Source organism: Notolepis coatsorum, assembly GCF_963971535.1.
Source record: "Notolepis coatsorum genome assembly, chromosome: 10".
Taxonomy (NCBI): domain Eukaryota; kingdom Metazoa; phylum Chordata; class Actinopteri; order Aulopiformes; family Paralepididae; genus Notolepis; species Notolepis coatsorum.
The window spans coordinates 15900518-16024323 of NC_140174.1; the positions used below are offsets into that span (position 1 = coordinate 15900518).

A 123806-nucleotide genomic window follows, 5' to 3' on the forward strand; every position below is an offset into this window, starting at 1 on the left:
CGGATAAGGCAAGAACCCAACCCCCCCCCCCCAACCTCCTCCAATGTACAGTTTCTATGTCAAATGTATATACTCTCTTTTCTGGACTCTTTTCGTATCACAAACAGTAGCCTACTTGTATTTGCAAATCTGGTATGTCTGGTATGTCATAAATGTATAGATGTAGCAGTACTGTCTATCTGTATGTCATGTCCTAACCCAGTTGTACAGTAAAGACCAAGTATGGCCTTGTCAGTATTCCAATGTACAGTGCCCCCCCCCCTACCCCCCCCCCCTCCAATGTACAGCCCCACCCAACCCCACCTACCCAACCTCCTCCAATGTACAGTTTCTATGTCAAATGTATGTCAGTATTCCAATGTACAGTGTTCAGTGTGTCCCCCCCCCCCCCCCCCCCACACCTCCAATGCACAGTTTCTATGGCAAATGTATATACACTCTTGTTCTGGATTTTTTTAGTATCACAAACAGTACTGTATTTGCAAATCTGGTATGTCATAAGTATAGATGTAGCAGTACTGTCTATCGGTATGTTGTGTGTGTCTTATGATGAATTGAAAATGGGGGACCCTGATGTAAACAAGACGAAAGTCTTTCTCTGGTCTGCATCCCCTTAACAATTGTATGTATTGAGCTGTACTGTACTGTACCCATTCTGCAATCTGTTAATAAACTTTTCAATCAATCAATCAATCAATCAATCAATCATGTATGTCATATGTTATGATGAATTGAAAATGGGGGACCCTGATGTAAACAAGACGAAAGTCTTTCTCTGGTCTGCATACCCTTAACAATTGTATACTTGAGATGTACTGTACTGTACCCATTCTGCAATCTGTTAATACAATTTTCAATCAATCAATCAATCAATCAAAGAAAATAAAACAATAAAGAAAAACCAACAAACCCAGAACAAACAAAACACGCAACCCTAACATTACCACCCTATATAAACCTAATAAAAATAAAAATAAAACCTAAACACGTGATTCATACTCGAAGATTTACGGTAGCCATATAAACGGATGTGACGTAGCGTAACTTCCTTGGCAACGGGAAGCTTGCTCTCTAGTGTTGCAGATGCGAGAAGCATGCAGCTGCAGAGCCGCAGAGCCAGCGGCGCTCTCAGGGCCGCGCTCTGACGGCCGCGCTGTGAGGGCCGCTCAGCAGCGCCACCCACCCAATGGCTGAATTGCCAATGGCTGAATTGGAGTATTGCACTGTGCGGGCACAGCTGTGAGATCCGCGCGAGGCCAGAGGCAGAGGATGTACACATACTGCTGTAAATTAACTATACTTTTGCTCACACAATATCTTGAATGAATGCGTTTATTTATTTCGAACATAAATTAAAAATAAATAATAATAAAAAACAAGTAATAAACAGATTAAAAAACAAACAAGCAGGAGTAGGAGGATGAAGTGTAAACGTATGTATTCCTACCCCCTTGATTGATTGATTGATTGATTGATTGATTGATTGAAAACTTTATTAACAGATTGCAGAATGGGTACAATACAGTACGGCTCAATACACACAATTGTTATGGGGATGCAGACCAGAGAAAGACTTTCGTCTTGTTGACATCAGGGTCCCCCATTTTCAATTCATCATAACAGATATAATGACATAGATAGACAGTATTCAGTATACCTTCTTATGCAACTCATATTCAGTCCACAAACTGAAATATACATACATTGTTGAATGAACAGCCTGTTTCTTGAAGTTAGACTCTCCTCTAAATTCTTCTTCTTCTTCTTTTGAATTTCCGGCAGTGTAGCGAATTACGCCGTACATGGCGTATTACTGCCCTCCCCAGTTCGAATACTACGCTAGTAGTACGGTTACAAGTTCTCTTCTCCTTCTACTTTACCGCCATCTACTGGAATCCTTCATCCCCTACATTGTCCAATGGAGTGCAGCTAATGCTGCTACTTCCTGACTGAGCCCCCCTCTGCGAGACACTCCTTGCCCCCTGCGGGCTGATTCTGGACTCCTTGGTCCCTCACAACCCCCTTATCCAATTCCCTAACCACCTCCTCCCATTTCAGACCTTCCATGCCCAAATATTGAACCGCTATCCTAACCACCCTCCAGAACATTTACAACAAGCGGTGCAGGGGCAAGGCTAAGAGAATCATCAAGGACTCCAGCCACCCGAACAACTGCCTCTTTGAACTGCTGCGGTCAGGCAAGCGATACCGGAGTCTTAAGGCGAGCACAGAAAGACTCAGAAGAAGCTTCTATCCCCAGGCCATCAGGCTGCTCAACGAACAATAAACACTATGCAACAACCATCAAATGCACACAGCACACACATCCACACGCACACACTCACTTTAAACAAACAACACACTGCAGCACCCACTCTCCACACTTTAGATCACCTAAACACACTTTATATGTATTGGTAAAGGATTTGCACTACAACTCGTACACCTTACTGTAAATTGTACCTAAATTGTACCTCATCCCATTTCTGCTTTGCACTATATAGTATTGTATATTAGTATATTGCATAGTATATTGTATGGTAACTCAGTTACTTCTAGTCTGCATCGAACATTGTACATATGTCTATACTGAACACTGTGACCTCTATTTTTACTTCTTTTTACATGCTACTTTATTTTATTTCATACTTATCTTGTCTAGCACAGTCTCTGGAGCGTAACAGTAAGAAGCATTTTGTATAAAAGTATTCTGTACTTCTGTATGACAACTATTAAAGAAACTTGAAACTATTCTATCTGTCCTGCCCTTAATCACTGCCGTAGTATTAACTACCCCTGCCACGAAGGCCACAATACTAAATTTCTCCTCCCACACCCTCTCTCTATCCTCCTGCTCTACCCTCTCTGCCAAATGCCCTTCTCCAAACCCCTGCACCCTATCTTGACTTCCCTGTCCTACCCTCCTAGCCGCCTCTGCATACGATAACTTACCCTCCCTTCTCACTCTCTGAACCACAACCTCCCTCTTCATCACCTCACAACCCCTAAACGCTACACTATGCTCCCCACCACAACTACAACACTTCAGCTTCACTCCCTCTCCACACTTCCCATAGTCATGCTCCCCGCCACACCTAGCACACCTCTGTCCCTTCCTACATGAAATGGCTATATGGCCAAACTCCTGGCACCTGTAACACCTCAGAGGACTCAGAACAAACTCCCTAACCCTATACACCATATACCCTACAAACACCTCACTTGGAACAACCTCACCTTCAAACTTAATCACTACCGTCTCCGTCTCTATCCTATCTGCTCCCCTCTTCATCCTTTCTGCACTCTTAACTTTCCCATTACGCACGTCCCTCCTTAAATCTCCCACCAGCTGCTCTACGCTAACCTCAATTGGAATCCCAGAAATCACCCCCTTGCACCCACCATCCCTTTTCTCCCCTACTCTCACTACTCTATAGACATTCACTTTGCCAATGCTCTTCATTCCCCTTGCCTTCTCTACCTGCTCTAAACTCACACACCCTATAAACAAGTTCCCATCCCCCAACACCCGTCCGTACCTCACCTCTCCTAACTGCGCTTCAATGAGTTTTGACAGCTGACCTGGCTCTACATCCCTAACTCCCATTTCTCCCTCAAATCGCACCACTACATTCAACCCTTCTGTAAAACCCTTTCCTCTACCCTCATCCTCTGACCCACTCAAGCTATCTCCCCTCTCTTTCTTCCTCTTACTCCCCTTCCCCTCACTTACCTCACTCTTCTTCTCCACCTTTGTCCACCCTTCTCCCCCACTCTCCTCCCCACTACACTCCATACCGTCACCACGCGACCCCTTACCCTTGCCCTGGCTATTCTCACCCCCATCGCTGTCGTTCCTCTCCTCCTTGAGATATCTCTCCATGAGCAATGGCCACTCCTCGAAACTCCACTTGTGTATCAAGTCCTCACTGAACTTGTTCAAATCTTCGTCAATCCAAAACCCCGGATTCTCTTCCATGGGCCGGGGCCAATCACTACATTTAAAGGTTTCATAAACTGATCTGTACGCCTCCCACCACCGCTCACTCCCCTTCGAGTCATCGATCAATCTCCTAAACGACTCTGACTCTATCTCCAATGAAGTCTTCTTCTTTTTCTTAGGCATCTTGTTTCGAGTCAGCCTTCCAGTCAAATTAACGCAGCTCCGCACGTCAAAACCAATGTGTTGCTCCGCGTCTCTCTCCACCTCATTAACTAACCGAAATGTTGTCTCTCCTCCTGCAACACGACTAAAGAAACTCCTTCCATAGTACCAGCCCTCCTCTAAATTGTAACCCCCCTCTCTATAACAGAATTTTTGGATGTTACCCGGGAGTGAATTGTTTCGCGCTTTAAACATGATTTGTGCAGTCTTAAATTCAGCCAGGTCCCCGAGTTTCATGGCATGTGATTTAAAAAATTGTGTGTTTGTGTGTTCCAGATATCCTACCTTATTGATAATCAAATCAAAATCAAATGTATTTGTAAGGCCCAATCAACTCAATAAACTCAATGACCTGGCAATGACCTCTCAGGGGATTAACCCTTTATCCCTAGGCCGTGCCCCCTTTTTGTATCTTTTGAACCGTTTGTCGTAGAGACTTGCGGGTTGTGGCATTGTACTCAGTAGGGATATCCTCTTTCATTGATCTATGTTGACCACTCCCCCGATCCTTAGGCCACACCCCATTAGGCCACACCCCATTTTTGTATATTTTGAACCGTTTGTCGTAGAGACTTACGGGTTGTGCCATTGTACTCAGTAGGGATATCCTCTTTCATTGGTCTATGTTGACCACTCCCCCGATCCGTAGGCCACACCCCCTTAGACCATGCCCCCTTTGTGTATCTTTTGAACCGTTTGTCGTAGAGACTTGAGGGTTGTGGCATTGTACTCAGTAGGGATATCCTCTTTCATTGGTCTATGTTGACCCCCCCCCCCGATCCTTAGGCCACACCGCCTTATGCCACGCCCCCTTTTTGTATCTTTTGAACCGTTTGTCATAGAGACTTGCGGGTTGTGCCATTGTACTCAGTAGGGATATCCTCTTTCATTGGACTATGTTGACCACTCCCCCGATCCTTAGGCCACACCCCCTTTTTGTATCTTTTGAACCATTTGTCGTAGAGACTTGCGGGTTGTGCCATTGTACTCAGTAGGGATATCCTCTTTCATTGGTCTATGTTGACCACTCCCCCAATCCTTAGACCACGCCCCCTTTTTGTATCTTTTGAACCGTTTGTCATAGAGACAATACAGACCCTTTCCCGTTGGCCGGTGGTGCACAGGCATCACCCACACTTTCACAATTTCCCCACGCGGAATTGTCTATTTTTTGTCTATTTGTCTAATTGTCTATTTTTTTTATTAAATTTTTTTAATTAAAAACGAAAGTTCGAAAAACCCTGATGAAGTTTGAATCATTTTATTCAAATTGAGGATTTAGTTTGAGGATATAAAAGAAATTATAAATAAAAAGATTATTTTTTTAAAATTTAAATTAAAAACAAAGGTTCGGGCGCCCCAGTGGCGAACCACATAACACGCTGAGTCGCGGCACGGCCGACCGGGACGAGATTGCACTCTGGGCAACCAAAGTTTTGTGAGCAGAAGCGCGTGCACGCACACGCACAGGAATGCGCTGCACTCGACTGATGCGCCAACTCGCAGTACACACCTGGCTACTTTGCATATCAATAGCGCCGGTCGTCAGGTGTTACATTCCATTCGTAGAGGCAATTAGGCATTGTTTTTAGTCTGTCCTTATGTGAGGGAACATTTATTCGCATGCGCATGCCTGGGAGCGCACATGCACATGGCGCCATTAGCATGCGTGCAGCCACTGTTGATATGAGCATCGCAACACTGGTAATCAAACATTCTAGAACATTTGTGATGTCACAGTATGATGTCATAATCAAACATTCTAGAACATTTGTGTATCTAGTCAACAATTCTCTCAGAAGATCTCATTGTGCATCTTGAAACAGTACTGAACAGTACTGAACAGATAGACTAAACAACATAGATTGAAGCCTGCATTTCTCAACTAAGGTGCCTTGCCTACCGTTTTGCTGTGGAAAGAGACAATACAGAGACAATACAGACCCTTTCCCATTGGCCAGTGGTGCACAGGCATCACCCACACTTTCACAATTTCCCCGCGCTAGTTTTTTATTATTATTATTTTCAATTTATGTTCGAAATAAATAAACGCATTCATTCAAGATATCTGGCCTCGCGCGGAGAGCTGTGCCCGCACAGTGCAATACTCCAATTCAGCCATTGGGTGGGTGGCGCTGCTGAGCGGCCCTCACAGCGCGGCTGTCAGAGCGCGGCCTTGAGAGCGCCGCTGGCTCTGCGGCTCTGCAGCTGCATACTATTGGATGCTGCTCGCTAGCCCACGTAACTAACACACGAAAGCATGATGGTGGCCGAGTGATTTAGCGTAATACGTTTTCGACATTGTATCTTTTTATATCGCTCTTTGTATGCATGCTTCAGAAATCGTAGCAGTGAGGTTGGAATGTTTAGTATTGTTGTTGTTTGCTAGCTAGCTAACGTTAGCTACCGCAAGGTTAGCCTGCACTCGAGCCCATGTGAAGTGGTGTGTGTGTGTATTTTGACAAGATGAGGAGGACACTCGGGCATTCGTGTTGTACGATACACCTGTTTCTTGTTTTGTGTGGACGTTTGACTCACGTAGCCACAGATGCTGGCCTAACTTCACCTCTACCGACCACCAGCAGCCCCACACACGCGGGGACTTTCAGTCCCACAACCACACAGGAGCCATTCAGACCTAATGGTACCCCTGAAGCGGTCCCTCAAGATCCAGCTAGTTCTACCACAAACACAAATCCTACTACTGGTACCCCTGAAGCGGTCCCTCAAGATCCAGTTAGTTCTACGACAAACACAAACCCTTCTACTGGTACCCCTGAATCGGTCCCTCAAGATCCAGTTAGTTCTACGACAAACACAAACCCTACTACTGGTACCCCTGAAGCGGTCCCTCAAGATCCAGTTAGTTCTACGACAAACCCAAATCCTACTACTGGTACCCATGAAGCGGTCCCTCAAGATCCAGTTAGTTCTACGACAAACCCAAACCCTACTACTGGTACCCCTGAAGCGGTCCCTCAAGATCCAGTTAGTTCTACGACAAACAAAAACCTGACCTCGTCTGATGGTCTTATCACTGCCCTGTCCAAATCCATTCATTCATTCATTCGTTCATACCTTAATTTATTCACGACCTCTGCTCCAGGAGGTATATCGGAGAAACAGAGGGCATTCAACGCCACTGGTACCCCTGAAGTGTCCACTCAAGACCCGGCTAGTTCTACAGCGAGCACAAACCCTACTACTGGTACCCCTGAAGCGGCCACTCGAGACCCGGCTAGTTCTACAGCGAGCACAAACCCTACTACTGGTACCCCTGAAGCGGCCACTCGAGACCCGGCTAGTTCTACAGCGAGCACAAACCCTACTACTGGTACCCCTGAAGCGGCCACTCGAGACCCGGCTAGTTCTACAGCGAGCACAAACCCTACTACTGGTACCCCTGAAGCGGCCACTCGAGACCCGGCTAGTTCTACAGCGAGCACAAACCCTACTACTGGTACCCCTGAAGCGGCCACTCGAGACCCGGCTAGTTCTACAGCGAGCACAAACCCTACTACTGGTACCCCTGAAGCGGCCACTCGAGACCCGGCGAGTTCTACAGCGAGCACAAACCCTACTAGTACTGGTACCCCTGAAGCGGCCACTCGAGACCCGGCTAGTTCTACAGCAAGCACAAACCCTACTACTGGTACCCCTGAAGCGGCCACTCGAGACCCGGCTAGTTCTACAGCGAGCACAAACCTGAATCCGTCTGATGCTCCTACTGCTCCTTCTTCCACAACTGCGCTGGCCACTGAAGCTCCCATCCCGACGACGACCAAGCCTGTTCTTGTGATGCCAGAGGGTATAGCTGCACCATGTTTACATTGCCATTTAGTCATTTAGCTGAATGTTTTTTCCCCAAAGCCACTTACAACAAGATCTGTATGGGTAGGGAATAGGGATTCACATTATTTTACGGCTGTGGGTAGGGCGTTCCACATTGTTGTGGCATAATAATTGCTAAATAGTCATTTAGCTGAACGTTTTTTTTCCAAAGCCACTTACAAGATCTGTACGACAAGTCAGCAGGAAGGGTACACCTCTTTCAGCTGAGTAACAATGTTCATCAAAGTGTTGAAACTTGAGTGCTGCAGTGTTGAGTGCATAGTAGTAGAGACATATTAGTATAGTAGGTAGTAATATAGACAAGGAAGATGAATTAGTGGAAGAGTGTATGATAGTAGGAAACAGAAGGGTTGAGAAGGTTTTTTTAAATTATTTTTTTCATTTCAGATATTGATTGAAGAAGTGTGTTTATTATTAATGGACTCAAAGAGAATGTATACTCTTATACTGCTGTATACTCATGTGCTCTTTGCCCCCATGATGCCAACAACTCCATTGGATTGAGTGATTGAAAACTTTATTAACAGATTGCAGAATGGGTACAATACAGTACGGCTCAATACAAACAACTGCTACGAGGATGCAGACCAGAGAAAGACTTTCATCTTGTTTGCATCAGGGTCCCCCATTTTCGATTCATCAGGAAGTGACAGTGACTTGAACGTGTTCTTTCATCTTGTCCTGCAGTGTGTCTGTGTGACCTGACACCAGACTTCTGTGACCTCGGCTGCTGTTGTGACGTGGTCGATTGCGGCGTTTTTGACTTGAGGACAGTCTTCACCGGATGCGAAGAGAAACCGATGTAAGTAATTTACCCAGTGGTCCGATAAAGATAAGATAAGATAAGATATTCCTTTATTGATCCCTTTGGGGAAATTCGGGCGTCATAGGAGCATGGGGGAGGGGAGGTACAGGTATGGGCAGGGTAATAGTAGAAAGACATGAATATAGGCGATACAATTATGGTAAAGATATAAATGAACTGTGTAAACAATATAATTAACTCTGAATATGAGAATGTAACAGTGTAATCAAAGGTGCAGATGAGGATCTGTATGCCCTATTGGTTATATTATATAATAAATAATAATAATAATAATAATAATAATAATAATAATAATAATAATAATAAACTTTATTTGTATAGGGGGCGGCTACGTGGCGTAGTGGACATGGCACTCGCCACGAATGCGGAGACGCTGGGCTCGCTTGTTCGAGCCCAGCGCTCCACATTGCTTTCAGTTTAGCTGGTCGTTCATACTAATACACATTGGCCGTATTAGGGGGTGGGAAACTGATGGGTGGGGATCAGGTGGCGTGAATATTAAAGGCAACCAACTTGTGTTCGGCTTTTCTCTGATTGGCCGCGACCCCCCGCCCCCACGCGCAAGCAAGCGGCAGCCCCTCCCACGTCCCAAATGAAACCCAAGGAGCTAGCGGCAGCGCGGGCAACCAACTTGTGTACCACTACCAACCAACTTAAGCTGCTGTACCAACCAACTTGTGTTCAGCTGCGGTAGCAGTGGAGCGCTGCTGACTGATTATTATGTTTCGCGTTTTTAACAACCAACTACCAGATTCACTCGTCACTGTACATCACCTCTGAAGTATAAACAAAGCCCATACAGTTATGAAATGCGCTGAACTAGAAAGCGTAACGTTATTATGTTTCGCGTTTTTAACAACCAACTACCAGATTCACTCGTCACTGTACATCACTTCAGCTCCAGCAGCAGCAGCGGCCGCGCTCCGTTGAAGCCCTTCAATGACAGCGCTCTCATATTTTGCGAATGCATAAACTATATCTTAAATTATGGCTATGTGTCTAATATGGCTGTCGCTTATCAATGACTTTGCGACAGCCATATTAGACACATCGCCATAATTTAAGATATAGTTTATGCATTCGCAAATATGAGAGCTCTGTCATTGAAGTGGGTGGTGGCAGCATTACTAACAGTAGCGATTTTTATTGTTTTGTCATGACCAAACATAATCCCAACATAGATAGGAGGTGTACTGTATGTCAAATGTCGGTCATCATCGCCATAATTTAAGATATACCGTAATTCCTCTAATAGTAACCCCGGCTTGTATTTGTTTCAACTGTAGCGGGTACCAGGCTTGTATTAGGAGGAGGCATGTATAAGAGGGAGGCCTATATTTCAAATTTTCAAACGGATCATAATGAATAAATCAACATTTTGTGTCAGTTTGAACCCAGTAAAATGTACTGGGTTCATTTATTGAAACCAAGTACTGTATGAAATAGTAAACAGTGCAATTACAGGTGGTCACTGGTCATTTCAACGTTTTCAAAGTGAAATCAAGTAACTAGCTCAGTATGCAGCTCAGTATATTAGTAACCCGGCTTGTATTAGGAGGCCGGCTTATAATTGCTTAGCTCAAGAGCGCACCCGGCCATTAATAGAGACCCGGCTTGTATTTGAGACCCGGTTACTATTAGAGGAATTACGGTAGTTTATGCATTCGCAAATATGAGAGCTCTGTCATTGAAGTGGGTGGTGGCAGCATTACTAACAGTAGCGATTTTTATTGTTTTGTCATGACCAAACATAATCCCAACATAGATAGGAGGTGTACTGTATGTCAAATGTCGGTCATGTGGTGGAAGAGTTTAGTACAGTCACACAACAGAACACCAGTGTTTCTAGTAGATATGTTTATTAATATAAATAAACACCTCTGTCTGAACTGGTTCGAGCAGCGCGTTGGTTCGACCAGCGCTTCTGCCGCGTCTCTCAGCGGAAAAGGGCGTGTGCTAGGGCGGTCACGTGGCCGTGTGGCCAATCAGAGAAACGCTGAACGAAAAGCTGAACACAAGTTGGTTGCCTTTAATATTCACGCGATCGGGTGTTGTGGACAGCGACTCCTACAGGTCGGTTGGTGCGCCTGCGCAGTAGAATCAGGAAGTGTCGGGGGCAGCGTGAGCCTCCCACGCGTTACTCCTCGCCACTGAGAGATCGAGCTACGCAGGTGAAAAGATGCGACTGCTGTTACCTCAAGTACCGGAGGGGACTTGTGCTATGTATGACTTAGTCCACATTGCAGCCGGCTTGTGGGAGGCAAGAAACAGCGTTCGTGACAGGGGAGGGTTGAATTGGATGATACGAAATTGGGATGGGAGAAAATATATAGAAAATGGGAGAAAAAGTGGATAAAAAAAAAACTTTATTTGTATAGCACCTTTCATACAGAAACTGCAGCTCAAAGTGAAACAGAAAAAAATACATAAAATGAGCACAAACTGCAGACATATAAAATCACAGTTTTTTACAGTGCAATAAAATAGTTCTGGATTTACTGTTTAACAGTTTAAAGTCATCTTTACCTTCTCTGTTTGGTATCTACAGTTTAAAACAGTCTTCCCACTTTGACCCTCCGAAACTCCCACTCAGGGCAAACCTCCCTCTCAGGGCGCAGTTCTAGGTCTGGGTCCTACACAGTTTTAAAGCCTGACAGCCTTTCTTGTTTGATACCCACACCTGACAGTTCTGAACCTGTAATAAAAAGTAGAATAGAGTAGATAGTAAAATGATGCGATGCGCAGTGCAATAAAATAGAATGGACAGAGTAAAATAGTGCTACAGTGCAATCAACAGCGTTGTCTTAAAAAGCTATGGTGAAGAGGTATGTTTTTAGCTTATTTTTCTTTTTAAATATTAAGAGATCTAGCTTCCCTAATGTCCATAGGTAGTGTTTTCCATAACTTTGGTGCATAGTTAGGAAAGGCTGCATCCCGATTCTCTTTAGGCTGTGGTTTGGAACCTTCAATAGACCAGTAGTAGATGATCGCAATGTTCTAGGAGGCACATAGTTGTCTAGAGAATTTGCAATGTAGCATGGTCCTGTTCCATTTAGTGCTTTGTATATAAGGAGGAGGACCTTGAAATCGTTTCTAAATGTTACCGGAAGCCAGTGTAGCTTAGCTAATACTGGACTGATGTGGTCTCTCCTCTTGGTTCTAGTTAGTAGCCTAGCTGCAGAGTTTTTAATGAGTTGGAGTCGTTTTTTTGGGAGGCCGGTGAGGAGTGCATTACAGTAGTCAAGTCGGCTTGAGAGATGATATGTTACAATAAATATGGGCAATAAGAATTAGAATCTGAATATGTACTATGAATAAATAAAGTAAACTGTATACACAGGTGCAGTATACACAAAGTAGGTACCCTAACTGGCATAATATACATCATACGTTATACATTGTAGTCCATGCAGGTTAGGTGGTAAGAGTCAGACACACTCAGTGATCAGACATTCCTAATAGTTCCTGAGTTCGTTAGTTCTGCCGTCGTTAGTTCTCCAGCTGCTGGCAGCAGTCCCTGCCCACTGTTGTGGAGCCTGATGGCCGCTGGTACAAAGGACTGGCCGAGGCAGTTAGTGGAGTGTCGGAGGGGTATGAGTCTGTGGCTGAACGTGCTTCTCATCTTGACCAGCTCATCGTAGAGGGGGTGGGACGGGTTCTCCAGGATAGCGGCCAGCTTCCTTCTCATCCCCCTCTCTGCCACCACCTCTAGTCTGACCAGCTCGACTCCCACCACGGAGCTAGCCTTCCTCACCAGCTTGTTCAGTTTGTTAGTGTCCCTTGAGTTGATGTAGCCCCTCCAGATTTAGATTCAGATTCAGATTATTTAATTGTCGCGTCGTTCAGTACCTTACAGCAAAAAGAGTGAAATTCACTTTGTTGTGGTTCCTCGACCATATAATATAAATAAAATAAAATTTGCATAGAATAAAAATAAGATAAAATAACAGCAAGATGACTATATACAGTTCTAAATAATTGTGCAGTGCAGATAACAGGATGTAGATATTATACTATATCAAATTTAAATAACAAAAAGGCTATGTACAGTTCCAACAAGAAAAGTATATGATGTGCAATGAGCAATGTGCAATAATTATCTGTGGGTAAAATGCAATGTGCAATACAGTTTAGCAGCAGCAACAATTTACAATTATACACCATATCAAGCTGAGTAGGTACAAGTTAAAGAGACATTCCGCCAAAGATACCACCACTGTCTCATCTATTCTGTAGGTTACAGTTTAATGTGACTATTAGATGTAGGCCTTCCAGCATACAACAGCGGAAGAAGAGGAGGCTGTAGTGTAACATTTTGTGACGTTGTTGTGTAGGATGTTGGCCTTGAGACAGAGATGAGCTGAAACTTTGTCTTACAGATCTGGAGTCTGTGTGGAGAAGTGGCTGATGTTCACAGCCAACGTGGACCCGGCTCTCGTCACCGTCAGCGACGCCTTGTTCTGCGTCCGGCCTGCAGCAGGTAAACACCCCTCGTCTCCCAGGCTCAGAGCACCGCAACACAAAGGGTGCGTTAACCCAGAAGGTTAACCCTTTACTAGTAAAGGGTTAACGTTCTGTCGTGTGGCAGTGAAAGGGTTAACCGGCTGTTGTGTGGCAGTGAAAGGATTAACCTTCTGTGTATTGTCGCAGTGAAAGGGTTAACCGTTTTGGTAGTGCGGCAGTGAAAGGGTTAAAATAAGATAAGATTTTCCTTTATTGATCCCCTTGTTGGGGGAAATCCGGGCATCAAAGCAAAGCAGCATGGGGGTGGGGAGGTACAGGTATGGGCAGGGTAATGGAAAGAAGACGTAAAAATAAACAGTGTAAACAATATAATTAACTCTGAATAGAAAAATATGAGAAGAATAAACAGTCTACACAAGGTGCAGGTGAGGGTCCGGTCTACTCTGTACCTTAACTGTTATTAGTATTACTAGTGTTATTACTAGTAGTGTTATTAGTATTGATGTGATCTGTTAGTATTACTAGTGTTATTACTAGTGCTGTCAGGCGATTAAAAAAATGTATCTAATTAATTACAGGATTTGTAATTAATTAATCTAATTAATCACATTTTAATCTCATAACCATTTTAGGCCTGATATTTTATATTCTATAATCATAATATTATTTCAAATTGCATGTGTCCGGATGGCAGAATTTAGTAATGTATCTACAAAAACCTTAGTATTGATGTGATCTGTTAGTATTACTAGTGTTATTACTAGTAGTGTTATTAGTATTGATGTGAACGGACAGTCTTACATTTACATGTTTTCAGCACATTTAATTATTTCTCCTCTCATTGCTTTTGATGATTAACCTGCCAGTCTGACTGACTGCGACCAGCAACTCTATAGCTCACTCTGTTGGTCCATAAATGGTGCCATTTATATAGCAGCTTTTATCCAAAGCGCTTTACAATTTGTTCCTCACATTCTACCCATTCACACACACATTCACACACCGACGGCAGAGGCGACCATGCAAGGTGCCGACCTGCTCATCGGGAGCAGTTAGGGGTTTAGTGTCTCGCTCAAGGACACTTCGACACGCTGCCCGGGAGGAGCGGGAATCGAACCGCAAACTCTCTAGCAGCCACAGTTTTCCCCAGTGTCAGTGGGAAAATTCATGCATTTATTCTTTTTCCACAATTACAACATCACACCTTTCCCCTGATATATATTTGGTCCGTTAACTTCACAGTGCTGTATGAATGAGTGCTGTGTTGATGAATCCTGCCTGTAGCCTTTCACCGCCACACTACAGAAGGTTAACCCTTTATTATCACACTACCGACGGTTAAAGTGAACGGGTTAACCTGCTGTTGTGTGGCAGTGAAAGGGTTAACCGTCTGTGTGGCAGTGAAAGGGTTAACCGTCTGTGTTGTTGTCGCAGTGAAAGGGTTAACCGTTTTGGTAGTGTGGCAGTGAAAGGGTTAAATGACTGCGTTCTTCTTCCCCTCAGATAACACCGCAGCGCCCCGGGCCCTGCCAGCTCTGTCTCAGAACGCCGCCCTGCTGGACTCCTACCACTTCTCACCACCTCAGCCTGCGACTGCTGCCCTCCACACCAGAGGCTTCTACAGGGTAATTATTTTAGATTCGATCAGATTCACTTTATTGTCATTACACAGTACAAGACAGTGCAACGAGATTATGTACGTCTAACCAGGATGTGACAATCAATCAACAGTCAGTTGCAATATAAAACGCATATAAATAAAACTGTACAGCAAAGTGCAATGGTTAGCACAATGTGAAATGGTGAGAATACAAAATATAATTAAAAAGAATAATTAAAATAAAGTCTACGTAAGCTATGGCTATATACACGGGTATACAGTGAGGTGCAGTTTTACCTTTTATTTAAACAGGTAAAATCACATTGAGACCGAGGTCTCATTTACAAGTGCGACCTGTTCAGACAGCAGCTCATACAACAGTTACCCGTGTAAACAGCAACAGTATACACTCATCAGTCAATATACATAATAAATTACAACAACAACAACAACAACAACAACAACAACAACAACAACAACAACAACAACAACAACAACAACAACAACAACAACAACAACGTGCTAAAGAGGGGGTGGAGAAAAAACTCAGCCTTAAAAACAAGAGCAGAGCGAAGCTCTCTCCAAGATACTTAATGTTAATTTAAAGCTCGCTAGGGGGACTCAGCTGGCCAGCTTCAGACTCTGCTGTAGCGTGTTCCAGGTGGAGGGGGCAGAGTAGGAGACCGCCTCCTTACCACGCTCAGTGCGGACCAAGGGGATGGAATAGGCGACGATATTCTGAATACGTAAGCAGCTATATCTGGTCTGTTTGTGAAGTAGATAGACAGATAAGTAAGACTGGGAAGCAGACCTAGGATGGATTTGTAAATGAAAGTATGCCAGTGCAAGGTTCTGCGCATGGAGAGAGATGACCAATTGACTAAGGAATACAGCAAACAAAAAATCTTTATTATTTTGTATGAACTGTATGATTGTATTGCTTCCATGTGGCAAATACAACTCTGAATCTGAATCTGAAGGTTTTTAGTAAATCCATCAGAATTTTACTTGCTGTGTTTCAACACACATTCAAGTTCATGTTATGTTTTATTTGTCACATATAAGGTACATGTCAATTACATGCTTGGTTCTGTATGAGCCTCCTGGGATTGCACTTCATACAGTAAAAAAGAGTAAAAAGAATAAAGACCAAACACTATACAAAATATACAATACACAAACTAAAGTACAAAATGCTAAAAAGAAAATGCTAAAATGTGGTAGAGATGTAGTGCAACTCTTTTAGTAATAAATAGATACAATATCTAACAGTAGTGTTTACTGTTTAATTAAAGTGTCTAAAGTGATTGTTTAGAGTTTAATTTATTAAACAGCTGTAACCTCATTGCTGGAAAAATTGCCCCCATTGCAAAAAATAAGTCAATAAATATGGTTATATATTGTGTATCATGAAGTGCTCAAATAAAAAACATTAAAACAGGGTTCGCACAAGGTCCTTGAAGTGCTTAAAGTGCTTGATTTTTGAAGAAAAAAAAGGCAAGGCCTGGAATTCCTTGAAAACAGCCCATTTCTTAACAAGGTGCTTTAAAAAGTCCTTGAAATTCAAATCAACCATTCGCATTGGAAGTTTTGTTCATCCATGATGAAATGGTTCTGAATCAAGAAATAATTTTCTTTTAATTTAAAGTGTAACTAATTGTCGGAAATTGGTTTTAAGCCATAAATATTGGATCAGATATTTCTTTCTATAAAAAACAGCATTTGAAAGTGAATTGTATCCTTTTTAAATGCCCTTTTAAAATGAAAAATACTAGTGCGTAGAAAAGTACTTGAAAGTCCTTGAATTCATCCTGCGCCTGGTGGTGAATGAGGGACAGAGACTGAACTCTCCAGACTGACTGATGTTTACCGTCTGTAACTCTTGTCGCAGGTTGATGACGTCATCCTCACCTATTTCGATGCGTCGTCCCTGCGGGGCGTCTTGCGCCAGCCGTCTCCCGGGCCCGCCAGCTCGTCCTGTATAAACCGCAACCCTGCCAGTAAGCTTACCACACATTACAGTAATGTCTCCTTCCTTCTACACCAAGGACTTGTTATATTATGGGGGGGAGGGTTCTCCACTTGCTACCTTTAACTCAACTCAACTCAAAGGTTATTTATGAAGCACATTTAAAACAACCGCAGTTGACCAAAGTGCTGTACAGGTCAATAAAAGGCTAAAACAGGCAATGCCTGTGGTCAAATATACCATGGTATACAGCACAATACAACAATATACAACAATACAAGAAGTACAGAGATACATGTTAAAACGTACCATGGCATACAGCACAATACAACAATACAAGAAGTACAGTACAGAGATACATGTTAAAACATACCATGGTATACAGCACAATACAACAATACAAGAAGTACAGTACAGAGATACATGTTAAAACATACCATGGCATATACAGCACAATACAACAATATACAACAATACAAGACGTACAGTACAGAGATACATGTTAAGGGGTCCCCACACGGCGAGCGATTTTAGCCAGGCGACCGTTTTTTTTAGCGAGCCGACCGACAGAATTGTATCGCCTCCATTGTTATGAATGAGAGAACCCACACGGCAGGAGATTTTGAAGCGACGGTCGCGCAGCTATTTCTGTCGGCTCGCTAAATATCGCCTCGATCCTATTTTTGGAGGCGACGGCACACGGACAATGAGGAAATAACATGACTTCTACACTAGAAGTAGTGCAGAAGTTCTACTGGTGTATCATTTGTACACCTTTAATGTATCAATACATTCATTGATCAATCTACGTATTATTACCATGCTACTTATGTTCATTATTATTAACGGGAACAATTTAAATAAATAACGTTAGTTTGAGAAGCTGTAGTGGCCGCTTGTCATTAACTAATAAATGAACAATGCGCCACGATGCACCTACTAGTGTTTTTATACTCTGGCAACAAAAGAAGTTGTGGATGTTGACAGAGTTTAATGTCCAGGCTGCAGCTGATGTAGTTTGTAAGGTTTATTGTCCAAAGAAAATTATGGTTGAGAACAAAACAGTTTGCGTCTTCCGTGAAAAGAACACTCTCAGCAGCTGCATAACAATACTTGTCCAATCGTTGGTAATGAACGTATCGTAGCGATCAGGCATGCATAGTAATGTCAGGAAGAATGAGGAGAGGTTGTATTCGTATATGGTGGTTTAATTCCAGCTCAATATGGGTTTTACAGGTTAATACTCTCTCGTACTGCACAACACAGCTACTGCTAACCCGCTTCACAACAACCTAACGTAACGTCCGGGACTCCGGTCCCGGCGGTCCGGTCCGCCCTCCTATATCTCCCGGGGGGAAACACCCCCAGCTAAACAGAGCGACACATAGCTTATTATACCTGAGAACGGTCGCCTCTGGTGTGGGGGGCTAAGCGATTGTCATTGAGCGACAGGCGATCACATCGCCAGGCGACGTCTATCGCCCGCCGTGTGCAGACCACTTTAGAATCGGGTGCCCAGCTCAACCGGAGTTGAAAGCCAGGGAGAAGAAGTGGGTCTTCAGAGACTTAAAGATATCTAGGGTCTGAGCAGATCTAATGTGCAGGACAGGCTGTTCCAGAGCCCAGGGGCAGGCTGTTCCAGAGCCCAGGGGCAGGCTGTTCCAGAGCCCAGGGGCAGGCTGTTCCAGAGCCCAGGGGCAGGCTGTTCCAGAGCCCAGGGGCAGGCTGTTCCAGAGCCCAGCACCAAGTACACAGGCCTTCAGCACCAAGTACACAGGCCTTCAGCACCAAGTACACAGGCCTTCAGCACCAAGTACACAGGCCTTCAGCACCAAGTGCGCAGGCTTTCAGCACCAAGTACGTCTCCAAACCAGGCGTTCTGTTAGGATATGGATAGTGACGGCAGCCTAAAGGAAACAAAGTGTGAGATGATTTGACGACCAGGTGGGACGCAGTTGACATTATCAGTTACAGTTTGTTTTGTGTCTCTCTGTGTCTCTCTCTCCTCCAGAGTTCCTGAGGTCTGTGTCTCTGTTTATCTGTCTCTCTCTGTCTCTCTCTGTGTCTCTGTGTCTCTCTCCAGAGTTCCTGAGGTCTCTGTGTGTCTCTGTGTCTCTCTGTGTCTCTGTGTCTCTCTCCAGAGTTCCTGAGGTCTCTGTGTCTCTCTGTGTCTCTCTGTGTCTCTGTGTCTCTCTCCAGAGTTCCTGATGTCTCTGTCTCTCTGTGTCTCTCTCCAGAGTTCCTGATGTCTCTGTGTCTCTCTGTGTCTCTCTGTCTCTGTGTGTCTCTCTCCAGAGTTCCTGAGGTCTGTGTCTCTCTGTGTCTCTCTTTGTCTCTCTGTGTCTCTCTTTGTCTCTCTGTGTCTCTGTGTCTCTCTCCAGAGTTCCTGATGTCTGTCTCTCTCTGTGGCTCTCTGTCTCTCTCTGTGTCTCTCTGTCTCTCTCTGTGTCTCTCTGTGTCTCTCTCCAGAGTTCCTGAGGTCTCTGTGTCTCTCTGTCTCTCTCTGTGTCTCTCTGTGTCTCTCTCCAGAGTTCCTGAGGTCTGTGTCTCTCTGTGTCTCTGTCTCTCTCTGTCTCTGTGTCTCTCTGTCTCTCTGTCTCTGTGTCTCTCTCCAGAGTTCCTGAGGTCTCTGTGTCTCTCTGTGTCTCTCCTCCAGAGTTCCTGATGTCTCTGTGTCTCTCTGTGTCTCTCTCCAGAGTTCCTGAGGTCTGTGTCTCTGTGTCTCCTCCAGAGTTCCTGATGTCTCTGTGTCTCTCTGTGTCTGTCTCTCTGTGTCTCTCTCCAGAGTGCCTGAGGTCTGTGTCTCTCTGTGTCTCTCTTTGTCTCTTTGTCTCTCTCTGTGTCTCTCTGTGTCTCTGTGTCTCTCTCCAGAGTTCCTGAGGTCTCTGTGTCTCTCTGTCTCTCTCTGTGTCTCTCCAGAGTTCCTGAGGTCTGTCTCTCTGTGTCTCTGTGTCTCTCTGTCTCTGTGTCTCTCCAGAGTTCCTGAGGTCTCTCTGTCTCTCTGTGTCTCTCTCCAGAGTTCCTGATGTCTCTGTGTCTCTCTATGTCTCTCTGTGTCTCTCCTCCAGAGTTCCTGAGGTCTCTGTGTCTCTCTGTCTCTCTCTGTGTCTCTGTGTCTCTCCTCCAGAGTTCCTGATGTCTCTGTGTCTCTGTCTCTCTCTGTGTCTCTGTGTCTCTCTCCAGAGTTCCTGAGGTCTCTCTGTCTCTCTGTGTCTCTCTCCAGAGTTCCTGATGTCTCTTCAAGTTTCAAGTTTCTTTAATAGTTGTCATACAGAAGTACAGAATACTTTCATACAAAATGCTTCTTACTGTTACGCTCCAGAGACTGTGCTAGACAAGATAGTATCAAATAACATAGTATAGCATGTAATTTAGAAGAAGAAAATGAGGTCACAGTGTTCGGTATAGACATATGTACAATGTTCTGAGTTACCATATAATATACAATACTATGCAGTGTACTAATGTACAGTACTATATAGTGCAAAGCAGAAATGGGATGAGGTACAATTTAGGTACAATTTACAGTAAGGTGTACGAGTTGTAGTGCAATCCTTCATCAATAAATATAAAGTGTGGGGAGTGGGTGCTACAGTGTGTTTGTTTAAAGTGGGTGTGTGCTATAAAGTGTGTGGAGTGGGTGCTACAGTGTGTTTGTTTAAAGTGAGTGCGTGCGTGTGGATGTGTGTGCTATGTGCGTTTGGTGGTTGTTGTTGTGTAGTGTTCATTGTTCGTTTAGCAGCCTGATGGCCTGGGGATAGAAGCTTCTTCTGAGTCTTTCTGTGCTCGCCTTGAGACTCCGGTATCGCTTGCCTGACCGCAGCAGTTCAATGAGGCAATTTTGTTCGGGTGACTGGAGTCTTTAATGATTCTCTTAGCCTTGCCCTTGCAACGCTTGTTGTAAATGTTCTGGAGGGTGGGGAGCCCCCCTCCAATTGTGCGTTCGGCTGAACGTGTCACTCTTTGTAGTCTGCTTCGGTCTTGTGCAGTGCTATTCCCAAACCAGGAGGTGATGTTGCCAGTCAAGATGCTCTCTATTGTACATGAGTAGAAGTTCTTAAGGATCTTCTGACTGACTTGGAACTTCCTTAGGCGCCTGAGGAAGTAGAGGCGTTGTCGTGCCTTCTTCACAACACTGTCAATGTGTGTGGTCCATGTCAAGTCCTCGGATATGTAGGCTCCGAGGTACTTAAAGCTGTTGACTCTCTCAACCGGTGCCCCGTCGATGCTGAGGGGGCTGTAGTCCTTGATAGTCCCTGTAGTCTCTCTATGTCTCTCTGTGTCTCTCCTCCAGAGTTCCTGAGGTCTCTGTGTCTCTCTGTCTCTCTCTGTGTCTCTGTGTCTCTCTCCAGAGTTCCTGATGTCTCTGTGTCTCTTTGTGTCTCTCTGTGTCTCTCCTCCAGAGTTCCTGATGTCTCTGTGTCTCTCTGTGTCTCTCCTCCAGAGTTCCTGATGTCTCTGTGTCTCTCCTCCAGAGTTCCTGATGTCTCTGTGTCTCTCTGTGTCTCTCCGTGTCTCTCTCCAGAGTTCCTGATGTCTCTGTCTCTCTGTGTCTCTCTCTCTCTAGAGTTCATGATGTCTCTGTGTCTCTCTGTCTCCTCCAGAGTTCCTGATGTCTCTGTGTCTCTCTGTGTCTGTCTCTGTGTCTCTCTCTCCAGAGTTCCTGATGTCTCTGTGTCTCTCTGTGTCTGTCTCTGTGTCTCTCTCTCTCCAGAGTTCCTGAGGTCCGTGTCTCTGACGTGCTCCCGCTCTCTGACCCCTGAGTCCTGTGCTTCAGACCCCAGCCTCAGTGCAGCCTCCTACTCCTCTGACCTCAGTCTGTTCAAGGTCTGTCTGTGTGCCTTTTATCACGTGTATAGTTAATTATATTGTTTACATGGTTTTTCTCATATTTTTATGTTCTGATCAAATTTTATTGCCTATATTTATGTCTTTCTACTATGACCCTGCCCATACCTGTACCTCCCCTCCCCCCTCCCCCATGCTGCTATCATGCCCGAATTGTGTCAAATGAAAACAAAGCTTATTTGAATGAGTTCCTTGGCGTTTCTAGTTTTTAAGAGAAAAAAATCGGATGTGGTGTGAACAAATCTGAGATTTAATTTTTAGGCCATATCGCCCAGCTCTACCAGAACATCTCGGATCTGCCCCAACTGCCTATTTTTAAGAATAGGCTAAAGGCCCTTGTGTTTCTTTCTACTTTTAACTGCTGCTAAACCACTGCACTCTTTTTTGCACTTTACTGAATTTTTTTGGTTTTTGTTTGTTTTAGTGCACTGAAAATCAATTATACTGTACCCCGGTTCCTTTTACCGTATATGTCTTTAAATTCCAGAGAATCATAATTTTTTTTATGTCGTGCCTTCTCCTTTTTATTGTGTTTTTTCTTTTTGTATCCACTTTTTCTCCCCGTTTTCTATTTTTCTCCCATCCCAATTTCGTATTTTATCCAATTCTTCCCTCCCCTGTCTTGAACGTTGCTAGACTATGCCTCCCACAGGTCGGTTGTAGTGAGGACAGAAGCCTTGCATCACGTGTCCCCTCCGGTACACAAGGAGGCAGCCTGTCGCATCTTTTCACCGCAGCAGCTCGAACTCTCAGTGGCGAGGAGTAACGCGTGGGAGGCTCACGCTGCCCCCGCTACTTCCTGCTTGCGTCGCACCGGCGTCACCAAACCGACCTGTAGGAGTCGCTGTCCACAACGTCAAATCCCCACCCACCGGCTTTCCCACCCTCGAACACTTGCCAATTGTGTTAGTATGAACGACCGGCCAGCCGGTAGCAACGCCGAGAGCTGGGCTCGAACCCAGCGTCTCCTGCGTTAGTGGCGAGCGCCTTGCCCACTGCGCCAATCAGCCGCCACTTTTTATTGTGTTTTGTGTGCAGCACTTTGGATCGCCTCTGTGTATGAAATGTGCTTTATGAATAAACTTGACTTGTTGTCATCGCAGCTCCCTGCACCAGAGGCGCTACGGGTGACAAGTGACTTGCTGGTGAGACTCGGAGCACAACATGCAACATACTAGGGATGGGTATTTTTAAGAAAAATCCAGATCGATTGATCGCATGCTATACTTGAGTGATCGTGTATTACTCATGGAGGGAAAAAAACTAATTTTTTTTTAAATATTTTCTTTTTATTATTATAATTTTTTTTAACTTCATTTAGTATATGTTTAATGAAACCAACAAACAGTTATAATCTTACACATACATGTGAAACAAATATGTAAAAAGAAAATTATAATAATAATAATTTTTTATTCTTTTCTTCATAACAATTATTAATAATTTAAGATCGAGTTTTCTCATAGCCGCGAGTAATCGATTAATTGATTACTCACGCCCATCCCTACAACATACAACAACACAACAACGCAGACATGGCCGTCTGTAAAAACAATGTATCGCCACCAGGCCTCACACTGAGAACATCTTGTCTTGTTCCAGATCCCTGTGTCCCCCGCGCACTCTGGTTGGCCGACGCCGAGAGAACAGAACGGCTCCTGTCTGAATGTGGTGTCGCAGGTCAGTGGTCGGATCCAGTGATTAACACTTTCATCTGGGACTGCACGATTCTTGCTAAAATGTGAATCACGATTTTTCTCTCTTAAGAATTGAGATCACGATTCTCTCACACGATTCTTATTTTTCGTCATCATTTTAAAAAAGTTAAGTAAAAAGTAAAAAAAAAAAAAATTATTATTATTTATTTTTGTGTGTAAAGAAATGATGTAAATAATCGTCATAATTTAGAAATTACATTGCATAGGGCGGTCAGGTGGCGTAACGGAGATTGCGTTCGTCACCAAACCCCCGGAGCGGCTAGATTCGCCTGTTCGAGTCCAGCTCACAGCTCCGAGGTTGTCACCAGCTTGGCTGGCCGTTCACACTAATACAATTGGCAGTATTAGAGGGTGGGAGAAGCTGGCGGGGTGGGTCCGGGTCGTTGTAAACAGCGACTCCTACAGTTCGGTCGGGGCGCCTGCTAAGCGCGGATAGGACTTGAGTGGGATAGTGTGATCCTTCCACATGCTACGCCCTCTCAATGAGAATCCGCGCTGCCAGGTGAAAAAAAGCGGTTGATTGGCTGGACGTGTGTCGGAGGAAGCACGTGATAGCCTCCACTCTCCCAGACCGACTGTGGGGGGTAAGTGCGCAGCGACCAGGAAGGGGATTGGGAATTGGCATAACGACTAACATTGGGATGGGAGAAAATCGGAGGAAAATGGAGGGGGAAAAAGATCAATAAAAAAAATAAAAATTACATTGCATAGGTCTATGAATCGAGATCGAGATTTTTTGTGCAGCCCTATTTCATCCCTGAATGAAAGAATTATAAAAACGTACTATATTACAACAAAGAAATAAAGGGTTTTCTTTAAATATTTCAACAGAAGGTGAGCTGCTTTGGATTTTTCTTTTGTGGTTCACGCATAAACCACAATTACAGTGTTTACTCTTGGTAAATGGTAAATGGACTGCATTTATATAGAGCTTTTATCAAAAAGCGCTTTACAACTTATGCCTCACATTCACCCATTCACTCACCGACGGCGGAGGTGACCATGCAAGGTGCCAACCTGCTCATCGGGAGCAGTTAGGGGTTAAGTGTCTTGCTCAAGGACACTTCAACACGCTGCCCGGGAGGAGCGGGAATCGAACCGGGAACCTTCTGATTACCAGACGACCACTCTACCTCCTGAGCCACTGACCCCCCCCCCCCCTTCTGATATATATTACAACAGGTCCCACAGTTATAGGTTTAAACATGGTCACAATTCAATTAGCAAACTCACCATGTGATGCTTTGATATTGGAACATCATTTGTGATGTACTTTGCGTGGGTGAGCAAACGTCTCAAGCTGCACAACCTTTCATTTCACCGAATGCAGTGCTCAATCTCACTCTCTCCTGGTCTCTTCCACAGGTGGAGTTTATATGTTGTGTTCTTATATGAAACAAAGCGGGGCTCGCAACTCACTTTTGATGCTCCAAGGTGTTTTAATTGTGACAAAAAAATATAGCAGATACATACAACGTTTCGACCCTTCCGGTCAAAAGTGAGTTGCGAGCCCCGCTTTGTTTCATGCACTACTGTTTTTACAGTTTGGCTCAGCACCAAGGAACGGAGGATGTGCGTTATTAATTTTTTCTGAGTATATATTTCTGAGTATATTTTATATGAAGCATCAAGCTCACTCTCTCTCCTCTCCCGGTCTCTTCCACAGGTGGAGTTTGTCATACGATACACCAGTCGAGGGGAACTGACTGAGGCCGTGGTGAACGTGGTCCTCGCTGACGTGGACGCGGATCAAGCGCTGTCACAGAAACACTCTGTGCAATTCCAGGTCATTTTGTCAAACCTGCAGATTCGTGTTTAAGATTTGATCTATACTGTCAAAAATGTGTTGTCTGGACGTATTCGGATGCAGAGTTCAGCTGATAATATAGAACTGATAACATAATATATAATCCTTAATATATATAATATATACCTGCCTATAACCCATATAACTATGATAGCATGTACAATAATTCTATATATACTATATGTATATATATATATATATGTATATTTACTGTATATATATATTTATCCACATCTGTCTTTATATACGTGCATATAATCCTTTTTACATATCTGTAGATAGTAGATACTATATCTATATTTCTATTCTATATCTGTACATATCCCTTACCTACTCTTACTAGTTACGCTGCTGGCCAGTATGACTTACTACCAAAGTGTCTTTATACCTACCCATGTAAAGCGTCTTTGAGCACCTGGAAAAGCGCTATATAAGATAGATGTATTATTATTATACCTGTATATCACTGTACATATTAATACTACAACCCAGTTTAATCACCTGTACAAATGTATATTACTATTACACTTTACTGTTACATTTGCACTCTGGTCGGATGCCAAACTTCTTTTTGTTGTACTGTACTTGTGCCGTTATGATGACAAAACATTTGAATCTAATCTAATCTATCCTGCAGTTAGCCACACCCCGCCCTACTCCAGGACCACCAATCCTAACAGCGGGACTCAGGGCGGGATCTCCCGTCATTGGCCGATTTGGGGGCACGATGCTACCTGTATCCTTACCTCAGAAACCGTGTACAACGCTGTGTCAAACTGGCAGCTTGCGTGAAAGGAAACAACGGACGTTGTTATTATTATGCGTCCAAATTATTAACTGTTTATTATTCAACCGAACTGGCTAACGACGAGTGCTTTGTTACGTTGTGGTTCCTTGACGGTGAGTCAGCTGACTGTTCTGGGCGTGTCCCCGGGTGGACGGTGCTCCGCTGACCCCGGCACCCGCGCCCCCCTCCTCTTCACACACAACACCGTCGCCGGCTGCTTCTTCAGGTGAGGTCAGAGGTCAGTGTCTAGTGCCTGATCACTGCTTCTTCAGGTGAGGTCAGAGGTCAGTATCTAGTGCAGGGCTGCCTGATCACTGCTTCTTCAGGTGAGGTCAGTGTCTAGTGCAGGGCTGCCTGATCACTGCTTCTTCAGGTGAGGTCAGAGGTCAGTATCTAGTGCAGGGCTGCCTGATCACTGCTTCTTCAGGTGAGGTCAGAGGTCAGTGTCTAGTGCAGGGCTGCCTGATCACTGCTTCTTCAGGTGAGGTCAGAGGTCAGTATCTAGTGCAGGGCTGCCTGATCACTGCTTCTTCAGGTGAGGTCAGAGGTCAGTGTCTAGTGCAGGGCTGCCTGATCACTGCTTCTTCAGGTGAGGTCAGAGGTCGGTGTCTAGTGCAGGGCTGCCTGATCACTGCTTCTTCAGGTGAGGTCAGAGGTCAGTGTCTAGTGCAGGGCTGCCTGATCACTGCTTCTTCAGGTGAGGTCAGAGGTCAGTGTCTAGTGCAGGGCTGCCTGATCGATCACTGCTTCTTCAGGTGAGGTCAGAGGTCAGTGTCTAGTGCAGGGCTGCCTGATCATTGCTTCTTCAGGTGAGGTCAGAGGTCAGTGTCTAGTGCAGGGCTGCCTGATCACTGCTTCTTCAGGTGAGGTCAGAGGTCAGTGTCTAGTGCAGGGCTGCCTGATCACTGCTTCTTCAGGTGAGGTCAGAGGTCAGTGTCTAGTGCAGGGCTGCCTGATCACTGCTTCTTCAGGTGAGGTCAGAGGTCAGTGTCTAGTGCAGGGCTGCCTGATCACTGCTTCTTCAGGTGAGGTCAGAGGTCAGTGTCTAGTGCAGGGCTGCCTGATCACTGCTTCTTCAGGTGAGGTCAGAGGTCAGTGTCTAGTGCAGGGCTGCCTGATCACTGCTTCTTCAGGTGAGGTCAGAGGTCAGTGTCTAGTGCAGGGCTGCCTGATCACTGCTTCTTCAGGTGAGGTCAGAGGTCAGTATCTAGTGCAGGGCTGCCTGATCACTGCTTCTTCAGGTGAGGTCAGAGGTCAGTGTCTAGTGCAGGGCTGCCTGATCACTGCTTCTTCAGGTGAGGTCAGAGGTCAGTGTCTAGTGCAGGGCTGCCTGATCACTGCTTCTTCAGGTGAGGTCAGAGGTCAGTATCTAGTGCAGGGCTGCCTGATCACTGCTTCTTCAGGTGAGGTCAGAGGTCAGTATCTAGTGCAGGGCTGCCTGGTCACTGCTTCTTCAGGTGAGGTCAGAGGTCAGTATCTAGTGCAGGGCTGCCTGGTCACTGCTTCTTCAGGTGAGGTCAGAGGTCAGTGTCTAGTGCAGGGCTGCCTGATCACTGCTTCTTCAGGTGAGGTCAGAGGTCAGTGTCTAGTGCAGGGCTGCCTGATCACTGCTTCTTCAGGTGAGGTCAGAGGTCAGTATCTAGTGCAGGGCAGGTGAGGTCAGAGGTCAGTGTCTAGTGCAGGGCTGCCTGATCACTGCTTCTTGGGGCACCGTGCTTTTTCCACACTGGAATCAGCTGCCAGGGTCCATCAATGACTCAGTTTCCATTGCTGCCTTCAAGGCCAGCCTTAAAACCCATTAATTTTACTCTGCCTTCCAATAGGGCGTGTACAAAAAAATTATCTACTCCTATGCTTTGTTTTTTTATTTAATTTGATTCATTTTAAATGTTTTTATGTTTTAAACCTTTTTGTTTATTTATTTTATTCTTATCTTTTTATTTTGTTCATTTTAATGTTTTCTTGTTTTAAACCTTTTATTTTATTTCCCTTCTGCTGTGAAGCACCTTGAGAGCTCACTGAGTTTAAAGTGTGCTATATAAATGAAATCTATTATCTATAAATGAAATAAATCTATTATTCTTCAGGTGAGGTCAGTATCTAGTGCAGGGCTGCCGGAACACTTTTTTTTTTTTTTATTATCTTTCTTCCCCTCCTTTTTTCCCGATTTTTCTCCCATCCCACCCTTCCTGGTTGTTGCGTACTTTCCCCTACTGTTGGTCCGGGAGACCGGAGACTGTCACATGCTTTCCTCCGACGCATGTGCAGGTTCTCACCGGGGAGAGTGTAGCGTGTGGGAGGCCGCACTATCTCTCCTCAGTTCCAACCCTCGCTGAGCAGGCGCCCCGACCGAACTGTAGGGGTCGCTGTCCACAACACCCAGGACCCACCCTTCAGCTTCCCCACCCCCTGATACAGCCAATTGTATCAGTGTGAGAGGCCAGCCAAGCTGATAGCAACGCCGGGAGCTGGATTCGAACAGGCAAATCCTAGTGTCTCCCGGTGTTGGTGACGAACGTAATCTCCGTGCGCCACCTGCCCCCCTGCCGGAACACTTTGACATCACATCACATCAGATAAGATCTTCCTTTATTGATCCCCTTGGGGGAAATTCGGGCGTCATAGCGGGAGGGGGGAGGTACAGGTATGGGCAGGGTAATAGTAGAAAGACATAAATACAGGCAATACAATTATAGTACAGTATAAAGTAAAAATAGGCAGTGTTTAAACGATATAACTAACTCTGAATATACGCCTATGAGCAGGGAGGCAGTGTGATCAAAGGTGCAGATGAGGGTCTGTATGCCCTATCAGTTGTATTATACATTACGGTAAATTATGGTTAAGATAAGATAAGATATTCCTTTATTCCTTAAACAAAGGGGAGGAAGCTTCTTCAGCTTCAGGCAGGGCTGCTCGGGGGAAACCACATCGTAACGGAACTGATGCATACTGATGAATACTATGTATTCCTAAAACATGTAAAAAGGTAAGAACTAATGTAAAAGCTAGATGTGTTTCAATTTTGGGAGTTAAATGATGGAATAGCCTTAGTGACGGGTTGAAGTTGTGTACTTCTCAGGGGAGATTTAAAAAAGCCTTAATAAAGGATAAAATAATTCAGGAGTACAGTTTTGAGTAAAGCATCAAACTTTTTTTTAATTCTTTTTATCTTGCACCATATTTTAATTTTTTTTTCTTATATTAAAATATATTTAGTTCTTAATAATTTGTAAAGGATAGGCAAAAATAAGCATGTGTTTCAGCCTATTCCTTTTCTTCGGTCGTTGATTTTGGATTTTGTGTGTGAGCTTGCCTTGAATATGTACATTTTTTTTTCTTTTTTTTTTGTAAGTCCACACAGGTGTGTTTTTGATTTGTCTGTAAACAAGACCGAAAAATAAACTTCATTCATTCATTCATGTAAAAACTAATTCAATGTAATTATTTTGTAATTCTTCTCCCTTGCACGCAGCTCCCCGTCCAGCGACTGCTACGAGCTGCGCTCCGAGCTCTACGAGGCCCTCCAGGGGGCCGTCCCCGACCTGCTGGCCATGAGCTCCGGCCCCCAGCCGGACTGGACCAGAGTCGTTACCCAGAGATGTGCCCTCAGCCCACAGGTACAGCAGCAGACTCTCCTGAGTCCTCCTAGGAATGTGGGGCTTTGTAATTCCCTGCATAGCTGTATATCTCGAATAACTACCCTTAGAAGTGACACGGACTGCAATTTCTATGACACATTGCGATAAACCGTGATCTAACCATGATCTAACCATGATCGGCAGGCAACAGGCAGATCAGACTGCAACCAGAACACTGAACTCTCCACACACAAGTACACATGAGCACACACACACACACAACACACATGCTGCAATCGCTTTAAACAAAATGTCACTTTAAACTAAATGGAAAGGTCACCTTAACCACTTTAAGGAAATAACTGATGTGGTTCTTGTATAGTTTAGATATAGCATTTAGTATAGCATAATGACAGAGTTAAAACTGACAAACTGTATATTGTATAGTAGTGTACATAGGACCCAGTGCCTTCTCAGGAATTTAGCATGTCTATTTCTATCATGCACATCTTATGTCTTCTTATTACCTGTTTTTTTTATGTCTATTTTATTATTAGTATTATTGCACAATCGATGCGGGCATGACCACCCGCATTTCACTGTATGCCCTGGTATGTATGTGACAAATAAAACTCTTGAATCTTGAACCATGTCAAACAATCTGCAGTCTTGGTCAGTGAGGACAAAACGTGTCAGAAAAGCCCCGTCAGAAGCAGTTCTGTTCTGCTGTGGTGGTTCCTACAGATTACACTTCCCCTCACGCTGCAGTCCAGCATGATTAGCTGGATTATCTCAACATGTGACTCTCCATACCTACTGATCTACACTATATGGCTTTACTTTCCTCCCCATATTGTGACCCCAGCCTCAGTCCAGAGGAACCAGTCTATAATATGTTCTATAATGTATTTTCAGTGTTCCTGGTCTTAAATGTAATAATGATGAATGATTTAGGCCTTTAAATGTTTTAAAAAATATTCTGAATGTATTGGATTCAGGAAGTTACTTCTATGTATCTTGTTCAAAATGTCTCTCTCTCTCTCCCTCTCTCTCAGGAGACGTGTGAGTCAGGCTGCCTCCTTCCCCGCTCCCTCTCCATACAGGTGTTATGGGCTCGTCAGGGTCTGCTGGATCAGCCCCACAGCTACATCCTGGGGGCTAAATACCTCTTCCTCTGCCACAGAGTTCAGGTAAATACCTCTTCCTCTTTCTCACAGTTCAGGTAAATACCTCTTCCTCTTCTTCCAGGAAGTTACTTCTATGTTTATAACTTCTCTGTATCTTGTTTAAATGTGGGAAGCGTCCAGGCTGCACAGTAAGCAGTAGGTAACATACAGGCTACACAGTAAGCAGTAGGTAACGTCCAGGCTGCACAGTAAGCAGTAGGTAACATACAGGCTACACAGTAAGCAGTAGGTAACGTCCAGGCTGCACAGTAAGCAGTAGGTAACGTCCAGGCTGCACAGTAAGCAACGTCCAGGCTGCACAGTAAGCAGTAGGTAACGTCCAGGCTGCACAGTAAGCAGTAGGTAACGTCCAGGCTGCACAGTAAGCAGTAGGTAACGTCCAGGCTGCACAGTAAGCAGTAGGTAACATCCAGGCTGCACAGTAAGCAGTAGGTAACGTCCAGGCTACACAGTAAGCAGTAGGTAACATACTATCAGCCCCCCCCCCCCCAATAATTCATATGCAATAAAAAAATAATTACCTTCATACTATTTTGCCAGTATGGCTGTGAAATAGGTATTAAATTATTCAAAGTGGTCTTAAAAAGGTCTTAAATTGAACTTGTTGAAACCTGCTTTCATATCTCAGGGAAATCATTAATTATTATTAGTGGTGGGACTCGATAAAATGTTTTAATCTTAATTAATTCAAGACTTTAATTAATCGAAATTAATCACATTTTAATCGCATATCAATATTTGATGCGAAAAGCAAAAAAAATCAATTCAAATGAATTTTGGTATACGAGTGAATCAATGAATATACATTATACATACGTTTAAGCAGCAAAATCCTGGGCCCTCATTCATCAACGTGTTCTACGCACAGATCTGTGCTTACCCTGTGCGTACGATCATTTCTAAGCAAAGAGTGGGATTCATCAATTTCGATTTGAACTTGACTCCGTGCTTACATCTACGCACAGGTCGGACCTGGCGTACCTCGCGCCCAGTGGTAGAATATCGTTACTACGCATAAGCACTCCTCAGTCCTGCATTAGTTTCAAGGCGGAAATAAGCTTCCGTGCATTAGTGTTCAACTTCTGTATGACCCGTAATTCATTATAGTTCATTGTAAAATAGCGACAGTAGTGTAATTATAACGGGCTCACACGCGAACAAGAGGTTGGCCTGCTTGTTTGGCACGGGGGGCAGACGCAAAACACCAACCTCCAAACACGATTAGATATTGTTTCAAATAAAAAGCAAACTATTTTGTGTGTCATGTTTCCAAATAAGATTGGTCACGAAATGCTTTCTACTTCAATTTGTTGGTTAGAATAGATGACCTCCGTTGAAACTTCACTGAGACTAACAGTCTATTTGTGAGCTCCCGCACAGATGTGATGATAATAATAATAACAATAATAATAATAGCTTCATTTTATATAGCGCCTTTCAAGAGACCCAAGGTCGCTTTACATAGATAGGGGGGGGGAATAACAAAGTAACAAACATAGTGGACAGACACACAACATATATATATGATGATGGAATTCATTCAAGATCCTCCACCCTCGGGTCTTTGCCACCGCGGCACGGTCCATCGTGATATTGGAGATGGATCGACCAATAGACTGTTACTGTAGCTGTCAAAGCTCCATCACAAATGCAGTTATGTGAATAGAAAGGGATTCCACTCAGTCAATGTTGCGATGCGCATTTGCCTGATACATGTTATTGCTGGATGCCGGGAGGAAGGCGATGCTGAATGTTTTCAATTCATTAAATAAAACGGATACTTTTTGCAAGGGTTTACTGACTGTCATACAAATGATCAACCAACTACATACTGTAACTTTTCAGTGCACGTTCTTATTTACATTGTGACAACAGCCTTGTGAGTTCCCGCAGTGACCCGCACACAGACATGATGGAATTCAAGTTCATGTTTGTATTGATCACATATAGGCAGGCTACACATGGCGTATCTGCTGCATACATGGCAGTAAGATTCATTGTTCTTGTATAGCTCTCGTATTATTGTTTATGTAGGCTACCCAATACTGACATCAAAATAGATTGTAGTATGCCTCTAGAAATCATATGCAGCAGGTAGAAAATTGACGGGAGATCCATCGCGATTTGGAATCAAATTGAGGAGAACTTTAATCCCTGGGTATTAATCAAACAACACGGGAAAAGGCAGTCATATTCCAGCGCGGTCTTTATTAGCCGACAACAAAATAGATGCCTCTAAAAATCATATAGCCAATCGAACACAACTAATAAAGGCATTCATATTACAGCACGGTTATAATGACACACAACCAACGCCAAACAGTGGTCAACGAACGGTCTTTATTAGTATTTTGAGCTGTCCAGGCAGAATTGCAGCAATGGTCTTAGGGAGCCGTTGATATCTGACATCACCGTTTACAAATCCGCCTTTTATTTATCCCATAATACGCGATAGTGTCTTCTTGGTTCGACAGCAGTGAATTCTCCGTGGAGTTTCTCAGAGTACCGCTCGGGTCAGTCCATTATTTCACATCCCATGGGGGGTGTTTCCTCACTTTCATGACCATATATGGATAATCATGCACGAGCATTGACGGTAGAACAAAGTTCTACGGAGGAGCGTAGAGCCTGCGTACGCGCCGTGTGATGAATCCCGACTTCCCTGTGCGTACACTAGTTCTACATTCCGTGCTTACGTGTGGAAATAGAACATATTCTACGTCCACGTTGATGAATGAGGGCCCTGGAGTTTAGCTACTACACAGACTAACAGATCAATGCAATTTTGAACAAAGTGCAGCAATTTTAGGAATAATATATATATATAGCGCAAAGGACCTTTTGTAAACTCAAGCACTTTCGAGGTAAAATTAAAACGCAGTACTTTCAAGTACATTCGAGAACAGTTGACCATTTGGAAGACTCTTGATTGATCTCAATTTCTTTTTCAGTATTCTGTATGAACAAACCAGACTAAGAAAAAAAGTAATTTGCGATTTATTATACTTTATACAGTACTTATAGCACATGCACGAGTTTGGTCTCCTTTGAATGGTAACATTCTTACACAATAAAGAAAAATCATCATGCGATTAACCCATTCTCTGCCACCACTTTGATCATCCTAAACCATTCTCTGCCAGCGCTATTTGTCTATGGAGATGTTCACCTTCTTTGCAGGGCTATAACTTTTTAAATTGTATTGCTAAATTGACATTACTATGGCCCATTCAACATCAATTATCTATCGTTCAGGATGTAGGAAAGTTTTACTTTTTCATTCACACATTCATACGAAAGTGTTTGGCAACTCGCCGATCGGCCACCAGGTGGCGGTATTGAAGCGTTGCAGAGTTGTGATGGCTCCCGCAGCATATGACAAGGCTCCGTGGGTGAAATATGAATTCCATGACGAAAATATGAACTTGAAACACGCTGTACAGCGATATTGGCAGACAACGCATGGCGGGCAATAACGCTGAACAGCGATTTTGGCGGGGAATGGGTTAAATGCATCAATCTTTTTTTACTTTTAATTCTTTCTGTAGTTAATTAATCGAAATTAATGAAATAAAGTCCCAGCCCTAATTATTATTGTTTTTAAACCATCTTTCATGTCTCCTTCCCCCCAGTGCCCCCTCTCCTCCCCTCTGACCGTCACCACGGAGGTGAGGTTTGTTGACACCACGGTTTACCCAGAAGCCCCCAGGGGCTCGCCGCAGCCCACCTGGAGGTTCCCCTTCGGTTTCTTCAGTCGAGGAGCCGCGGAGCTGGACGGACAGACTGCCAGTGCCGCGGCCGGTGTCGCCTGACGCGTTAGTTACAGTAACCATGGTGACGGGGTTAGTTATCCACGTGGTAGCCGGTTCTGCTCCCAAAAGAATGTATGTTTTCGACCGTTGGTTCTGCGTTTTGAATTTCTAAATACTTAGTCTCAGGTAGACTATCTTAGTATTGTGCCTCATCTCCATTAGCCGTGTTCAGCCTGGCTGGGGCTAGCTATGGTCTAGTATGGTATGGTTTGGTTTGTGAAGAGGAAGTCTTTAATTGTCATGCAGATTAACACACACACATGCGAGATGGGCGACACACAGGAATACACACACACACACACACACATGCACTGAGTCGCTCCCAGCAGCCCCCCCCCCCCCAGGGCTGCTGGGAGCAGACATGGGTCTGCGGCGTGGGGCTACGCCCGGGGATCAATCCAAGTGCTCCTGTCCCCTCATGTTAGCAATCTGTTCTGCATGTTTTTCCATTGGGTTTATCTTATTGGGAGGGGAACCCTTGCAAGCACGGGGAGAACATGCAAACACCACACAGAAAGGTAAACTTTCCGGTTGCTAGGCTAAACCCTGGCTAGTGGAGACAAGGCCACAGCACGGCTAAACCCTGGCTAGTGGAGACAAGGCCACAGCACGGCTAAACCCTGGCTAGTGGAGACGAGGCCACTGTACGGCTAAACCCTGGCTAGTGGAGACAAGGCCACAGCACGGCTAAACCCTGGCTAGTGGAGACAAGGCCACAGCACGGCTAAACCCTGGCTAGTGGAGACAAGGCCACAGCACGGCTAAACCCTGGCTAGTGGAGACGAGGCCACAGCATGGCTAAACCCTGGCTAGTGTAGACGAGGCATTAGTCTCGGGAATTAATTGTCTAGAAATGAATTACAGACTTCTACCACTGAAACCACAGTTTTATGTAGATCAGTGATTTCGTTGTTAATGATGTTTTTGTACTGCAGAGAATCACATGTCTTGTTGTTAGTGTTTTTGTACCGCAGAGAATCACATGTCTTTTGTACAAAATGAAAACTGTACATATCTTTCCAAAATACATTAATTTATTTTTTTGTACATTTACTAGAATACAGACGTTTCTTTTTAACAAGCAGCTGTTTCTGAGTCGTCATTTCACTGAGGCAACGACACGTTGCTTGCACGTAGCTCCTCCCCCTCGCTCGCACGTAGCTCCTCCCCCTCGCTCGCACGTAGCTCCTCCCCCTCCCCCCTCTCGCTCGCCCCCCTCTGGCCCGGAGAGGGGTTCCTGTGCGTCCGCCTCTCCCGCTGTCCCGCCCGGCTCTCCCGCTGTCCCGCCCGGGTGACGTAGTTGAGGAGGTGGACGATGGCGGCAGGCGTGATGCCAGGCAGACGGGTGGCAGCGCCGAGCTGGAAGACAAGACGGTGAAACGAACCAGAATCCAGGTCAATTCACGGAGACCAATTCAGAAGGTTAAAAGGAACACGGAAACATTTTGGGAAATTAGCTTACAGTCTTCTCCAGAGAGAGACAAGAAGATAGATACCAGCTTCCTCTCTGTGCGTTCAGTAGAAAGCTATCTGGCAGGGGGTGCTCCAGTAGCACACCATGTACCGCGCTGCGTCGTGGAATACCGTGCTGCGTCACGGATATGGTTGACTCCGAGTTCAATTCCCGGACTCGCCGTCATTTGCCGAATGTCTTCCCCTGCTCTCTCTCCCGTTTCACCCTACAACTGTCGGTCATGCTTGACCAGAAAAGCGATAAACGCTAAAAAATGAAGTTAAAAAAAAAAAAAAAAAAGCTATCTGGCTGCATGTTAGCTTAGCACAATGAATGGAAGCTGACAGTACCGGTTAGCCTAGGCATTGTCCAACTAACACCTCTCCCGAAGGCTAACCGGCACTGTCCGCTTCCATTCATTGTGCTAAGCTAGGCTAACGTGCAGCCAGATAGCTTAGATGAAATAACTGCTTTTATTTACTGGCTTGTCATCAACTACACGTGGCAGGGTTCCCACAGACATTGCACAATTAAATTCAAGGACTTTTAAGTACTTTCCCAAGCACTATTTTTTCATTTTCAAGGATGTCACTTGAAGGATACAATTCACTTTTAAATGCTGTTTTTAATGAGGAAAACAGTTGGAGCGAGTGAGACAGCGACTCGTCAGATTTTATTAAAACGGAACCAAAAAAATATTATTTCTTGATTCAGAACAATTTGATCATGGATAAGATAAGATAAGATAAGATATTCCTTTATTAATCCCCTTGGGGAAATTCGTGACACACATACAGCTCAACGTCTCATAAATGATATTAACAACAACACAATCATTACATTTTTACAGTAACAATGGCACAGCATAAATTCAACAGACATGTACATTTGTTGACACATGTCAGCATTACAGGAGGCCTGAGACACTGTATGCGATAGTCGGCTGCATTCCACCATGTGAACACAGTGGATCGCGCCTGGTGAACTGGAGGGGGGGCGGAGTGGGGGGGGGGGGGGGGGGCATTGGAAATTCGGGTAAGGAAGTTGGTTGTGGAGCAGTCAAGGGGGGGCCCCCACCGTCGCGCATCAGAGGCAGCCTACGTATGGCTGTGGCGCCAGATGAGTCACAACAGCAGGTGCGGATGGGGTGAGGGGGGTGGGTGGGGGTAGGGGGGGGCCTCATCAATCTTATCGCTTCCAGCTAGTACAGACCGTCTCCTCTTTCCCAGAATCACACATCGCCGGAGAGTCAACTCCTCCGCGTTGACCTTGGCCTCGGTCCGTTCCACAGCAGAAAGGATAGGGAGGGTGTGGGAAGGGGGAGGGGGGGGGGGGGTGATAACATGCAGCTCGAGGCAGATATGCCGCATATAGTTAAAATCAGGTCAATTTTGTCTAATCATCGTCACCATCGTCGTATCCCCTATTACGGTACGGTGGCATTTTTATTTTCACGTCCCTAATTTCCGACGTGATGTCCAGTATGGCCTGTGACCGCGAAAGTTCCTCCGCATGGTTAGAAGCAAGTCTCTCAAGTTCTCTCTGTTCGTCTACATGATAGAGTTCGCCTCTTTCCAACATGGTCTTGGAGCTCAATTGTTCATCACCGCGCAGGGTACTTAGATCAGCGATCTTCTTAAACAGTTCCATAAGGTTTTCCTTGATCCCGGCCAGATCCCTGGCCAGGGAAATCAACTTCTTCCGAATTAGCTTCAGACAGTACCAGATCCAGCAGCTGACGGTGCCCAGGCCGAGCAGCATGACAATTAGAAGATATACGTCCTCAACGTCGTTTATCTCCAGTGGGAAAAAGCATATTGCGAGCCAGGTCCCGTATGAATTTATGGTGTATCCCGCCTGATAGCTCCCAAGAGGGCATAATGGGTCATCCGCATTCTGCTTCCTTGTAGAGAATATGCGATCAATCGCTGTAAAAGCCCAGCTTATTAGATCCATATTACGGTCAAAAGTCGAGTTGAGTTGAGGATTCTGCTGTAAAAAGAAAGAAGAAAAAGGCCAAAATGTCTGAGCGCTCTCCAGCGAGTGCAGATCTAGGCTCCGGTGAAACGAGCTGTAAGGGCTGGTACGGACGTCTCCAAGCGGATAAGAGAGAGGCCTTGAGGTGTTTTCTCTGGAGGAGGGAGAGGAGATAAAAAATGCGACTGCTCCTGGGAAGAGAGAGTAGGGAACCATGCGAATGGTTGATTTCAATTTCAAGGACTTTTTAAGCACCTTGTTAAAAAATGGGCTGTTTTCAATGAATTCCAGGCCTTGACTTTAAAAAATATATATATTTAAGCACTTTAGAATAGAATAGAAATACTTTAATCATCCCGAGGGAAATTTGACACTACAAATCGCTCACAGTAGACATTTAGATTTTAGACAGAACAAAGTCGCCTAAATTGCCTAAGAATAGAATAGGCCTAAGAATAAGATAATAATAATAGAGTACGGACCGGGATTCACATTTCGTATGTTACCGGTATGTATATACATTCTAGTATAAAATATACAGTAAAAATATACAGTCTTCAGTAAGTGTAATATTGAACAGTGTTGTTTTAAAAAAAACTTTAAGCACTTCAAGGACCGTGTGCGAACCCTGACGCGGGCGCACAGGAAGAACATACTGACTCACCGTCGTGGGTCGAACCCGGTCCAGAATCTCTCTGACCTCATTGGACAGAGACGCCGTCAGGGAGAAGTAGTCCATGTCTGGGGGCAGGGAGAGACTCTCCTCCCTCCGCAGTCTCTCCATCTCCCTCTTCTGCAGGTCACAGTGGGGCCTGTACACAGCTGGAGAGAGAGAGACCACAGAGGCATGGAGATCAGTGTCACAGTCAGACGTTGAAGGGGGAGGCTGAACTCTTAGTGGTTACAGGGGAACTTCACATGTTCAGTCCTGGAGCACAGGAAGAACATAGGGCTGTACCAAATGTAATTTTTTAACATTCAAAGCTTCTATTGAAGTATTCCAACGAAGCTTCGAATGTCTGTCGTCATATTTTATGACGTAATCCAAAAAAATATATTTCTTTTTAATTCTTTTTATAAATATCCTCAAACTAAATCCTCAATTTGAATAAAGTGATTAATCCGATTAAATGAGTCTTAAAAAAAAGAAAAAAAAATCTACTTTCTTTAACACATTGGGTGCCATGCAGTATGCCCATCTTATACCACTCTGCCAGTGCTATAACCCTATGGAGTGGCTCACCTTCTTTGCAGGGCTATAACTTTTTAAATATTTTAGCTATATCGACATTACTATGGCCCATTCAACATCGGTTATCTATCGTTCCGGATGTGGGAACGTTATATTTTTCCATTCATACATTGTCGTGTTAGTACCCGGTATTCACTGACATCTTCAACCTGTCCTTGGAACAGGCTGTCATCCCCACCTGTCTGAAGAAGTCCACCATCATCCCTGTACCCAAAAAATCTACGCCCGCTTGCCTCAACGACTACCGCCCTGTAGCCCTCACCTCCATAGCCATGAAGTGCTTTGAGAAGCTAGTGAAGGGCTACATCTGTTCCTCCCTCCCCATCAACCTGGACCCTCTGCAATTTGCATATCGCCCCAACAGGTCCACGGAGGACGCCATAGCCCATGTGCTGCACACAGCAGCATCACATCTGGACAAGAGGCAGGGGAACTATGTGAGAATGCTGTTCATCGACTACAGCTCAGCATTCAATACCATAGTCCCCTCCAAACTCATAGCCAAGCTCAGGGACCTGGGCTTGAACTATGACCTGTGCCAGTGGGTCTTGGACTTCCTGACGGGCAGACCCCAGGTGGTAAGAGCCGGCAACTGCACCTCCTCATCCATCACGCTCAACATAGGGGCCCCCCAGGGCTGTGTTCTGAGCCCCCTCCTCTACTCCCTGTACACACATGACTGCGTAGCACAGCGGAACAACAACACCATCATCAAATTTGCTGATGACACAGTAGTGGTGGGCCTGATCTCTGCCAACGACGAAAGGGCCTACCTGGAAGAGGTAGAGAACCTGTCACAGTGGTGTCAGGAGAACTGCCTCTCCCTGAACGTCAGCAAAACAAAAGAGATGATTGTGGACTTCAGGAGGTCGGGGGTCAAGGACTACAGCCCCCTCAGCATCGACGGGGCACCGGTTGAGAGAGTGAACAGTTTCAAGTACCTCGGAGCCCACATATCCAAGGACTTGACATGGACCACACACATTGACAGTGTTGTGAAGAAGGCACGACAACGCCTCTACTTCCTCAGGCGCCTAAGGAAGTTCCAAGTCAGTCAGAAGATCCTTAGGAACTTCTACTCATGTACAATAGAGAGCATCCTGACCGGCAACATCACCTCCTGGTTTGGGAATAGCACTGCACAAGACCGTAGCAGACTACAAAGAGTGACACGTTCAGCCGAACGCACAATTGGAGGGGGGCTTCCCACCCTCCAGAACATTTACAACAAGCGGTGCAAGGGGAAGGCTAAGAGAATTATTAAGGACTCGAGCCACCCGAACAACTGCCTCTTTGAACTGCTGCCGTCAGGCAAGCGATACCGGAGTCTTAAGGCGAGCACAGAAAGACTCAGAAGGAGCTTCTATCCCCAGGCCATCAGGCTGCTAAACGAACAATAATCGCTAAACGAACAATAATCACTATGCAACAACCATCAAATGCACACAGCACACACACCCACACGCACACACTCACTCAAACAAACAACACACTGCAGCACCCACTCTCCACACTTTAGATCACACAAACACACTTACACTTTATATTTATTGATAAAGGATTTGCACTACAACTCGTACACCTACTGTGAATTGTACCTAAACTGCACCTCGGCCATTTATGCCTTGCACTATATAGTATTGTATATTAGTACACTGCACAGTATTGTATATTGTATGGTAACTACGTCTACGAACATTGTACATATGTCTAAACTGAACACTGTGACCTCTTTTTTACTTCTAATTTTTACTATGTTTTTATTTCATACTTATCTTGTCATGCACAGTCTCTGGAGCGCAACAGTAAGAAGCATTTTGTACAAAAGTATTCTGTACTTCTCTATGACAACTATTAAAGAAACTTGAACTTGAACTTGAACTAGTACCGTCGAGAATATAAGTGTTTTTAGACTGTATAGCAGTAATTCCTAGAATGCGTGCTATAGGCCCCTGACGCGTATTATACATTATCGATTGGTGTTTCGTGCCTATACACGCTATATTAAAAATGTCAAATGCATATGATAGCTATACATTATGCTCCATCATGCGTGAAGGAAAGGGGGGGGGGGTCGTTTATGATTCCTTGATTGTCACTAACGGCTTTCTTTAGTAAGACACCATACGTTGATCGGACAGATTGCAATGAAATAAATGGACAATCGAGCTGGAAATAACGTTAGATTCCTCTTACCTGTGGCTGATGCGTCCGGAGATATTTTTAAAAAATAATTTGAAGTCGATCTGCTAGATCCATTTTCCGCAATAAACGCCGAAAGCATATTGATTCTTGCGCCTCGAAAGCGATCCAATGCACTAGAGTGTGTATATTGATCCATGTTACAAGATATGTCTGCCGGAGGATTTCCCCCAATGCACCGAGTGCCACTTCCAGTTTAGAGTGGAGTGTAACTCGCCCGAAATCCACCAGGCGGCGGTATTGAGGCGTTGCAATATCAGACAGGGTCCAGCTGGCTCCCGGAGGCTTCCTGGATGAATTATGAATGCCAATAGCGAATAAAAGAAACAACGATCATAAAAACGAGTTTACTCGTTGTTTGGCACTCAACGCATGGCGGCCAATAACGAGTATACTCGTCATTGGCAATTAATGTGTTAATGAATATAACTCATCAGTTTCGTCAACATAAATAATCTAATAAAGGCACGTTGGAACGAAAGTGATGGTGACGTCTTGATGGAGCGCCGAGTGCCAAGCGGATGCAGATAGGCTACATCATTTATGATAAATGTTTTATTTTAATCTTTATGACGAGTCATATACTATAATAGTATAATACTATAATATTAGTGTAGCCTAATCTTTATCTGCAACTGTGAAGAAAAACCCCATTGGTTTAAACAGAATGAATAGACACATAAAAAATATTAAAAAAATTTAATAAAAAAATAAAAAATGTAAAATTCGAATGTTGATTTTGAATTCTAATGTCAACATTATGAATGAAGCTTTGAACTATTCGGTACAGCCCTAATACTGACTGAACTATCCTGGGACACGGGAAGAACATACTGACTGAACTGTCCTGGGACACGGGAAGAACATACTGACTGAACTGTCCTGGGGCACAGGAAGAACATACTGACTGAACTGTCCTGGGGCACAGGAAGAACATACCGACTGAACTGTCCTGGGGCACAGGAAGAACATACTGACTGAACTGTCCTGGGGCACAGGAAGAACATACCGACTGAACTGTCCTGGGGCACAGGAAGAACATACTGACTGAACTGTCCTGGGGTACAGGAAGAACATACTGACAACTGTCCTGGGGCACAGGAAGAACATACTGACTGAACTGTCCTGGGGCACAGGAAGAACATACTGACTGAACTGTCCTGGGGCACAGGAAGAACATACTGACTGAACTGTCCTGGGGCACAGGAAGAACATACTGACTGAACTGTCCTGGGACACAGGAAGAACATACTGACTGAACTGTCCTGGAGCACAGGAAGAACATAATATGAATTCTTAAAAAGTGATGTCTTGTATCTCTTACCCTCTATCTCGAGTCTTTCTGAGAACTCCATGTGAGGTGAAAGGCATTCTGGGAAGGCCGAGGCCAACATCTCGAAGGACACGTCTTTATATTGTAACATATCCAGTCCGCTGTAAGAGAAGGATTCATGCAGCAGTTAAGATGGAACGTTTAGTTGAGTTGAGTCAAATGTTTTGTCATCATGCAGCACAAGTACAGTACAACAAAAAGAAGTTTGGCTTCCAGTGCAAATGTAACAGTAAAGTGCAACAGAAATATATAATGTACAGGTGATTAAACTGGGTATAACATATGAGGATTATATGCAGGTATGTACAGACAGATAAAAATGTATATATGGTAAGAATAAATATATATGTGGTATATACACCATTATTGTACATACTATCATACAGTTATATACATCAACAGTACATGTTTCTACTGATTAATATCACATCAACAGTACATGTTTACTGATTAATATCACATCAACGGTACAGGTTTGTATGGATTAATATAACAACAGTACATGTTTACGATTAATATCACATCAACGGTACAGGTTTGTATGGATTAATATCACATCAACAGTACATGTTTACTGATTAATATCACATCAACAGTACATGTTTACTGATTAATATCACATCAATAGTACATGTTTCCACTAGGGCTGAGCCCAAATGTTCAGACCTTCATTCGTTATGTTGGCGTTTGAATTTTAAATCAACATTAGAATTTTTTATTTTTAATAATCTTTTTTCTTTTTATATATATATATATATTTTTTATGCGTCTATTCATTCTGTTTAAACTAATGGGTTTTTTCTTCACAGTTGCAGATAAAGATTAGGCTACACTAATATTATAGTATTATACTATATGATTAGTCATAAACATTTAAATAAAACATTTATCATAAATTATGTAGCCTATCTGCATCCGCTTGGCACTCGGCGCTCCATCAAGACGTCACCATCACATTCGTACCAACCGTGCCCTTATTGGATTATTTATGTTGACAAAACTGATGAGTTATATTCATTAAATAAAGTTGATTAAATTTTTTAAGAGACTCATTTAATCAGATTAATCACTTTATTCAAATTGAGGATTCAGTTTGAGGACATTTTATATAAAAAGAATTTAGATTTTAAATTAAGATTTTTGTAATTAACTCATTCAGTGCCACCGCTTAATCCATGAGATGGCGCTAGTGCGCCACCGCTGTAAATCAATGGGGGGACTGCGAGATTTGCGAGTCCTTAAAATATATCTTAAAGTATAGCTATGGGTCTAATACACCCGTCGATTATCAGTTAGTTGCATCCAGTCAACATGTACAAAACGGATTGTTTTTTCATCGGTACATTTCCGTTTTATAGCCTTTTGAATATGAGTATAACTTTGGGTGCCTCCGAGTAATTCCAGAGAAAGACTGATAATAGCGTTTTAGTGGAATACACTGATTATCGCATCTTCCTGAAATCAACGCTAGATTCAGGGTTTCCGTTAGAAAAAATTGTTGCCGGCCTCAGTGTCCGGTAGATTTCAATCTACCGGTCAAATGAGAGAAATTCCGGTCAGAGTTTATTGAGCTTAAAAACAATTGATAGGCAAAAGAATGACAACAAAACAAAAGAATGACATCATCAAGGCATGTAGATTTATAATATTTTTACTTAAAACTAGGCTACTTTTGCGTATAAAGTCATTATATTCCAAATAAAATAAGTCCCGAGACTCGTGCTGCTGCCGACTTTAGATTTATCTTTTTTTATTGGAAGAATTAGTACATATTTATACATTTCAGTTATCAAAATTATACAACTTCCATTTCCTTCCTCATTCCTATCCCCTAATCCCACCCATCCCACCCAGTGAGGGCGACGACAAACATACATGAAAAAAAAAAAAAAGGAAAAAAAGAGATATAAATAAAAAATAGACATTTAAATAATTAAACAAAAGTACAGATGTGGCAGAGAAAGCTACGCAAAAGAAAAATGAAGTCAAATTAAAATAAAACAAAGATAAAACAGAGATATTTTTATATATACATACCGTAATAATAATATATAATATAAGTGTTACTCTCCATTTTAGTAGCGTAACTTCCAGATGGTAAAACAAATAAAATGGAGAGTAAATTTAACACCCTTAGCAGACCACCACAATGCCATCTCCCTAGCCATGCGTGGGCTAGCAGTGTCATGAAGGTAGATAGGGGGTGGAGGGGGGTCATGGGGTCCCAAGATTGGATGGAGTCATATGGGTTTTGAAATGGGATAGGAAGGGCTGCCATGTTTTGTGGAAGATATCCGTGTGGCCTTGTGTAGTAAATCTGATTTTCTCTATATGTATAAGAGACATGACATCCCTCATCCAGTGTAAGTGTGAAGGGGGAGTGGCTGCCTTCCAGTTGAATAGGATGAGGCGTCTGGCAATGAGTGAGGCAAAGGCCATGGCATTGGATTGCCCAATAGATATTGTAGCGTTTTCCGGTGTCAAGCCAAATAGTGCAATAAGAGGGCATGGGTCAATGTTCATAAAAAATATGTCTGAATAAGATTTAAAAATGGAAGTCCAGAAAGGGGCCAGTACTGGGCAATGCCAGAACATATGGATAAGTGAGCCAGGGGCTTGGTGACACCGGTCGCATGTGGGATCCATGCCAGGATTTATCTTCGCCAGTCTAGTCTTTGACCAATATAGACGGTGGAGGAGCTTGAACTGTATCAGTGAATGGCGGGCACATATTGAAGAAGAGTGTATTCGGGCAAGAGCGTTTTCCCATTCTTTGTCTGTAAATTGATGATTTAGATCGGACTCCCAGTTTTGTCTTATAGCCAATACTGAGGAGGGTAGGGATAGGGATATGATGTTATATAGTTTAGATATTGAGCCTTTGATTACAACCTTCACCTCCAAGATGCGATCGATCAAAGTTTTTGGGGGTGTATGGGGGAACTGGTCAAATTTGCTCTTAACAAAATCACGTATCTGTAGATATCTGAACAAATTTGTTTTTGGTAAGTTAAACTTTAGGGACAGTTGTGTGAAAGACATGAAAGACCCTGATGTAAACAAGACGAAAGTCTTTCTCTGGTCTGCATCCCCTTAACAATTGTATGTATTGAGCTGTACTGTACTGTACCCATTCTGCAATCTGTTAATAAACTTTTCAAAGAACTGTCTTGGTACAAATCATAAATGTTCAGAATGCCCTTCTTAAACCAGTTGCTGAAGGTTTCATCCACCATAGAGGGAGGGAAAAGGAAGTTTTTGTGGACAGGTGACGACTGTGACATGGCGTGGAGACCAAAGTGTTTTCTAAACTGGGACCAGATCCGGAGGGAGTGTTGTACTAAGAGGTTGTTGGTATACTGGGCGGTTGTGACTGGGAGCGAGGAGCAGACTAAGGATTGCAAAGATGTTCTAGAACAAGATGCCCTTTCCATGTCCACCCATGCCGGTACCCACTGACAGAGTCCGTAGTGGGAGTGACTCCAGTAGAGAATGCTGTGAATATTTGCAGCCCAATAGTAGACCAAGAAATTGGGTAGTGCGAAGTCTCCCTGTGATTTAGGCTTCTGGAGGGCCGTTTTATTTATTCGGACTGGGCGTTTGTTCCAAATAAAATCTGATATTGCCTTGTCGAGGGCTTTAAAAAATGACTTTGGAATAAAGGTTGGAATATTTTGAAATAAGTACAGAAATTTCGGTAATGTGTTCATTTTCACAGTGTTCACTCTGCCAACAAGTGATAAAGGAAGTGATGACCATCTGATAAAATCCTGCTTGGTGCGCTCCAGTAGAGGGGTGAAGTTGGACGCTATGAGATTAGAATGTTTATGTGTTATCGTTATGCCAAGGTAACGGAAGCTGCTTGGGGAAAGCTTGAAGGGGAACCTAGAGGGGGGGATATTTCTAGCTAAGGAATTTATGGGGAAGAGTTCACTCTTGTTTAAGTTTAATTTATAGCCAGAAAAAACACCAAACTCGTGTAGTATGTGAAGGACACGTGGAAGTGTGGCCGCTGGATCCGCGATATACAACAGGACATCGTCCGCATATACTGTAGCGAGATTCTTTGTTCCTGTCCATTTCTGATGATGCCTTGGACATGGCGGTCCTTGCGAAAGGAAATAGCTAGTGGCTCGATCGCTAGTGCAAATAGTAGCGGAGAGAGAGGGCAACCCTGTCTTGTACCGCGTTGTAGGGGGAAATATTCCGAAGTCACATAATTTGTTCGAACTGATGCCACTGGAGAGGAGTATAAAAGTTTGACCCAGGACACAAATTTCTCGCCGAAACCGAATTTCTGCAGAGTATAGAATAAATAGTCCCATTCAACCCGTCCAAAGGCCTTCTCTGCGTCTAGCGCAACAACGACCTCTGCAACGGGAGACTCGGTGGATGAGTAAATTATATTCATAAGGCGCCGCAGGTTGAAAAAAGCCATTCTATCCTTCACAAAGCCAGACTGGTGTGTGTGTGTGTGTGTGTGTGTGTGTTAGTTATATGGAAAAGGCAGGTTTGGTGCCACTATGCACCTTTATAAAACAACATACCCCATGGCCCAAACATTTGGGGTAGAACTCTAACCAAAGAGAGATATCTTACATTCTACTGGTCTAAACAGGCAGTACCTGTCTCTTGAGGGGGTGGACTACAATGAGATTCCAAACAGGGGTTTAGGTGTATACATTGTTAGAAACCTGCCTTATCCAACCAAGCTAGTTACATAATTATATATGGCCACGTGTCGAGCAATTATTTATTTATTCATTATTTTTTCTTTCTTCCCTTTTTTTCTTTTCTTTTTTGGTTCTTGCCATGTGTAATTAAGAATTACAGTTCTCACGGGGTGCTCGTTTAGAGCACAGGGTGCACAAGGTTAGCTGTAATGCTAGGCACAGTCAGTGTTACTATGGCTGTGAGTAGTCACGCCCCACGGGGACGTGAGAGGGCGTTTTATGTTTGTTTGTTTTTCATTGCTAATATTAACAGTGAATATCTTTGTCTATTTTTGTTTATTGTTTTTTGTTTCTATTCTTATGACTTTTTTTCATCTTTAATTATAAGCACCCTGGACCACCACTCTGCCATCTCAAATGTCATGAATATTTTTTCACTTTCTTATGCCAGTGTTTGATCCTAATAGGGGGTCAGGGGGCAATACTAACATAATTAGTTGGAATGTGAAGGGTGTAAATAACCCCTTGAAACGTACTAGGATCCTTACTCACTTACAGCAGCTTGGGGTTGGCATCGCTTTTCTGCAAGAAACTCACCTTCGGCGAGTAGATCACCGTCGAATACACAGAGCTTGGGTAGGTCAAGTGTTCCACTCTGGTTTTCAGAGCAAAGCCAGAGGAACAGCCATTCTGATCAACAAAAACACACCATTTACTCCATCTGATGTGATCTCTGACCCTAATGGCAGATTCATTATAGTTTCAGGAACTCTCTATTCCACAAAGGTAGTCCTAGTCAACGTATATGCTCCAAATTTTGGTGACACGCATTTCATCAATAAACTTATCTCTTCACTCCCCGACCTGAACTCTAACCAACTGATTATGGGAGGTGATTTTAATTGTGCTCTTAACCCAGCCTTAGATCGATCATCATCTAATCCAGCTCCACAATCTCAGACTGCTAGAGCCATAGTGTCCTTCCTGAAGCAATACGGTATTTCAGATGTCTGGCGCTGCCTTCATCCCACCGCCAAACAGTACTCTTTCTTTTCACCAGTTCATCATACATATTCTCGAATTGATTATTTGTTTATTGACAACACATTTCTATCTCAAGTGCGTTCCTGCTCTTACGATAGCATTGTTATTTCAGACCATGCAGCAATAATCTTAGAGCTAGCCTTCCCGGACAAATGTCCATCATTCAGGCCGTGGAAACTTAATCCACTATTGCTATCTGAGGACTCATTTTCATCGTTCCTGTCCACTAAGATCAAATTTTTTATTGAGGTAAATTCTACCCCTGGCATGCCTATGTCCATCATTTGGGAAGCTCTTAAAGCTTTTCTCCGTGGAGAAATTATTTCTAATTGTGCTCGACGTAATAAACTGCACAACAGCAGACGCACTGAACTTTCAGACCAAATTATTAAATTGGATTATTCATACGCAGTCTCTCCGACACCTGCACTTTATAATGAAAGAGTGACCCTACAGACGGAATTTAACCTCCTTTCCACCAGTCATGCTGAGCAGCTTCTACTCAAATCACGGCAGTCCTTTTTTGAATTTGGTGATAAACCTAGTAAAGTGCTGTCACTACAGCTAAAACACCGCACCGCTCAGAACTTGATCACGCAAATGAACTCTGCCACTGGAGAGATCTATACGGACCCATTGGAAATAAATGGTCAATTCAAAAAAAATTATTCTTCACTATATACCTCTGATTCCCCCAAAGACCCCTCTCTCATGAATAGTTTCTTCGCAAATTTGGATATACCAGTCATAGACAATGATTCAATGACTCTTTTGGAAGAGCCCATTAGCGCTGATGAAATCCAACAGGCTTTAACTATGATGCAGAGTGGGAAAAGCCCAGGCCCAGACGGGTTCCCAGTGGAATTTTAAAAAAAATATTCCACCCAGTTATGTCCCATTATGGCTTCAATGTTTGAGGAATCTTTTCAATCCTGCTCGCTTCCTCCGACTCTCTATCAAGCCTCAATATCCCTGCTTTTAAAAAAAGATAAGGACCCGAAAGACTGTGGCTCATATCGTCCTATTTCTCTCCTTAACAATGAAGCAAAGATCTTGGCAAAGGTACTCGCTCGACGACTGGAATCCGTTATACCAAGTATTATCCATCCAGACCAGTCTGGCTTTGTGAAGGATAGAATGGCTTTTTTCAAGCTGCTGCCGACTTTAAATCAAATAGGTGTCTGTGGGCAGTCGCCCGACATTAATAAACAACAGTCTGTTATAATCACATTTTTATGAGCTAACGAATTCCGTTATATTGGACATTTGTATTAATTATATCAAGCGAAGAACTGAGAAATTTGGCAGAGAGAGACGGCAACATTATCGTGAGTTTGCGTGACGACTCTCTCTCCACCTCCCAATGACTTATTTGCGAGAGTATGTCGATGCAGAGCAGCAGATTCAGCTGTTATTGGCTCTTTTCTGGGGACCGCACAGCAGCGCCCCCCACCCAACATTGAATTGAAAATGGCTGAATTGGAGTACTGCTGGAGTACTGCATTGTGCTGCTGCTGCTCCGGCTCTGCAGCTTCACAAAAGTTCGCACACCCAGCACTAAGCTCTCGCTGACAACGTCGTTGTCATTATTAGAAGCAACGATGAAACAAATGTAATGATTGTTTCGTTCATCGCATAGGCTATTTAATTTTAGCCTATTTTAATACAATTCAAATAATCAAATTGTGCTTAGACTCAGGGAATTATTTTCACCGGACATTAAGACCGGAGAGATTAAATATGTCGGACTTCAACAGATTTTGCCGGTCAAATACCGGTAATTACCGGCTAACGGAAACGCTGGCTAGATTATCATTATTATCCTTCCTCGTGCATACATGAAAAGAGCATTGGACCGCGGGGCTCCGCCGCAGCCTCCTCAAACTCAACGCCACACACACACACAGCCGCGATCGCGGTAGAAAGACATATCAGATCAACGATCAAATTTATATATAGTGTTCTTACCTTGTATCTGATGTAATGCAAAAGAAATAATCCAATTATCTCATCGCCATTTGAAGTACTGGGCGCGGAGGTCCGTACCACGTTCAACAGCATTGCATATCGAGGGGGGGGGGGGGGGCAGCCTCGCAGATGTATCGTTGAAACAGGTTACCTCGCCTGAGTATTTAAACCCTGCCCGCAAGGCTTGGATCGTCTCAGAAAAGAAACTAGACCATTCCCAATGGGGTGCAATACCAACTGGAAGGCGTAGGCGGCGGTATTTGCCCTTTTGCGAGCTCAGACCCATTCCCAACGATAACATCAGGCTGGATGGATGAAAATGAATGGATATCGCTAATAAAAGAAATAACGATTAAAACCAGACTATACTCGGGTCTGGCGCTCAAGCGATGGCGAGTTAACCCGACTCATCGTGACTGGCGCTATGAGTTAAAAACGAAAGTTCGAACGTCCGTTCGAAAAACCCTGACGAAGTTTGAAGCCCAAAAACAGGCTTCAGGGACAGTTCTAGTTTCCACTGATTAATTTCACATCAACAGTACATGTTTCTACTAGTGCTGTTAGGCGATTAAAAAAATGTATCTAATTAATTACAGGATTTGTAATTAATTAATCTAATTAATCGCATTTTAATCGCATAACCATTTTAGGCCTGATATTTTATATTCTATAATCATATTTCAAATTGCATGTGTCCGGATGGCAGAATTCAGTACTGCATCTACAAAACCTTCTGTTTAATCATCTTCCCTTTATTCATTTGCTTAGATTGTTCAGGTCTGGTCAATTTTAGCATGGTGTTATTCACAGTCACATTTTTTTTTTTTATAAAAAAATTGAATTGATATTCTCATTTGGTTCATTACAATTTACTCAAGCCTAGTAACAGACACAGTATTTCTGACACTGGGAATACATTCCCTGAGATCCATAGATGTCCCTAGAATCAGATACCAAGAACATGCAAATGGACCATTTAAAAATAAACATTTGTAAATGTTTATTCTATGTTCTTATGGAATGAATGAGAATAAAACAAATTAAATAAATAAATAAAAAGATTTTATATATATAAAAAAATAAGATTTAAATTAATTTAGAGTTATTTTCATAACGTGATAATTTGCTGTGTAATTAATTAATCTAATTAAAATAATATATTGAATATATATTTCAGTTAGTTAGATAGTTAATTATATTGACCAATTTGTTTACACTGCGTGTGTTGTTTTTACTACCTGTACCCCCCCCCTTCCCCCATGCTCAGTATATTTTACTGTATTTATTTACTGTATATTTTATTCCATTTTATTCTATTTTACTCTACTCTTATCCTAGGCAACTTGATTTGATTTGTGTTATTATTCTAATTCGTGACCTGTCCCGTCTAAATGTTTAAATGTTGAGCGATTTGCAGTGTCAAATTTCCCACGGGATAATAAAAGTATTTCTATTCTATTCTATTCTATAATATCACATCAACAGTACATGTTTACTCATTAATATCACATCAACAGTACATGTTTGTACTGATTAATATCACATTAATGAAGGGCAGTGACAGTACGTGGTTATACTGATTCAATTATTTATTTGATTGTTTCCATGGCATTGTTGAGCCTCTCTTATTTTATGTCTAAATATGCTGTCTAATATTTTGAATCTGTTGTTTATTTCTCTTCAATATATGTAAAGGTATATTTGTACAGTAACAACCACAATGACAAATTGCAGATAACTGTCCATTGGGTTGTGCACAGTATTTTAGCTAATGCTGACCTATTATTATTATTATTATTATTATTATTATTATTATTATTATTATTATTATTATTATTATTATTATTATTAATTATTATATTATTATTAAATACCCATCCATAGAGCAGATTCACTTTCAAAGGTATAATCTGTAATGCCACCAAACAGTGACCTCTAGGTAAAAGAGCCCTGCTTGATACTGCACTGCCCATACTGATGAAATAAAAAAAATCTAACCCTAACTAACCTTACTGTCATGCACTTGTCCTAATAAACGAACCTACACTGTAGCACTCAACACTTTGATGAACATTGTTACTCAGCTGATAGAGTTGTGCCCTTCCTGATGACTTGTCGTACAGAACTTGTAAGTCGCTTTGGATAAAAGCGTCAGCTAAATGACTAAATGTAAATGTAAATGATTCCAGATCTGTGGCTCACTTCAACGTGGCGCTCCTGCCTTCACTCAGGCTGATGGGGCCCAGGACCTGCCTCCAGCGCGGGGGGGACAGGGCCAGAGAGCGGAGCGCTGCCATGGCCGCCTGGAGGCCATCTCTCACCCTCACCGCCTCCTGGTGGCGCAGCGAGGACACGCAGCCCACCTCCTCAAAGCCTGGTGACAGAACCAGAACCACAATCAGAACCACAATCAGAATCAGAACCACAATCAGAAAGGTCTTTATTGCCAAGTCGTTTACACATACAAGGAGAACAGGACTGAAGCAGAGGTATAGAGGCTGCTAGAATGAGAACAGGACTGAAACAGGGGTATATAGGCTGCTAGAATGAGAACAGGACTGAAACAGAGCTATAGAGGCTGCTAGAATGAGAACAGGACTGAAGCAGAGGTATAGAGGCTGCTAGAATGAGAACAGGACTGAAACAGAGCTATAGAGGCTGCTAGAATGAGAACAGGACTGAAACAGAGAGGTATAGAGGCTGCTAGAATGAGAACAGGACAAACAGAGAGGTAGAGAGGCTGCTAGAATGAGAACAGGACTGAAACAGAGAGGTATAGAGGCTGTTAGAATGAGAACAGGACTGAAACAGAGAGGTAGAGAGGCTGCTAGAATGAGAACAGGGCTGAAACAGGGGTATAGAGGCTGTTAGAATGAGAACAGGGCTGAAACAGAGAGAGGCTGCTAGAATGAGAACAGGACTGAAACAGAGAGGTAGAGAGGCTGCTAGAATGAGAACAGGGCTGAAACAGGGGTATAGAGGCTGTTAGAATGAGAACAGGACTGAAACAGAGGGGTATAGAGGCTGCTAGAATGAGAACAGGACTGAAACAGAGAGGTAGAGAGGCTGCTAGAATGAGAACAGGATAAACAGAGAGGTATATAGGCTGCTAGAATGAGAACAGGACTGAAACAGAGAGGTATAGAGGCTCTTAGAATGAGAACAGGACTGAAACAGAGAGGTAGAGAGGCTGCTAGAATGAGAACAGGGCTGAAACAGGGGTATAGAGGCTGTTAGAATGAGAACAGGGCTGAAACAGAGAGAGGCTGCTAGAATGAGAACAGGGCTGAAACAGAGAGGTAGAGAGGCTGCTAGAATGAGAACAGGACTGAAACAGAGAGGTAGAGAGGCTGCTAGAATGAGAACAGGACTGAAACAGAGCTATAGAGGCTGCTAGAATGAGAACAGGACTGAAACAGAGAGGTATAGAGGCTGTTAGAATGAGAACAGGACTGAAACAGAGGGGTATAGAGGCTGCTAGAATGAGAACAGGACTGAAACAGAGAGGTAGAGAGGCTGCTAGAATGAGAACAGGATAAACAGAGAGGTATATAGGCTGCTAGAATGAGAACAGGACTGAAACAGAGAGGTATAGAGGCTCTTAGAATGAGAACAGGGCTGAAACAGAGAGAGGCTGCTAGAATGAGAACAGGGCTGAAACAGAGAGGTATAGAGGCTGCTAGAATGAGAACAGGACAAACAGAGGTAGAGAGGCTGCTAGAATGAGAACAGGACTGAAACAGGGGTAGAGAGGCTGCTAGAATGAGAACAGGACTGAAACAGAGAGGTAGAGAGGCTGCTAGAATGAGAACAGGACAAACAGAGAGGTAGAGAGGCTGCTAGAATGAGAACAGGACTGAAACAGAGGTATAGAGGCTGCTAGAATGAGAACAGGACTGAAACAGAGCTATAGAGGCTGCTAGAATGAGAACAGGACTGAAACAGAGGTATAGAGGCTGCTAGAATGAGAACAGGACTGAAACAGAGGTATAGAGGCTGCTAGAATGAGAACAGGACTGAAACAGAGAGGTAGAGAGGCTGCTAGAATGAGAACAGGACTGAAACAGAGGTAGAGGCTGCTAGAATGAGAACAGGACTGAAACAGGGGTAGAGAGGCTGCTAGAATGAGAACAGGACTGAAACAGGGGTATAGAGGCTGCTAGAATGAGAACAGGACTGAAACAGAGGTATAGAGGCTGCTAGAATGAGAACAGGGCTGAGACAGAGGTATAGAGGCAGATAGAATGAGAACAGGGCTGAAACAGAGGTATAGAGGCTGTTAGAATGAGAACAGGACTGAAACAGAGGTATATAGGCTGCTAGAATGAGAACAGGACTGAAACAGAGAGGTATAGAGGCTGCTAGAATGAGAACAGGACTGAAACAGAGGTATAGAGGCTGCTAGAATGAGAACAGGACTGAAACAGAGGTATAGAGGCTGCTAGAATGAGAACAGGACTGAAACAGGGGTATAGAGGCTGCTAGAATGAGAACAGGGCTGAAACAGAGAGGTATAGAGGCAAATAGAATGAGAACAGGACTGAAACAGGGGTATAGAGGCTGCTAGAATGAGAACAGGACTGAAACAGAGGTATAGAGGCTGCTAGAATGAGAACAGGGCTGAAACAGAGAGGTATAGAGGCAAATAGAATGAGAACAGGACTGAAACAGGGGTATATAGGCTGCTAGAATGAGAACAGGACTGAAACAGGGGTATAGAGGCTGCTAGAATGAGAACAGGACTGAAACAGGGGTATAGAGGCTGCTAGAATGAGAACAGGACTGAAACGGAGAGGTATAGAGGCATATGCTAGAATGCTGAATCTGCGTTTTCAGCTAAAGAAACCATCAAAGACCTGTATTAACTTGTTGAAAAGGACTACAATATTGGACGTTTAAATCCCAGTTGGCAGAAACAACAGAGAACATGGCTCTCGGAGGCCTAGACATGGCAGAAGAATGCTTGAGCTGGCTTTGTGGCGACGTCACTACTCTCCATCGGCATCCATTACTAATCCCAGTGACCTGCTATGACAGCATATCAAACCTACTCTTTCAGTACACAAACAATAAGCAGGGCTGTGATCAGGATCCCACACAAATAAAAGAGGAATTAACGTTAACGTTAGTCCAAAAAGCCTGAGAAATCCTTCTAAATTTAAATATCACATTATATAAGATTAGATTAAATTCTAATGTATTGTGATCATAACAGCACAAGTACAGTACAACAAAAATAGGTTTGGCGTCCAACCAGAGTGCAAATGTAACAGTAAAGTGTAATAGCAATATACAATGTACAGGTGATTAAACTGGGTATAAAATATATAAATTAGTACTACTGAGTAATAGTGCTAATCAGATGTTTGTACAGAGTTGTAGTATTAATATGTAGTGATACAGGTATAAAGACACTATGGTGGTAAGTCATCCTGGCCAGCAGTGTAACCAGTAAGAGTAGGTAAGGTATATGTACAGATATAGATATAGTGAATATATATATATATATATATATATATATATATATATATATATACGGTAAGAATAAATATATATATATACGGTATATATACAGCATTATTGTACATACTATCATACAGAGTTATATGGGTTATATGTAGGTGTATAGAAGGATTATATGCAGGTATATTCAGACAGATATGGATATATATATATACTGTAAATATAAATATATATATATAAGGTACATCATACGGAGTATATCTGACTAGTATGAGGCAGGTAGTTATGATCATTATGATTACACAGTGATTACAGTGAAGGGCACAACCCTGAATATGACCATTTGCAAAAGAGACGCTACACTTATAAATGTTTAAATAAACTTGTCCTGTATTTGATCGCTCTCCTCTATACATACACACACACACACACGCGCACACACACCTTTGTGTGTAAGGCGGAGGTCTGCGTTGTCAGGCCTCAGAGCGGTTCTGAACTCGGCCCGGCTGGTGAACATGCGGTACGGTTCTGTCACCCCTCGACCCACCAGGTCGTCTATCAGAACCCCGATGTAGCTCTCGGTCCGAGACAGCGCCACCGGAGGCAGGGAGAGGGAAGAACGACCTGCGTTTACCCCTGCCCACAAGCCCTATGGGGGAGAGAGAGAGACAAAGAGAGACAGGCATTTACTTGGTCAGTCTGTGGGTATTGTACTGCCTTCTCTTGTAACTGTTTTTTTATTTAACACATGATCCCAAACCGCCCTACCTCAGTATGTAAGTGTTTTTAATTTAAAACATGATCATTAACCTCCCTACCTCAGTATGTAACCGTTTTTAATTTAAAACATGATCATTAACCTCCCTACCTCAGTGTGTAACTGTTTTTAATTTAAAACATGATCATTAACCTCCCTACCTCAGTGTGTAACTGTTTTTAATTTAAAACATGATCATTAACCTCCCTACCTCAGTGTGTAACTGTTTTTAATTTAAAACATGATCACTAACCTCCCTACCTCAGTGTGTAACTGTTTTTAATTTAAAACATGATCACTAACCTCCCTACCTCAGTGTGTAACTGTTTTTAATTTAAAACATGATCACTAACCTCCCTACCTCAGTGTGTAACTGTTTTTAATTTAAAACATGATCACTAACCTCCCTACCTCAGTGTGTAACTGTTTTTAATTTAAAACATGATCACTAACCTCCCTACCTCAGTGTGTAACTGTTTTTAATTTAAAACATGATAACTAACCTCCCTACCTCAGTATGTAACTGTTTTTAATTTAAAACATGATCATTAACCTCCCTACCTCAGTGTGTAACTGTTTTTAATTTAAAACATGATCACTAACCTCCCTACCTCAGTGTGTAACTGTTTTTAATTTAAAACATGATCACTAACCTCCCTACCTCAGTGTGTAACTGTTTTTAATTTAAAACATGATCATTAACCTCCCTACCTCAGTGTGGAACTGTTTTTAATTTAAAACATGATCATTAACCTCCCTACCTCAGTGTGTAACTGTTTTTAATTTAAAACATGATCACTAACCTCCCTACCTCAGTGTGTAACTGTTTTTAATTTAAAACATGATCATTAACCTCCCTACCTCAGTGTGTAACTGTTTTTAATTTAAAACATGATCACTAACCTCCCTACCTCAGTATGTAACCGTTTTTAATTTAAAACATGATCATTAACCTCCCTACCTCAGTGTGTAACTGTTTTTAATTTAAAACATGATCACTAACCTCCCTACCTCAGTATGTAACTGTTTTTAATTTAAAACATGATCACTAACCTCCCTACCTCAGTGTGTAACTGTTTTTAATTTAAAACATGATCACTAACCTCCCTACCTCAGTATGTAACTGTTTTTAATTTAAAACATGATCATTAACCTCCCTACCTCAGTGTGTAACTGTTTTTAATTTAAAACATGATCATTAACCTCCCTACCTCAGTGTGTAACTGTTTTTAATTTAAAACATGATCATTAACCTCCCTACCTCAGTATGCAACTGTTTTTAATTTAAAACATGATCATTAACCTCCCTACCTCAGTGTGTAACTGTTTTTAATTTAAAACATGATCATTAACCTCCCTACCTCAGTGTGTAACTGTTTTTAATTTAAAACATGATCACTAACCTCCCTACCTCAGTATGTAACCGTTTTTAATTTAAAACATGATCATTAACCTCCCTACCTCCTCAGTGTGTAACTGTTTTTAATTTAAAACATGATCACTAACCTCCCTACCTCAGTGTGTAACTGTTTTTAATTTAAAACATGATCATTAACCTCCCTACCTCAGTGTGTAACTGTTTTTAATTTAAAACATGATCACTAACCTCCCTACCTCAGTGTGTAACTGTTTTTAATTTAAAACATGATCACTAACCTCCCTACCTCAGTATGTAACTGCTTGGATCTTTTTCGGTATCTCTAAGGATCTCACGAGGTTTAACTGGTATCTAAGGATCTCACGAGGTTTAACTGGTATCTAAGGATCTCACGAGGCGACGGTGTAGGTCTGGTTTCAACATCAGGGGGGCACTTTAAGGACATACAAATATCTTTTTTAAATTACCTCTTTTGGGGAGGGGGTTGTCTTTCATATTAACTATATTTTCTGAGGGGGACACATTTACCTCTTCTCAATATTGAGGGGGACATGTCCCCTGCGACCCCCCCTAACCACACCCATGTCACGCGACACTGCATTACCACAACACACACACACACACACAAGACTTGCATGTATGTGTGATCGGTGGTGTGCTGTGAAGGTGATTGGTGACCCCTCTCACCCTGCTTACTACCTCTTTAACCCCCTTCCCTCTGGTAGAAGACTCCAAAGTCTCAGGTGTAGGACATCTCGTTTTAAGAATAGCACATATCCCGAGGTTGTCCGTCACCTGAACTCAAGCCCTAATGCACAGGCACTTTGTACTATAAGGGCTAGCACTTTAAATGGAGCACTGAGCTCTTTTATGCACTGATTTTTTTTTTTTTTTTTTATGTTTGTGAAATACTTCTTCTACTTCAGGGATTGCATTCCTGTATGTTTTTTTATACTGTATGTTTTTTCCACTTTTTTATGATGAAATGAGCATTGCACCGAGACAAATCCCAATCAACCATGTGTTGAAATGGCAATAAAGTATCTATCTATCAATCTATCAGTATCTATCTACTGTGAGTGGCTCTGATACTGAGAGTCTCAGAATATAAATACCTTGGGCTTGATGAAAAATTGACATTTAAATATCACGTGGGCGTTCTCGCCAGTAAACTGCAGCGAAAGGTTGGCTTCTCACATAGGAATAGAGCAGCGTCCCTATGATAAGCAGAAAGAGTTGAACAGCCGTTGAAGTGTGTTTCATGTCCGCGTTGGACAGAGAGCTCCTTTATAGACACGGAGCGGCCTCCAATCTCGACAGCGAGAGCTGCGTTGGCATCCGTTTCTATATGAAGTAGTGGTGGGACTCGATTACAAATTTTAATCGAATTAATTCAAGACTTTATAGTTAATTAATCTAAATTAATCACATTTTAATCGCATATCAATATTTGATGCGAAAAGCTAAATGTTTCAATTCAAATGAATTTTGGTATGAATGATGGTAAATGACTGCTTTTTTATATAGAGCTTTTATCCAAAACGCTTTACAATTTGTTACTAAAATGTTTACCCATTCACTCACACATTCACACACCGACGGCGGAGGAAACCATGCAAGGTGCCAAATCTCAATTTCTCTTATTTTATATTTTTTTATGAACAAACCAGACTAAGAAAAAAAGTTATTTGCAATGTATTATACTTTATACTTATAGCACATGCATGAGTCTGGTCTCTTTTTGAAAGGTAACATTCTTACACAATAAAGAAAAATCATCATGCGATTAAATGCATACATTTTTTTTAACTTTTAATTCTTTGTGTAGTTAATTAATCGAAATGAATACAATAAATCCCAGCCCTAGTTTCTATATGAAGCCATGATTGAAGATTGAGCCCAAATGATCTCACTTTGCTACTGGAGTGGACATCTGGACCCTATGGTACAAGATGAGCCAATGACTGGCTCTTACACTCAAAGCACCTAGAGTCTGTACTGAACCTGGACTCTATACTGAACTTGTGAAATCTGCTTCTAGATTCTGTGCCCCTGACACATGTATCTATTTCAGGGGTTCTCAAAAATGTTTATACTTTTTTTGCGACCCCACACTTAATGTATAGCGTAATCTCAACGTGGAGATAAGGAATATCAAAATAAAAGCATGTTGTTTAGAAAATGAAATTACAGCACTATGTTATCAATTACATGAATGAATATTATCAACAAAAGCAATGGAATTGTTTCTGTATACACATTTATAAAACAAGGCATATTTAGCCAAAATATGTTGCCAGAACATGAAAAGAAAATGCGCTCACGTGCGCTTTGGCAGAGATCCGCTTCTACTCTGAAAATCCGCCCTCACAGAGGTATGTTGATGCGAAGGGGACACGCTTTATCAGCAACACTTACACAACACTTGACACTCGTTCCGGACTGATATCCAGAACTTTGCGAGGGCCTGTCCAGTGTCCAGTGAACTTGACTTACAGTAGCTCGTCACACGAAAGATCATTGAGCGCCTCCTGGCTGCATTCTGTTCCTACAAAAAGCCATCAAGCTGAGTAAATACCCCCAAATCTCCGCTGATTATCCTGGAGTGCCACTAACGGAGTTTCCAGCGCATTATCAGCACATTTCTCTGCCAATGTGTTGTTTTTGTCTGCAAGGAAAATCTGCGCTTCTTCTCCGAGTTAACAAAGGCGAATACTCTGCATCGAGATCCGAGGCAGAGCCCATTTCATTGCGGCGAACCAGCACCGCTTCTGACAACAAACCTATCAATTGCGAGTCTGGGTTTTTTTTTTTTTTTTTTTACTTCTAATTTACATGCTATACTATGTTATGTTATGTTATGTTATTTCATACTTATCTTGTCTTGCACAGTCTCTGGAGCGTAACAGTAAGAAGCATTTTGTATAAAAGTATTCTGTACTTCTGTATGACAACTATTAAAGAAACTTGAAACTTGAAACCCCCCTCCCGCGATTATAAATGCACAGGGTGTAGTGAGATGTGTATTGGAATACATGTGTCGGCCTCCATTGATGAAGGGGCGAGAGTCGCGAGACATGGCAAATACACACAGCTGCCGGGTGGAAAACTTGATCTGAGTTTTTTTTTTTTGCCGATACGCAACTGTCACCTACCCGCGACCACACTTTGGGTCGCGACCCGTAGTTTGAGAACCGCTGATCTATTTGTATTCATCATGTATTATGTTTGTACGCTCAGCGTCAACAGACCTGCTTACAGACCTTTGGGGACAGAGCCTTCAGCAAAGGTGCTATATAATCCAACCTATTATTATCATCATAATTATTATTATCATTATTATCATCATCATCATTATGATTATCATCATCATCATCATCATCATCATCATCATCATCATCATCATCATCATGATTATTAGCATCATCATCAACATTATGATTATTATCATCATTATGATTATGATTATTTTTATCATCATTATCATCATCATCATCATCATTATTATTATTATGATTATGATTTTTAGCATCATCATCACCATTATCATCATCATCATCATCATCATCATGATTATTATTATGATTATCATTATTATTATGATCACACATGGCACCTACCTGAGCGGCGGCCTCTTCGTAGCCAGTGGTTCCGTTGATCTGTCCGGCCAGGAAGAGGCCTTGTGTGGTCTTCACCTGCAGACCTGGGGTCAGCTGGGTGGGGCAGACATAGTCATACTGCACCCCGTACCCTGGAGGAGGAGAGCAGACCTGGGGTCAGCTGGGTGGGGCAGACATAGTCATACTGCACCCCGTACCCAATACCAATTACAAACGTAAATCACACTACAGAGCTCTAATTATAGTTTATATGTAAGGCCCTTACTGGTTTTTTTTTGATCCACTTTTTCTCCCATTTTTCTATATTTTCTCCCATCCCAATTTCGTATCATCCAATTTCAACCCTCCCCTGTCACGAACGCTGTTTCTTGCCTCCCACAAGCCGGCTGCAATGTGGACTAAGTCATACATAGCACAAGTCCCCTCCGGTACTTGAGGTAACAGCAGTCGCATCTTTTCACCTGCGCAGCTCGATCTCTCAGTGTCGAGGAGTAACGCGTGGGAGGCTCACGCTGCCCCCGACACTTCCTGATTCTACTGCGCAGGCGCACCAACCGACTTGTAGGAGTCGCTTGTTCACAACGTTCGATCCCCACCCTTCAGTTTTCCCTCCCCGTAATACGGCCAATGTGTATTACTGCGGACGACCAGCCAAACTGAAAAACAATGTGGAGAGCTGGATTCGAACACGCGAATCCTAGCGTCTCCACACTGGTGGCGAGTGCCTTAGACCACTACACCACCTAGCCGCCTTAAGGCCCTTACTGGTAAGCTACCTCCTTATACTACATCATTATTGGTAAGCTACCTCCTTATACTACATCATTATTGGTAAGCTACCTCCTTATACTACATCATTATTGGTAAGCTACCTCCTTATACTACATCATTATTGGTAAGCTACCTCCTTATACTACATCATTATTGGTAAGCTACCTCCTTATACTACATCATTATTGGTAAGCTACCTCCTTATACTACATCATTATTGGTAAGCTACCTCCTTATACTACATCATTATTGGTAAGTTACCTCCTTATACTACATCATTATTGGAATGGAATGTTGGAACCCGTTTCTAGTGACTGGCTGGTCCTTAAGGTCCTCAGAGTTTGCTCTGAACAGGGTAAATCTGCATGTTGCTACTGTATGATGCCCCTCTAGCTCATGGAATGAACTCCAACAGTCCTTAAAGCTTGAGATTCTCCCCTCTGTTGCAGAGTTTAAAACCTTGATATCCAACCTTTGTCAATCAAGTTGTACGTGTTTTAATTGATTATTATCCTTGCTCTTTGCCCTGTGTTGTCTTATTGTTGTTGATTTTATATACTGTATGCTTTTACATGTTTTTTCTTGCTTATTTCTGTATGTACACTCTACGTGACTGTAAATGAGGGAATTAACCTCAGTTGCCTTTCGAGTTTAAATAAAGGTTTGAAATGAAATATATATACTACTACTATGCACCAATTTAAATTCTCACACGTTCCATACAAGCTCTCGCCAGATGCACCGAGCTCCCAGTAGCCCCACAAAAAAAAACGACTTGAATACAAAAACATTTCATATATTTTATATTGTTTCATCTCCCAACAGCCTGTCTGCACCAGAGAACAGGGTCTACAGAGCGGCGAGCGGACAGTCTTACCGGGCGTGCGGATCCTGACCCGGCTCAGCGCGGGGATCTCCCTCAGCAGGCGCAGCTGCACGTCGGGGGGCATGGTCATGGACAGACCCTGAGGGTACAAGAGGTCAGAGGTCATCCCCTCGGGCTCCAGCCACACCTGGTGACTCCTCCCGGGGAAGCGCAGCACCCGGGACTCGATGGAGGGGCAGTATCTGAGGAAGAGGGGGGGGGACATGATGAAGAGGGGGACATGAGGAAGAGGGGGGACATGAGGAAGAGGGGGGGACATGCGGAAGAGGGGGGACATGAGGAAGAGCATGAGGAAGAGGGGGGGACATGAGGAAGAGGGGGACATGAGGAAGAGGGGGGACATGAGGAAGAGGGGGGGACATGCGGAAGAGGGGGGACATGAGGAAGAGGGGGGACATGCGGAAGAGGGGGGACATGAGGAAGAGGGGGGACATGAGGAAGAGGGGGGACACGAGGAAGAGGGGGGGCATGAGGAAGAGGGGGGACATGAGGAAGAGGGGGGACATGAGGAAGAGGGGGGGGCATGAGGAAGAGGGGGGACATGAGGAAGAGGGGGGGCATGAGGAAGAGGGGGGGCATGAGGAAGAGGGGGGGACATGAGGAAGACGGGGGACACGTCCTCAGGGGTTCAGAGACGGCGGACATGTTGACGGTCATCAGGACACAAGGCCCTTCAATAGCAACAGCATGAGGGATCCTTTTGATTTTTATTGGCTACTTTGTAAGGAACTAAATAATAAAGATTTCTAGATTAGATTAGATTCAAATGTACAGTAAAGTGCAACAGTAATATACAATGTACAGGTGATTAAACTATGGTCATACTGGCCAGCAGTGTAACTAGTAAGAGTAGGTTATGTACAGATATAGATATAGTATACATACAGATATAGACATACAGATATAGATATAGTATCTACAGATATGTACATATATATAGTATCTACAGATATGTACGGATATAGATATAGTATCTACAGATATATAGTATCTACAGATATGTACAGATAAGATATAGATATAGTATCTACAGATATAGTATCTACAGTAAGGGTGTCAAAGTTAACGCGGTATTAACGCGTTAACGCCCGATTCTATTAACGCCACTATTTTTTTTAACTCACGATTACCTTTTAAGATTTTTTTTTTTTTTTTTACTAGACTTCACTCGGGTGTATTATTGATGCTCTCATTGATACTATGTTTGTTTCTGAAGTGTGTGTGTGTGCGTGTGTGTGTGTGTGTATGTGTGTGTGTGTGTGTGTGTGTGTGTGAGAGAGATAGAGAGAGAGGGGGGGGGTGAGAGAGATGAGGAACAGGCAAGAGAGAAAGAGAGCTGGGAGAGTGTGTGTGAGAGAGAGGGGGGGGTGATTAATCAGCCCTTGTGTGGGTGAATGTAACAAGTTCCTAACGTTTTCCTTCCCCTATTATTTCATGCACACTTTATTCATCGTTTTAAATTATTATTTTCTTTTAAGTTATTTTGTGCATCACTCTGTTTTGAATTTGATGCAAAAAAATGAGGGTCATCCTTTTGTGTTAAATGGCTGCATAAAGCAAGCATTTGTTGACTCATGTTAATAAGAGTATTAAAACTTGGAACTTGAAAAATATCCGTTTAAGGTAGAAAAAAAATAAAAATAAAAAAAAATGTACAGTAAAGTGCAACAGTAATATACAATGTACAGGTGATTAAACTATGGTCATACTGGCCAGCAGTGTAACTAGTAAGAGTAGGTTATGTACAGATATAGATATAGTATCTACAGATATGTACATATATATAGTATCTACAGATATGTACGGATATAGATATAGTATCTACAGATATATAGTATCTACAGATATGTACAGATAAGATATAGATATAGTATCTACAGATATAGTATCTACAGTAAGGGTGTCAAAGTTAACACGGTATTAACGCGTTAACGCCCGATTCTATTAACGCCACTATTTTTTTTAACTCACGATTACCTTTTAAGATTTTTTTTTTTTTTAACTAGACTTCACTCGGGTGTATTATTGATGCTCTCATTGATACTATGTTTGTTTCTGAAGTGTGTGTGTGTGCGTGTGTGTGTGTGTGTGTATGTGTGTGTGTGTGTGTGTGTGAGAGAGATAGAGAGAGAGGGGGGGTGAGAGAGATGAGGAACAGGCAAGAGAGAAAGAGAGCTGGGAGAGTGTGTGTGAGAGAGAGGGGGGGGTGATTAATCAGCCCTTGTGTGGGTGAATGTAACAAGTTCCTAACGTTTTCCTTCCCCTATTATTTCATGCACACTTTATTCATTGTTTTAAATTATTATTTTCTTTTAAGTTATTTTGTGCATCACTCTGTTTTGAATTTGATGCAAAAAAATGAGAGTCATCCTTTTGTGTTAAATGGCTGCATAAAGCAAGCATTTGTTGACTCATGTTAATAAGAGTATTAAAACTTGGAACTTGAAAAATATCCTAAATATATTGAATATTGAAAAAAAAGAAAAAAAAAAATGCGATTAATTTGCGATTAATCGCGAGTTAACTATGGACAATCATGCGATTAATCAGATTAAATATTTTAATCGATTGACAGCACTAATCTACAGATATCTACAGATATGTAAAAGATATAGATATAGTATCAACAGATATGTACAGATATATATATAGTATCTACTATCTACAGATATGTACAGATATAGATTAGATATATCTTATTAACCTCCCTGGAGCAAGGCATTGTACCAAGTGGTACTAAACATGCAAAGATTATTCCCTTGTACAAAAAAGGGAATAGCTCTGAGCCTGGTAATTACAGGCCAGTATCCATTTTGAGTGTCACGTCCAAGATTTTAGAACGAGTGGTGCACGAGCAGATATCAGAATATGTTAGCAAGGACAATCTTCTATATGAATTTCAATCAGGGTTTAGGAAGTCATATTCTACAGACTCATGCCTCCTTTATCTGACTGATTTTATTAGAAAGAAGATGGATGAAGGTAAACTGTGTGGAATGGTCTTACTTGATCTTCAGAAAGCCTTCGACACAGTAAATCATGGTCTACTGCTTAATAAACTGAAAGCTCTGGGACTGAATGATACAGCTGTAAAGTGGATTGCCTCATATATGACAGACAGGGACCAGAGGGTAGAGGTCAATGGTTTTTTGTCGAATGCCAAACCAATAGTTTGTGGGGTGCCGCAAGGAAGTGTTTTAGGACCATTGCTATTTTTATTGTACATAAATGATATGAGAGAAGCATGTTCTTGTAATTTATTCTTATTTGCAGATGATTCAGCTTTGCTCATCTCCCATAAGGATCTGAGTACCCTCCAAAGAATGCTAGGAGAGGAACTCTCTAAGGTTAGGAATTGGCTGTCTGACAATAGGCTCTCACTTCACTTAGGCAAAACAGTCTATTTTGTTCGGATCTAAGCCCAGATTAAAAAAGGCTCCTGAACTCAAGGTAGAATTATGGTCTGAGGTTATAGCAGCAAGAACGGCAGTGAAGTACCTGGGCTGTATGCTGGATGACAGTCTGGGGGGGGGGAATGGCCTTACAGGTGCTGGGTAAGGTAAATGCCCACACCAGGTTTTTGGCTAGAAAGGCCAATCTTCTTGACAGGGAAAGCCTTAGACTACTGGCCAACAGCCTGGTGCAGTGTCATTTTGATTATGCTAGTGTAGCCTGGTTTGAGGGACTGTCAGCTTCATTAAAGAAGAAACTACAGGTGTCACGGAATAAGCTGATCAGGGTTGTGATGGGCCTAGGACCTTGTGATCATGTTGGGAGATCTAGCATAGCAAACCTGCATCCTCCAAGGTGTAGAACAAAGATGGGACAGTGCTCATTTGCTCACAGAGGAGCACAGGAGTGGAATGAGTTGCCTTTGATCACCAAACAGATTGTGAACCTGTATAGTTTCAAGGTGAACATTAGGAAATGGCTCCTAGAAAATGTCCCAGAGTAACTAAGGTTCTAGTTTTTAATGTAGTGTAGTTTTAGTGTGTCTGTACATTTTGTATATTGTATTTGTATATTTTATTAATAATGTTGTATTTTACTTTTTAATTCTATTTTTAGCAATATACTGTAGGCTGATGGTAATATGTGTAATACATGTTTATGTAAATACTAGGGCTGTCAGTTTATCGCGTTAATTAGATTAATTAATTACACAGCAAATTATCGCGTTATGAAAATTAACTCAAAATTTATTACAATTTATTTTTTAAATATATATATATTTTTTTATCTCATTCATTCCATAAGAACGTAGAGTACACATTTACAGATTTTTTTTTATAATGCCATTTGCATGTTCTTGGTATCTGATTCTAGGGACATAATGGATCTCAGGGAATGTCTTCCCAGTGTCAGAAATACTGTGTGTTACTAGGCTTGAGTAAATTGTAATGAACCAAATGAGAATATCAATTCAATATTTTTTTTTATCTTTGACTGAATAACACCATGCTCAAATTGACCGTCCTGAAAAATCTAAGCAAATTAATAGATGGAAGATGATTAAACACTAGGTTTTGTAGATACAGTACTGAATTCTGCCATCCGGACACATGCTATTTGAAATATGATTATAGAATATAGAATATCAGGCATAAAATGGTTATGCGATTAAAATGCGATTAATTAGATTAATTAATTACAAATCCTGTAATTAATTAGATACATTTTTTTAATCGCCTGACAGCACTAGTAAATACCATGTGCTGCTGAGACCAAGGACCACAATGGAAATAAGTCTGTGACTTTTTTGTGCTATCCTTGATAATTTTAGGATGCATGACTTGTTGTAACATGTAATGTCTTTTAATAATTGTCAAATAAACTAAATATAGTATCTACAGATATGTACAGATATAGATATAGTATCTACAGATATGTACAGATATAGTATCTACAGATATAGTATCTAGTAGATACTATATCTGTACATATCTGTAGATACTATATCTATATCTGTAGATACTATCTACAGATATAGATATAGTATCTACAGATATGTAAAAGGATTATATGCGTGTATATAGGGACAGACGTGGATAAATAAATATATATGGTAAATATAAATATATTCTAACTTTGCTACCGAACATAGTGTCTGGTGTGTGTGTGTGTGTGTGTGTGTGTGTGTACCGGGGCCCCTTGACGTCCTCCTGGATGTGTGCGTTGAGGTGCAGACTCTCCCTCACCACCCTCTCCACTCCGGGCGTGGTCCGGATCAGATAGCAGGGCAGCTGGTCCTCTGGCTGGAAGAAGACAAAGCATGATGATGGCGTCTGATTAGCATCAGGTCTGTGAAAACACTGAGACCGGAGAGTAAACGACAATACCAACAGGCTGCCCCCCCCCCCCTTGAAGACCAGTCAAACCTGCTCTAATCTCCATTTCACCAACTCTACTCTTCTACTCTCCATTTGACCAGTCCTAATCTCCATTTGACCAGTTCTACTCTCCATTTGACCAGTTCTACTCTTCTTCTCTCGATTTCACCAGTTCTTCTCTCGATTTCACCAGTTCTCCATTTCACCAGTTCTACTCTCCATTTCACCAGTTCTACTCTTTTTCTCTCGATTTCACCAGTTCTACTCTCCATTTCACCAGTTCTACTCTCCATTTCACCAGTTCTACTCTCCATTTCACCAGTTCTACTCTCCATTTCACCAGCGCTCTACTCTCCATTTCACCAGCGCTCTACTCTCCATTTCACCAGTTCTACTCTCCACTTCACCAGTTCTACTCTCCACTTCACCAGTGCTACTCTCCACTTCACCAGTGCTACTCTCCGTTTCACCAGTTCTACTCTCCACTTCACCAGTGCTACTCTCCACTTCACCAGTGCTACTCTCCGTTTCACCAGTGCTACTCTCCGTTTCACCAGTTCTACTCTCCACTTCACCAGTGCTACTCTCCACTTCACCAGTGCTACTCTCCATTTCACCAGTGCTACTCTCCACTTCACCAGTGCTACTCTCCGTTTCACCAGTGCTACTCTCCGTTTCACCAGTGCTACTCTCCACTTCACCAGTGCTACTCTCCACTTCACCAGTGCTACTCTCCGTTTCACCAGTGCTACTCTCCATCCGAGTGGACGACCCCAGCCTGTGCTGACTAGGCTAGCTCCCATGTTCAGTATATTCAATCACTCTTATTTACACACAAAGTAAACAAAACCACCACCATCGTCCCAAAGGAGGGCAAGATTGCTTGACTGAACGACTATTCAATCTTTATATATATATATATAAATATACAAACTTTATAAAAATGTTATAGAAAATTAAACATAAACACCCACAACATTCCTGTCGCCCCATGCCATCACCCCCCCACTGCCCCAGTTCAACCGCCCTCCCCACCCCAGACCCCCCCCTCCCTCCTCAATCCCAGGATGCCCACATCCCTAAGACATGAAAAAAGAAAACATGGAGCAGGAAAATATCACAAATGAACAAATAACACGACAGACTATTAAATCTATAATAGCAAACCACTTCGCCACAGTTCTTTTGCTTTTAATTATTTTAAATGTTTAATTGATTTCTGTTTCTCGTTTCATTCATTGTTTTTTGTTTGTATTTTTTTTACGTGTTGCATTTCTCCACGTCATTGTAAATGAGAGCTTGCTCTCAAGAATACTTTGCGATTAAATGCAGATATTTGGCTACAGGCATGAAGTCCTTTCCAGCTCCCCGCCTGAAAGCCGTCACGGACCCCCTCCTCCTTGACCCCGTGTTTGCATACAGTGCCAATCACTAGACTGGATGACGCGGTCAACCATTTAAATACCCGGGGACCAACTTATCCCACTCCCTCAAGTAGGATGTCAACGATTTAGTAAGCTGAACATCTCTCCTCACATCATGGTTCTACAGGTCATTAACCCTTTCACTGCCACACTACCAAATAGTTAACCCTTTCACTGTGACAACACGGAAGGTTAACCCTTTCACTGCCACACGACACAGGGTTAACCCTTTCACTACCACACTACAGAATGTCAACCCTTTACTATCACACTACAGACGGTTAATCCTTTCACTACCACTACATAATGTTAACCCTTTACTATCACACTACAGAAGGTTAACCCTTTACTATCACACTACAGACGGTTAACCCTTTACTACCATAAAGGGTTAACCTTCTGTAGTGTGGTAGTGAAAGGGTTAAAGCCCCCTCACCATCACGGTTCTTCATTAACACATTCTGTGCCACGCAGTTTGCCCATCTTATACCACTCTCTGCCAGTGCTGTAAGCCTATGGAGTCGCTCACCTTCTTTGCAGGGCTATAACTTTAATATTATAGCTATATCGACATTACTATGGCCCATTCAACATCGGGTATCTATCGTTCCGGATGTGGGAACGTTATATTTTTCCATTCATACATTGCCGTGTTAGTACCGTCGTGAATATACGTTTTTGGAGTGTATAGCAGTAATTCCTAGAACGCGGGTTATAGGCCCCGACGCATATTACACGTTTTGTTCCTATACACGCTATATTAAAAAATTCAAATGCATATGCTCGGTATACATTATGCTCCATCATGCGTGAAGGAAAGGGGGGGAGGGGGGTCGTTTATGATTCCTTGTCAGTAACGGCTTTCCTTAGTAAGACATCATACGTTGAGCAGATGGATTGCAATGAAATAAATGGACAATCGAGCTGGAATTAACGTTAGATTCCTCTTACCTGTGGCCGATGCGTCTGGAGAAAAAAAATTACAATTATTTGACGTCGATCTGCTAGATCCATTTTCCGTTTGTATGACGCAATAAACGCCGAAAGCATATTGATTCTTGCGTCTCGAAAGCAATCAAATGCACTCGAGTGTTTGTCTTGATCAACATAAGATATCTCTGCCGGAGGATTTCCCCCGATGCACAGAGCGCCACATCCGGTTTAGAGTAGAGTGCAACTCGCCCGAAATCCACCAGGTGGCGGTATTGAGGCGTTGAAATATCAGACCGGGTCCAGCTGGCTCCCGGAGCCTTCCTGGATGAATTACATTTACATTTACATTTAGTCATTTAGCTGACGCTTTTATCCAAAGCGACTTACAAGTTCTGTACGACAAGACAGCAAGAAGGGTACAACTCTATCAGCTGAGTAACAATGTTCATCAAGTGTTGCGTGTTACAGTGTAGGTTAGTTTATTAGGACAAGTGCATGACAGTAAGGTTAGTCAGGGTTAGATTTTTTTTCTTTTTTTTTTTTTTTATCATTTCAGATAATGGTTGAAGAAGTGAGTCTTTAGTCGACGGCGAAAGATTGGACGGGATTCGGCTGTCCTAACTGGGATGGGTAGTTCATTCCACCATTGTGGGGCAAGGACTGAGAATAGGCGGCTTCTCTTTGATGACCCTCCGGGAGCTTGGATAGGAGTAGGTCTGAGGCGGCCAGAAGATGCAGAGCGTAGGGGTCTTGAGGGTGTGTAGTTAGAGACCATTGACCGAATTATGAATGCCAATAGCGAATAAAGGAAATAACGATCATTAGAAACGAGTAAACTCGTTGTTGGCGTTATTAGATTGGCGGGCAATAACGAGTATACTCGTTTTTGGCGCAGAACCAGTTAAACAGGACTGGATGACAGTAAACATGGCGGCAACCATACAGTCCCTGGTTGAACGAGGACGGGTGTCTCAATTACAGGCCGTCGACGACTCATCAAATGACACGTGAACTTGGGTTGTGTACCGGCGTCGTCTACAGGAACACACAACATTTATAACATCAACACGAACCCCTGTCTCCGTGTGTTGAGTTGTGTGTGTGTGTGTTGAGTTGTGTGCGTGTGTTGAATTGCATGCGTGTGTTGAGTTGTGTGTGTGTTGAGTTGTGTGCGTGTGTTTAGTTGTGTGCGCGTGTTGAGTTGTGTGTTGAGGTGTGTGTGTGTGTGTGTTGAGTTGTGTGTTGAGTTGTGTGCATGTGTTGAGTTGTGTGTTGAGTTGTGTGCGTGTGTTGAGTCGTGTGTGTGTTGAGTTGTGTGTGTGTGTTGAGTTGTGTGTGTGTGTTGAGTTGTGTGCGTGTGTGGAGTTGTGTGTGTGTGGAGTTGTGTGCGTGTTGAGTTGTGTGTGTGTTGAGTTGTGTGCGTGTGTTGAGTTGTGTGTGTGTTGAGTTGTGCGTGTGTTGAGTGGTGTGTGTTGAGTTGTGTGTGTGTTGAGTTGTGTGTATATGCGTGTGTTAACAGCTCACCTCACAGCGTGTGTTGTGTGTTGAGTTGTGTGTGTTGAGTTGTGTGTGTGTTGTGTGTTGAGTTGTGTGTGTGTGTCGAGTTGTGTGTATGTGTGTTAACAGCTCACCTCGCAGCGTGTGCGTGTGTTGTGTGTTGAGTTGTGTGTGTGTGTTGTGTGTTGAGTTGTGTGTGTGTTGTGTGTTGAGTTGTGTGCGTGTGTTAACAGCTCACCTCGCAGCGTGTGCGTGTGTTGAGTTGTGTGTGTGTGTGTGTGTGTTGAGTTGTGTGTGTGTGTGTGTTGAGTTGTGTGCGTGTGTTGTGTCTCACCTCGCAGCGTGTGCGTGTGTTCAGGAAGCTGAAGGGCGTGGGCCGGGCGTCCGGGGCGTGGAGCCTGGCCAGGGAGAGGTCCACCGAGTCCCTCTCTATCCGGGGAGGCGTGCCGGTCCTCAGCCGGCCCACCCTCAGGCCCAGCCGCTCCCGCAGCGTGTGGGACAGCCCGGCGCTGGACGGGGGGTCTCCCATCCTCCCCCCCGGGGACGTGGTTTGGCCCATAAAGAGGGAGCCGGACAGGAATGTGCCGGTGGTAAGTACCACTGAGCTGGCTGAGACGGGGGTGCTCACGTCCACTGTGTGGGGGAGGGGATGACGAGAGAGAGAGGGCCAGTTCAAACTAAATGCACCCGTTGAACTGCCTGAGGGGGCCAATAGACTAACATCTTATCTTATTGATATTTACCAGGACTTGTCAAGACAGCATATTCTTTCAATACATGTCAGTAGATTTACATTTAGCTGAACGCTTTTATCCAAAGCGACTTACAAGTTCTGTACGACAAATCAGCAGGAAGGGTACACCTCTTACAGCTGAGTAACAATGTTCATCAAACAGTGCTGAAACTTGAGTGCTGCAGTGTTGAGAGCACAGTAGTAAAAGACATATTAGTATAGTAGGTACTGTAGTAATATAGACAAGGAAGATTAATTAGTGGAAGAGTGCATGATAGTAGAAGACAGTAAGAAGGTTAATCATTTTCTTCCTTTCATTTCAGATATTGATTCAGCTTTCTGTGTCTGCTGAAGCTAAAACTCTGTGAAATGCCTCTTTAAGCCAACTAATGTCACACTAACTAACTAGTAACAATGTTCTTAGTGCACATGTACTTCTGGGAGACTGGGTTCTGGGGGACTGGGTTCTGGGGGACTGGGTTCTGGGGACTGGGTTCTGGGAGACTGGGTTCTGGGAGACTGGGTTCTGGGGACTGGGTTCTGGGAGACTGGGTTCTGGGAGACTGGGTTCTGGGGGACTAGGTTCTGGGGGACTAGGTTCTGGGGGACTGGAGACTGGGTTCTGGGGGACTGGGTTCTGGGGGACTGGGTTCTGGGGGACTGCGTTCTGGGGGATGGGTTCTGGGGGACAGGAGACTGGGTTCTGGAGGACTGGGTTCTGGGGGACTGGGTTCTGGGGGATGGGTTCTGGGGGACAGGAGACTGGGTTCTGGGGGACTGGGTTCTGGGGGACAGGAGACTGGGTTCTGGGGGACTACGTTCTGGGGGATGGGTTCTGGGGGACAGGAGACTGGGTTCTGGGGGACTGGGTTCTGGGGGATGGGTTCTGGGGGACAGGAGACTGGGTTCTGGGGGACTGGGTTCTGGGAGACTGGGTTCTTGGACATTGAGCTCCGTACCCAAACGTATCCCCGTCACCTTGTGGCGTCCAGGCTCGTCCGGGTCAGGTTCTGATACCAGCAGCTCTTCCACCGAGCCCTCCAGCACCGTCAGCCTGGGGGTGGAGAGGAGCTCTGTCTGAGTGGGGGTGGGGAGAGAGAGGGGGGGGAGGGAGAGGGAGAGAGAGAGGGGGGGAGAGAGAGAGGGGGGAGGGAGAGAGAGAACAGATAGAGAGAGAGAGAGAGAGAGAGAGGGAGAGGGGAGAGGGAGGGGGGGGGGGAGAGAGAGAGAGGGTGAGAGAGGAGAGAGAGCGAGGAGAGACAGAGAGAGATATGGAGGGAGAGGGGAGAGAGAGAGGGGGGGAGAGGGGAGAGAGAAAGAGATAGATGGAGGGAGAGGGGAGACAGAGGGAGAGGGGAGACAGAGAGAGAGAGGGGGGGGGGAGAAACAGAGAGAGAGGGGGAGAGGGAGAGAGACAGAGAAACAGAGAGAGAGAGAGAGACATACAGTGACAGAGAGAGAGAGACAGAGAGGAAAGGAGGAGGGAGAGAGACAGAGAGATAATAGATCAAAACTATGATACATATATATTTTTTTGTTTTACTTCTCTCCTTTATGAAATCAGAATCCCCTCTTGTTTCTCGTGTAGATTTAATGAAGAAGGTGACTTTGAGTCTGCTGTTCACTAAGCTCCACGTCACAGGGTGGTGAACAGGGCCTCACACAGTGGAACAAGGGGTTCTGGTACCATGACTGGTACCTGGATGACGTGGTGGTAGTTACCTGGATGAAGTGGAGGTAGCGCTCGCGGTCCAGCTGGGCCCTCGGACCCCACACGGCAGGGCCTTTGCTGCGGTTCAGGATGGAGAAGTGGACCCCGGCCCAGTCCCCCGCTCGCCCACACAGCCCGTCCAGGGCGTCGACCTCCCTCACCAGGTGGCCCTTGCCGACCCCTCCCAGAGACGGGTTACAGGAGAGGGCCCCTGGGGACGAGAGGGGGGCTAGTTAGGGCTGTACCGAATAGTTCGAAGCTTCGTTCATAATGTTGACATTCGAATTCTAAATCAACATTCGAATTTTTTATAAATATATATATATATATATATATATTTATGTCTATTCATTCTGTTTAAACCAATGGGGTTTTTCTTCACAGTTGCAGATAAAGATTAGGCTACACTAATATTATACTATTATAGTATATGACTTGTCATAAACATTTTAATAAAACATTTATCATAAATGATGTAGCCTATCTGCATCCGCTTGGCACTCGGCGCTCCATCAAGACATCACCATCACTTTCGTACCAACCTTGCCCTTATCGATTATTTATGTTGACGAAACTGATGAGTTATATTCATTAAAGAAAGTTGATTTAATTTTCAAGAAGATTCATTTAATCAGATGAATCACTTTATTCAAATTGAGGATTTAGTTTGAGGATATTTCTTTTTTTAAACAATTTTTGGATTAGATCATAAAATATGACGACAGACATTTGAAGCTTCGTTCGAATACTTAAATAGAAGCGTTCGAATGTTTTTTTTAAATCTTTTGCCCTTTTTTTTTTTTTTTTTTTTTAATCCTTTTTCCGATTTTCTCCCATCCCACTGTTAGTCGTTATGAGGTAGATGTGAGGTAGACAGGATGTAGACAGGAGGTAGACAGGATGTAGACAGGAGGTAGATGTGAGGTAGACAGGAGGTAGACGGGAGGTAGACAGGATGTAGACAGGAGGTAGATGTGAGGTAGACAGGAGGTAGACGGGAGGTAGACGGGAGGTAGACAGGATGTAGACAGGAGGTAGATGTGAGGTAGACAGGAGGTAGACGGGAGGTAGACGGGAGGTAGACGGGAGGTAGAGGTGAGATTCTGCAGATGCTCCTCTACACTGGAAGTGAACTGAACGCAGCTGCGCTGCCAGACATGGCCGGAACGAGCCTGTACACCCCTGGCATCAATGAGAGGTCACATTCAAACTCCTTAACTCAGCATAATAATCTCATACCAAAGGAATTTGTGCAAAGTTGTGTACAGTTTTAGGGATTTCTGTGAGCTTATGAATTTTCTACAAGTCTATATGGATTACACGCGTAATAAATCAGCTTTGGCGTTTCTTTTTTGGGGTAGTGAGGTGCCCGTTTCAGAATGGCTCTATTGTCCCGACTGCGTGCAGGATCACCGTGTGTGTGAGAGTCGTGTGGGTTAATAGTAGAGCATGCATTTTTCAAACCACAGCAAAAGGGCGACCCGTGAGGATTCTAGTGGCTTAACCCTTTCACTGCCGCACTACCAAACGGTTAACCCTTTCACTGTGACAATAACACAGACGGTTAACCCTTTCACTGCCACACAACAGCACGTTAACCCTTTCACTGTCACACTACAGAAGGTTAACCCTTTACTATCACCGTCAGTAGTGTGATAGTAAAGGGTTAACCTTCTATAGTGTGGCAGTGAAAGGGTTAAAGGGATATTTACCCCCCCCCCCCCCCCCCCCCCCCCCGACTTACCGATGGTGTGTATCTTCTGGGTGACGAGGAGGGTCTCAGCTCCCACTCTGGCTGCTGCTGCAGCTGCTTCCGTTCCCGCATGGCCTCCTCCCACCACGATGACGTCATACCTCTGCCTGGAGAGCTGACTGACAGCCCGGTACGACACGCTCAGCAGGGAAGCATGTCGCTGGGACAGATTCCGGGCCATGTGTGAGATGATGCACACAGCTGTCAAAAAGGCATTGTGTCGTGTCAAGAAAGATTTTGAGGCATATAAAACCTTTTTACATATCTGTAGATACTATATCTGTACATATTTCTTATTTATTTTTCCTTTATTTAGCCAGATAACAAATTAAGTACCGGTTTCTTATTTACAATGTCGATCTGGTCCAAGAGGCCCCAACAGGAATACAAAAATATATATTAATAATAAAATAAAAACACAGTTAAGAATCATACACATAAACACATGCACAGCCTATGTACAAAAAAAATAAACAGGGGAGGAGTAGGGGGGAGTATGCATGTGTGTGTGTGTGTGTGTGTGACGTGTGTATGCAAACAGTGCGTGTGTCTAGGTGCGAGTATGAAGATGAATGAGTGCTTGTATGTTGTGTGTGAGAGGGTGTATGCAAGTGTGAAACTGGGGTATCAGCAAGAGCTTGGGATGTATAGTTTGATGAGCTTGCTTGATCTTGTGCCGTAAGTGCTAGGAGAAAGGTGGAGCAGGGAGGAAAGATAAGGTGGGGTCTTGACCAGGATTGTCTTGTAAATGGAGTGGAACCAATGTTGGAGAGAGGGCCAGTCAACCAGTTTGTAAAGGACATATCCCTTACCTACTCTTACTAGTTACGCTGCTGGCCAGTATGACTTACTACCACAGTGTCTTTATACCTGAATCACTGTACATATTAATACTACAACTCTCACTAGTGTATGTATTATACATCTGATTAGCACTATTACTCAGCAGTACTAATTTATATATTTAATACCCAGTCTAATCACCTGTACATTGTATATTACTGTTGCACTTTACTGTTACATTTTCACTCTGGTTGGATGCCAAACTTATTTTCCTATAGTTGTACTGTATGATGACAATACATTTATTTTTAATCGAATCTAAATGTACCATACTTGGGTACATTATGCTGACTGTAGGCATACACATAGTTATTGACTGTATACATCGTATGGAATAGCCTTTCACTATTACTTTCGATGGGAATAGTGAAGCAGCAAGTTCACAACAGGTTACAGACTCCACACCATGTCTCTGCCAATGACCAAATGTAATACAGTGTGGCACTGGCTTCGTGCCTCCATTGCAAAGTACGAGGCAAGATTCGTGAGATCTGCAACATTTGTCCAATCAAGTAGATCACTTACCAATTCGTTTCACAGCATACAGACTAGTGTGATCTTTTAGTTCAGTTCCCCGGGGCGTTTGCAGAAGAAACCTATACGTTTATCTAGGAAAGATGACACAACGTTACAACACAGACATACATACAGGAGGCCGCCATTGCTGTCAGCTTAAAGCCGTAATACACGATGTAGAGACGCACTGACATAGTTTAAATAATGGTTCCATTCAGGGTTTATCCGTTTTAGATGTTCACATTGAATGTGGGAGGGAAAATGTTGTAAGTGTAATAATACTCTCATGCAAATCAACAACAACCACAAGAGAGACATTTAATACACCAAGCTACGAATCTCGTTAATATTTTGTAAAACACTACTAGTTTTACCTTTTTCCCCTAACGTGAGGTCACTAAGGTGACCGCCACGTGTACAGTAAAAAAAAAAAAATCTTGCACCGTTTTCGCGCAACGAGAGAAATCAACGTTTATTTGTCTTTGACAAGAAATATCCCACGTGCACGCTCCCACTAGTAGGTCAAAGAAGCACGCGCACGCACGCGGCCATGTCCCCGAGTAGGGTATATCTGCAGAGTCGCAAGCCCAACGTCTGGGCGGGGCGTCGGGGCTTGTACTCTGTGTTGTTTCCTGTAAAACCCGGAAGTAGTCAGTTTGTGCTGTTTATTTTTAACCCTAACCATAACCCTAACCCTAACCTTAACCCTAACCCGCAACACGGAACACAGAAATGCAAATGCTGTCGAGTCCTCACTGCTTGTAAAAATAAACAGCACAGTATCTGGGGAGTGGGGAATTTATCACAGGAAGGAATTCAAGGGGAAGACACATACTAGATTAAGATTAAGATAGTGGCAGCCAAAAAAGCTTTAACTAAATTGTGGTACAAGGTAGAAGGCGTCTATACTTTCCGTAGCCGCATTTCTGGCAGACGCTCTCTGATTGGCCACTGTTGCCCAATCGCGTGACGAGCTGTGTCTTTTCCCATTTCCGCGTCGAACAGCCTGCAAACTACCTGGCGTTCTATCGCCATGCTCTAAGACAAACTCTAACCTTAACCAACTTCGAAAGAGTGCCTAAGCTTAACCGTCGAAAGAACTTGCCGTCACGCTCTAAGACAAACTCTAACCTTAACCAACTTCGAAAGAGTGCCTAAGCTTAACCGCGTCTATACTTTCCGTAGCCGCATTTCTGCAGGACGCTCTCTGATTGGCCACTGACTGACGCTCTCTGATTGGCCACTGACGCGTTTGCCCAATCGCGTGACGAGCTGTGTCTTTGCCCATTTCCGCGTCGAACAGCCTGCAAACTACCTGGCGTTCTATCGCCATGCTCTAAAACAAACTCTAACCTTAACCAACTTCGAAAGAGTGCCTAAGCTTAACCGTCGAAAGAACTTGCCGTCACGCTCTAAGACAAACTCTAACCTTAACCTACTTCGAAAGAGTGCCTAAGCCTAACCAGTGTAGAAACTGGCGTCGGCCAATCAGAGAGCGTCCTGCAGAAATGCGGCTACGGAAAGTATAGACGCAGCTTAACCAGTGTAGAAACAGGCGTCGGCCAATCAGAGAGCGTCTTGCCAGAAATGCGGCTACGGAAAGTATAGACGCGGGTAGTAGTGCAGACGAAGGACCAATGGATAGAGATAGTAGAGGGGATACAGGAAATGGAGAGAATCACACATCTGCTGAGGCTGCAAGAAGAGAAGTTTGAATTGAAATGGGAAAAGTGGGAAGAATATAGGAGGGGAAGGAACGACATCACAGAGGATTGAAAAGGATACAAGGAAATTATGAAAAATGTAAATAAAGGATGCAAATATAGAATGGACCGAAGGACCCATGTCACACTTTTTCTTTTCTCATTTTTGTACGTTTTATTTTTATTTCTTGTTGATGAGTCTTTATAATTTTGTATGCTGAAATGTATTGTCTATGTATGTTGTTGAAAAAAATGAAAAAAATAAAAGCACAAACTGACTACTTCCGGGTCTTACAGGAAACAACACAGGGTACAAGCCCCGAAGCCCCGCCCAGACGTTGGGCTTTTGCGGCCCTGCAGATTTATGCTATTGGAGTCCCCCCCCCTCCCCCCTCGTCTACCCGGTTTCCACGCAGCCGCGCGCGGAGGAGGATCGAACCGACCCCCCCCCGAGAGAGGTGCCGGTGACCGACCGCAGGGTTTCAGAACAGAAACCTGAAGAAGAGTTTAATAACCTTTTAATAATAAGTAACTGACAATTACACTAAGATCTTAATAACGTTGGCTCCGAGCGCTCAGCTAGCGCGGGAGATAAGTCGTCGCCGACCCGAAAAGAAGCAAGTAAATCCCGCAGCAGGGAGGGAGGGAGGAGAGTGGAGGATCTACCACCGTTAGCCCGTTAGCACCTAGCCAGCCTCGCGCCGCAGCAGCAGCGGTCTCGTGTCACTTCACAGCGCGAGCCGCCGCTCTCTGACACCAACCGCCCGCCGTGTTCGCGAACCAGTAGACAGTTGGTCCTTGCATTTATTTTTTTGCTTTTTCTAGTTTTGCAAAAGCGAGGCCAGAAGAAGAAGAAGCAATATTTTGTCAGCAAGATTAGCCGTTTGCTTGAGGTGACACAGGCTTTGCGCTTAACGCTTCGCGTTTTTCCTTTAGCTAAGTTAGCTCGCTCGCTCGCTAAGAAGAAACTCTCGATCGGGGAGATTTTTTTTTTTTTTTTTTTTAAGTTAGCGTTAGCTAAACTTGATAATATTGTGGCAAGTTTTTTGGTATTTGACCATCATCATGTTGAAACAGCAACAACAGCCCGGCTCCGGCGGGCGCAAAACGTCCAACGGAACCTCGGGCCCCAACAGTATGTCGTCCCCGGCCAGTGGGGTCAACAACAGCAACAGAACACCCGTTGGAAGGTGAGTAAACCCCGGCGTGTCCCGCTCAGGAAAGTCCGGGGCTTTTCCCGTGTCTGTGAGGCCTACCGGTTAAAGCGTAATGTGTCCAGTTGGGGGCGTGTCATAGCGATAGGGCTACTCTCTCGTGGTCCTATGGAATGAGTTTGCGGGAGATTGACAGCGCGTGGCAACCAATCGGAATACTCATACCGAGACTGACGGATTTTCTAACCAATGGATGCCATTGAAAAGGCGGGTCCAGGGATTCATTGAAAGCGCCATGGAGCAAATAGAAAGGCAGAGTGTTGGAGACTGGACCTTTACTCCACCGTCCCCCTGGTGGACAAGAGGAGGGGCGCCGACTGAAAACATGAATTACTAACTACATGGTCCCTTCTCTGGGACCAGCTAACGACACCAAACAGCCCAGACGAGTCACAAATTATTTCGAAGAGATTTCCCGGAGTCACAAGGTCCCGATGTTTATCTTCCATCTCTCTGAGTTGACTCTGTTTAAGCACAGCATTCTCACTGCTCCGCCTGGCTGACAATCTTTGTTTTGCTACAGCGTCCATATGTGTTGTTTGATTGATTGATTGATTGAAAATTGTATTAACATATTGCAGAATGGGTACAATACAGTACAGCTCAATACACACAATTGTTAAGGGGATGCAGACCAGAGAAAGACTTTCGTCTTGTTTACATCAGGGTCCCCCATTTTCAATTCATCATATGAATAATGAATATTCATGTTGTGATGTGTTCCTCAATGTGTATTTAGTTTTGGAAGATGGTGCATTCAAATATCTAGCCTACTGCACGGAATTCCATACCGGTCCGGTATCTCAACTCTAGTTGCATTAAAAAATAAAACATATTATTGTTCCTGTTGGTATCTTATCTGTGATTCAGTCGTTGTGTCCTTTGTTTGGATAGTGTATAAACAGCATCGTTTTTACAGAGTTGTACGTTGATCTGGGATAGATTTGTCAAGATGGTATAAAGTGTGGTCCGGTGATCCCGAAAGAAGTGACAGTTTTACTCTGGTGGATTAATTACTCTTTAGGAAGTGGTATATAAGAGTGTCTTGATTAGTGAAAAGATAAAAGCATAAACTATACATAGTGGCTTATTGCAGTTTGAATAATGACTCCGGTCCTCTGCGAGCGAGCCACCATGCTTATAAGCAAAAAGGCAAACCGTCTTCTCCACGAGTTGTGCTAGAAGAATGAAACATGACTGGCATCTACTGCCATGACTGAGATGTTAAGAACCAGGCCCACACTGTGTCTAACTATCTGCCTTCCTCTCCCTCGCAGGAATAGAACTTCTGTGAAGCCACCTTTCCAGTCGACACCTGTGAGTATTGTTCACACACAGGTGACACGTAGGACTCATCAGCACCTGCTCTTCTACTGTATACGTGTTGTCTTGAAACCAAGGTGTTAAAAAAAAACGTTGCCCTGGCATTGTTGAGTTTTTTCCTAGTTTCAGTAAGTGTTAATTGCCGTACTGTGGCGGGGTTCCTATGAGCGGCGTTCTAGGTCTCGGTACTAACCAGTGCTGTCTGGTGATCCTATCACGTCTGCCATGTACAGTAGTTGTTGGTGATTTGTGCTCCGGCCCATTTGATGGATGATGCTCTTCTCCCCCCCTTGACTGTAGGTTTTTGAGGGCGTGTACAACAATACCAGAATGCTCCATTTCCTCACAGCTGTGGTGGTGAGTCTGTGGCCCGTTATCATTGTCACTCAGCAGGCTGATGGCGCTCTGGACCACTATTTGACGAGCGGATACGTTACAGGAGTTAAGATGTGAATGAAATTAGGGCTGATTGCTGAACAAAGTGGACCGAATGCAGTTGTGTTGTTTTAACGAGACGTTGCAGTTGTGATATAACTTGCGGTGTCGTTTAAAGGACCAGACGAGTCTAATGTTGACTTCTCTTTCCATTAACAGAGAGTGTCCCTGTCTTCAATGTTGTGTTCATATGTGTATAAAGTGTTGGTAGATCTCAGCCTACCTCCCACACTGCCGTTGATGTAGAAAGGGGGTGGAAATATACTAGGGATGGGCAAAACTCGCAAAACTACTATTCGATAGTCACTGGGAACTATTCGATTACTAATCGAACCCCCACACACACACGTTAACGTGTGATTTTGTTTTTACTTAACAGCGAACGTGACAAACAAGCAAGCTAGCTGGTTGCTGTCATTGCTAACCGCTAGATATTTGCGAGTCACAGTAGGCTAACATTATTTCCAGGAACAAAAGTTACATTGTTGATGCTTGAAATGTCTGAGCTTCTAGGCTAACGTATGGTTTTGTTTTTACTTAATAACGAATGTGAGATACTCAAACAAGCAAGCTAGCCGGCTGCTGTCATTGCTAACGGCTAACGCTAGTGGACAGAGCTCAGGAACTAAACGCATTAATTCTGAACGTTGCATCGCTGAGGCGTGAGATGTGTGAGCTTAGTGAAACACATCGCTACCATGTGACATCTCCGGTCTCTCTTGATTTATCTTTTGTTTCTGTTGACCCAGCTGTTAACAGACTGTTGTGCTACCTGGCTAGCTACCTGTACCCAGCATGCCATTCAGCGGTGTAACAGTTAATATGGTTCTCTCTCAATACACTATAGAATAATAGAATAGAAATACTTTAATCATCCAGAGGGAAATTTGACACATTGTAGGTGCCGGTAAAAAAAACAAGGGAAAATGTATTTATTTGAGACTAAACGATATTCACATAAACAATTAGATTTTCTATAATTTAATGACTATTTGAAAATCGATGCCCATCCCTAAAATATACTCCATGGAACTTGAAAGGCTCTGCTGGGCATACGTCACTTATCCCTGTGAAAACAACTGCACGTTTTAGTTCGCTAACCTTACTGTATCGCGCTACTGCAAGCCATTACAATGTGCGCCGCGACCACAAGCACCTGGATAATAAGGAGCAGCGAGTCCCACTGAGCGTGGAAGCTTGATGTGCGCGGGCTTGTAGCGCGTCCCTATGAATTCGGTATGTTTTCCAGCCCTAATGTGAATTCAGTCCAAAAAGTCCCTGTTTGTTTCCTTCCTCATCTCTGCTGTCTGTCCTTTGTGATCTCTGATAGCCCGAGGGGGTTAGTTGTGATTGGGAGGTTGCTGGTTCAAATTCCTGGACTGGCTAGGGTAATCTGGTAAGGAAAACTTGCTGTAGTTGAGGGATGGGGCAAGCAAAGCGTTCTCCTGCCCCCCCCAGCCGTTGCTGATCTGCCCCCCTCTCCTCGCTCCCAGGGCTCCACCTGTGACGTCCGGGTGAAGAACGGAAGCGTGTACGAGGGAATCTTCAAGACTCTCAGCTCTCGGGTGAGAAGCACACCAGCAAATGCACACTCTACCAGCTAGGGGTGGGAATCGCCAGAGATCTCGCGATACGATACTATCGTGAGATACTCTATATATCGCGAATATTGCGATATTAAAAAAATAAATAAAAAGAATTATAAAAAAAAAATTAAATTTTTTAACTGCAAAGTAAAACTGTCAACATGTTTTATCTAATAAAATAAAGTTCAGTCTGTTCATCTCACTTCAATCATTTGTATTGCAGAACATGGTATTTTCTCAAGCAGACGGATGTAAACACTGTAATCTGTGTTGCATGTACCTGACAAACTGAACTGTTTGTATTACAGTCATATTCCAATTTAACTGAATGCACGAATGTGTGTGTGGACTACTGTATTATTACAGGTATTGAAATGAACAATGCAACTTCCTTATAATTTTTTTATTATTATGAATAATTGAATATCGATACTTGGCGACGTCCCTGTATCGATACAGTATGTATCGCCACGCAAAGTATCGCGATACTACTACATATTGTTTTTTTCCCCCACCCCTACTACCAGCTAACACACACTCTACCAGCAAACACACACTCTACCAGCAAACACACACTCTTACCAGCAAACACACACACTACCAGAAAACACACACGCTACCAGCAAACACACACACTACCAGCAAACACACACTCTACCAGCTAACACACACTCTACCAGCAAACGCACACTCTACCAGCAAACGCACACTCTACCAGCAAACACACACGCTACCAGCAAACACACACTCTACCAGCAAACACACACTCTACCAGCAAACACACACGCTACCAGCAAACACACACTCTACCAGCAAACACACACTCTACCAGCAAACACACCCCTCTACCAGCAAACACACACTCTACCAGCAAACACACACCTCAGACAAGAACCAGACATCTCTGTTATACCTCAGACAAGAACCAGTTTTCAGAGGAACCATGTTTTCAAACTAGTATCTAGTTTTAGTATCTAAAAGACAGTAGAGGTTGAATACTTTATTATCTAAAGATGGTAAGTTAGAGCGTTGTGTTCATTCATAGTTAAAGACGGTTGAGGTTGAGTACTTTATTATCTAAATATGGTAAGTTAGTGTTGTGTTCATTCATAGTTAACCCATTCCGTGCCAATCACAATGATAGTCGGGTTAACTCGCCATCGCTTGCGTGCCAATCACGACGATAGTCAGGTTTTAATCGTTATTTCTTTTATTAGCGATATCCATTCATTTTCATCCGTCCAACCTGATGTTATCGTTGGGAATGGGTCTGAGCTCGCAAAAGGGCAAATACCGCCGCCTATCGTCTCCCGGATGGTATTGCACATCATTGGATTGGATTGGATTGGCTGGGACTGTGCATCAAAAAAATAAGTCCGGTCCAGGTTTTACTTCTCGGGCATGCAGCTGGATACTATTGCATTGACTCGATTATGTGTTTTGGACTAACGTTGGATCAATAAACGTGATCAATTATGGGTGTAACGGTACGCGGATACGTACTGTACCGCCTCAATGTGGTCCTCCGGTACAGTACGCGCTGTGCACCGAACGATTGCAACGGCACGGAACCTTTTTTTGCGGAACTTAAATCCCCCCGGCCCTAATATAACGTGCACAACTAACCGGATGTTGTTTGTTCATCCAACGCAGCGCGCAGCCACGCTGAACGAGAGCTGTAATTCAGCATAGCATATTCGCCTTAGTATGGCGAGTCAATACTAACTGACAAGTCAGAGCCATGTCATTGTTTAACTTTATTGCAAACTTTATCACGCATTTGAAACGGCATCACCCGAATGTCAATATCACTGGTACACGGAAGAAACAGATCCTAGTGCAAACCCAGTTCCCCGTGGCATTCAAGCAGCATCTCGCTATTAATTCAGACCGGCCAAACCAATAACAAACGCCATAGGTGTTTTTATAGCAGCAGATCTGCGACCATACTCCGTTGTCGAGAACACTGGGTTTAAGCACATGTTAAAAGTAATATAGCCCCGCTACCTAGTTCCCTCTCGTCCGTATTTCAGCCAGCAAGTCATACCACCAGTTCTGTATAAACTAGCCCCTTTCGTGACTGTGATGCAAGCCCTGGCTGCCCCTGTATTCAAGCATCACAGTCATGAAAGGGGCTATGTATAAACAAGCACACGCTACAGTTAGGCCTGCCGCGATAAGCAATAAATCGATTAATTGCTGCGATAATTAAAATTAATGCAATGATTTTGACTGGCGCGATTAATTGCTATTTGCGCGTTTGTTTTAATGAGGCGGAACCAGTGCCCCTTGTCAGTCACTGTCCGTGTTGTGAGGCGGGCCGCTGGCTTTACTACAGAGCACAGCACAGGAGCTCCGTGGGGCTAACGTTACCCCTCATTGTGTCTATTCTACTAGCATTAACGTTACTCATACAAACAATCAATAGCGAGTTATATTGATCATGCTATGTACGATAGCCATGCTAAAACGCTAGCACAACATTAGCATCTAACCTAACAACAAGCCTTAACAAGTCAGCGATCTTTTTGCGAGACTAAACTCTCCGCTCGGTGGCAAATTGTGTTGATGTCTGTTTTGTTTATTGCACTTGTGCCTGCTGCAAACATAATGATTATGAAATCCTATGCGAGACATTAAAGATGGCGGCTTTCTGTTTTCGTTCAGACTCTCCAACGAGTGACGCGTCTCTATTCTGACCAATCAGTGGTCTGCAGTGTTTCACGTGACTTTTCTGGTATCACTTCTACTCGCTTGGAACCACGACAGAGCAGGGACTAAAAAAGTACCCAAAAAGTACCTGATAATCACAACAATACTTCCGGTCCGGTCGGTGGGCTTCAAAATAAAAGTCTAAAACACCGGAAAAGACTGAGCGGTGGGCTTCAAAATAAAAGTTTGGGGAAATAAATTTCTCCAAAAAAAAATTCTCTAACCGGTCGCAATAATATCGCTTATCGCGATATTTTCGGGGGCAATTAATCGCCCAGCAAAATGTGTTATCGTGGCAGGCCTAGCTACAGTTGTCCACGACTTATCCTCCAAGGCATCTGCTAATATAATAATCTTCAGATTTACTTAAGTGTTATTAGTAGGTTACAGCAGTAAGCATTAGTTTGCTCAGTATATTATGGCCAATTCATTTTATATTGTTTAATACAGTTAAATAAATAGATAAATGAAAAGCTAATTTTTTTGTACCCCCCCCCACTGTACCGAAAATAATAACGAACTGTGACTTCAAAACCGAGGTACGTACCGAACCGTGGATTTTGTGTACCGTTACACCCCTATGATCAATATTTGGAATGGCGATCAGCAATTGGATTAATCTTTTTGCAGAACATCTGATGTGAGGTAAGGACTCTATGTTACCAGTCGGGTTAATCAGATGTTCCTTTCACCGCCATCCGAGTGTGTGTGTGCGTGCCGTTAGCGCTGACCAAGGCACGGATACGTGATTTTTCAGCCCGCTTCTCTAGCGTGCATAAGGACACGTATACTATCGATAATCTAGCGTTTATTTGAAAACTATTCATAAATCAGCCGAAAAATGACCACGTGTTTTGTGTATTCCACTAAAGGGCTATTATCGCATATTTCTCTGGAATTAATAGAAAATCTCAAACTATACTCTTATTCAAAACGGAAATGTACCGATGAAAAAACAATCCGTTTCGTACATGTTGACTGCAAGCAAGTCATTGATAAGCGACGGGTGTATTAGACCCATAGCCATAATTTAAGATATAGTTTAAGCGTTCGCAAATATCCCCGTCCTCCCATTGAGTAAAGCGCTGGCCTACAAGCCCTAATTTGGTCATATCTGGCCGGCTCTGAATGAGTTAAAGACGGTAGAGGTTGAGTGCTTTATTATCTAAACATATACTGGTTAACTGGTTATACTCCAAAACAGAGTTATATGATTCTTCAGTACAAGGGTTCAATTATTGGTAAAAATAACTGAAATTGCTTGTCCATGTTTCCATCTGCAGTTGGGGAAGTGCTCCCTTTTCACATGTTCAGTAGCAGGCATGTATTTTTAGGGGACTAACACAGCAGCAGTGTAGAAGCCTTCTCTTCATAAGGTCATCACACAGTCATCATGCTGACTCTTAACCGCTGACTCTGACTCCTAACCTACTGACTCTTAACCACTTACGCAGAAACCAAAAATGGGGCCCCTTTTTTCCCTCTTTTTTTTGATGATTGCATACCCAAAGTAATTAGCCATTTATTATACTTTATATACTTATAGCACATGCATGCGTCTGGTCTCTTTTGAAAGGTAACATTCGGAAGTTTCTTGCACAATAAATTCACTGAGTGCTAATGAAATAGTTACAGAGGTTTGAACACAGAAGTAAATGTCTGTTTACTTGTTGCCAGATGCCTGTTTTTGGGTTCCACCTGAGAGATAGGAGCTGGAAAACATAACGGTTCCATAGCCTGAATGAAGTCTTATAGGCATACAGGTCCAAAGTTGATAAAAATCCCACAGAAAATGAATGTTTTTGTAATGTGTGTACCGGTAAAAATTCTGCATGATTATCCAAAATGGCTCATTCAGAGGCTCTTGTAATAATAATAAAAAAAAATTGACTTCTTCGTCTTCTTGTGTCACCTTCCCCCACTCTCGGCGCTTGTCCGGGATCGCTTTCGGCGCAGACGCTCCTTGGCTACAAAGGCGGTCAACCATTTTCACCGTCGGGGGTCATTGGTCCGCTCAGGACGGGGGCAAACCGGGACGTGGTCACTTGTCCGAATGGCTTGTCAAATGACGCTCTCGCCGGATGTTTCGTCTTGTAACTCGAGACTGGAAGCACACAATGGGTTGAGTGGGGTGGCGTTCGAAAGGGGGCAAATTCCACTTTCCAACAATGTATTTGTTGATCGGTGAAATCGCAGCCCGAAGCCGACAGACGAGGGCAAAGGGCCGCGACGTGCGCGCAAGTGCGTGGCGGCCTGCCGTCGGGCCGTCCGATGCTTAACCTGCTGACTCTGACTCTTAACCTGCTGACTCTTGACTTGCTGTGTTTCAGTGTGAGCTGGCGGTGGACGCGGTCCACAAGCGCGGCGAGGAGGAGAGCTCGACGTCGACCGCTCCCCGGAGAGAGGAAATCACAGACACCATGATCTTCAGCCCCTCCGACCTGGTCACCATGGTCTGCAAGGACGTGGACCTCAACTACGCCACCAGAGGTACACACACACACACAGACACAACACACGCACACGGAGGGAGAGACGGTAATATTCATGAGCGAGATGTGAATGACAGTCGGTCAGTGCTATGACTGGTTGTTAGGGGTGGTGCAGAGTGCAGACACACCAGTGTTATGACTGGTTGTTAGGGGTGGTGCATAGTACATACAGCGATATATTGCGATATTTTGTGTGCCGATATTATATTGATGTTTAAAAAAATGTATTGTTTTATTTGTTTTGCTTGACAATCCTTTACTGCAATGAAAATGATTGGAATGATATGAGGTGAACAGACTGACAACGTTACATGATGTATATATATTTGTATTCCAGATGTTGACAAAGTTTTCCACTGGGGACATAATGTGCCGGTGAAAAAAGGTAATAAATCGCAATATATTGCGATATTGTAATATGGTGACTGCTATGGTGATATGTAATATGCTATGGTGATTATATGGCGTCGTGGGGCCTCTAGTGATTCCCACTTGGCTGTATGCATATTGTTTAATGCTAGTATCCATGATGCACATTGAACCAGGGTCTAGTAACGGCACTAACGAGGGGAGATAGATGGCACTCTTGTTATTTTCAACCATTTTTAAATGAAATATATTTCCTTTTAAGAACTCTTTTTAATTTGAAGAGACTGTACATGGACAATAGTAATATTAATGCTGACACAAAAGAAATGATAATTATAATAATATTTGTATTTAAATTTTTTTTTACTCTAGCAAGCAACTGTATTAGATTAGATTAAAATATATTATACATTACAAGTAGGGATGTCCGATATTATCGGCCTACCGATATTGGCATTAAAATGTGATATCGGGGGCCGCCCTCGTGGCGCATACCATAGTGCCTCGCGCACCTACGCGGCCGACCCGAGTTCGATCCCAGCTCCCGTCGTTATTTGTCGCATGTCTCCCCCACCTCTCCTCCCGTTCGCCCTCTCTGTCGGTCCTGCGTGACCAATAAAGCTTTAAAAAATGCTAAAAAATAATTAGAAAAATATCGGTATGTTTTCAATTTTTTTTTATTTTTTTTTATTTATTTTTTTTACATTTCTATAACCTTTATTTACCCAGGCAAGCAAGTAAGAACAAATTCTGATTTTATTTATTGTCAAAAGTATGCATAATGTTGTGTTAATTCCACAACAAGAGATATGTAATGTTAATTACCTGAAATTATTCTGTTTTTGGGGGGGGGGGGGGGGGGGGGGACCCTGCATATATCGGTATCGGTTGATATCGGTATCGGAAATTAAGAGTTGGACAATATCGGTATATCGGTATCGGTAAAAAAGCCAATATCGAGCATCCCTAATTACAAGTACAGTACAACGTAAATAAGTTGCCATCTAACCAGAGTGCAATTGTAACAGTAAAGTGCATTAACAATATACAATGTGATTAAATGTCATATAGTGTTTCCCACAGGATTTTGTCCCTCTAGGGCAGGCCATGTGAGCGGATCGGCGCGGGCGTGAAATCCGCTCTTCGCTCTAGACGGCTTGTTCCACTCCGCTAATCGCTCATGTTGACCCCGCCCCCAAGTCGCTCTGCTCGCTCACCGCTCACCTTGAATCGAGCGCTCCCCGCTCCACATTGCTCGGCAGATTTTTTGGAGCATGGTGTAAATTAGCTCAAACTACAACAGTCTACACCCCCTGGGCCCCTTAACAATTGTTTGTATTGAGCCGCATTGTAATTGTACCCATTCTGCAATGTTAAATAACGTTGTTTATCCATTCACTAGCTCTACTAAGCGATGATAGCTAGCCTAGCCACAATGCTATGGTCGCGGCCATTCACGTTAGCATGTAAGCTAACGACAACAACAATGGCGGCATATACTTTTGTCTAACAGGATGTGAGTGACGGTTCACCCTTCTCATTGGTTGAAAATGGCCTTCATGTTTGTACATCGCCACCTGTTGCTTTGGCATTGTACTGCATGTATATATTACATCAACAGTGTTAAACCACTGTGAGCGGCCCGGAGTGGATTGGAGCGGAGGAGAACTCTCGCTCCGGACGTCGCGCCGACCCATTTTAAAACCCACTCCGTCGCTCACGTCAAAACCACCCGCTCCCTGCGCCGCGCCGCTCACATGGCCTGCTCTAGGGGGGTCCGGGGGCAAATGAAGCAAAAGTGGTTACCTGTGTTGAACTGGTTTATTCTTTTGAAAATATAAAAATATACTGGATTACTATTACGACTACTACCACTGCCAATACTACTGATACATCCCTATTGGCAAACTTTATATATTAAAAAAAAAAAAAATATATATATATATATATATATATATAATTAATTAAATTAAATAATAGAAAATATATTTTCTGTTCATTATAAAAATGTGGTGGGACAAACTAGACTGTGGCGGGCCGCCACAGTCTAGGACAGGTAATTAATGGGAAACACTGTGATATGATATAACGAGCTACTGAGTAATATATGCTATGTACAGTATAATTATTTACAGTGATACAGGTATACATATACTATGGTAGTAAGCCACACTGGCCAGTGGTATAACTAGTAAGAATAGGTATGGCATGTAGTCCTGCTATATGAAGCAGGTTAGGAGCTAGACATTAACGCCCCTCAGCTGACCGGTTGTCTACGTGTGTCCAGACACCTTCACAGACACAGCCATCAGCAGCACCCGTGTGAACGGGGAGCACAAGGAGAAGGTGCTCCAGAGATGGGAGGGAGGGGACAGCAACGGAGAGAGCTACGACCTGGAGAACGACGCTGTGAGTCAGACGGATAACGTCCACTTGGGCGGGTGTGGGACGTGAGATACAGACTCACGCCTTCATTAGAGGCATAGTTCAACCCCATCCCTATTCGCTACGGACCAGTGCTGTGGTGGATCGGGTCCTTTTCTCGGCACAGTCCATGCTAGTGTACTATAGCTCCTGAAGATGGTAGACTGAGCTCTACTCCACAGTAGCACACAAAGTAGAGACAGGACTTTGACTTTGCGGCTAACTATCTGGAGCTAAGCGAGAGGAACAGCAGGGATTGTGTTGAGAAAGGATTCTACATCATCATTGGTAGCAAATGGGGCCAGGGTTCCAAAAATCACAACTATCCCTTTAAGACACAATGAGAACCACAGACCTTTGACCCAACTGGACTAACTAACCACAGACCTTTGACTCAACTGGACTAACTAACCTCAGACCTTTGACCCAACTGGACTAACTAACCACAGACCTTTGACCCAACTGGACTAACTAACCTTTGACCCAACTGGACTAACAAATGTAATTTTACCTACTAAGACCTACCTACTGCTTTAGTGTGGTATCTCGGAGTCACTGTGCCCTGAACCTTTTAATGTCTAACGCACGTCTCTCTCTCTCTCCCTCTCCTCAGTCCAACGGCTGGGACGCCAACGAGATGTTCCGCTTCAACGAGGTGAAATACGGAGTCACCTCCACGTACGACTCCAGCCTCTCCATGTACACGTGAGTCCCTCCAGAGATTATTTTATCGATACTAGTGGCTCGGAAAGGGAGATCGGTCGTCTGGTAATCGGAAGGTTCCCGGTTTGATTCCCGGGCAGCGCGTCGAAGTGTCCTTGAGCAAGACATTTAACCCCTAACTGCTCCCGATGAGCAGGTTGGCACCTGGCATGGTCGCCTCTGCCGTCGGTGTGTGAGTGAATGGGTAAAATGTGAGGAACAAAACTGTAAAGCACTTTGGGTAAAAGCACTATAAATGCACCATTACCATTTACCTAATCAGTCCTCAGTAACAGAGAGCTCTTTTTCCCTCTGTCATCTCTCCATCCTCGTTTCTCTCCCTCTCTTTCTCTTTCTGTCTGTCTCTTTCTCTGTCTCCTGTCACTCTCTCTCTGTCTCTCCTCTTTCTCCTTTCTGTCTCCTCTCTCCCTCTCTCTCCTGTCACTCTGTCTCTCCTCTCTGTCTCTCTCCTGTCACTCTCTCTGTCTCTCCTTTCTGTCTCTCCATGTCTCTCCTTTCTGTCTCTCTCCGTCTGTCTCTCCCCCCCCCCCCCCCCCCCACAGGACGACGCTGGAGAGGGGCAGCACGGAGGGCTTCCGGCAGAGGGAGGCGCGTGCGGCCCGCCTGGCCAGCGAGATCGAGTCCAGCCCTCAGTACCGGCACCGCGTCAACCTGGAGAACGAGGAGGGCAAGAGCGAGGAGGAGAAGTTCAGCGCCGTGGTGCGGGAGGGAGCGGACCGCGAGAGGGGCCGCGAGAGCCCCCGGGACAGGGAGAGGGAGAGGGGCCGCGACAGTCCTGGAGCGGTGACCAGGTAATCCATTACTCCTTTCAACTGAACTCGGGAGTAATCCATTACTCCTTTCAACTGAACTCGGGAGTAATCCATTACTCCTTTCAACTGAACTCGGGAGTAATCCATTACTCCTTTCAACTGAACTCGGGAGTAATCCATTACTCCTTTCAACTGAACTCGGGAGTAATCCATTACTCCTTTCAACTGAACTCGGGAGTAATCCATTACTCCTTTCAACTGAACTCAGGAGTAATCCATTAATCCAGTAGCTTTCAACTGAACTCCAGTAGCCTTTGAGGGAGAGAGAGAGAGACACTCAGCCCCTTCCAGCTGGAGTTGACCTCAAAAACGAAGTTATTATGACGTTTCCACGACAAAGACACATAAATAACGATACGATGCGTCAGTCATGAATATTCAAAAATCGCCAAAATGTCATGACTCCGTCGCCTCATGGTTGAAGCCCTGAGAAACACACCAGCGTTCAGCGCCTTGGTTCCCCAGTCGCTCGGCCCCCCTGCCATGCCTCTGACGTGACGTTACAAGCGTCTAATAATACTCAACAATCGTATAACTATCACATACTGTCATATAGGAAGGTACTATCTTGAAACCCTGTACTTCTGTGCTCCAGTAAAGCTAACGGTGCAGTGGCTGAAACGCCCAGCGTCAACTAGTGGTGGGGGAAAATATCGATACAGTATAGTATCACGATACTTTGCGTGGTGATACTGTATCGATACAAGGACGCCAAGTATCGATATTTTATTATGCAAAAAAAACATATATATAATTATTTTGTATAAGGAAGTTGCATTGTTCATTTCAATACCTGTAATAGTACAGTAGTCCACACACACACACACACGCACACGTGTGCATTCAGTTAAGTTGGAATATGACTGTAATACAAACAGTTCAGTTTGTCAGGTACATGCAACACAGATTACAGTGTCGCCATCCGTCTGCTTGAGAAAATCCCATTTGCTGCAATAAAAATGATTGAAGTGAGAAGAACAGACTGAAAACTTTATTAGATAAATAATTTATTATATTTATAAATTAGTTTTACTTGGCAGTTGAAAAAGGGTAATAAATCGCAATATATATCGCAATATTAATATCGCAATATTAATATCGCAATACTCAGCATATCGCAATATATTTCTTATCGCAATACTATCGTATCGCGACTTAAGTATCGTGATAATATCGTATCGTGAGGCCTCTGGTGATTCCCACCCCTAGCGTCGACATGCTTCTCTGCAGCGCTCCGTCTCCTCCTCGCTGCGTTCTCCTTCTACTTCAGGTCTCTTGGAGCAAATTAAACCATAGCCTATACTAGTTTCAACCTCCATAAATGTCGGCCGTCGATAGCAGGCTGGCAGGGGGACCAAGCGGCGCCTGGATGCTTCATTAGCTGAGCTGGAAACGCATTCGCCAAGTCAAATATATTGTCTTGTTTTTGACATTCATCCGTTTCTCTTTCTCTCCTTTTCTCTCTCTATCTGTCCTTACTCTCTCCTCTCTCTTTGTATCCCCCCCCCCCCCCCCTCTCTCTCAGGGAGGGTAAGTACATCCCGCTGCCCCAGCGCCAGAGGGAGATCAACAGGGAGCGTGAGAGGTCTGAACGGGGTCCCGGAGGCCCCCCCCCCCACGCCCGCCTGAGCGGCGGCTACCGCTCCAACCCCCCCTCGTCCCCCAGACCCCCCCTCCCCTCGGCCTCGGGGCCCCAGCCGGCTTCGTCCCCCTCGGAGCGCGGCAGCCCCCGGGGTGGCTTCTCCCCCCACCACCCCCAGGGCGGTGCCAGTCCCGGCCCCTACGCCCCCGCCGCGGCCGCGCCCCCCGCCTCCGGGGCCCCCTCCCCGGCCAGCCCCCCCGCCCCCCACGCTGTCCCCCACTCACACTCACTACCACACTCGCTAGCTGACGCTGGCAGGCCCGTCAATGGAGGTGAGCAGTGTGTGTGCGAAACATGTATTGTAACAAACACATTATATATACAGATGCAGCTCAATAAATTAGAATATCGTGTAAAAGTCAATATATTCCGCTGTATTGATGCAGTAATTTGTGCAAAAGGAGCCCCAACCAAGTACCGAGTGAACACACATGAACATATCAACATATCTATATATTACAATAATTATTTTTGATTGGGCTCATGTAATATATATTCAAACTTTCTGAGATACTGAATGTTGGGCTGTAAGCCATAATCATCAAAATTAAAACAAATAAAGGCTTGAAATATTTCACTTTGTGTGTAATGAATCTATGAGAGTTTCGCTTTTTGAATTGAATTACTGAAATAAAATATCTTTTCCACGATATTCAAATGTATTGAGCTGCACCTGTACTACACAGTTTTCTGTATTGAGATGGTTACATCCCATAATCAAAACATCAACCTTGCCTCTGCAACATGAGGGAGAGTGGCCGTTTGAGAGGTTTGTTTGTCCCTCCTCCTCCTCCTCCTCAGTGTCCTCCAGGACGTCTCCCAAGGCCCAGCGACCGCCCCAGTCCAGCCGGACGGTCCGCACGCCCAGCTCTCACGGTGAGTCTGCTGCTCTCTGCCTCTGTTGCTCTGAAACCCTCTGGTAACCTCTGACCTCCTCCCACCTGACCTCCTGACTCCTCCCACCTGACCTCCTGACTCCTCCCACAGCCTCCCGCTCCCCCAAGTCGGGCCCCACCCAGGACACGCCTTATCTGGACACGTCGTCCGTCTCCATGCCCGCTCAGAAGACCTCAGGCCCCGCCCCTCTCTTCCCCGTAGACGGTAACGCTCCGTCCTCCCAGAGGGCCTCTCTCTCTCCTCCTGTCTCTCTCTCCTCCTGTCTCTCTCTCTCCTCCTGTCTCTCTCTCCTCCTGTCTCTCTCTCCTCCTGTCTCTCTCTCTCCTCTTGTCTCTCTCTCCTCCTCCTGTCTATCCTCCTGTCTCTCTCCTGTCTCTCTCTCCTCCTGTCTCTCTCTATCCTCCTGTCTCTCTCCTCCTGTCTCTCTCTCCTCCTGTCTCTCTCTCCTCCTGTCTCTCTCCTCCTGTCTATTCTCCTGTCTCTCCTCCTGTCTCTCCTCCTGTCTCTGTTTCTCTCCCTCCTGTCTCTCTCTCTCCGCCTGTCTCTCTCTTCTCCTGTCTCTCCCTCTCCTCCTGCCTCTCTCCTCCTGTCTCTGTTTCTCTCCCTCCTGTCTCTCTCCCTCCTGTCTCTCCCTCTCCTCCTGTCTCCTCCTGTCTCTCCCTCTCCTCCTGTCTCTCTTCTCCCGTCTCTCTTCTCCTGTCTCCCTCTCCTCCTGCCTCTCCCTCTCCTCCTGCCTCTCCCTCTCCTCCTGTCTCTCCTCCTGTCTCTCCTCCTGTCTCTCCCTCTCCTCCTGCCTCTCCTCCTGTCTCTCTCTCCTGTCTCTCCCCCTGTCTCTGTCTCTCTCCCTCCTGTCTCTCTCCCTCCTGTCTCTCCGCCTGTCTCCTCCTGTCTCTCCCTCTCCTCCTGTCTCTCCCTCTCCTCCTGCCTCCCTCCTCCTGTCTCTATCCTCCTGTCTCCCTCCTCCTGCCTCTCCCTCTGTCTCTCTCCTCCTGTCTCTCATCCTGCCTCTCTCCTGTCTCTCTCCTGTCTGTCTCTCCTCCTCCTCTCCTCCTGTCTCTCTCCTCCTGTCTCCTGTCTCTCATCCTGCCTCTCCTGTCTCTCTCTCCTGTCTGTCTCTCCTCCTCTCCTCCTGTCTCTCCTCCTGCCTCTCCTGTCTCTCTCCTCTTGCCTCTCCTGTCTCTCTCCTCCTCTCTCCTGTCTCCTCCTCTCTCTCCTTCTGTCCTCCTGTATCTCTTTGTTTCTCTTCCAGTCATAATTAATATTGTTTTCATGCTGTAACGAGGGGGGGGGGGGGTGCCTGCAGCATTAGAAGTGTTGAGGGGGCGGTGCCTGCAGCATTAGAAGTGTTGAGGGGGCGGTGCCTGCAGCATTAGAAACGTTGAGGGGGCGGTGCCTGCAGCATTAGAAACGTTGAGGGGGCGGTGCCTGCAGCATTAGAAACGCTGAGGGGGCGGTGCCTGCAGCATTAGAAACGCTGATGGGGCGGTGCCTGCAGCATTAGAAACGCTGAGGGGGCGGTGCCTGCAGCATTAGAAACGCTGAGGGGGCGGTGCCTGCAGCATTAGAAACGTTGAGGGGGCGGTGCCTGCAGCATTAGAAACGCTGAGGGGGCGGTGCCTGCAGCATTAGAAACGCTGAGGGGGCGGTGCCTGCAGCATTAGAAACGCTGAGGGGGCGGTGCCTGCAGCATTAGAAACGCTGAGGGGGCGGTGCCTGCAGCATTAGAAACGCTGAGGGGGCGGTGCCTGCAGCATTAGAAACGCTGAGGGGGCGGTGCCTGCAGCATTAGAAACGCTGAGGGGGCGGTGCCTGCAGCATTAGAAACGCTGAGGGGGCGGTGCCTGCAGCATTAGAAACGCTGAGGGGGCGGTGCCTGCAGCATTCGAGGGTCACCCACTGGCAGAAGGTGTCAGAGGGAAGCGTTGAGGCGCTGCTAATTGGTCCCCTGTGTCTGTCTGTCATCTGCAGTGAACGAGATCCTCAGCACAGCAGCGAAGGAACGCTCTGCAGAAGCCAGCAGCACAGAGGACAAGAACAGTAAAGGTGTGTGTGTGTGTACAGCGGATGACAAGAACAGTAAAGGTGTGTGTGTGTGTGTGTGCACAGCGGATGACAAGAACAGTAAAGGTGTGTGTGTGTGTGTGCACAGCGGATGACAAGAACAGCAAAGGTGTGTGTGTGTGTGTGCACAGATCAAATCAAATGTATTTGTAAGGCCCGACAACACACGTTAATGTCCCCATGGGCCGGACATGTCTTCTTTAAACAAGTCAAGTCAATATGAATTGCCCCACGCGGGGTCAATAAAGTTGTCTGAATCTGAATCTGAAGAAGAAACATCACAATAAATCAAAAACAAAGACAAAAATACCAGAAAATCCAAAATAGAATGTAAAATAAATCAATTAAATGAATTCAACACTCCCAGACATACCCCACACGAAGGTAAGGAAAAACTCAATAGGAAAAAAGCACCACAGGCAATGTGGAGGGGAGAAACCTTAGAAGGGCCGTTCTTCTAGATGTCGGTGATGATAGTGTTGCTATGAAACAGGCGAAACAGTTGATAAGCATGCACATATATGTGTAATGTACCGTACATGCTTATCAACACAGCGGATGACAAGAACAGTAAAGGTGGGTGTGTGTGTGCACATACAGAGGATGACAAGGCTGTGTTCATGCATACTGATTAAACTGTCGACCATTATAGGCGTGATTCATGTGAATTGTGTTCGGGAGTAGATTCCCCTTAAACTCAATCTGTCCCGCGGACAGCGTTCCATCTGTCTTGATGCTTCACTTGTCAACTTCTCACATCGTCGCTCGTCTCGCCTCCTCTCCTCCTCTCTCTTCCTCTCCTCTCCTCACCTCCTCTCCTCTCGCCTCCTCTCCTCACCTCCTCTCCTCTCCTCTCCTCGCCTCCTCTCCCCTCCTCTCCTCCTCTCTTCTCGCCTCCTCCTCACCTCCTCTCCTCTCCTCTCCTCCTCTCCTATCGCCTCCTCTCCTCCAGCCCCCTCTGTGCAGCAGCGGTCGCAGATCGAGGAGCTGAGGAAATTTGGCAAAGAGTTCAGGGTAAGTGTTCGTCAGCCTCATCGCTATGAAGTGTCGGTGATCAGGAGCAGCGTGCGTCTCTGAGGCCAGAGCTGTAGCTAGCCTGAGCTGTGGCTATCCATTAGGGGTGTAAAGGTACACAGAAGCCACGGTTCGGCTTTGTGGCTAACTAGCCTGAGCTGTGGCTATCCATTCACTTTACATTAGCTTTGTGGTTAACTAGCCTTGAGCTGTGGCTATCCATTCACTTTACATTAGCTTTGTGGCTAACTAGCCTGAGCTGTGGCTATTCATTCACTTTACATTAGCTTTGTGGTTAACTAGCCTTGAGCTGTGGCTATCCATTCATTTTACATTAGCTTTGTGGCTAACTAGCCTGAGCTGTGGCTATCCATTCACTTTACATTAGCTTTGTGGCTAACTAGCCTGAGCTGTGGCTATCCATTCACTTTACATTAGCTTTGTGGCTAACTAGCCTGAGCTGTGGCTATCCATTCACTTTACATTAGCTTTGTGGCTAACTAGCCTGAGCTGTGGCTATCCATTCACTTTACATTAGCTTTGTGGCTAACTAGCCTGTGCTCTGGCTATCCATTCACTTTACATTAGCTTTGTGGCTAACTAGCCACTTTGGATACCCACAGCAGGGGTTGTAACTCTTACTGGAACGTCTCATGCAATGTGATTTTGATGGAAGTATGTCCCTCTCTCTCGTCTCCGTCCTCCTGTCCCCCCTGCAGCTCCAGCCCAGTGCAGGAGGCCCCTCCGGTTCCCCCGGCTCTCCAGCAGCAGCGGCGGCGCCCGTCCCGGGCGAGGTGGCTCAGTCGAACCCGGCCAAGCCCTCGCCGTCGGACGCAGCCGCTCCCCCCTCCTCGGAGTCCAAACCCCAGCCCCAGAGTCCCTCCCAGGCCTCCCCGGTGCCCACTGCTGAAGACCCAGCCAAGGACACGACCGGTGCCGCCACCACGCCCAGCGCCGCCGCCAACACGGGAGCCGTTTCAGACAGGCAGTCGCCAGCCACCCCACAACCCCCGAGGACCCCGGGCTGCGAAGAGGCCAGGCCGGAGTCGACGGAGCGGACGGAAGGCGTAGCTGAGTGAGTGAAAGACCTGGTGTCCTGAGACGGAGGTCTCTGTGATTCCATTTGTAGGTTTTGTTTTGAATACTTAAATGTGATACGATTTGTAGGTTTTGTTTTCAATACTTAAATGTGATACGATTTGTAGGTTTCGTTTCCAATACGTCTTTGTCTTTGTTTTTCTTCTAGCCAAGTGAAGAAGTCGACACTAAACCCCAACGCTAAAGAGTTCAACCCCATCAAACCTCAGATGACGATGGTAAGACATGTCCACGTCCCCCGCGGTCTAAACGGTCTCCAGAGCAACGGAGTTTGAATCCATTGTAGTGTTGAGAAGCAGTGCTTCAGTGAGCTCTACAGTGTACCCGTGTGACTGATCCCTGTGTGTCGTCCAGGTGAAGCCCAACACGGCGCCCACCCCCCCGCGGCCCACCCCCCCCAGCCCTGTGCTCCTGCAGCAGCACCCGGGCAACCAAACCCCCATCTACAACTCTCCTGGGCCCTACCTCTCCTACGTCTCCCAGATACACTCTGTACAGGTAAGCCCTCCTACCTCCAAGGTCAATGGTTTCTAACTACACACCCTCAAGACCCCTACACTCTGCACCTTCTAACTACACACCCTCAAAACCCCTACGCTCTGCATCTTCTAACTAAACACCCTCAAAACCCCTACGCTCTGCATCTTCTAACTAAACACCCTCAAGACCCCTACGCTCTGCATCTTCTAACTACACACCCTCGAGACCCCTACGCTCTGCATCTTCTAACTACACACCCTTAAGACCCCTACGTTCTGCATCTTCTAACTACACACCCTCGAGACCCCTACACTCTGCATCTTCTAACTACACACCCTCGAGACCCCTACGCTCTGCATCTTCTAACTAAACACCCTCAAGACCCCTACGTTCTGCATCTTCTAACTACACACCCTCGAGACCCCTACGCTCTGCATCTTCTAACTACACACCCTCAAGACCCCTACGCTCTACATCTTCTAACTACACGCCCTCAAGACCCCTACACTCTGCATCTTCTAACTACACACCCTCGAGACCCCTACGCTCTGCATCTTCTAACTACACACCCTCAAGACCCCTACACTCTGCATCTTCTAACTACACACCCTCGAGACCCCTACGCTCTGCATCTTCTAACTACACACCCTCAAGACCCCTACGCTCTGCATCTCAGCAGAGCATTCGGGAGAGAAAGCTGCAAAGCATTTTAACGTTAATACTAGACAAATCCGCTAGTGGAAAAAACAAAGGACTGAGCTGAAAGCAGCGGACGGTAAAAGAGCCCGCATAACTGGAGGAGGAAAAAAAAAGTGAGCGAGGAGATGGAGACACTACTTTCTGAGTGGATATATACGTTGCGCGACAAACACAACCGTGTGTCGCGCAAAATGATTCAACGAAAAGCATTGGAAATCTACCCAACAGTGAGTGATGGAGGCAAGGCGTTTGTGGCCAGTAGATTAAGACAGAGATTATGCGTTCACAACGCTATCATTGAAGTGGGTGCTGGCATTTAACCACGTTTTACCATGTTCACCAGTGGTAATCATAATCAAAGTGTTAAGGTCCGCGCTGGTCATGTGTCTAATGAAATAAGAGGACAGCTCTGCGCTAAAGCAAGTCTCATCTCAGCCGCGACGTGACAACATATACTCGGATGTTCACGATATAGTAATTGACTACATCTCATGTAGAACAAGCCGCGATACATCGAGTATACTCGATATATCGCCCAGCCCCACATACGCAGAGAAAGTAAGGCTGTCCCTGACAGTGAAGTCGTGTTCCCAACATGCAAAACACATTCAAGTCCAATAACCGTTTTATTCCCCCTTTTTTTAAATCTGGCTTCATCTTAAAACGCTCCTCTCTGTTGTGTAGAGCATCCCTTTCAGTGCGACATAAGGCTTGTTGACGTAGTGGTGCTTAAAGACCTTTGTTTAGCCAGCGGTCAATTCTGTTCCAAACTAAACACACATTATATACACCAGCCGCCCCTTTAATGACAGCTTGTTCCTCGGGGGTCCGCTGTGTCTGGAGGTTGTTCTCCTGAATGCTGCTGCTGTTGGCTTGTTCTGGCTTGTGGTCGTGTTGCCTTCCCTGCATTACCTCCAGAACAAGCACACAAGACGTAGGTCTTCAGGAACATGTTTATATTCAGGAACATGTCCAGTTTATATTCAGGAACATGTTTATATTCAGGAACATGTCCAGTTTATATTCAGGAACATGTTTATATTCAGGAACATGTCCAGTTTATATTCAGGAACATGGTAGAAATGTGAAGTATATAGTTTGTCCTGACCCCCGTCTGTCTCCGCAGCCTCCGCAGATGTACCAGTACACCATGTCCACAGTGAACCAGGGGAAATACCCGCGGGCTAAAGGTATGTACAGAATGTCCACATGACGCACTGCGTCTGCACATGTGGACACTCGGCTGTTTGTGTCTCATTTAAGAAATGTGTTTTTTTATTTTTTTATTTAGAGCTCAAAACACCACATTCCACACAGTGCAAATAGGAATGTGTGATTCCTGGAACGTAGGGAAGAGCAGGGGCACAGTGCAGGCTCTCACCGGGCCACGCTGGGGCGCGATAGGCCTACTGTATACCACATGACCCATCTGCTCCAATCACAAGCGCCGCTTTCCTCTCGTCAAACAAACCTCTTCTTGACCCTATCACGCACTTCGCTTTCGTTGGTCAAGCTAGGAGAGGGCGGGGCTTGAGTTCCTGGGAAGACTAACTATCATGTGACTATTCAGGTTTTTAAGTGTCTTTGAACCTAATTAACTTAAGATGCTGAGTTGGAGTGTTGTATTCCATCATAGCTAAAGTTAGCATCACTGGCCACATTGCAATCAAGGAAACTATAAAATACCAGAATACCAGTGTTCTATACCGAGGAAACTATAAAGGAAGGAAGGGTCATCACGTCAGAAAACCAGTGTTCTACGCTCTGCTTGGTGCCAGATGTTTGGTGCCAGTTCTACTGAAGAAGCCTGTATTAAAATTCTAAATATACCAGCTATCTGAGGAAATATTGGCGCGCTACATAGTGCCGTGATGACCCTTCCTTCTCTTATTCCTCCTGGATTACAATGCAGCAATGTTTAAAAAGTACTGGAAAAACTTGTTTTCTTGCATGGGGTCTGTAATACTTTAACCCTTTCACTGCCACACTACAGAAGGTTAACCCGTTCACTACCACACTACATACTGTTAACCTCCTGTAGTGTGGTAGTGAGAGGTTAACCTTCTGTAGTGTGGTAGTGAAAGGTTAACCTTCTGTAGTGTGGTAGTGAAAGGTTAACCTTCTGTAGTGTGGTAGTGAAAGGGTAACCTTCTGTAGTGTGGTAGTGAAAGGGTTAACCTTCTGTAGTGTGGTAGTGATAGGTTAACCTTCTGTAGTGTGGTAGTGAAAGGGTTAACCTTCTGTAGTGTGGTAGTGATAGGGTTAACCCGCTGTAGTGTGGTAGTGAAAGGGTTAACCTGCTGTAGTCTGGTAGTGAAAGGGTTAACCCTCTGTAGTGTGGTAGTGATGGGGTTAACCCGCTGTAGTGAAAGGGTTAACCTTCTGTAGTGTGGTAGTGATAGGGTTAACCTGCTGTGGTGTGGTAGTGAAAGGGTTAACCTGTAGTGTGGTAATGAAAGGGTTAACCGTCTGTAGTGTGGTAGTGAAAGGGTTAACCTGTAGTGTGGTAGTGATAGGGTTAACCTGCTGTAGTGTGGTAGTGAAAGGGTTAACCTTCTGTAGTGTGGTAGTGAAAGGGTTAACCTTCTGTAGTGTGGTAGTGAAAGGGTTAACCTGTAGTGTGGTAGTGAAAGGGTTAACCTGTAGTGTGATAGTGAAAGGGTTAACCCTCTGTAGTGCGATAGTGAAAGGGTTAACCTGTAGTGTGGTAGTGAAAGGGTTAACCTGTAGTGTGGTAGTGAAAGGGTTAACCTGTAGTGTGGTAGTGAAAGGGTTATAAGGGGTGTGTTAAGATCCAGTGAGTTACCTTGTTGTCTCTGTCCTCACCTTGTTGTCTCTATCCTCACCTTGTCTTCTCTGTCCTCACCTTGTCTCTCCTCACCTTGTCGTCTCTCCTCCAGGCTCTGTGGTGGCTCCACGCTCCGACCACGGCACCGCAGGTCCCCCCATGCTGCAGGCCGCTGCCTCCGCGGCCGGAGCTCCCCTGGTGGCCTCGCCCTACCCCCAGTCCTACCTGCAGTACAACCCACAGCAGTACAGCCAGCAGCAGGTCCTCCAGGCCATGACGCCCTACCCCGGCCAGGTAGGACCAGGCCCTGCAGGCCCTAGGGGCCCCACAGTGAACAAGAGACGATATTCCTTCATTGATCCCCTTGGGGGACATTCGGGCATCATAGCAGCATGGGGGAGGGGAGGTACAGGTATGGGCAGGGTAATGGAAGAAAAACATACATATCGGCAATATAATTAACTCAGGATGCAGGTGAGGGTCTGTGCGGCACACTGCGGTAAACGAAACGTTGAGGTCATCGGACTTATTTTCCCCCCGCAGTACTGAAATGTGGCACCGGCGGATCTCACGTGATTCGGTCGGTACCCTTAATTCGGTTCGGTTCGGTACCCATCCTAGATCAGTACTCCTGTCCACTCTGCTCTCTTTCTCTCTCTCTCTCCTCTTTCTCTCTCCTCTTTCTCTCTCTGTCTCTGGCTCTCTCTGTCTCTCTCTCTCCGTCTGTCTCTCCTCTCTCTCTCCCTCTGTCTCTTTCTCTCTCCCTCTGTCTCTTTCTCTCTGTCTCTCTCTCTCTCCTCTCTCTCCCTCTCTCCCTCTCTCTCTGTCTCTCTCTGTCTCTCTGTCTCTCTCTCTCTCTCTCTCTCTCTCTCTCTCTCTCTCTCTCTCTCTCTCTCTCTCCATTATTGTGTCGTGTCAAACACCTCTCTTCACAAACTCTTCCAGGGGCCTTGAACCTCTCGACATCCCAATCGATAAGGCAACAGGACAAACAACAACAACACCTCTCAATTGGCCTTTTCTCCTCGAGGCAAGAGACTGAACCTGATGTTTTCCCAGCCCTGTTAATTTCACCCCGACAACAATATGATCAGACCACTCCTTTTAATCCTAGATTCTCTTTCACTTTCCCTTCCTTAGCTACCGACCACGCTTTAACCAACACAAGCCAACATCCTCTCGGTTAATTAGTCTCACAGGCCGCGTGGCTCATCTGCTCCTTGACTCCTGTTGCTCCGCTCCTTCCAGGCTGTCATCACACTGTTCATCCTCCTTCCTTCCTTCCTCTGTGGTGTTGTTCCCCAGCGTGGCTCTCTCTCTCTCTCTCTCTCTCTCTCTCTCTCTCTCTCTCTCTCTCTCTCTCACTCTCACTCTCACTCTCACTCTCACTCTCACTCTCACTCTCTGTCTCTGTCTCGCGCTCTCTCTCTGGCTCTCTCTCACTCACCTCCTAGCTTCTTCTCAGTCTATCTCTGTCTCGATCTCTCTCTTTCTCTCTCTATCTCTCTCTCACCTCCTAGCTTCTACTGTTCTCTCTCTAACTGGGATTTAGCTGGTGTCGTTCAATAGATTACATTCAGATGTATTGTCATCATGCAGCACAAGTACAGTACAACCAAAAGAAGTTTATATTACATTCAGATGTATTGTCATCATGCAGCACAAGTACAGTACAACCAAAAGAAGTTTATATTACATTCAGATGTATTGTCATCATGCAGCACAAGTACAGTACAACCAAAATAAGTTTATATTACATTCAAATGTATTGTCATCATGCAGCACAAGTACAGTACAACCAAAAGAAGTTTATATTACATTCAGATATATTGTCATCATGCAGCACAAGTACAGTACAACCAAAATAAGTTTATATTACATTCAGATGTATTGTCATCATGCAGCACAAGTACAGTACAACCAAAAGAAGTTTATATTACATTCAGATGTATTGTCATCATGCAGCACAAGTACAGTACAACCGAAAGAAGTTTGGCATCCAACCAGAGTGCAAATGTAACAGTAAAGTGTACACTACAGGTGATTTAACTGGGTATACAATATAAAAATTAGATGTATTATATCTATCAAATCTTGCAGATTTCAATTTGTAGGAGAATTTTTTTAAAGTCTGTTTCTTAAAATGAGAAGTCCAGCCAAACGCCTCCTCCCTGATTTCATGCCAGGATGGTGTGCAGTGATCTGTCAAGGACAAGCGCATTTCCTGGCCAAGATGCAGCAAGATTTTAGGATTCTATGAAAGACAAAAATATGGTGTAGTCTGATCCCGGCATTATTAAGTGTGTCTGACCACTAAGTGTGTCTGACTCTTAACACTTTCAATGCCGGAGCATGGTGCCCCAGAACATGGTTGAATGCCAGCACCCACTTCAATGATAGCGTTGTGAACGCATAATCTGTCTTAAATTATGGCTATGTGTCTAATCTGGCCGTCGCTTATCAATGACTTGTTTGCAGTCAACATTGTTGAAACGGATTGCTTTTTAATAGGTTCATTTCCGTTTTATACCATTTTGAAAAACCCTCGTTTTCTTGAAAGTTTCAGGAAAATATAAAGATTCCGTGATAAACGGCATTTACTGGAAAATCGGGAAGGAAAAAAATGGTATCGGAACATCTCTACTCTTAACCACCAAAACCTGCACGGACTATGGCGTATATCATGCCAGTCGGGGTACCTTTTGTATACTGCACCTTGCATATACTGTTTACTTGTACTCCTACTCATAGTATATATTCAGATTCAAATTATTGATTGCCTATATTTATTGTAACATATAATATAACCGATAGGGCACACAGACCCTCATCTGCACCTTTATTTACATTTATTTATTATTCAGATCTAATTCTATCGCCTGTATTTATGTCTTTCTACTATCACCCTGCCCATACCTTTATCTCCCCTCCCCCACGCTGCTATGACACCCGGATTTCCCCAAGAGGATCAATAAATGGATATCGGAGACCCTTGACCACACTGGCCGCTGTTCTAGTGTTAAAGACATGTTGCTACTCAACAGCATTGGGTTGCAGACATCTCTGCATAAAGGCTGATTGTAATCAAATATGTTGTCAAATCAAATATGTAATCGACGTGTCCAACGAGCTGTGTTGGGCTGCATTGTTGCCACTAGGGATACACCGGACAAGAGACTTCCTTTCTTCTATTTCTTTCACAGCAAATTATCTTTGTATCTTTTCATTGATCTTTTTTCATTGGGTTATTTGTAACAATATAAAGTATTAATGAATTAATTCAATACATTGGATCAAATCTCCTGCTGCTTCACTGTAGTGATGTGTTGACCAACAAGGTGGGGCTGTCCTGAAAGTCTTCTGCAACCTGTTCCACGACTAGTCTAAGGGGCCTTTCTCACTCACCAATCGGGGTCGAATCAGCGCCCCCGGGGACGGGGGGGAGTGTTCTCACTCAGACGGACACACCCCTTTTGGGATCGAAGCGGCGCTGATTCGGAATACCCCCCCGCTGAACCTGGGACGATTGAAATAGGTGGTTTCGGGGTGCGGGCCAGTGGGAGTGGGGGGCGTGACGCACACAACGTCGTTACTGTAATGCTTTTCATGCTTGCTTGAATTTTGGGCAGATAAAACCACACAGCAACAACTGGACAATACCCACAAAAACTATATTTATGGGCAATTTGTGAGTTCAGACCTCAACCAAGAACAAGCATGTGGAGCCTCACAGCTCAGTGGATCAAAACATGAAGCCACGTTACACAAAGCACACTTCCCTGGCTCGCATTAGGCCTGGCAATTTTGTTTGCCATTGCTATGTCTATACATTGGTTTCTTGTTCCAATGGTTTCTTGTTCCAATGCATTTATTTCTATTAGACCAGTGGTGCCCAACCAGTCGGCCGTGGTCGACCAGTAGATCAATGACATGTAATATAATTGTCACGAGCGATGGGATGTTAGCTGCTGAGCAGGCTAAGCTAACTAGCGTTAGCCGTTAGCGTTATCCATTGCTGTCTACTAAACTTTCTTGTTCGACTGCATTTATTTCAATAGACCAGTGGTGCCCAACCAGTTGGCCGTGATCGACCGGTAGATCAATGACATTCAATATAATCGATGCGAGCAATGTTACGAGCGATGGGATAATGTGCTGAACAGGCTAAGCTAACTAGCGTTAGCCGTTAGCTTAGCGTTTGCCACAATGCTATACTGTTATACTGGCATATTCCATTCACGTTAGCATGTAAGCTAACAAAATCAGCGCCGACGAGACTAAACTCCGCTTTTGGTGTTCAATTGTGTTGATGTTAGTTTTGTTTCATCAACAAATGAGAGGCAGAACACACAGTGAATGTATCCGTTTTGTTTATTGCACGTTCTTTGCTGAAAAATAAGTGCTACAGGCTATACTAGACTAGGCTAAGCTAACTAGCGTTAGCCGTTAGCTTAGCGTTAGCCCTGGGAAACGCTCAAAAGCTAACTCTACAACACCATCCATTCGTGATAAAATGGAGTGGGTTATATTGACAAGGCTTGACAACAGAGGTTCAAATATAACTTCATATTTATTGGTTGTTTCTTTTATATCAGCATCCAGTCTTCAGTCTCCGTGTTAACACACTTCCTGTTTACATTTTCGAGCGTGACATCATCGCCTACGGCAAGCGTAAACGCTCAAAACGCAAACCGTAAACAGAACCCGGAGCGAACCAAGACTGAAGTGTGTACACAAACTAGAGGGGGTAGAGGGAGGGGGGAAGCTCGCATCCGACCCGGAATGAGGACGGTACGGAATGGAATGGAACCGAATGGGTGAGTGAGAAAGGCCCCTAACATACTGAATAAAAAGATTCTTACAATCCACAGCACTTAAATTTATTAAGCCTAACATGCTCAGCAAAAGATTGTATTGCACTAAGAACCGTAGGTTTTATTATCAAATCATTAAATTAGTGCTATATCCAACTGTATATAAAATCATTTAATTAGTGCTATATCCAACTGTATATCAAATCACTTAATTAGTGCTCTGTCAGTTAAATTAGTTTGTCTTAATCGTACCGCTGATGTATCCAGATGCATGGTACTATCTGACGTGGAAGCACCCTCCCCCCCTGATAAATAATTGCCGTTCCCAGAGCACAAAAGACCCCGAGCTCACTGGTGAACCGTGAGTCCAATCTCTTCCTCCTCCACCTGGTTCTATTTCAGTGACTCCATTCCGTTCCCGCAGATTAATTATGCAACGTTTTTGACCCAGAGAAATGAGCCCTGTGTTATTTCCAGAGGGACAGGAACTCTGGGGGAAAAGGGCAGAACTAAAGGTCAGGGCGGAGGGATATCAACCGAGGTGTAAATAACGGGACTTCTTGTTGCTGGAGGAGGGATGATCACAGACATGCTGTGGTGACGAGGCTGGTATCCTGCCACCTTCTGAGTGATGCTTAAAATCTGCTTTTGTTTCTTCTTTCTCCCTCTTTTTCCTCTCTCTCTCCCTCTTTCTCCTCTCTCTCTCTCTCTCTCTCCCTTTCTCCCTCCCTCCCTCTTTCTCCCTCCCTCTTTCTCCTCGCTCTCTCCCTTTCTCCCTCTTTCTTCTCTCTCTCTCTCTCTCTCTCTCTCTCTCTCTCTCTCTCTCTCTCTCTCTCTCTCTCCCCTCCCTCCCCCCACAGCCTGTGTACTCCATGCTGCAGGGCGGAGCCAGGATGATTGCTCAGGGTGGGGGGCCCCACCCCCAGGCCCTGGGACCACCAGGAGGCCCCCAGTACAACCCCCAGGGAGACGGATCCCAGGGGCAGCAGCAGGCAATCTACGGTGGGCAGACTCAGACTTTACCGCCCTAGGGTTGTTTAGGTTCTTATTCAATTCAATTCAATTAAAAAAACGTTATTTGTCAGGTGCGGCTGGGTAGCGCAGTGGACTAAGCACTTGCCTACCACCGCAGAGACTCTGGGATCGAATCCAAGGGGCAATTTAGAGCATGATACAGCAAACAGCTGCATTTCTATACATTCAAGACAAAACAGGACAAAACGGGGACAAGAGACATACATGACACTTCAAAGCACAAGACATGACACTGCCTGAACGGGATCCCTATACACTGTTGATCTGTCAGTCCAATAAATAAATAGATTCGGTCAGTACAAAAAAAAGTGCACTTTTGTCAAAAATGTTAAAATCAAGGGGTCAAAGGGTGCACGTTAGTAAACTGACCTTTCCTTGTACTGTGGCCATTCACCAGTGGCAACAATTCCATATTTGGTGATGTGACTAACTTTAGCTACAATTAAATTCGGTAACGGTTCAGAAGGAGCTGATAGGATGATGTCACATGATGTCACATGACAGAATCATTAGAACATTTCAACTACGGTAGTCATAGATGAACAACCAGAAGAAGGCTTAATAGAGTGCAGGTTTGTTTGTATGAAGCTCTTGTTCAAAACGGCAAAAGAACGACAAAATAAGCCCAGTTTTACAATATATTTACAATATATTATCTGAATCAATTGACATCCACATTACATGGAATTAGGGCTGACCCCTATTAGTCGATTAGTCGACTAATCGGTCGAAAGGAGCCATAGTCGACTGGCCGACCTCTTAGTCGAATATAAAAAATAAAAATAAATTATATATATTTTTTTTATCCTTTCCAAAAGAAAAGAGGCCTAGAAGCGTGGCTAACGCTAATGGCACGCATACCAGAGGCCAACTGCCTACGAAAACAGGCACAGAGGCACTGAAAGAGGATTTCACCCATCTAATGAATACACTAGACTAGACAAATATCAAGATGTATCCATCAGTGGACCAATTGCATGCTTTTGCAGAGGACAAGAAGCCTTCAGCCGACTCATTCAGATTTCTTTTTTTAAACCAATAGTCGACTACCGGTAACTGCAAATTTTGGCCAATCATAGTCGACCATCCAAATCCTTAGTCGGGGACAGCCCTACATGGAATTAATTAAGATTCAGCTTTTTGAATTTGATGTATCGACCCAAGTTGATGCGTCATTACAGCCATCTAAATACATGGGGTGATGGATGACAGCCAACTAAATACATGGGGTGATGGATGAAGACCAACTAAATACATGGGGTGATGGATGAAGACCAACTAAATACATGGGGTGATGGATGAAGACCAACTAAATACATTGGGTGATGGATGATGGCCAACTAAATACATGGGGTGATGGATGAAGACCAACTAAATACATGGGGTGATGGATGAAGACCAACTAAATACATTGGGTGATGGATGATGGCCAACTAAATACATGGGGTGATGGATGAAGACCAACTAAATACATGGGGTGATGGATGATCTGATTTGTATTGGCCCTCTATGTCAGGGTTCCCAAAGTTGGGGTCGAGACCCACAGGAGGATCGCGAGCCAGGGGGGGGGGTCGCCAGATGATTTCCAAAAAAATATATATATATATTTTTTTTTTTTTGCAGTCAGGCCACTGAACTTAGAAGCAGGCCAGGACAGTGTTTCTAGTTGCAGCAGCGCAATAGTTAGATAACCTAGGTGGGGAACAACCAGGAGATCACTGCAACTCACACAAGTTGGAGAACTATCTCTCTCTCTCTATAATAATAATAATAATGGATTGGGTCTCTCTCTTGCTCTCACACACACACACAAAAGGAGCCGCATGTGATTGGTGGAGGCGGGACCCTTACAAAAAACTGTTGTTGCTAATCATTGACACATGCTAGCCTGTAATAATCCCCCCCAGAAAAATCTACTTTGCATTTGATATATTGCAAATATATGCCATCACACACACTGGCATTTAAAGGGTTAGAATTATAAAATTAATATGTGGTGTTATGATCAGGGCTGAAGTTGAGTAAAAGATTGTATTATTTTCAATCTGACATTACAAAAAAACTGAAAATCCATCAAAATCAGTGTTGTTGCTAATCATACATATGCTAGCCTAGCCCCCTGACTGGGGCTATATTTTGCACTATATTTCCTGGCCTGAATGATTTCCCCAGTCCGGCCCTGGTTAAAAGCCTCCAATGCTTATTAGTGTGTGTGCGTTTGAACGTGTGCATGTTTCAACCATACATTTCCATTTATTAAAAAAAAAAATCTTTTACATTTTTTTACCTCCTATAATAGTGGGGGTCGCGGCTCTCTGACCCCGTTATTGTTGGGTCGCGGCCTGAAAAGTTTGGGAACCCCTGCTCTATGTAGCAGCTTTGTTCAGGCCAACCGTGGGATATTTCCACAAAGCAGGATTAGAAGATAACTTTTCCAAAAATGTCATTGCATAACTTGTGATATGTTGTTTGTAATTGATCAGTATGTACCGTATATGCAGCATGGCTATAGCGTTAATCCTTGCTAAAACCTGCTACAGTGAAACCCTCCACAGTCTGGGTGCTGGGGCAGGGCAGTAGCCAGCTGACCTCTAACATTTCTATTCATATATTTGTTTATATATGAATATTTTATAAATATGAAAAAAATATATAAAAATATAAACAATTATATATTTTTATAATATATATTATATTTTATAATTCATATATTTATATACCTGTATAAAATGTCTATTCATTACAAGTCGGAGTGGGACAAGATCAGTCTGTCTTAAATAAAATAAATATATATATACACTTTATCTTTCTCTCCATCTTTCTCCTTCTCTCTCCCTTTCTTTCTCTCCATCTTTCTTTCTCTCCCTTTCTCTTTCTCTCCCTCTTTCTCCTCTCTCCCTCTTTCTCTCCTATATACATACCTATACAATGGTACAGTGTGTCACAGCAGCAGCAGGTCTGAGATCAGTGTGTCACAGCAGCAGCAGCAGGTCTGAGATCAGTGTGTCACAGCAGCAGCAGCAGGTCTGAGATCAGTGTGTCACAGCAGCAGCAGGTCTGAGATCAGTGTCACAGCAGCAGCAGCAGGTCTGAGATCAGTGTGTCACAGCAGCAGCAGCAGGTCTGAGATCAGTGTCACAGCAGCAGCAGCAGGTCTGAGATCAGTGTGTCACAGCAGCAGCAGGTCTGAGAGCAGTGTGTCACAGCAGCAGCAGCAGGTCTGAGAGCAGTGTGTCACGGCGGGTGGGTGACCAGCGGGTGACCAGCGCTTCACTTTCGCTCCCAGACCATGCTTTGGTTGGATTCAGAGGCGTGCACCACACGCATTTTCACAGAAATACACTCAATATCTGCATTATTACCACACACACATAGATGTTGTTCAACCAGCTAATGTGTCTGTATCTTTCCTAATACAAATAAACCATATTACTATACTTTTTCAGGAGTACAGTCACACTGATCATCATTCTAAAATGAATTCTAACATTCTAATTAATTATATAATAACTTGTTATACATGCAAAATGGACAATAGAACACTGGAACTGGAAATCTTTAAAAATAAATCTTCAAACGGGACTGACTTCGCAATAGACTAGGCATTTACAGCTGTTCCAATGTAAATGTGCCTTCCTCCGCCCGCTCTGAAATTGGACTCTGTGTGCCCCGGCCACGCACGTTCTCGTGCGGAACCCGCGAGTGCATGTGCATGTGCATGCGCACGCGGATGGTGAGTGTGGGTCTGATGGATCCAGGCCGAGCTGCTATTGACACGGTGGCTGCTCTCTGTGTGACGCTCAGGGCGGATTCCCCTCCATCCTGCTCTCACCTTGGATATGGTCAGTTAATGTCTCTCTCTCTCTCTCTCTCTGCAGCTCCCCAGTCGTTCGCCCATCACACTGGTGCAGTAGTACACCAGCCCCAGCCCTCCAGCACACCCACCGGCAACCAGCCCCCCCCCCAGCACTCAGCGCCCAGCCCTGGACAGGTACTGTCCCCTCCTATACCTCTCTGACCTCCTTCCCCACCACACGCCTACCCGCTGTATCTCAGGTCCACAGACGCTACCCGCTGTATCTCAGGTCCACAGACGCTAACCTCCTCCAACCCATCAGAACTAAGCTCCGGACCTGGGGGGCGACAGGGCCTTCGCTGTAGCTGCCCCCACCCTCTGGAACGCCCTGCCCAACCATATCCGTCATGCAGACACTCATCATTTAAAAAAGCCCTCAAAACCCACCTTTTTACCCTTGCTTTCAACCCATGAACTCCTTCCTCTCACCTTTTTATATAATTCTTTTATTTAATTTTTTATAAATTGTATTTTATTTTATTTACTAAAACTGTATTGTATTGTTTGTTCTTTGAGCATTCGGAAAAGCGCTATATAAATCTGATGTATTATTATTATTATTATTAATTATTATTAATTATTATTAATTATTATTATTATTATTATTATTATTATTATTATTATTATTATTATTATTATTATTATTATTATTATTATTATTATCCCCCAGCAGTACGTCAGCTGCTCCAGTGTAGAGTCAGGGTGGATGGTTGATCTCTGGGTGAAGCACAGAGTGGTTATTGGGAAGGCTGCATGTCACATCTCTCTAATGGACTAAATGGATTATGTCTGATCATTTTTGTCCAGTGACCCCAAACCTAATAAATAAGTGTACAATGCTCAGTAAAAGTAATGCCAACCCGTACAGATGTTGCACTAGGTACAAACCCATACAGATGTTGCACTAGGTACAAACCTGTACAGATGTTGCATACTAGGTACAAACCTGTACAGATGTTGCATACTAGGTACAAACCTGTACAGATGTTGCATACTAGGTACAAACCTGTACAGATGTTGCATACTAGGTACAGATGTTGCGTACTAGGTACAAACCCGTACAGATGTTGCGTACTAGGGCTGCAACTAACAATTATTTTGGTAGTCTACTAATCTGTCGAATTTTTTTTCAATTAGTCGACTAATCTAACGATTATTTCTGTCACACCCTCCATCTCTGCTTCCTGTGGGCGCGGCTCCTTTTCAGGGCTCCAGTGCATGTTTTACCTCACATGCTCAAGTCTGCGCACCTGTGAATGTCACCCTGTTGTCCAGTTGCTCCGCCTTAACATAACATGATCCCATAGCAAATTAAAATAATGACTCATGAAACATTTGAATTTGGATCTCAACTCATTGACTGCCGGGGATTAGCCATGGCCCTGTGGTCGCATTGCCACGCTTTAAAAGATAGGACTGAGTCACCTTGTTTGTAGAGCTATAACTATATTCTATATTATAGCTATGGATTCAATACTATGGCCCATTTGACATCACCTATCTATCGTTCAATATGTAAGAAAGAATAAATGTTTCCATCCATACGTTCCTGTGTTATACCGTGGTGAATATAAGTATGGTTTTAGAGCGGTCTATGGTAATTAATGAAGTCCTGAGTTAAAGCCCTATACGTCGATTCCACTATAGACGTTGCCATTTCTTGCCTGTATATGCTATTATCCCGAAATTAAATCTATATCATAGGTATTATGTTCCATCATGAATGCATGAAAGGGGGGGGGGGGGGCGTTTCTGATTATTTGATTGTCAGTAACGGCATTCGCATTGAACACTAAAAACGCTTATCAGCCCGATCAGTGTAAAAGCATTGCATGATCCAGCAAAAATTTACATCAGATCATTCTTACCTGTGATCGGGAGTATTCCAAAAATAATATTCCAATTGTTTGATCGCCATCTGGTATATCCAATGTCCATTTGGCTCACGGCATAATCCACCACAAGATATGGATCGGGGTTATTTGACGCGCTTCGATGGAACCGGCAGAACGGCTGCCCTCGCCCGACAAGGAAACATGAAACCGGAGACGTTTTGCCATCCCACAGAGAAAGATACAAGGGTATAAAGGGTGCTCGATACCGCCGTCTAGCGTGATGCTGCCGGTATTGCACTTTTACATTATCGGGCTGATTCCCCATGTTAACCCAGAGTCCGTGTGCCTGTAATGAATAGAAATATCGAAATAAAAGAAATAGCGATCAAATAACTAGTATACTCGTTGTTGGCGTTCAACGATTGGCGCCCAATAACGAGTATACTCGTCGTTGCCAGTGAATGAGTTAAGCTACTTGCTTAATCAAATGTATTTTAATTAGGGCTGTCAGTTTATCGCGTTAATTAGATTAATTAATTACACAGCAAATTATCGCGTTATGAAAATTAACTCAATGCATTACAAAAAAAATTATTAAAAAAAAAATTTATATAATTTTTTTTATCTCATTCATTCCATAAGAACGTAGAATACACATTTACAGACTTTTTTTTTTATATATGGCTATTTGCATGTTCTTGGTATCTGATTCTAGGGACATCTATGGATCTCAGGGAATGTATTCCCAGTGTCAGACATACTGTGTCTGTTACACTAGGCTTGAGTAAATTGTAATGAACCAAATGAGAATATCAATAAATTCTTTTTGTATCTTTGACTGCGAATAACACTATGCTCAAATTGACCAGACCTGAAAAATCTAAGCAAATTAATAGATGGAAGATGATTAAACAGAAGGTTTTGTAGATACAGTACTGAATTCTGCCATCCGGACACATGCAATTTGAATTTGATGATTATAGAATATAGAATATCAGGCATAAAATGGTTATGCGATTAAAATGCGATTAATTAATTACAAATCCTGTAATTAATTAGATATATTTTTTTAATCGCCTGACTGCACTAATTTTAATAACATAAATACAATAATCAATCATAATGAAAATCAGAGAGTGATGTCAAACAAACCAGAATGTCACACGTCTTTCTCTCCCCTTGTTGTTTCTTAAAGATATTATTAGATGACCGCTTCTGATATCTAAGTGGTGGTCATGTTGTGTCTCTCCTGCAGAACGCCCAGGCGGGCCCCCAGCCCCAGTCCCTGTACCACTCGGGTCCCCTGTCGGCCCCCACGCCGCCCAACATGCCCCCGGGCCACACATCCCCGCAGGGCTCCTACCCCATCCAGGGCTACAGCATCCACAGCCACCAGGGCATGCCCCACACGTACCCCCTGGGGCAGCTAACGCAGGTATGTCACTCCACACGTAGTAAATAAACATCAACGCTACAGGTGTGCTAACGGTGTGATTTCTTTGTGTGTTGTTTTTAAATTGGAGCCTTTTTTTGCAAAAGGTGTGAATCCGTAATGGAAATGTAAGGAAGGGAGTCGTCACTGACGAGTAGGGATGTTCGATATTGGCTTTTTTACCGATATCCAATATACCGATATTGTCCAACTCTTAATTTCCGATACCGATATATGCTGGGTTTCCCCCCCAAAAAAACGGAATAATTTCAGGTAATTAACATTACATATATCTTGTCGTGGAATTAACACACAATTATGCATACTTTTGACAATAAATTAAATAAGAATTCGTTCTTACTTGCTTGCCTGGCTAAATAAAGGTTAAATAAATGCAAATTTATTTTTAAATACCGGTAATTGAATACCGATAATTTCCGATATTACATTTTAATGCCAATATCAGCCGATAATATCGGACATCCCTACTGACGAGTCATTAGACTGGAGATGTTTCTCATTCTCATGATGGAGGGAGCCTGCGATACATGGATTATATTGACCACATAAATGTTTTATTCATAATGCTCTTTCTTTTACATTTGTAATGTTTGTCATCACCGGCTAGAAATGTATCTGTGTGACTTATAAGTTAGACATGCTTTATTTTTTTTAAATATATATATATATATATATATATCCTTTCATCTACAAGTCCCAAGTGTTAATCGCACACGGCCGATATTCATCCAACTAATTAGACCCAGACTCCCAGAGAAAAGCACCGGTGAAGAGAGCTCCACTTCCATTAGAGGCGACACGTCAACAAACCTTGCCTTGTCTTCCCCACAGGCCCACGTCCAAGGCGCCATGGCGGGCCCCCACCACGCGGGGGGCCACGGCCACCCCCAGGTGGTGATGCTGCAGGCCCCTCCCCAGCAGGGCCCCGGCTCCGTGCAACAGCACCCGCAGCACGGCCACCCGCAGGGGGCGCAACAACACTTCTACATAGGACACCCACAAGGTACGGTGCCCTAGAGCTGTCCACCAGAGGGCGCTCTTCACCTGGTAGAGATGCATTCATGCAGACACTGGGGGCGTATAGCAGGTCAAATAGGGGCATCGGTACCAATGCTAATTTCAAGAGCCACGGGTAACGTGTCAGAATTCAGAGTTATTAGATGTGTTCCAAAATGGATTATACCCAAGTAATTATGGTCCAGTGACCGTGAACTAATGGTGTAAGTCTATACTCCTTCCTAACATCCTTCCTTCCTATGCTTCCTAACATCCTTCCTATGCTTCCTAACGTCCTTCCTACGCTTCCTAATATCCTTCCTAATATCCTTCCTATGCTTTCTGACATCCTTCCTAACATCCTTCCTACGCTTCCTAACATCCTTCCTACGCTTCCTAACATCCTTCCTACGCTTCCTAATATCCTTCCTAATATCCTTCCTATGCTTTCTGACATCCTTCCTAACATCCTTCCTATGCTTCCTAACATCCTTCCTATGCTTCCTAACATCCTTCCTACGCTTCCTAACATCCTTCCTATGCTTCCTAACATCCTTCCTACGCTTCCTGATGTCCTTCCTACGCTTCCTAACATCCTTCCTATGCTTCCTAACATCCTTCCTACGCTTCCTGATGTCCTTCCTACGCTTCCTAATATCCTTCCTAACATCCTTCCTACGCTTCCTAACATCCTTCCTATGCTTCCTAACATCCTTCCTACGCTTCCTGACGTCCTTCCTACGCTTCCTAATATCCTTCCTAACATCCTTCCTCTGCTTCCTAATATCCTTCCTACGCTTTCTGACATCCTTCCTAACATCCTTCCTATGCTTCCTAATATCCTTCCTACGCTTCCTGACGTCCTTCCTACGCTTCCTAATATCCTTTCTAATATCCTTCCTAACATCCTTCTTCTGCTTCCTAATATCCTTCCTACGCTTTCTGACATCCTTCCTAATATCCGGGAGATGAAATAATATGAAATGTTTTTGTCTTCAAGTCGTCTGGCGAGAGCGCCGCCATTTTAATTGGCGCGCAAGTGCAGCCGCCAGTCCAGTGTCGCCATGTGTGGCTTAAGTGGTCTTAAAAGGTCTCCACATAACCCGTTGACACCCGCAAATGTAATATAAGCCACAGGCCCGAGCCCCTCTGACAAGAGTTCCACCAGTCACCGTTGTCTCTCTCTCTCTCCTCCCCCCACAGCGATGCAGGTACAAACGCACCCTTCTCCGTTCCACCCCGCCGGAAACTAAAACTGTTCTGCCTCCCCCTCCTCCCCTCCCAACCAGCCCCGTGGAACAGGCCCTGACGTCCCCCTTTACCCCTCTGCCTCCTGGACGCCACACCACGCCCAGACCAGACACGACCCACGAGACCAGCGAGAGACGGACGGAGCGGACCGGAGCGGAGCGGGGGGCCGGGAGGAGGAGGGGGGGGGGATGACCCGCGGCGTGGCTCCTGCCGGTGCCGCCTTCCTCCCGTTAGTTACACCCTCTTATCGGACCGGCTGAAGGCGGGGCGGTCCGGTCCCGCTCTCCTCGTCCTCAGCTCGCCCTCCTCCTCTCGTTATGGAGAGACAGACGAGGGACAGACGAGGACACGGACCATGAAGGAGCGAAAAGACATTTCTCTCCTCCAGTTTCTTTTTTCTTTTTTTTTCCTTCTTTAAAAGTACCTGGAGATACATGGGAACTGGTGGGATCCACAGAGCGTGTCGCGTTGCCACGGAGACCGCGGCGGCGTGAGAAGGAGGGGGGCCGGGGAGAAGAGGGGGTTTTAGAAACATTTTCATTTTTTTTTTTTTTTTTTTTTTTTTTTTTAAAACATGACCCTGTAGTGACCCCTGCCTTTCCTTTTCTTCTCTCTCAGAGGGAAATATACATAATAAAAAGATGGAAAACACACAAAAAAAACTATTAAAACAACAATGACCAAAAAATAAAAGTTTTCAACTTAACTACAGAATCTCTCTGGTTTGTTGACTTTATTTCTGATTCTCCCAAATTGTTTTCATTTAGACTTTTATTATCAGGCACTGGGTGAAATAAATAAACAAAGTAAATGCCATTATCACAATTGGAACAATATTAGATCATAACGAACATGATCACCTAAAAAGCTCAATTAACATTAGCAGCCAATCAAGACGACTTTCTATCAAAGTAACAAACGAGCTGGAGTCCTCGTCACTGAGGCTGCGGTTCAGAACTCTGCGGCCACTAGAGGGAGCTCTACACACACACACACACACGGCTCTCTGGGTCAGTGGGACACTCTTGTTCGCCTCGGGGGAAGGAAGACACTGATGGGCTGCCGGTGCTGCAGAGGCAGGTGTGATGTGTTCAGGTTCAGAGGCAGGCGCTATTGTCTAAAATGTATATCACGCTAACGGTATATATCACGGTATATTCATTTATCTTAAAACTTCTATATAAATGCTTCTGAAGGGATAAAACACTGGTATGGCAGCTATTACTGTACTCCACATAGTACAGAGGCATTTTAAGAAAATGTATTGTGCAAAACCTTTTCTCAAGTGTCTGCGGGCAGGTAAGGTAATTCATATTTTGACGCTGTTGAAACGTAAATAATAAAATTATTGTTACAGCTTCTGAGCTATAGACTATCGCTAATGTCCATCAATATCTTCCTTTTGAATGAAATAGGTTCAAGAATGGAATCCGGATTGTTAGCAGAGAGAGAGGGAGGGGGGGGACGGACTGACTCAGCCCCCCCTTCCCTCACTATTGGATGCCTCTGAGCATTCCCAGGGATAGGTTTAGTTAGCGTTAGCAGCTAGTTACGGTTTTATTGCGAAGTGGGCATTCCAGAATGGCGAGGATGCAAAGCATGTTAGACCATTGGACCTGTCGCAGAGTTTACATTACATAGTTCTAAACTGCGCAACTCGCGAGAGTTGTCACACAGCTGTCAAACGCAGGGCTGAAGAGCTAGTTTACTTCTAGAATTGAAGGTCCGCTCTGCTCTGTGTCTATTATGAAATGACAATTGCGCGTTGACACGCCCACTACGCAAAGCCATTACTCGCACACTGCTCCTAAATGATTTTTCCAGTTCGCACATATCTATTTTTAGGGGCAAATGCGAGTGAAATAGTCTCACTGTGTAGAGCCCTGGTGTGGTTACGTCATTGCTACTTTAGAGCTGCTCTACCGATCTCAACAAGGTATAGTCAAAATCCATACCGTAGCGCAAATTCATGTGGTGCCGGTGTGTTCAGTACATTACTTGTACATCAGTGCCACATTCATCAAATAAAAAATGTTATTTGTGAAATACTAAGCGTGTTAGATAAGTCAAGACATCATTGACTGGCTCGGGAGGTAGAGCGGTCGTCTGGTAGTCGGAAGGTTCCCAGTTTGATTCCCGGGCAGCGTGTCGAAGTGTCCTTAACACATTGACCGCCAGCAGCAGGGGGCGCTGATCCCCCTTCAGCACCAGGTCTTTATTCAATGGATATAGTTTTAGAATGCGACATTTGCGAGTGCTTAAAATATATCTTATATTATAGCGATGGGTCTAATACACCCGTCTATTGTCAGTGAGTTGCTTCCAGGCAACATGTACAAAACATTGTTTTTTCATCCGTACATTTCAGTTTTATACCGTTTTGAATAGAGTATGGTTTGGGTGCTTCTGAGTAATTCCAGGAAAAAGACGAGAAAAGGGCATTTTAGTGTAATCCAGTCATCACGTTGTAATTTTTCTGCTGATTATCTAATCATCCTGAAATCAACGCTAGATTATCATTATATCTCCGCGTGCATACATGAAATGGCCCTCGTAGCGGGGCACCCCCCCCCCCCACCGCAGCCAACGGTAGAAAGCACACAGTCCACACAGATAGCTTTGATCGTGGGAGAAAGAAATATCAGATCAATGCGAGGTTTTATATAGAGTCCTTACCTTGTCTCTTATGTAATGCAAAAAAAAGAATCCAATTATCTGATCGTCATTCCAGTTATCCACAGCAATCGTGTCCCCGACATTACCGAGCGTTACACATGAACGGGCGGGCGGGGTTAAGGCCTCTACATGCTACAGCAACTTCAAAGCAACTTCAACACATCATCAGCGCGATTTCAGCGCGCTTGTTGTTTAGGGTCTTGTAGACTGTGTTGCGAGGATGCTGCGTACATGTCTCCAAAATCTAACCTAAACAACCGTTGCGTTGATATTGCGTAGCAGTGATTGGTTGGTTAGCGAATGGGGGCGGGGCTGTCATAGAATAATATTTGTCTCGCAGAGAATACCATCCGCCATTGTTGTAGCCAGCCAGCGTTGATGCTAAATAATTAGCGTCACATAGCTGGCCTTTTTCTGAAAACCCAAGCACATATTGTTCCATAGCATACGCCTTCAGTTGACAAATCCTCTCTTACCTTGACGATTAAAAAGCCTCCATAATTTAGTAAATAAAGCTGTAGCCAGCCAGCTAGCATTGGTGCTATACAAAATGCTATCCACATTAGCTACATAGCTAACCAACTAAATACAATGGTATCCTGAGGTAACTTTAACGTTAAATACAACGTTTGCTAGTCGAAATGACTGGACACACACAGGGACAAGTTAAACATCAATCAATTAATTTATTCCAATAGGTAGTTTGAGCTGCATGTGAGCCGAGGTCCTCTCCATTGGAAACTAATGACGTTACGGTAACGTTAGCTCGAAAAGCACAGAAAGTTAAGCTGCTAGCAACAGACACTATAACACTTCCGGTCGGGGGATTTCAAAATAAAAGAGCGACGTCTAAAATCACCGGAAATACGTTTATTTTGTACATTATCTAACGTTAACACGAACCTAAACTAACTTTAGTTAAACTAACTTTGCGCGTCGATGTTGCAGAAGCATAAAGGCAGAGTGTCTAAAACACCGTTGCTTTGTCGATGTTGTGTTGCAGTTGCTTTGAAGTTTCTGTAGCATGCAGAGGCCTTTAGTGTCCCATGCCATCGTTGTAAAGGTCTGGCTCGCCTGAGTATTTAAACCCCGCCCCCACGGCTCAGATTGGCTCTGAAAACACACCAGACCATTTTCAATGGAATGCAATAGCTCCGCAAGGCAGTAGAGGGCGGTGTTGCCCGTCTGCCAGCTCATAGATAGATATAGCAAATAAACGAAATAACTCGTTCTTGGCAATTAATGTGTTAAGCAACATACTTAACCCTTAACTGCTCCCGCAGTT

General features: G+C 44.2%; 3 protein-coding genes across 5 annotated transcripts; 2 read left to right on the top strand and 1 right to left on the bottom strand.

The window, feature by feature from the left end:
- Window positions 1–6453: 6453 nt before the first annotated feature.
- Window positions 6454–35652, top strand: LOC311236007 (uncharacterized protein). The gene is made up of 14 exons (XM_084323576.1): window positions 6454–7973; window positions 8705–8819; window positions 13223–13323; window positions 14811–14932; window positions 16799–16907; window positions 21591–21703; window positions 22828–22869; window positions 23327–23404; window positions 25109–25228; window positions 25887–25985; window positions 26159–26262; window positions 29512–29656; window positions 30673–30807; window positions 34437–35652. The coding sequence occupies exons 1-14, from the start codon at window positions 6632–6634 to the stop codon at window positions 34614–34616; spliced, it is 2805 nt and encodes a 934-aa protein (XP_084179702.1). The 5' UTR covers window positions 6454–6631; the 3' UTR covers window positions 34617–35652.
- Window positions 35653–35720: 68 nt separating this feature from the next.
- mto1 (mitochondrial tRNA translation optimization 1) lies at window positions 35721–78634 on the bottom strand (the record flags this gene model as incomplete). Its single annotated transcript, XM_084322931.1, has 14 exons — window positions 78508–78634; window positions 78143–78225; window positions 76766–76975; window positions 75033–75232; window positions 74270–74387; window positions 72912–73210; window positions 68536–68648; window positions 63385–63575; window positions 61737–61867; window positions 56426–56630; window positions 52721–52892; window positions 42825–42934; window positions 38711–38868; window positions 35721–35975 (listed from the first exon to the last, which is right to left on the bottom strand). The coding sequence occupies exons 3-14, from the start codon at window positions 76953–76955 to the stop codon at window positions 35721–35723; spliced, it is 2142 nt and encodes a 713-aa protein (XP_084179057.1). The 5' UTR covers window positions 76956–76975; window positions 78143–78225; window positions 78508–78634.
- A 2202-nt stretch (window positions 78635–80836) lies between these two features.
- Window positions 80837–120360, top strand: atxn2l (ataxin 2-like). Of its 3 annotated transcripts, none has more exons than XM_084323573.1 (24): window positions 80837–81026; window positions 82328–82367; window positions 82674–82730; window positions 84302–84373; window positions 89437–89596; window positions 89936–89983; window positions 92255–92376; window positions 93005–93096; window positions 93657–93905; window positions 95452–95840; window positions 96370–96444; window positions 96556–96669; window positions 98434–98508; window positions 99479–99540; window positions 100260–100615; window positions 100787–100856; window positions 100993–101136; window positions 102944–103007; window positions 104718–104899; window positions 110280–110421; window positions 114333–114445; window positions 117401–117580; window positions 118430–118601; window positions 119798–120360. In XM_084323573.1, exons 1-24 carry the CDS (start codon window positions 80902–80904, stop codon window positions 119845–119847), a joined length of 3153 nt encoding a protein of 1050 aa, XP_084179699.1. In that variant the 5' UTR covers window positions 80837–80901; the 3' UTR covers window positions 119848–120360. The 3 variants fall into 3 exon arrangements, with proteins under 3 accessions (XP_084179699.1, XP_084179700.1, XP_084179701.1); XM_084323574.1 differs by having other exon boundaries at window positions 119884–120360; XM_084323575.1 differs by lacking the exon at window positions 82674–82730.
- The last annotated feature ends 3446 nt before the right edge of the window (window positions 120361–123806 follow it).

Bases quoted from the DNA above. Each gene is read 5' to 3' on its own strand.
- LOC311236007 (XM_084323576.1), top strand. From the start codon at position 6,632: ATGAGGAGGACACTCGGGCATTCGTGTTGTACGATACACCTGTTTCTT. The intron at 13,324-14,810 runs GTAAACACCCCT...TCTTCCCCTCAG, and splicing joins CTGCGTCCGGCCTGCAGCAG to ATAACACCGCAGCGCCCCGG. The intron at 29,657-30,672 runs GTACAGCAGCAG...CCTCTCTCTCAG, and splicing joins GATGTGCCCTCAGCCCACAG to GAGACGTGTGAGTCAGGCTG.
- atxn2l (XM_084323573.1), top strand. From the start codon at position 80,902: ATGTTGAAACAGCAACAACAGCCCGGCTCCGGCGGGCGCAAAACGTCC. The intron at 84,374-89,436 runs GTGAGAAGCACA...GCTGTGTTTCAG, and splicing joins TCAAGACTCTCAGCTCTCGG to TGTGAGCTGGCGGTGGACGC. The intron at 93,906-95,451 runs GTAATCCATTAC...CCTCTCTCTCAG, and splicing joins AGTCCTGGAGCGGTGACCAG to GGAGGGTAAGTACATCCCGC.